The sequence below is a fragment of the Mercurialis annua genome, linkage group LG8 (assembly GCF_937616625.2).
Source record: "Mercurialis annua linkage group LG8, ddMerAnnu1.2, whole genome shotgun sequence".
Lineage (NCBI taxonomy): Eukaryota > Viridiplantae > Streptophyta > Magnoliopsida > Malpighiales > Euphorbiaceae > Mercurialis > Mercurialis annua.
This window is the reverse complement of record NC_065577.1, coordinates 34,176,653-34,320,831: the sequence shown is the minus strand read 5'-3', so window position 1 is coordinate 34,320,831 and position 144,179 is coordinate 34,176,653. Positions and strand designations below refer to the sequence as shown.

Sequence of the window (144,179 nt, the reverse complement as noted above, 5' to 3'; positions counted from 1 at the left end):
ATGGTGCATAATGAATGCACATGATAACTTTTACGGACTTTTTTGAGCGATGTCTTAGTCATTATTTTCCATAACTCTATTACAAAATAAAAAAATTAGTACTAGGTAATCACAATAGTGTTGAAACCAATATGAAAAATATGTCGAAAGCCTAATCATATATATGGATGATATACAAGAAAAAAACTCGAAAGAGCAAGAAATTTCTGATATTTTTATGATGAAAAAAGAGTGGTCCTAAAAAAAACTATTCTCTTTTATAAAGTTCCAAATGACTGTGCCTTTTTAGGAAGGGAAGCTCATGAGTCAAGCGATAAACGATCACCCAAAAGAAAATGATGCCTTCACCAAGTGGTACTACAAGAAGCAAAAGGAAGCCCAACTATGAGCAAGAGTTGATACGATAAGCTGAAGGGAACAAATACAATATTCTTACATCAGATTTATTGGAGCATTGTTTACATTGCTCCAAAACAATTTAAGACACACTAATTTAGTTCTTATAGTTTCAAAAGGCATTTTTATTAATTTTATTTATTAATTGAAATTTCTAGGAGATAATAATAATCCAAATAAGAAATAGAACCTCATTAGAATATAATTTTTTAAAAAAAAATTGTTAGTCGTTGTTAGGTATCTATTGAGGAATTCGGTTGACAGAGCTGTGAATCTCTTAATCGATCTTGGTTTGAGCTTATTGTACCATCTTTGGGCGGTTTCTGTCAGGGCGGTCGGAAAGACCCGACATAAGATTGCGTCCGAGACGCTTTGTAGGCCCATTGTTGCTGTGAATCAGGACGTGTGGTCCCTTAGGTCTCCTTTTCCGTTAAATGTTGGCAGAATGGCAGCTTCATGTTGTGGGGGATAGTTTCCTCCATGATTTCGGCTAATAGAGATGAGCTTTTCAGTACCCGGTCGTCTATGTCCAGCTCTTCAGCCTTCAGCTTCTTCAGGACTTTAGCTATTTTTTCCTCTAAGTCTTCATCTGCTACGTATGTGGTCTTGCTTTTCTGCGGTGATTCAGATGATTCGCCTTTGTCCTCTTGGTTCTTCTTTTTGGATTGCGCCTTTCTGGTTTCTTTTTCTTGCCTCCTGCTTTTTGCGGGGGCATCCTCCTTCACTTTCTCTCTTCGCTCCTCTATTTTTGAGTTGAGTCCGCTTTGGACATCGTCTTGGTTTTCTCCGTTATCGGCAGCATTCCCTCGATTCTCTTCCCCCAAATCCTTATTTCTATGGTCTCGCTTCTCTGGAGCGTCCTGCTTATCATTATTTATCCCATTGTCTTCTCCTCTGGTGGGTCCTTGGTGGTTTGGGTTCCTCGTGTTTTCTGCTCTTTGCCTCCGTTGAGCAGGGGGTGCGGTGAACTGTTCTCTCAATATCTTTATGGTTTTGTCATGGCTTTCGTTTGATCTTCAGGCCTCGTTGGCCATACTGTCTAAATTTGCTTGGAAAGCTTCCAGCATCTTTTTCAAGATTTTATGGTACACTTCTGGAGTTACCATGTTGGGTGTTTGCTCTTTGTTTTCTCCAAGGTAAAGGAACGCGATGGGATTGCTTCCTCTGATATGATTTGTTTGACACTGAGGAGTGGAAAATAAGGTTCCTCCAGTGTTGCTCCCGCCGGTGGCATTATGTCCGTCGTTCCCAGAGATAGTAGATGCTTTAGCCATACTCGAGCCATGGTGCCCGGTGATATTTATCACCTCGAGCGTTTATTGATGGTTCTTTGGGTTCATTGGTTGCTTGTACTTTAGGTTTGATCCATGAGAAGTCATTCCTTCAATAGAAGATTTATTTTTGAGTTCAGAAAAAGCTTCTTCTTATTCGAAGTTTAGAGATTTTTCCCACAGACGGCGCCAATTGATAGAGTTTGCCTTCTGATCCGGTAGGTAACCTCTAAAACAGGGTAGAAGCTAACCGGACGTTAGTGATCCGATTAACTCTCTGATGCTTACGTTAGTTTAAGCTTGAGCCACATTTTGAGTAAATGAATGTAATTATGTTTTTAGGCAATAACTCAAGCTCTTTATTTAGTAGTTGAGTGAATACCTAGTAGATTCTGAATAGGAAAGTGATCCTATTTAGTATGGTTTGATATTGAATAGGAAAGAGATCTTTTATTCAAGTAAAGAAGTCTTATTCGGGATAATCTTCCTGAATAAGCTTACCTTTTTAAGTTAGAGTTTGTGTCCAAATAGGAAAGATATTTTATAGATCCGGTTCTCGACGAATCCCTCAGGCGACGCGTTTTGTCCGAGTCCTCGGGGATTTTGGCTCATCTTCGGGATTCGGATAATTCTTCCTTTGATCTTCGGTCAAGACGAATCTCATGGATTCAGTTGCTGATATTATTTGGTTCTCGCCCTTTAGGCGAGAACTGATATTATCTTGAAGGGTTTGTCTCGTGCGACTCGGCTCCACTGTAGTTATGATAGGATCGATATCCATCAATACACATTAGATTAATCAAAAACAAATACAATCACATGTTTTTCAGTTTTCCAGTCTATCAGCGATTTGATTTTAAAATAAGAGTTTCTTTCATAGTAATCTTATTTGTGTTCCTCAACTTTCATAGTAATCTTAGTTTTAGCTAGTTTAGTTGATATCAATAAATATATTTCAGTTATTTTTTCTGTCAGATCCTATTAAAGTATTAAAGAGTCGCTCATTACATTACATTTGAGCAATCATATACAATGTGATTCTATAATATTCCAATCATACAAAAATAGACAAATTTACTATCATAAACGTCTTAATACATAAATAAAATTATAATTTTGATTGAATAGCCAAGTTGATATATTAAATTTACTTTTTATTAACTTTAACAACTTTATTTTATTCTTAATTATCATGAGTGACCACTTTATTTAGTATAAAATTTAATAGTATTTTTAATTTTGAAAATTAAATAATATTTTTAGAAGTTTCTAAAAATAAATAAATTTCATTGTTTATGGAGAAATTGAAATATTAATTTTGATAAAACAAATGTGAAATCGTAGAAAAACAGGAACTGGAGAGTGCTAGTATAGACCGACAAGCAGAATCCATAGGAAAACGTGATATCGTACGCACCCATTTCCTTACGACTATACGTTTTAGATTGCCCCCTCGTGCGCTTCTTTTTCTTTATTTTCCTAACTTTTCCAACCCTCTAACATTGTCATCATCGCCTTGCCTTTTTTTCATTGACCAAATTTTAGTTTTTTAAGCTTATCATTATGTTTTTACCACCACTATAATTTTATTTACTTATAATTTTAACTAAGTTTAATGTCTTAAAATAGGTATAACCTATTTTTATATTCCTGTATTTTTACTTTTTATTGATTTGGTTTATGGTCTATTTTGTTTTTTCTAGTTAGTCTCTATACTTTTTACTTTTTATTTATTTAGTGTATGCACTTCTGTTTTCGTCTAAATTCTTTATAAATTTGTTATTTATTTAATTTTTTTTAAAATTTTATTTTTTATTTACTTCGTACTTAATATACTTTTACGGACTAAATTATTGTGAAGTTTGATTATAGAAGGACCAAATAAACAAAAAATAAAAAATAAAAGTACTAACTAAAAAACAAAGTAAATCAGGGATCAATTAAATAAAAATTGAAAAATATAGAGACCTAAAGATGAGTTAAACCTCTTAAACATACCAAGTTTCTTTTTATGATGTCAATATTAGCCGATCACTCATTTATTTTGAAAAAACAAATCTTTTAAATTTGTTTCAGTTATAATCATCTCGTTAACTAGATTATAATTTTGATAAGTTTTTTTAAAATAAAAAAAATAAGGTTTAGTTAGAATTGAATATATTAAAAACGGTTTGATATGTTTTCTAAAAAACCGGATAATTAGCTAAAATTTAAAGGTTAATTCTAAAACAAAATCACGACCTTTACACGACGTTTCATAATTCACTTGTAGACTCCTAATACGATGTAGACTCTAACTAGCCCTACGTCCAACCAAACCTCTATAAATAGACACCTTAACTCACCTGACCGGAGGTAGCTCGCATAACTCTAGGATTCCCTTAGTGTTGGCCGAAAGTCAATTTTCACTATTCAAATAAGCTAATACGCTTCAATTAGTTAAGAACACATGCGATGCACATCGATCCTAAGATGGATTCTACATCCGGACTGCCAGAAAACAAGCCAAGGACTCAAAACGGTATTTCTAAGGACCCAATATCATTTCTTGTCACGTTTATTGCATATATGTCATATATGTTGAATCATGTGAACTAGGATGCATGTTAGTTTTTTTGTTTTCCTGTTTTTGCTATAATCGCTATGATCTTAGTCATTTTCCATGACTGCCACGAAATCGATTTAAAAATATGTTTATAGGATGTTTCCCCCAGTTGTAATATTCATATATTAAATATGTTCAAATCTGATGCTTAGAACGCATATAAAGGTTCAAATTGCCATGATTGTCATGATATTAATCTAAAAACATGCTTAAGATGTTAATTTACTGCTTTTAAGCATATGCTTCGAGTATGTTTATGACCAGACCTTACCCTACATTTTGTCTGCTCGTTATTGTGTTATTTTTGCATGAATCAAACCAAAATGACGGACTTTCGCAAACCAGTCGCGACGGCAGCGCCGTCACCATACCATGGCGTCATCGCCGCTCCAGATAGCGCCACATTTTTTCAGTTCCAGAGCCTCCAGATCCTCTAGACTCGATCTAGATCACGTTTTTGTGTTTCCAAGTTCGTTTAAACTCGGAATCGAACCCCTTTTTGGCCCATAGCTTTGTGGTTAGTTGTATGATCTTATTATATGTTGTCATAGGCCAGACCCAATGTATTTCGGGCATCAAATAATTTATAATATGCCATGCCAACCGGGCCTTGAAGTCCAAGCCCGCTAGAGACCAAAAACTTCTAGAAGCCATTCTGGGTTCGTTTGAACACGGAATCGACCCCAGTTTCAAAACAGTGGATACGAATCGACGAGACAAAGAACCTCCATTTTCTGACTGATTCTAGATTTTGATCACACAGAATGCCAGAAGAAAGACAAGTGTTAGACATTTCATTCTACGAGGTTAAAAAATATTTAGCCTTATATGTATATCAACTGCCCTTCTGTATGTTTGCATTGTTTATATGCTTTTCAAAGAATGTCCAGATCGCAATATGAACAGACTAGTGAACTTAACCACGTTAACGTATCATTAAATCCAGCAAGTTCAACAAATCACCTAAAAATCATAGGATTGCCATGAAAATGAGTTCAAGATGACTTAATAAAATCAATCTCACATATACATCCGGTTTAGGTTTTGTGCACGCAAAATGACTAAGACTCACCTCTGTCTATATGATAGAAACCACAAGGATCGGATGTATGTTTAAGAGTATTTGCTACATGCCCCACATACCAGTCTGCATCGAGCCATATGCGCATCTCACATGCTTTATCGCTTTCTAGACTTATTTACATTTCCAGCACATTATCTTATGGACTGCATGCATGTATGATTAAGATGAGGTAACCGGATATGTCTTGTAAATACAATACAATCGATAAGTCCAGTATAACAGTTTCGGTAATGTCCATCGAACCCAGTCTTTTGGTCCGATGTAAGGTGGTCTCACCCATAAGCATGAGAGATCTACTCAGTCGGTATAAAAGGCATTTTCTAGCTTAGCTAGGTGGCGACTCCATTTTTCAAAATCTTTCCATCTTTGAAATCAGCCATAAAGTTGGGCGAGCGACACTGAACCCCACTCTGCTCACATTATATTTTCTTCTTTTAATTATTTAGTTTGCATAAAATAAATGAACAAGGGTACAATTTACCCTCTCAAGAAATATCAAAAATGCCTAAATTCGTGAAATGGAGTAAAAAGAAAACCCAATAATTGCAAAAATTGGTCAAATATACTCTTTCTCTACCCTTGTTGTAATACCCCAAAATATTTAAGCATTTAATTGGACTACGTGCCCAGTCCTGTTTCGCCAGGGTGGTGATATTGGAAATAATTTTCGAGAAACTTAATATTATATTTCAATTCTAAAGTTAGAATTGGAATTAGAAGGAAAAATGTCAAGAAAAGCTCGAAATAAGGTACATGGACTAAAGTGGTAATTTAGCCACTACGACTTAAAATGGAAATTATTTCGCCAAGGTCCGCGAAATGTTATATAGAATAAGTGGTAAAAGTTTCAGGTCAATCGGAGACCTTTTAAAATTTGGACGCGGATGCGTTTTGGGCTAAATTGCAACTTTTGAAAAGTTCAAGGACCAAAGTGCAAATTAGCCAACTAAATCTCTAGAATAGTAATTAAAAGATTATTGATGGAAAATAATAATTTTGGGTTAGTATTATTTATATGGATATAAATAATACGTATGTAATTGAGTTAAAAGGATAATTTAACCATTTGGTTAAATTAGAAAGTTTAAAAGAAAAATGGTTTAAGTTAAAGAAGTGAGGGATCAAAATGATCTTTTGGCCAAAGTATATATATGAATCAGGAAGTGAAAAGAAGAATCGAGAGAAGAAGAAAGGGAGCAGATGAAGGAAAATGGCGATCATCGTCGATCCGCCGCCGCTTCGTCGTTTCTCGACCGAATCGAGCGATTCTCGCGCCGTTGGATCAAGAATTCGATCCTCTATCTTTTCTAAGGTTCAAATGAAGGTAATTTTGTTGTTTTGGGTGCTGTAATTGAAGAATTCATGGCTGTTATGTTTCGTTCGATTCGTATCAAACGTTATCACGTCGTTTTTGACGTTTTTGATGGTTATTGAGTTGAGATTTGTGTATTATTGATGTAGAATCATGTCGGAATGAGTTAGGGGTGTCGGAAGCATGTCGAGGAAAGTTTTGGGACTGTTTAAGGGTGTCTCACGACGTGAGACAATGTCTCACGACGTGAGACATGATCTCGCGTAGCAAGCAAACTTCCAATCGGCATAACTTCTTCGTTCGGACTCGGAATTGATCGATTCTTGTTGCGTTGGAAAGAGGAAAGGATTATCTATCTTATCAGCCCTAAAAATCAAGGTAATTTTGATGTTTGATTCTCTGGAAATCAATAGTTTAGGGCTGTTATGTCATGAACGTGTCGAACTAAACGTAACCATATTGTTTTGACGTTGTTGATGGATTTCGATATGGGTTTTGTGTTAAAGTAATATGAGAGTATGAAGGAATAGATTTAAGGGTATTTAAGAGGTTGGAACCACCTCGAGGCAGACTATTGGTCTGTTTAGGGTTTCTCACGACGTGAGGAATGATCCTCACGACGTGAGGGATGCCTCACGACGTGAAGCATGATCCTCACGACGTGAGGAAGGGTCCTCGCGACGTGAGAAACCATTCTCACGACGTGAGGGAGGCTTGGCACGATGTGCCAAGCGTGTTTCTTCATGGAAATTCCATTCCGAGGCCCGACATGAAGTACCCTAACCCGATAATAACTTTTGGACTCCGAAAATGTGATTTTTGGACGTCAAACACATCGCTTACGATTAGGGTTTTAGTATTCAGATGACGTTTATGAATTAAACGTACGGTAACTTGAATAGGTGATTGACGAACCGTCAAGCTACTAGACCGACGAGCGGGAATAGCTACGTAATCGAATGACGCATGGAACCTACATGATCGGACGATAATGCAATTTGGGATAGCGGTCACAGTGAGTGGCAAATTTACTTTCGCGTATTATTAATATAAAAGTTATTTTCATATATATACGTATATTGTTTATACGCATCGCATTACATATGATTGATTGAGATGTTATATGTTTTATCAAGTTTATATATGAAAGACTAGTATGTGATCCGAAGAAACTAGCTACCTATTGGGTGTCAATAGGCTATGTGATCACCAGTATTGAGTCAGTCTAGTGTGTTTGCATTTGAGAAATGATGTGACACAGCTGGGAGCTGATGATGATTATGAAATTTACGATTGGGTATATGATTTTGATACGAGTGAGCACTCGGCTACGGTGTAGTCTGGAGTCCCCGTATCTAGTGGCTGGGCCACCAGCGAGTTGGACTCGCAATTGATATTTACGATTGGGTTGAATGATATATGATTATTCGAGAGAGGTGTCGCATGCTAGGATATTAGTTTCGTACGGATCAAATACATGTTTATATGTTTTATATTATTGTTTTCTTGAGATGCGATGCTATATTCTTATGATAATACCATTAGTAAAATGCAGACTCACTCAGTATTTCCCCAAATACTGACCCCTCACCATTGTTGTTTTCAGGTGATCGGAGTCGGATCAGATAGACCATCTCCTTTGTGTTGGAAGTCGTTTGACTTGCACAAAGCACGTTGTCCTTTAGAGCTGCAGTAGTCCGTAGGTGTCTATATGAGATTTACGTTTATTTTCAAACGGTATTTGAAATATGAATTCTGATATAAGAAGCTGTGCGTAACAGTAATGTTTAACCGTTTTATTTCGTCAACCAATTACCATATGTGGGATTGGTAGTGACTGTGACTAGAAGCAGGGCAGGGCTGGATATGGGATATCGCACTATAAGACCCTAGCTATGACGAATCGTGTTTTAATGGTTTTCAGAAAGTAATATGAGATTTTGATATTTATTAATAAAATGTTTAAACGAGCTTTCTGAAAACGTTTTATATATAATAATATGTTTTTAATTGCGAAAAATTAATAACGATTTTAGGCTTGCTACGGGTTTCGGAGCTACCACTCCCATTCCCTAGCGCCAGTCGCGGCTCAATAATTTGGGTCGTGACACTTGTCTACTCTCATCCGCGTTTGAAACGCACTTCCCATCAAAAATAGTAAAAAATTTAAAATAGTCCTTAATATTTTTTTAATCTTATAAACTAGTACTTGAAAATTTTCAAAAAAATTTGTACAATTTTAATAATTCATATATTAAATACTATTTTAAAAATAAAAAAAAATATTTTATTGTATTTTTTTCATCCCCTCCACCTCACACCCACGAGAAACCACTGATGCACACTCACCAGTAACCACCGCGACTTCCGTATCTGCAAGAGGAGTGGTTTTTCTCCTCGCCCGAGAAGGAGCCACTGCGCCTTCTCTGGCGAGAAGGAGCACCGCTCCTCCTCGGATGGCGGCGGATACGGAGGCGGCGGCGGATTTTTGGTGGGTGTATGGCGGCGGTTTTTTGCGGGTAATGCGGTGACGGGTTAATTAAGATTAATTTGTATTAAATTTGGTTTAATTAATATTGAATTAGTTTTAATTAGTTTTAGTATTAAATTAGGCTTAATTAGGGGTAGAGGGGTCTTTTCACTCTATTTTTATTTTTTTTTACCCATTTTACCAAGTTGTGGGTTTTTTTTATCCCAGTTCACGAATTTACACCTTTTTTGATATTTCGTACCAAGTTGGGAGGGTGAATTAATCATTTGTTTTAAAATAAATAAATTATTAATTTGATCCCAATATTTTATTTAGAAAATGCTATTATATTTGTATATTATAATTTTACATTGGTATAATTATTCATGCTATTCTAATTTATTTAATTTCTATATAAAAGCGTCCTTTTTTTTTATTTACTGATATTTTTAATAACATTAGAGTAACAGTTTTAAATCTCTAATAAAATATCTTTATTTAAACAATAGTAATTTTATATATCTATTCAAAGAATATTGTATTTTAACTTTAAAATTTATTATATCCATAGCTATAAGCTCATTTACACTAGAAAAAAGGGGCATCCATGTTTCTATAATTTGGGGTCATCAAATAAGCTCTCAATTTCAAAAAAGGTTCAATTATGCTCCAAGTGTTTGAAATTTTGAACAAACAGGCTCTCCATATTGAAACCGTCTATGACCCTACGTTGCTATTTTGTTGTTGTTTCCATTAGTGACATAGATTTCCCTTAAATAAAAAGGATCATCCATTACCCTTATGATTTGGGATTAGGATCAAATGAGCACTTAACGTTCGAAAAAAATTCAATTTTGCCTCTTATATTTGAAATTTTGAACAAGTCGGCCCCTCAATTTGATACTTTATCTGACTTTATTCCTTCAATCCTACATTACTATTTTTTTTATTGTTGACATTAATGACATAACTATTAACTAATGACATGACTTCTATAAGAGTAATCTTTTACTAAGCTAACTCTAATCCTCAAATCCCCACTTAAATCATAAATCCCTAAACACCACAAATGTAATACCCCGTATTATTTGATAGTATTTATTTTCGCGCGTGTCCAATTTTTATTAAGTATGACCTCGAAAATAGTTATTAAATTCACGAGATGAATTTATAAGTGTGAAAATGTGATTTGGAGTGTGTTTTGCCTTAAGTTTAACTTTTGGCAATTTTATGTGTTAAATGTGAATTTTGCGATTTTACGCTAAAAATCGTCAAAATAATTATTTTAATTATTTTTAAAGGCCCAAAAATATCTTAATTCAGCCCATATGTTATGATTTAATGTTTTTGAATATTTGAGAAACTTGAGTTTATTTTGCCCCTAGAGTTCGATTTATTTACAAGAATGCCATAATGGCAAACTTGTAAATAAATGAAACATCAAACTAATATCTAGATATTTCTCTAGACAAACTTGATGCCCAAGTTTCTTAATCTTCTTCTTCATTTTTGCTAGACATATTCATTCACCATTTGAGATATCCATTGCCAAGCTCTCAACTAAAACACAACCTCCATTTCTTTTCATTTTTTCATCAAATTTCCTTAACAAAAATCATTGCAATTTTTCCGTAGATTAATAATCTACCAATGCATGTAGGATCAAGGTATACCTTCAACCTCAAATAATTATTTTTATTTTCTGATGTTGTTTGAGTTTTAAATACATGCTTAGGTTGTTAAAAATTGTGGTTTGATGTTTAAATAATATGTTCTAGTTGTTGTTTTGTTGGGTTTCGGTTTTAAAATAACTTTTCCGTGAAATTAAATTAATTATTTTAATTTTCTGGGCTGATCTAAATAGTGAGGTTAAATATGCTTTAAAGTGTGATTTTTGTGGATTAAAAATGTTAAACATTTCGGGTATTAATTTAATGGTTTGGAGTTCGATTTTTAATAGTTTTAAAGGCTTAAAAATCGCTTAAAAAGGATAAATAAATGGATTTTAAATTTCTGGAAATAAGTTTGTTCATGGTTGATCTAAATGTTGGGTTGATGATGAATAAATGTTTAATGGTGAATTTTTAATGGTTTGTTAATCGGGTTTAATTTTTATAATAGTTTAATCGGTAAAAAATGTTTAAAAAGGGTATTTTTGTTATTTTAATTTCTGGACAGAAATTATTCATGAAAAATGTATGAAATATATATGTTGATTATTTATGGAATTTAATTGATTTAGTTGAGGTGTTTTGACGGATTAATAATCGGTTTTGATTATTAATTTTTTATACGGTTTTAAATTGTTAAAATTATGAAAAATAATTTATTTTAATTTTGAGGTTGCTGTTTTTAAAATATTAAATAAAAATATGTATTGGTTGATTTTTGGGTGATTAAAATTGTGTAAAAATGATTTTTGAACGTTTTAACGGTTTTTAAATCTCATCGGAGCTTGACCAGAATCCGGCGACCGGAATTTGGTGACCGGAGTGATCAAAACATAAATGGGATTCTGAGTTTGAGAGTTGATGATTTATTGAATTTGGTTGGGTTTGGACTTGATTGTCAAAATTTGAAGTTTAGGGGTTAAAATGTAATTTTTGTAAAAATAAAGGACCAACCTGTAATTTAACCATATTTCCAGATTATTGATGTATATAATCTGATGTGAAATGATTTTGAGAATTTTAAAGAACTTTGATGATTTTTGAAAGAATTCGATATGTTTGCCGAAAACTAGAGTTTTTGAGTTAAATTGTACTTTTTCCAAAATTGAGGGATTACATGGTATGTTAGCCAAAATTTTCAGATTATGTAAGTTAATTATCTGAGATAAAATGATTTTGTCGATTTTGAAATTAATTTATTTACGAAAGGACCTAAACGGTAAATTTTGAAAAGTTTAAGGGTATTTTGGTATTTTGACCAAAAATGGAATTTAAGCTAATATGGGGCTGTTTTAATATATTTAAATAAATAATTTTGAAGTGGAAAGTATTACTTAATGGAAGAAATATATTTTATGTATTAAAGTATATTTATGAAAAGTGAATTATTTAAATGAATAAAAATATGGACTTATTAAATAAGAAATAATTTGAAGACTAGAATTAATTAATTAAATCTAATTAAGATGGTATAGAGTTAATTCCATAGTAGGATTTTATTAATTAAGAGAATTAATATTTTGATCCTAACTAGATTCGACAAGTTGTCGAGCTATCGAGTCGGAGGACCAAGGGAATTAACGGAGTAGTTTAACGGAACATTGACGGAGTAATAGCGTAGTTAAACGGTTTCTGTGAGTACATGTTTTTACATTTCGGTATTCGTAAAGTCTCTTATTTTAATATACTGTGTGATATATGTGTTGCGGTGTTATATGTTTACATGCCTTGTATGGATGTATGTTTTATGTATATACTATATGTATATATTATTTTGATATGCAAAGGTACACACATAGATTATGCATTTGCTTATGCTTGAATGTGTGTTACATCGGTTGGCTTCGCTATCGATGTCAGGATTGTGTGTGTGTGTTACATCGGTTGGTTTCGCTATCGATGTCAGGATTGTGTGTGTGTGTTACATCGGTTGGCTTCGCTATCGATGTCAGAATTGTGTGTGTGCGTTACATCGGTTGACTTCGCTATCGATGTCAGGTTGTGTGTGTGTGTGTTACATCGGTTGGCTTCGCTATCGATGTCAGGATTGTGTGTGTGTGTGTTACATCGGTTGGCTTCGCTATCGATGTCAGGATTGTGTGTGTGTTACATCGGTTGGCTTCGCTATCGATGTCAGGATTGTGTGTGTGTTACATCGGTTGGCTTCGCTATCGATGTCAGGATTGTATGTGTGTTACATCGGTTGGCTTCGCTATCGATGTCAGGTTGTGTGTGTGTGTTACATCGGTTGGCTCTCGATGTCAGGTGAATATGGTTGATCGGTTGGCTGTGCTATCGGTCCCATATAATTTATGTTTGTTGTGGATATGGTTGATCGGTTGGCTGTGCTATCGGTCCCATAAGATTATGCATGTGTGATATGTTGATTAGTTTCGCCATCAATGTAGATGAACGAATTTAAGAAATGTGGTTTAATTTAAAGGTCAACGTGTATGGTTGACTTCCAATGATATGGAATGTCTTGTCAAAATATGTTATGTACGAGTTCGAGCTTCAACTGTTTTTAAAACGTTTTCAAAGGATTTCGAAAATACATAAAGTTATTTTAAATATAAAACGGTTTTTAACTTTATGTAATATTTATTTGTAACGGCATGAACTCACCAGTATATCTGACCCACGTTGTGGAATTATTTTTCAGGATCGTTACCTGTCTTTTTGGACGAGACTTCACTTTGTTTGCTTCTCGAAGTCTCCTTGTTTGAATTGTGGTATTTTGTTCAGTAGCGCTACAATAGTAGTTATCCGCAGTAGACTAGTATAGTCTTGTTGTATACAAATGTTAGCGCATTTAAACTCTGATGTTTTGTCCCATCATTTATTTACTAAATGTTTCATACATTTCTATTTTTAAAGCGAAAAATTTATAGTGTTTTTCAGGCTTGCTACGGGTTTCGGAGCAATCACTCCCATTCCCTAGCGCCGGTCTCGACTCGAGATTTCGGGTCGTCACAACAAACCTTGAAAAATAAATTGAGTTGTATTCAGAATGTCCTCATGTTATCTTCTACAGCAAGGAGCACGCAAAATAAATAATGTCAAATACCTATAAAGGTTGTGTCAGGTTGTGAAAATTCTTTGAAAATTGTTTGCACCAAGGTGTAAATTAATATAAATGTTTATATTAATTTATAGCTGCCAAAATTATAAAATAAATTCTTTCTCTTAGTTACTTTTCGGTTAACCGGAAAATCATTTTCTCTCTGCCCATATTACTATTAATTCTAGATCTATTTTTTCTGCTTCAATAAGTCTTTTTTAAGGTGTTTGTTTGGATTTTATTTTGATTGAATTAATTATTAATGTTTTTTCGCACCTCTTTGATCTGATATTTTAGATCACTCAGGAATATTTAGTGTCTGTTCGAACTTTAGATTCATGTTCTTGTAAATCTAAAAATTGAAAAATAACTTATGGATCTATATTGAGGATAAGACTTGAAAAGTTTGCAACTTCAATAATCAAACGGTTTCAAGATCGTAGTTTCAGTTTAAACCATTTATGTATTTGCGTAATCTTTTGATGGTTGAAAAAGTCCTATTCGATGACTGTAATTACAACTTTCGTCATTATTTTAGAATAGTTCTTTCAATTTGTTAAAAAAAATTCATCTATGTAATTTTTATTCTCATCAATGGAAGTTTTAGCCTTTGACAAAAAAACCTAAAATTACTACAATAGTATATTGTATAAAATGAAAATGTAAACATCAAATTGAAAAGTTCTATTAAATCACGCTACGTATGCGCCGCATAATAATACACCATTTAAAAATTGAAAAATATTTTTTAAAAATTGAAAAGATCTAAATGTGTATTTAAAAATTAAATACATACAATAATACAGTACTGGTGTGTAGCATTACCATATCAGCGCCACATAGGCGTCTCATAAGCAAAATCACGTAGTTGGATATAATTGTAACGAAATTCTGTGTTTCTGGACAAATTTGAAAGGTTTGGATTTTCATGAAATTTTCATAAAAATTTTGATTTTTTTTAGTCATTTGACCAATAATATAAGATTTTTCAAAATGCACCAAAATTATCAAATTCACAACCAAAATCTGTCATATCCACACTAAATTTAAAATGTAACATTTATTTTTTCAAAGATAGAATTAATTCATGAAAATATTAGTACAACTAATGAAGGTTATATCACAATGAACACAATATGATCTTTCAAGTTTGAACTATCAAATACTAAACCAATATCCAAGTTAAGCAAAAAAAATCGAAAAGGAGAAAAATATAGACATGGATCCCGTATCTTAACACAACGAAGATCTATGCTCCTGCTGAGCGGGATACTTGGATAATTTTTTCCGATTTGACAAGTAATCTGCTCTATCCGACGAAGGCTAGTATTTTTGTTTTTTATTTTCAAAAAAAAAATTTATAAACCTCTCCATTTTTAGATCTATAAAAACATGTATCTAAAGTTCGAACGGACGCTAAAGATTATTGAGCGATTTAAAATATTGGATCAAAGAGATACTAAAAGACCTTAGAAAATTATTCAATTAAAATAAAATTCAAATAAATACTTTAAATAAAATTTATCGAAATAAAAAAAAAGATTTATAAATAATAGTATTATGGACGGAAAAAAGATGATTTTTCGTCCGATCTTTAAGAAGATGAAAAAAAAGAATTTTTAGATAAAAAGGAGAACATAATAGTTAGAAAGAGAGGAAACCGTAATATGACCTGAATATAATATTACTAAATCTATCAAAATTGATAAATAATAGTATTATGGGTCCGGCAGTGATTTGTGGTGGATTTTTTTATAAATACAATGTTTTTTTTATTAGTTTTAAATTAAGTTTTATTTTTACTATTTTTATATTTATTTTTGAAAAGTAGGTCAAATATGTAAAAAAAAATTAAGTTTTATTTAATAATCTATAATTTAATTTATGTGTATAATTTTTTTCATAAATCATATTAAAATATTATAAAAAATTCTTCTCTGTTTGAATCTAACAATGGAAAAAATAAATTTAATAATTTGAGTAAAGATGTAATTATCTCATATTTGTAGGTTGTAAAATTTATGTGAAACGTAAAATAGTTTTTTAAAATTATAATAATCAAAAAAATATATTTTTTAGGATTAAATTCATAATAGGAAAAATGAATTTATCTACCACAAATTTTAGATTTTTTTTAAATATATCAAGATCTTTAAATCTTATCAGTTTGATCCACCATCATTTAAACTTTTGCCAAATATACCCACGGCTGATTTGGGTCAACTGACGAAACGCAGGGTTGTATACGCCACATAAGATAAATTTTGCATACTTAGACGAACAACATTGCGCCAAATTATCTCAAAACGAGTTATGGGTATATTTGATAAATATCGAAAAAATAATGTTTCAAACTGACAAAATTTAAAAATCGTGGTATATTTAACAAAACCACTAAAATTATGGATAGATAAGTTCATTTTTGACTTTATAATATATATATATATATATATATATATATATATATATATATATATATATATATATATACACTAAATAAAATTTATGGATCCGCTGCTGTAGGTAACTTTACTTATCAATCATGCCTATTTCTAGTAGCGTTGTGATACGGAAATTTCAATTACGAGAATCATTATGCTAAATAAAATTAAGTCCATATCTCAAAAAAATAGAATATATACAGGAGTGTGTATGGTTTGTTTCGGTATATAGTTTAATAAAATTATAAATGATATTACATTTAAGAGATTAAATAAAAATTAAATCACGTCAAATATTCATATAGGCTCATTGGAGGCTTTTAAAATTAATAGATTTTAAATCAATTGAATGTAAAATCCATAGATTTATAAATTTTATCGTTTGGAATGTATATAAAATCCATGGATTTATAAAGACATATATAGAATAATTAAATGTTGGCATAATCTATTATTAATAAAAAATGATAGATTTTAACTTTCCCACCTCCTAGGTGGAAATTTAAATGAGAGATTTTGGAGTATGAGGGAATTTAAAAATTCATGAATAGTCATGCCATTTTTTCATACCAAATAATGAATTTTGTTGAAATCCATGGATTGTACAAAATCCATAGATTTTATTTCTTTAAAATCTTTCAATCCAAACGGTGCCATAAATTTTTTGCTCAATTAGCCAAAAATTTACCATTGACTTGATTTAGTTTGGTTCAATTAATATAAAATTTAAATAAAAATTATACATGATAATTAGTTGCACATACATACAATTTAATCATGTATTGTTTTTTCAATCGATTTTATTAATCAATAACAAATCAAATTAATAAAATATGTTATTGTAATTTTTTTTCATTTCAAATCAATCTATTTTTATCAAATTAATTTATATTTTAATTTGATCTAATTCGAATTAATTGATTGGTTTGGTTTTTTTGATCATGTTGTATATTCCTTAAATTATTCGTACAAAGTGGAAACAACATTGCATTTCGGCCTTACTTGGTTGGGGGTAAATAGATTAGGGAAGTTGTACTTTCTGGGAAGTAGCAAATTTTTTTTGCTTGGTTTAATTTTTATATTTTACTTTCCGGAAAGTTGGATGTTTGACTTTCCTTTAACTAGGAAAGTAACTTCCCTAACAAAACCCAAGAAAGTAAAACTTCCCTAACACTTTTATTGGTTTTTCCTAATTTAACCTTAATTCTTTTCTTTTTTTTAAAAAAATTCATATAAAAATATTTTTATTTATTTCAAAAAATATACTTATATTATTTTATAATTGTTATTTATAATAAGTAAATATTTTTATTAAATATTTTATATTATGTAAAATTCAAATAAAAGAATATAATTTTTAAATTTTAATATTTAAAAACTCTCCTAAGTAGTACTTGAATCGTAAATAATAAGCAAAAATTAATTATTATTTATTGCTCGATTTTTAAATTAAAATTATTTATTTAACAATATAAAAATTATCAAAGGACATTTATGTCTTTTAGTTAAAAATATAGTATATTATATAAAAATTAATTTTGTACTTCCTGGGAAGTAAAAATTGAAACAAGTGACATTTATCAAACTTCCTGAGAAGTTAACTTTCCGGTAACTACACTTCCCGGCAAGTTACTTCCCAGGAATTGCTATAAAATGAATTAAGCGAGGCCTTTTCCATGCACTTGAAGATTTGGCCTGAATATTTCGATATGCGTAAGGTCATGGATTGCCTTTTTAAAAATAGATAATAATATTAATTAATTTTTGTTAATTCTGCTAACAATTAATATTGAATATATTTATTTCTGTTAAAAAAACATAGCATTTCCATGTCTTCTTTTTTCTTTTGCTTCTCTTCCTATGTCATTTATAAAAGTATCACTCCTTTATTCATTGACTCAAAAATTTCCATAATGTTTTCCTCACTTCAATATTCCCTCCCACCATGTTCTGTTCAAGAATCTTACACTATATACATAATTTTAATGAATAATTTACAAAACAAGAAAAAGTTTTTGGATTTTCCAAATTAACACTTTCTCTAAATCATTCAAAAAAATTCAAACACCTTTTTATCCATAAAATTAGTTGTCATGCATTTAGCAAAAAGCATAAATAGTTGTTAGAATGCAATGTCCCTTTTCTAAATTCAGTTCACTAATACTATTAACAATATATTCAGCATTTAATAATGGTCCACAAAAAAATTCATATGGTACATATAATATATAAAAATAAAAATAAAAATAAATTATTTGGTCAAAACCTATATAAAATGGGCAATGGAAATTTCTATAGACATGATGGGTTTATAAATAATAAGATAAGATACGCTTCATGTCATCATGATAGTTTTGTATTATGTTAGAAATCAAAGACAAGTACCAAATAAAAAATTATTTGGGAAAGATTTTATTTTGTTTTTGCCCCCACAAAAATTAGGTTAAATGGGAATTCCAAAACAAAGTTAGATATTCACGCATTTGTGTTTTGAAATTATTTAATTTAATGTTCAAAGTTGTCATGATCTAGTCATACTCTTGTGTTAGGAATTAGAGAGGAAATTAAAAGATATTTTGTACGAACAAAAAATAACAAACTTTTTAAAGAACAAATTAAAGAAATTATCAACAAGAAAAACACAGTAGTTTCTATACTGTTTACTATTACGCGTAGAGATTAATGAATTAAACACATATTAATGATAATTTTGTCTATTTTATGACAAATCAATCATATATATCGCTATCTAATCCACTTCAGAATTCTTTGTATCGTCCCTAGAGTTGCCATGAGCTGGATTACTATACTCGATTTTTCTTTCGAATCCAGCTTGAGCTCGCGTCCGCGGAGTTCCGCTTTTTCACATACGGATTTGAACTTATATTTTAAATTCGTATTTTGACAAAATTACACCATTTATTAATAAAATTGATAATATTTGCAAATCTAGATGTTGAACTGTCTATTTGCAAAAATTCAATTTTATATTTTTCAAACATACTGTTTCAATTATTTTATTTTACAAAAATAGTGGTCAATATATCTATACTCATACATGTTACCAATATTGCATGACCACAAATTTATGAGGTACGCCTTACAATATTGGATATTTCATGTTCAATGCCCTTCAACTCGCCTACTAAAAAATTGTATGTTTTTTAACCAGTTGAGGCCGTAAAAGCCGATCCAAACCCGCACAAGACCCCTTAATGATTAAGTATGTGTTGTATTATTTGAAGAAATGAACAGAATGTTTTTACTTTGAGGCGTGAAATGTTTCACTGACCTAAAGTATATTTTGCAGTATTTGCATATATCCCAGGATACAATTAAGTCTTCTACTTATTCAAAAGTAGGATCAGAAGTAGCAGTGAAGAATATTTTTGATACCATTTCGTATCCCACTAATTCAGCCATGATCCCATTTTAATTTTAAATTCGTAATCAGCAAGTAAATGAATGAGGACGTAAAAGAGGTTAAGTTAAACAAAACCGAAATCAGTTAGTGGAGGATCCTTAATTAAAAACGTGGTTAAGTAAACAAAAACGTTTTAATTAAACTCAGTCAAGATTTGTTCCAGATTTTTAGGCTTCAACCAAAAATAATTTTACACATGCTAAAATAGAGCCTTCTCATATAAGGCTTTAATTATTAAATAATAAATAAAATTATAACGGGCTGCAAAAAGTTTAGTCAAGCCTACTTGACTTTCATCCCGAACTCCAACCCACAAGCCTACTCCGGAAAAGGGGGGGGGGGGGGCGAGTCCATTGCTTCCCCTCAACACATTTATGAGCCTATTTTGTATAAACCTTTATAAACTCATTATTGAAACTCTACACTTTTCATGTGGGATTTATGTTGTTTTGAAATAACACAAAAGGACAAATTAAAAATAAGACAAATTAAAATAAATTTTCACAACAGTATGCGCTATCCATAATCGGTACATTTGTTGTTTAGCTACGCAACCATGAATAATGCCCCATAAAATACTCTAGCCCTTTTTCACTTTAAATATGTTTTATCTTTTAGACCTATAATATTTTAAAAGTTTAATGACAAAAAAAACCTAAACTTTTACAACTTGTTACAATAATTTAAATTTTTAAATTTTTATAATAATATCCAAATTATATTATTTTATTGCAATAATATCCAAATTATATTTTTTATGTGAATTTTTTTAAGTTTTTTACCATTTTTTGGGACTTTTACTATATTATTATATATCAAAACATAATAATAGCCTAATATTTTAATTGAAAACAACAAGTTTAAGCCATCAATTTGACTATTATTCCTACAAAAAATACAATTTAGATATTATTGCAACAAAAAAATGCAATTTGAATATTATTGTAAAAATTAAAAGGTTTGGATATAATTGCAACAAGTCGTAAAGGTTTGAGTTTTTTTTTACAATTAGGCCTATTTTAAAAAATCCCGACTTTCTATCTCTTTTTCAATTTGAAAATCAGTCAATTTTACCTTATTTTGCATTTTTTTTATCATTTCAATTATACCCTGAAGTATAAAATTGACTTCTTTTTTTATTTGGCAAAAGTTCAAAAAAAATCTTTAAATTTACCTTTTTTGTATTAAATTAACTTTTTATATTAAATTGACCATTTTTAAAAAAAAATTTTGAACTTTTATCAAATAAATAAAAGTAGATTTTATATTGAAATGAAAAAATACAAAATAGGATAACATTGACAAATTTTCAACGTCGGATTAGTAATGAAAAGAGGATGAAAGATCTGAATTTTTTTAAGGCATTAAGCCTATCTTTTATGTATTAGATATTGACAATATAAGCATTGTTCCATAAGATTTGTATAATTGTTGGCCCCCTCCCTAACATAAGACTTCGATCTATCCTTATTAGTTACGTCCGAAAGTGACTTGTAAAATTTATCTTCTTAGCTAAAACAGTAGTGTAATGTTCATTAACTAGTGGATTAAGTCTCACACGTTTTCATTTGCTTACATACTAAAAATCATTGCAAGATTATTCGAGGCTTCATATCAAATGAAAATACCTCTTTGGAACCAATTTATTATTTGTTTTGTTGCCCTTAGCAAATCAAGAGTCATTTAAATTGGTGTAATATCTTGACATTCCTTTTGGTCATTTCTTTTTTGAATATACCAATTTGAAACAAGTTGCAATTAGAAAGGGAGGTTGAATAGTTTCTAATTAAAAAATTTAACGATAAAAACGATTAGCAACTATAAATGGAGTGTTTTTTCGTATATTTTTGAATGTGAGACATTTGATGGTATATATCATCAAATACCATATAAGATATCGACTAATCTAGATTCGAGTCTAACAAAACCATAAGACGATCCGTCAAACTAATGCAAATTCAATAAAAAGAAATTGTTGGCGTTCACACACCAACTACAGTAAGAAGATTGAGTTTGAAAAGACAAGTATGTGATCAAAGTAGGGGAGAATAAAGCTACCAAGTACAATTGGTTGAGAATTTAATCACTATTAAAAGAAAGATTAGAACTCACTTTCATATTATTTCTAAATCTTCATGTGAGCTTGTCCCCTAAGAGGTTAGTTAGTCCCGTCAACAGAATATAGTCCCAACATTTCAACATTTCAATACTATGCACTTCCGTAACTAACAACTAACAATGCTTCATGGATTATGACTTAACGGGTTAATGCTCACTCTTCTTTTTATATAAGCGAAAAAAGAAGTACATCACTAGAATTTTTAGAATATCGATTATCTTAATATCATTCCCGTCTAAACTCGTTTAATTTTATGCATTAGTTCCGATACAGTTGTAATTGATGGATTTTTTTTTTTTACTCTATTCCTCAATGTTTACACATTACTAGAACTTTTGAAGTGATTTTTTTATTTCAAAAAGTTAAATATAAGCTTTACTTTTGAATAATTTAAACATGAAAAGATTGAATTGTGATATTTGAAATATGTGCAACTAAATCAATCTATAAAATAATAATGCAGCTTTAATTGGGACTTAAATACTAATTTACTCCTATACATAAAATATTTTTATCATCAAATTAATTAGAAATCATCTATCATCATCGATATAATCAGAACTATCGATCTAATTCCAGGTCATTTTTGTTATTTACATCAATAGTACTCGATTAAATTATAATGAAATTGGAAGACAATCAAGCTTGCAAGAATTTTGTAAAAGAGAAAGGAGATTAGGTAAAAGAATATAAAAAGGAATATCAATTCCTACAAAATACAAGTAGTAACCGATAAGTAACTTTAACCATCTTCATACTCACTTTGACTTTTCTAAAAGTTTTACCAACAAAAACAGAAGAAAATTTCTTACTCTAGTAATTGACCAGCATGAATTATGGTCTAACAAGTATTTCTGATTATACTAATGAAATCATTCCTACTTGTGAGCTACATAGTACAAATATGGACACCGGGACATAGGACACTTGGACACGGATATATGAAAAACGGTGTTATTTTCAGATTTTTTATGTACAATTGAAGTTTTGTGTACGAAACGTTAATTGTCCGGAACGTTTCCGACACAGAACACGATTGATTGAATAGAATATCCATGCTATATACCTAGCTTGCGAGTTTTTTTACTTCTTTTTTTTTTCTCCGTTTGTGTGTTGTCCACGGAGTTTGTTTGTTGTTGTTGCATTATTTTGCTTTTCCTCCACTTTGCCTAATCTTGAAAAATTTGGGCAAAATAAACACTATATATGTCAACAAGAAAATAATAAACTGTTAATTACACATTATTTAGATCAACGGAATAAGCACAGAATAATAATAATTTTGTCCATTTTATGACAATCGATCAAATTTCGCTACCTAACCCACTCCGAAACTCTTCACACTGTCCCTAGAGCTGTTTGAGCTGGATAGTGTACACCGGATTTTTCTTTCAAGTCCGGCCTGAACCCGAGTCTATGTAGTTTTGCTTTTTCTACATAGGGACTTGAACTTATATTTTACATTAATATCTTGAAAAAATTATACCATTTATCAAAAAAAGTGATAAATTTATAAATCTAGATATTGATTATTGTGTTTGCAAAATTAGATTTGCTTTTTTCAAATATATTTTTTCAATTATTTCATCTCACAGAACTACAGTTAAATGTGTGCCCTTATATGCACCATCTTACTAGTATCGCATGACCATAAAATTTTATCATCTTAGCTAAAACAGTTGCGTAATGCTCATTAACTAGTGCATTATGTCTCACTGTCACACGTCTTGAATTGTCTACATACTAAAAAAACAATGTTCGAACCAGGACGGACTAGGCTGTAAATGATTTGAGCCTACCTGAATTTTGAAATGTTCATTTTCGATTCTTAATCCGAATAAGGTGTTCATGTTCGGTTCAGTGAACAAATCCTATCTACGGAGTAACGCCTATATGATACTTAATAATCAAGGAAATAGAGGATGTCGTAAAGGATCAAGAATTGTCAGCTTCTGAAAACATTTTCAACTAGGGCTTCACTGCTCTGACCGTAAAAATCCTGTTAAGTACTATAATAAATGCCGGCCTAATGAGCTCTCACAGTCAAGAAGCCGAACTGGGATCTTTAAGTATGACAATTTAATGAAACTAGATCGTACGAAAATGATTAGATAAAGTGTCACATACAAATTGGAGGCAATGATATATATAGTTCAGATATTTGGTTATATGATTTAGTTCAGAAAACAGCATCAACTAAATTAAAGTATAATTATAATCATCAAATCCATTCAGATGGTGCCTTAGTATATTATGTGAGATATCAATCAACAGAATGAATGTGATTCATGGTCATCTAGCTGGAACATGATATTCAGACCAAATCAGATAGTAGAGCAAAGATTACAGATATATCAGCATATACACATTTCATACAGGCAAATACTTTTCAGGAACATTAGAGACCGTCCGGGCGACTCATCATAAAGATTCACAATCATGACGGAGATGGGCGGGGAAGTCTCTTTGCGATTTCCTGCCGAATTGGAGACATCGTCAGCAACTCAAAACATAAATTTCAATGAACAACATGTATTGACTAGACACTTTTGTACACTACACATGATAATAAGGGAAATGTTCGAAAAAAAAAAAAGTTTTAGAATTTAGACCGGTCATGTACCCGGAAAAATTAGAGGGACAAGGGTATGTTGAACTAGAATTCAACCATAAATTTACGACATTAGTATTATAAATAATAAAATGTGAAAAATATCAATATGAATAATAATACAAATAATTTTTGAAAATAAAAACCATTTCTATAGTAATAAAATGACATCTATAAGAAGCTCAAAGGTTCTCCTTTTCAATTCATAATATCACCATATGTAGCTAACTGTTCAATGGTCCATTGCATTTATATATATTTGTATTTCAATTATGAGGTCCACTAAAAACGTGCAACTGGAATAGCAATTCCGTCCTTCAGAGTTTCTGAAATCAATGAGAAGTGCAAGAACAATTCATACTATCACCGCCATTTCTAGTTTGTTTATTACTTCACTTCTTATAAGCATTCATTCACCACAAAGATATATGCGGATGTAGTACATTTGATGTACTGCCTAAAATCATTGGCTTGACAATTATCTGAGTCAAGTCAACATCCAACACACACAACAAGCTTGGATTCCCATATCTAAGAGAGATGGTAAAAATTTCAGAGAAGGCAGTCCATTCATATATCATTCAATCAGGATTTAGTTTTACATGCCTTTTGACTCTAATTTTAATCAGTGCGCTTATCACCATGAGGCCAAAAACGCAATGATGAACATTCTTAATCATTTGGTTTATATTAGCTTGTTCACACACCGTGTCTTAATCCTATAGCTATCAGATATACCAACTACTGCATAGTTCGTGCATGACAAACCCCAAGTCAGACCAAAGCTTTTGGTCATGAAGTGCAAGTTTCTTCAGAGAAATTATCCAGTTTAATAACAGCCCAATAACCCTTGTACTCGCTGAAAGCAAGTGAAGAGAAATCTAATACAGCTAACTACACATTACCAATAAATAATTTACTACCAATCCTTATAAATATATAAAGAAACTTAGAAACCCATCATAAAATGATAATGAGCATAGGTGTTAAAGGGAAAAGGTACTCTGAGGCCCAAAGGGGTCCTAGTGTCTAAGGCGCAGGAGCCATAAGAATAAAATTCACAAACTAAAATTTATAAAAATTAGGCATAAGGTAAAAAAAAACCCTTCAAGTTTTTTAGAAAGAGCACTTGCCATATGGGCCCTCAGTGTTTTTAAAAAGTGCAAATAAATCCTCACGCTTGAGAAAAACCCCAGAGGTAACTAAAAATGTTGAGGGGCTAAGTGGCAAAGAACTAAACTAAAAGGGCTTATACGCTCTTTTTAAAAAACATAGCTTGCACCTAATTTGCACCGTTTAAAAAAATTGAGGATCCAAGTGGCAAAGAAATAACCGAAAGAGCTTATCTGCTCTTTCTGAAAAACTTAAAAGGATTTTTTGTATCATTAGCCTAAAAATTATAAATGTAATTTTTAAATGTATTAGAGAAAATGAAGGATGAAGGAAAATGTAGCAAAAATCTATTTTCCTCTCCTTTATTTCCTTCCCTTGCCAAACATAGCATAACTGATCTATCAAATGCAACTGAACTGAAGTCAGAGTTGGGGGATACAGAATTGCACAAACACCTATTATGGGGTAGTCACTGATCTTGTCCTAGGGTATGAGTCCAAAAATCTTTTACTTTTATTCAACTACTTTAAATTTTCATGATTTTTTTCATTTCAGTGATAATAATAGCAAATAAAAATCATGTTAGAAAAGGAAAATGTGTCAGAAGCAACAAAGTTACCTCAAACAACTGATTTATATTATCGGCCGTCTTTGCAGATGTCTCAATAAAGAACATCCCATTCTTCTCAGCATACTCCCTTCCATCCTGCAAGAATGAAACAAGAATGTTTGCTTAAAATAATATGGCATTAAATTTTGATTGTTTGTCCTGGAGTAAAATTTTGGTTGTTTGTCATGGAGCACAGTACTCACTTCAACAGATACTTCTCGATTATCATGAAGATCAGCTTTGTTCCCAACTAAAGCCATGACTATATCAGGGCTCCCATGTTTTTGCAGTTCCTGTGAAACAACAAATGAACCATATACACTTTCATATACAAAGTTTATCAAAGTAAACCACTGTCCAAGCATCATAAAGTAAACAAAACTAAATACATTTGTATTCCTGCAAAGCTTCCAGAAAACAAGTAAAGTTTAATCAAAATGAGATGAGTAAATAAGCATACATAATGACCTAAGCTATTCCGAGAGCATACTATATGTTCTTTGAAGTCGTAATTTCAAAGTAAGCTTGTTTGTGACATGATTCATGATGCAAATAAAAGCCATAAAGGACGATGAAAACTTATTTTAAGGTGCATTTGAAAATATATATGTTACCTAGATATTTTTATCCAAATTCATGAAGCAAAAAATTAAAAAATACAATCAGTCAAAAGATATCTCTGTTCAAATAATATCAGGCAGCTGAAATTCCTCCATTTAAACACAAAATTAGACAGCCGTTATTCGAGTATGACCATTTTGTCTTCTCAAGCACACCTGTGAAAAACATTGCTAGCAGTGTCACGTCATTACCGCCTCAAAATTTTCAGGGCAACTTTACTCACTAAAGCCTTTCACACTCTCCAACTCCAAGTAGAAAAAGGAATATGGGAAACTAAGATAAAACATGTTATATTTACTAAACAGTAAACACTTAATTAATCACCTGACATATTGGTCTCAAATGTTATTATCTCACAAATTCAGATACAAGTTATTTTCTATCTTTCAATCTTCTAAATAATTGTTAAATGTAAATTTGTAAAAGTTGAAGCATAGATCAAAAAAATACAGATTCTGAAAGACAAATTCCAACTCTAGAATTAGACTGTAACTGGATTTTACAAAAAACTAAACAAGAAAGACCTCTGACTCTGTTAATCCTAGGCACACAGCTTTGCCAATGTGATGCTATGGTTATTTCGACAAAATTATACTAGTCAAGAACACAGGAGTTGCACACACATCCACACACATACACATACGGAGAGGAAAGGCAGTACTATCGCATCCATAGAAACTACCTTAACCCAATACTGCGCTTTGTTAAATGAATCAGGACTTGTTATGTCATAAACAATAACAGACACTGCAGCACCTCTATAGTATAGTGGAGCCAATGCAGCATACCTGAATAAAAACAAGCAATTAGACTATTGCGGAAAATGGATATTTTGAAGGAAAAAAACTTGAAGCAGGAGGATGAATGGGGAAAAAAATCACAAGATTATTTCTAAGTAACTTAAAAGATGAACTGTTTTCTCGTATGAGAGTGTATGTGCATGTTGAAATCACTTTGCCAACAATACCTTTCTTGTCCTGCAGTATCCCATATTTCGAACTTAACTGTTGTAGAATCTTGCAGAGCTATTGTCTGTGACAAAAATGAAGCTCCAATTGTAACCTGAATTAATAAAAACCAACACATGTTAAAATTTTCAAGAATAACAATAAGACATCTAAAAGAGTAAGCACGCAATTTCAAATTTCCAAACCATAATTTCACTTGTAGATACCAAAAGAGGGGATTGGTCGGAATAAAACAGAGTAAAGACAATTTCCAAACCTTGGATGTTGGATCAAATTGACCACGAACAAAGCGAAGAACGATACAGCTTTTACCGACACCAGAATCACCTAATAATACGAGCTGTTCAAAGCAATACAACGAAAGGTTAACTGCATTGCTAAAGAAAACTTTTACATTTTCATTCCATAATTTCACAACTATGTGCCATCGTGTAAGATTACCTGCATTAACAAATAGCTTTCCACCAAATTCAAACACTTCACCATACAAACTATTGCCAAATATGCACAAGTTATACATAGATCATAAAGCATCGGGACTGAACCTACCATGCTACAGCATCAAACAAGAGAAGAACTGAAGAAAGGATACTAGTGAACTAAGACTAAAGGATTCCAAATCTAAGACATCTACACATTTTTTCACCTAATCTCTGATAAAATACATGTCGGGACCATCCACTGCTGAAAAGATTTCACATTAAACTTTGTAAACTATCTCCAAGACAGCAAAATCCATACTCCAACAATTTCTTGGAACTAGAATTCAACCTAGAGCACCAGATTTGCATGCAATGATAGCAATCTCATCATATTTGGCAAAGGTGGCACATAAGCTAAATGCTAAATTTCTTAAGGGTGTCTAAAAATCGAGCCTTTACAAAAACAATAATCAAAAAAAAAGAGAAAAGGTGCATTGAAGTAAATACTCCAAAGAGATATTGAATAGTGAAGGCGCAAAGAAACTAAAGCACGTGAAAAAAATGAGACTTGCTAATCCTTAGAACTTTTGCATAACTTCCCAAAACCATCATTTTCTAAATAAATTATTGTGATATGGCTCACACTTCCAACAGAAAGAATTAAGCATTCTACTCAAGATGACAATAAGCACACTGCCATAGCTTCCTCCCTCCTGGCACTGTCAATATCTTACAATTTTTCTTTCTAAAAAAAAATATTACTATATCAATCATGATCTATAGTATCGTTACGCAAACTAGTGAAAAAACCTTATAGATTCAATATTAGCACTCGTCGACGAGGTTTTGCAGCATTAATAAACAAGCCAGTCCCCATTCAAAATGGCAACATTTTCTCTGCTAACCCGCAAAAAAATTTAGATTTTCCGATCTAAAAACAAGAAGAAAGTTCATAAACTCATAAGCTAGGTAGCACGAACTCTTTATTCAATCAACATGTCTCGTTTCAGAAACATTTCAGACACTTAAAAGAAATTTAATTTTTTATATAGAAAACCTTAAAATAACACCATTTTTCCATGACCATGTCCAAGTATCCCGTTTTCCCGTATCCATATCCATGCTACCTAGCTCATAAGTAAACATCAAAGTCTTGAAATTTACCTTAACACGAAGGTTTTTGGCATCAGCAACTCCATTATTCTCAGGATTGTTAAGTCCACTCAACCGCCCAGAATTCCTGTCTATAAAAAATATATAGAAAAACCAAATCAAAAGGGGAAAGAACATAGTTAGCAACAAATTCCAAATGTACCCTTAACGATCAAGCACAAAATTGTCAATCTTTTAATCAACAACATATCAAAAGTTAACCAAATTAGAACAATTAGATCCAAATTTCAGTTGGATCAACATAACTTCAAGAAATAAAATTAGAGAAATTGGAAAATACCTGGAATGGAAGAAGTACAATTACCCATGAAATTGTAGTAAAATATGTAGATTAAACTAAGGAAATACGATTACAGAGTTGAATTGAGTGTAGTAAAATTAGGGTTTAACGTGGAAAGCGAGAGCAAATTTACAAGTTATGGTTTATTTTTTTCTCGTTCAATTGATGGAGAGTGATGAACAGACAGAGATATGTTTTGATTTTGGTATTTAGTTGCTTTTTTGGATCGTTTAGTGGTTTTTACCTCATTTCCATTATCGTTATCATTTTTATATTTATTGAACACGCCACTTACGGGTTAACTTCATTAAATAGTTTTAGAAAGGCAAAAGGCTCAAATTGGCCCCTACAGTCAGAGCAAAAGAATATTTAAGACCCTAAGAAGGAAGGAGGCTCACTCAACACCATGTACTTGTTCAAAATGACTAACTTAACATCATGTACTTGTTCGAAACGGCTTACATAACACCAAATCCTACCTCTGTTAAATTTTTTTGCTGTCTGAGACGATATCCTGACGTGTCATCAACTCACCAGCGCAAAGTGGTTGGTTAGTAATGGTTAATAATAAAAGATGAAGAAACGCAAAAGACACATGATTAAAAGCAAAAGTACAAAAAGTATTCAAATTTCACTGTCGCTCACACCAAAAGGCAAAAGGAACGAATATTTTTCAAGGTAGACGAGTCATTGCTGAGGTGGGATGAAGGCGATTTATGGCAGTGGTCCTCTCAAAGTAACTCTGGTGATTAAAACTTAAACGGGTATGTGTATTTTTGATTTAAAATATTAGGTATTTTAGGGTTTCTGGCTTCAACTGCTCAAAATTGGGGATTCTAGATTTTTTTTTATTTCCAATTTTGGGATTGAAGTTAGTGATTTATTAAATTACAAATTATACAGTTCTAGTGATTGTTATTAAACGTTTTCTTTTATGTTTTCACGGCAGTATGATTTGCCACATTAATATACATTTTCACTATGTTGGAACATGGGTTAACAATCCAGAATTAGAGTATAATAATGGCTTGGCAGAGAGAAAGGCAGGATTTGACTCATATTATCTCTCAGTTAATGTTATTAAGCTTAAATACAAAAATGATTTAGGTTTTCCTCATGTGGATAGGATTTATTACTGTAAACCTGGCAGAACTTTACGTGATGGGCTAAAATCGATTCAAACTGATTATGAGAATAGGAAGATACTTAACTCGCTAAATTTAAAGAGGGTAATAATATGTATGCTGATCATGATGTCAATGAGCCGCAGTTTGCACAAGAAGTGTTATTGTCTCCTTATCATAAGAATGTGGATGAATTTGTCGGTGAAGAAACCTCTGAATATGTTATTTTAGATGGATCCCCTGAACCTGAACATGTTTCCCCTGCCCCTATAGAGCATAAGCATGATTCCCCTATCCCTATTGAACATGTTTCCTCTGCCCATATTAAGAATGTACCCCCTGTTCAGCATGACCTTAATGTTGAGAATGAACCCCCTACTTTCCATGAGCATGATTCCCTTGTCCCAATTGAGCATGACTTTAGTTTTGAGAATGAACCCCCTGCTTTCCATTGTAAGTTTATATATAAATGTACTTTAACAATAATATGTTTCTAATTATTATAAGAAACACATATATTATTTGCCCATTTAATCACAATTACAATATTAAATCAACATAATTATATTAGGGTTAAGATTTAATAACACAATAATATTAAATAAATCATACCTTGATCCATGGCTTACTTGATGTCACCTGAAGTGTATAGTTTTTCCCTCTAACCTTTTGATTTTAGTAAACCTTTTTCAATGGTACAAAGTTTTTTTTTTTTTGAATTGGATTGTGATTATTCTCTTTTCTTCTTCTTTTTATAGAGAGAAAATATTTAAATTAACATAATTTCTCCTTTTAATTACTAGTAGTTTTAAATTTCTTTCGTTTCTTTTCTTTTTCATTTAAACAAACTAAAACATACAAATTGATATTCAATTACATGAGAAGTTATTATAATTTAAACATTACTTTTTCTTTAACGTAAAGTTGTAAGATAAGTTATATTTAAAATATTACTCATCTTTAACTTTCTTTTCTTTGATTAAATAACCACCTCACAAAATTTGATATATAATTTAATAAAGGTAGAGGTAAGGGAATTATCCCAATAGTCCAATTCATTAAAAACTAATAACCATTATATTAGTTTATGTAATATTAGACCATATATTTAATTATGGGTCATTAACATAAGATTATAATAATAATAATAAACTTACATTCTCCCACTTGACCCATAAGATGATTTCAGCATTTTAACCATAACTATAAGCGCGCTCCTTTCGTTAAAATTATCACAATCACCAACATTAAATGAATCTAAACAATTGAATCATGGCGGTCACAAATCATTTGATCGACAAGATTCCTTCCATGTATCACAAGTTGTTTCATTCATATAATTTTATATTAACATTATTTGAAGTATTTCATAATCTTCAACCTTTATATGTCATATTTAAAACTTTTCATGTACATAACAATACTAATGACATAGTAAATTATTTGCAAAAACAACATTAATTGAATTCATAAGTGTCAAATAAAATATTCAAGCAAAGATTCACGGGTACATGTATATTGAAATCATGCTATCAAGGACTTATCTATAATGCCCATCCTTTCTACATGACCTGTAAGAACTATGGGCGCCAAGCCCTTAGTTAACGGATCCGCTATCATTAGGTCAGTACTTATGTGCTCAAATGACACTCTATGTTTTTGCACCTCTTCTTTAACCGATAGATATTTCAAATCCATGTGTTTAGCACCTTTAGAATATCTATCATTCTTTGCAAAGAAGACAGCTGCGGAATTATCACAAAACATTCTCAGCGGTTTATCTATACTGTCGACAATACCTAACCCTGAGATAAAGTTCCACAACCACAATGCTTGAATTGTAGCCTCAAAACATGCCACGAATTCTGCCTCCATAGTGGAAGTAGCAATGACAGACTGTTTTCCACATTTCCATGAAATTGTTCCTCCTGCTAGTTGGAATAAATATCCAAATGTAGACTTTCTAGTGTCTACACAACCAGCATAATCTGAATCCGAATATCCAATCACTTCTAGGTGATTTGATCGCCTAAATGTGAGCATGTGATCCTTAGTGCCTTGTAAATATCTAAGTACTTTCTTTGCCGCTTTCCAATGATCCAAACCAGGATTACTTTGATAGCGACCTAACATTCCAACAGCAAAACTAATGTCTGGTCTAGTGCATGTCTGAGCATACATAAGACTACCGACTACTGAAGCATAAGGAATCTTATCCATTTCTTTTCTTTCCAAATCATTCTTTAGACATTGCATTTCGCTAAATTTGTCCCCTTTCTGAATTGGAACTTTAGTTGATGAGCAACTTTCCATTCTAAATCTCTCTAATATTTTCTTTATGTATCCTTTCTGAGACAATCCCAACAATCCTTGTGATCTATCACGAAATATTTCTATTCCAATCACATAGGATGCCTCACCCATATCTTTCATTTCAAAATTACTAGAGAGGTATTTCTTTACATCATGTAACATACCCAAGTCATTGGCTGCTAAGAGTATATCATCAACATATAGTACTAACATTATGAACTTGCTCCCACTAACTTTGATATAGATACACCGATCAACAGTGTTCTCTATAAAACCGTATGACAAGATGGTATCATTAAATTTAATATACCATTGTCTAGAAGCTTGTTTCAAACCATATATTGACTTCTTTAACTTACACACCATACCTTCAAGACCCGAAGAGAGAAAACCCTCAGGTTGATCCATATACACTTCTTCTTCTAAGTCACCATTAAGAAAAGCGGTTTTCACATCCATTTATTGAAGCTCTAGATCATAATGAGCCACCAAAGCCATAACAATTCTTAAAGAGTCTTTCTTTGATACTGGAGAGAAAGTCTCTTTGTAGTCAATGCCATTTTTCTGAGTATAACCTTTGGCGACAAGTCTGGCTTTATATTTATCAATATTGCCTTTACAATCCCTTTTGGTCTTAAAGACCCATTTGCATCCAACTTGCTTGGATCCTTTAGGCAACTGAATCAAATCCCAGACTTTATTGTCATCCATTGATTTTAATTCTTCTTTCATAGCACTTAACCACTTTTCAGAATTTTCACATTCTATGGCTTCCTTAAATGAAACTGGATCTTTATCAATGCTTAAGTCGCATTCATGTTCGAGTGAATATACCACATAATCATTTGAAATTGCTGGTCTTTTATCTCTCACAGACCTACGCAATACCCGTTCTTGTGGTATATTCTCCTCATTTGCAACTTCAACATTGTCAATTGGTTCATTAAGAACATTCTCTACTGGTGAGTTTGGAATATTCTCTTGTTGTTCTTGTATGTTGTGTGACTGTGATACAACATAAGGAACGACAATTCTAGAAGAGATATCAAGTGTTGGATTCTGTTCTATTTGAATCTCTTGAATATTCACTTTTCGTGGTTTGTCACTCCCACTATTCTCCCCATTCTCAATGAATATTGCATTACCAGATTCAATTATTCTCGTTGTATGGTTAGGACAGTAAAATATGTAGCCTTTAGACTTTTCTGGATATCCTATGAAACAACCACTAATGGTTCTTTCGTCAAGTTTCTTTTCATGAGGATTGTAAATCCTCACTTCTGCTTGACAACCCCATACATGCAAATGCCTTAAGCTAGGTTTCCTTCCTGTCCACATTTCATAAGGTGTTATTGGAACTGCCTTACTTGGAACCCTATTAAGCAAATATACTGCTGTCTTTAATGCATGCATCCATAAAGATAAAGGCACATTACTATAACTCATCATGCTACTAACCATATCCATAAGAGTACGATTCCGCCTTTCACTTACACCATTTTGTTGTGGTGTACCGGGCATTGTGTACTGTGCACAAATACCCCGACTTTCAAGAAATTTTGCAAATGGACCAAGACATTGTCCACTTTCATCATATTTTCCATAATATTCACCACCTCTATCAGACCTCACAACTTTAACTTTTCTATCTAATTGCCTTTCAACCTCATCAATAAACAATTTTAACATGTCTAATGATTGGGACTTTTCATGCAATAAATATAGATAACAATAACGTGAACAATCGTCAATAAAGGTAATAAAATACTTTTCACCGCCCCAACACGGAATATGAAATGGACCACAAATGTCAGTGTGAATTAACTCGAGCAGTTTAGTACTTCTTGTGGTTGGATTCTTTGATATGTGTTTGGTTTGTTTACCTTTAATACAATCCACACACACTTCCCAATCACTAAAATCTAGTTGGGGTAAAATTTCACTTTTTATTAACCTCATTAATCTTTCTCTAGATATGTGACCTAATCTTTGATGCCACAAGAAAGCAGAATATTCATTATATGCACTACGTTTACTACCAATATTATGATCAATATAAAATAAAGATTCAGTAAAATTAACATCAAGATTGACACGATATAAACCATCCATTAATGTACCACAACCATAATAGCACTGATGTTTATACATAGAAAAACAACCATTACCAATCTTAAAATGAAAATTACATTCATCCAACTTTGAAACAGAAATTAAATTCCTGGCACATCTAGGAACATAGAGACACTTTTCAAGATCTAGACAACAATCGTTGTCCAGAATCAATCTATATGTCCCTATTCCTTCTATTCGTGCCTTCATTCTGTTGCCCATATAAAGGAACTTCTCAGTTCCTTTTAAAGTCTGGATTGAAAGGAATCCCTGCATTATATGTGACACATGAGTAGTGGCACCAGAATCTAACCACCAAGTATTATTGGGCACTTCAATTAAATTTGATTCAAAGCATACAAAAATAAAATATTTACCTTTCTTTTCAAACCATACCTTTCGTTTATGGCAATCCTTTTTGAAGTGTCCAGGTTTCTTGCATAAGAAGCAAATCTTCTCTTTTTGGATTTGACCCTCACTCACTTTTAGAGAAGTCTTGCCCTTGCCTTTCTGTTTCTTTCCTGGCTTTCCTTTGCTGTTGCTAGCCTCATTATAAACAGAAAGATGGATGGTGTGATCCTTCAATTTTCTTAATCTCCCTTCTTCCTGAATTAGCATGGCCTTAATTTCTTGTAAGTTCCACTTCTCCTTAAGTGTGTTATAGTTTACTTGGAACTGTCCAAATTCGGGAGGAAGAGAGTTGATAATGAATTGTACGAGAAAAGATTCACTCACATCCATTTCCATTCCCTTAAGTTTGGCGGCTAAGTTGGTCATTGAGGTTACATGATCATGAATTGGTTTTGACCAATCAAATTTCTTTGTTGTCAGCTCACTCATCAGTGTTCCCACAATAGACTTATCAGTAATGTCTGATTGTGAATACTCTTTGATTTTCTTTATAAAATCCTTAGTACAATCTGTCTTAGGAATCGACGGCTTGACATTTTCTGCCATTGTCATTCTCAATAGGTTCATGCCAACCGGTTTGATCTTTCCCAAGCCTCATAAAGAGACTTTTCAGTTTCAGAACTAGCCTCAGTGGCTACAGCAGGCTTTTCATCAGTAACCAAAACTAGGTCTAAATCCATTACGCCTAGTTGGAACTCAATCTGCTCGTTCCAGTCGGAAAAGTTCAATCCGTTGAATTCAATCAATCCATTTCCCAAAGCAAAAATGTTGGTCATAGCTGCAAACATTAATACATTTTCACTTATTTAATATTTTGAGTTCTTTTCATCGGATTCAAACATATAGCAATAATCTATATATTTAAGTTCACCTTTGGGTGATCCTTAATATATAACATCAAATTATAATAATTAAATATGGATAACTTTAACAAATAATTAAATATATTCAAATAAACATGTATGTTATCTTTGGATATACATCCATATTTATTAAATATGTTAATAAATTTCTTTCATTTTATTAATTATAATCAATGGTTCATCTTTGGATAACCTCCTAGATTTATAATTAATAATTTCAATTATTTTATAATTTTTTTTATGTCATTCTTTGATCATAAATAATTGAAATATATTTAAATTATTTAAGTAGCCTTTAAAAGTTAAGTCACTTTGGTAACTATAACTATTACTTAAATATAATGTCATGTTTTAATACGTTTTATAAGTTAATCACTTTAGTGACTATAATTTATATTAAATTAATCAAATCATCCATTTATATTTGATTAAACAATTTTTTTTATGACAGTTAAAACCAAAATATATAAATTGTCAAAACATCTATAATTCAATAATCTATAAATTATTAAAAGGATCAAGTCAAAATCCAAAAATATATGCCAATTAAACAGCTCAATTCAGTCATCACCATTTCTTGATATATATAATAGAAATCAGAATAAAATTTAAATAATTATGCGGAAATTTGAATATTTTAATTTTATTCAAAATTGTTTAAAACAATTTTTAATTTTCTTTGATGAACCCTAATCTTAATGTAATTTAATTGTAATTGATAGGCTCTGATACCAATTGTAAGTTTATATATAAATGTACTTTAATAATAATATGTTTCTAACTATTATAAGAAACACATATATTATTTGCCCATTTAATAACAATTACAATATTAAATCAACATAATTATATTAGGGTTAAGATTTAATAACACAATAATATTAAATAAATCATACCTTGATCCATGGCTTACTTGATGTCACCTGAAGTGTATAGTTTTTCCCTCTAACCTTTTGCTTTTAGTAAACCTTTTTCAATAGTACAAGGTTTTCTTTTCTTTTGAATTGGATTGTGATTATTCTCTTTTCTTCCTCTTTTTATAGAGAGAAAATATTTAAATTAACATAACTTCTCCTTTTATTAATAGTAGTTTTAAGTTTCTTTCGTTTCTTTTCTTTTTCATTTAAACAAACTAAAACATACAAATTGATATTCAATTACATGAGAAGTTATTATAATTTAAACATTACTTTTTTTTAACGTAAAGTTGTAAGATAAGTTATATTTAAAATATTACTCATCTTTAACTTTCTTTTCTTTGATTAAATAACCACCTCACAAACTTTGATATATAATTTAATAAAGGTAGAGGCAAGGGAATTATCCCAATAGTCCAATTCATTAAAAACTAATAACCATTATATTAGTTTATGTAATATTAGACCATATATTTAATTATGGGTCATTAACATAAGATTATAATAATAATAATCTTACATCCATGAGCATGAACCCCTTCCTGAAAATGAAGCCTTCGCTGAAAATGAGTTAGATGATGATATGGATAGTAAGTTAGATAATGAGTTAGATGATGAGTTACATAATAAAGGGGCAGAAGTTGGTGAATAATTTAGTAGTGAAAACAATGAAGGGGAAGAAGTTGGTGAACAATCTAGTAGTGGAAATAATTTGGGGCAGAAGTTGGTGAGGAAAATATTAAGGGGAAGAAGCTGATGATCAATCTGATGATAATGAAAATGAGTACTTTGCTTCTGAGGACCTAGGTTCTTACGATGAGCATAGTTCTAGTGATAGTGAGAGAGATGAGGCAGTGAGGAGGAAGAGTAGGCATCCTAGTTATAAAGAAAGAGGCCCATATCCAGCTTTTTATTGGGCTTAACTATTTCAAGTCCAAAAGAGATGAGGGAGGCAGTGGCTAAGTATGTTGTAGCCCTAGGAAAACCTTTGACATTTAAGAAGAATTAGGCCACTAGACTTAGGATTATTAGTGAGAAAAATTGTCCATTCTTGCTTTATCTTAGTATGGATAAGCCTGAATACAAGCTTATGGTTAGAACCTACATTGATGAGCATCAATGTGGGAGGGTCTATCCAAATTCTAAGTGTAGTTATAATTTCTTAGCCAAATATTTTGAGAGAAGGCTTACACAATATCCAGAAACTAAGATTCAAGATCTGATAAAGTTTGCAAAAGAGGAACTTAAGGTTAATGTCAATTATTTCATGTGTAAAAGAGCAAAAGGAAGATGATGACACAGCTTGTAGGCAACTATCTGACAGAGTATGAAAAACTTGAAGCATATACAACTGAGGTGAAAAGGACAAACTCTGGTAGTGCTTGTGAGCTACAGTTCTGTCCATACAAGTTGATGTAGGGAATAAGGGCATTTTGGAGAATATTTGTATGCTTTCAACATTGGTTAGTTGAATGGGTGTAGGCCTATTATTGGCATGGATAGGTGTTTCTTGAAGGGTAGATGTAAAGGGCAGCTTCTTTATGCTATTGGAAAAGATGGAAATTATCACATGTTTCTAATAGCATGGGCAGTAGTTGATGTAGAAGACAAGATAAATTGGAGATGGTTTTGGATTGGTTGATCATTATGCTAAATCTCAAAGATGGCATTGGAATCACTCTTGTTTCTGATATGCAAAAGGATTGATTCATTTAACCATTCTATGTTTTCATTAGTTTAACCATGAGCTGTATTGTTTGTGTTTGATAATATGTTTGTTTGTGTTCATAAGGGACTTGTACCAGCTATAAAGAAGGCTCTCCATACACCAGAGCACAGATGGTGTGCTAGACATGTCTATGCAAACTGGAGCAAAGATTGGAGAGGGACTTGGCTGAAGGAAAAAATTAGATATGTGCCTGGAGAACATATGAAAAAGATTTCAAAGAGAACTTGTATAATATGACTAAAGAGCATGGGGAATTAACAGTCAAGGATTTGATCAGATATCATCTTGTTTTCTGGTGTAAGGCACCAGTGCAAGGTGCAAGAGTGATATGATAGACAATAATGTCTCAGAGACTTTCAACTCATGGATCCTATCTTGCTGAGAGAAACCAATCTTATCACTGTTGGAGGCAATCAGAAAGAAGGTGATGACAAGATTTTTCTAGTATAAGGGAAGTGAGTAGAAATGGCATACATCATTCTTACCTGTTTGTATTGAAGTGTATGAGGCCAATCTAATGATCAGTGCAGAATATGACATTCTGTTTAATGGACATACAGAGTATGAAGTTAGCTGTGGAGAGGACCAACACACAGCTACAATGGATAGAAAATAATGTACATGTAGGGCGTGGGATATTAGTGGGATTCCATGCCCTCCTGCCATTTATGCAATATACCATGTCAAAGTCAATCATATGGAGTATATTTGCAATTGTTATAACATGATAATGTTCAATAGGGCATATGAGAATCCTATGCATCTAGTTAGAGGACAGAAGTCTTGGAGATTAAGTGATTATGCAAAGAATGAGCCACCTCCTTTTATGACACTATATTGTAGACCAAAGAAAAAGAGGGTTGGAGCAAGGCATGAGACTACTAAGCTACCTGTTACTGGAAGAATTGGCAGAAAAGGTGGCAACATCACCTGCATCAAGTGTAAGCAAATTGGCCATAACAAGAATTATTGTAAGGCTCCAACTACACCAACAACTAGTGCTAATCCAATTGCACCAACAACTACTGCTCCTCCAACAGCATCCACAATTAGGGCTCCTCCAACAACATCAACAATTAGGGCTCCCCCAAATGCTTTTCTTGCTTTTACAAGTCAGCCAACACCCAGTGGTGAACCACATAATTAAAGTCAACATGTGTACCATCTTTTGCAACTCAGCCTTTTGGAGTACCTTTTGGATGTCATATCTATTTCTTGTCAAATTATTGTTTTTCTTAAGAAAAATAACGATTTTTTTTATAAACAACATTAAATAATAGATTTTGTATGACTTTATGAGTTGTTTTTTAGAATATGGTTTGAAGTTATTATTCAAACTTGTAAGAAAGACAGATAAAACGGATTGACTGTTACATCTAAAATACTCTACAAATTTTTAAATTGGTTAAATCAAAATAATAATGCTAGTGAGACCTAGCCCAAATGGCTAAGGTCTTCAATGTGCATTCCTGAGATCGTAGTTTCGAGTCTCAGCACAACCAAGTTAAGGTTGATTTAACATAACATATCTAACAACTAACATAGATTAGATCTAACTCTGGCAAAAAAAATCAAAATAACAGTAATAAATCGAAATTTAGATAGTTGAATGATTTTCTTTTATATCATAATTTGAAGCAGTCTCACTTATTATTTGTGAATTTGGTTAAATCGTCAGTTTAACTGTTTAGTAAATTACATCTAGAAAATTATATTCTAGACATGGAAATTGTGGATTCAATTAGGTCAATCTTCGGCTCAGACGACGATTCAGTTCAGATCAACCAATTCAATTTGGTTCCGCCAAATTTTTGGTTATTAGGATAAACAAATTGGACAACCGCTCGGTTTCTTATTCAATCAGCCGATCGGTTCAACTTTTTATCCGCGGTATACATGTGAATTGCGTTAATTTTTCTTTTAATTTCATGAGTTGAACCAAATCTATAAATTAATGGTTCCTCATAAAATATCATAATAAAACTGCACCAAATATACCTCGGAACATCACTATCACATCTTATCACTATCATTGTTGATTATCAAATAGTATAATTGTTTATTTTAATGAATATGAAGTATTAGTTTCGAACATTTAGAACTTTGGTACAAAATTTAGGATGCAAAATCAACCTTTGTCCAATTAATTTCCATTAAAGTCATTAAAATCCAGGTAAGTTTGAAAGCAATACTTAGACGGATTGCTGGATTCAAACGTAGTTGGCCAATTCAAAATTGACACATCAACCATTTTACGGCTTCGTCAAAAGCTAGCCAGCCGGTTTACCAGAATGATATGACATTAACCACAGTTTTTATTTTTTAATTTTTTCCCAAACAATTACGAAAATGCATAAATTTGTTTTTAAGAAATAAGAAACTATACTCTCTATTCCAAAAGAATAAAAAATAATCATTTTTGTTAGAATTAAATAAATAAATTAGTTTTATTTATCTAGTCTACTCCAATCTCTTCTTTTAAAAAAATTAAAATATAATTAAAATTTAGTTTGATGTAATGAAGTTTATACTTATAAGGGTGTCTTTTACTATTAGTTATTTTGTTAACAATTAAAATATATTTTGAAATATCTTTAATATATTTCAATCTTCAAAAAACAAATAAAACTATATAGTTATATTCAAAAACTAACCTTCTAAATGTATTTTATCAACTCAAGTATTAAATAGCTTCAAAAATAAGCTTGCTACACTTATAAACCATTTTGTTTCAAGTTAAAACTTAAAAACGTAACTTATTCTCATATTTTTTTGAAAATAATGTTAAAACAATTGTTCAATATTAGTGATTTTCTAAACTTTGGGCTACAAATTACAATTTTTATAACATGCAAAAATTGACTTTGAGAAATGGATGAGAGATTATACTTAGTTCACGTTGTTTATTACAATTCCAAAATTGACACTTTTGACTATTTTAGTAGGTATTTTAGACATCAAATTTAAATGCAAAATATTTTAAAAATATTAATAATTTTTAGGAATGCGTATTTGATCATTTCAGTTAGTTTTTAAACTGAAATTTTTAATAACAATATGAATATAATTTCTAAAATGAGCCAAGCAAAAATTTATTATGTTCGATTTGATTATTGAGTTTTTAGTACATCTTCTGCTAGTGTTCAGTTTGAAACAGACTTCTTAAAATTGGGTATTAAATTTTATCTATGAACCCAATCAAATTAAAATGTATTATTTCTAGAGAAAAAATTATAAATACCGAAAAATTAGTAAATATTTACAAAATTACAACTATTCTAAAACTTATTTGTAAGAAGATATAAATAATACAAATAAGTTATACTTTTTTAAGTAAATTAATATAGTAACTTACTAATGTTTGAGGGTATGAGCTCTGCATGGAGATTATTACAAACCAAATAAGAGCAAAAACTTTTATCTTTATTGAATCAAAAAGAATTTACAAGATTAAGAAATAGCTTAAGTAAAACACTCTCTACTTATACTACATTAGTAGTAACCGCTCATTAACAAACTCAACCAATCACGAGTTAAGAAGCTTAAGTCACAATGAAAGTGTGAGTTGATGAGTTGGCTTGAATGCTGAGCTGGAAAGAGAGAAGAATCCAATGCTGAGGTATAGAATCTAATGCAGCGTGTGCATACTTGCAAATGGACAACTGCAATCTTAGCAGAAAACATCCCAGAGAAGTAATATATTGTGTTACCCCCCCCCCCCCCCCCTTCTCAAGCTAGAGAGTATATGTCAAGAACTCCCAGCTTGGCAATATTAGCAGAAAACATCCCAGGAGATAAAGCATCTGTGAAACAGTCAGCAAGTTGAGCAGCAGAAGTGACTGGAAGAAGATGAATGACACCAGTATTGATTTTTTCTTTGACTATATGACAATCTATCTCTATATGCTTGGATCTCTCACGAAATACTGAATTGTGAGCAAGTTGGATTGTTGAGTTGCTGTCACATTAAAGTTGAACATGCAAAGCACAATTTTGATGAAGATTAGACAAAAGATAGATTAACCATTGAATCTCACATGTTAAAACAGCAAGAGATCTATATTCTGCCTCAGAACTAGACCTGACGACAGTGGTTTGCTTTTTAGATCTCCAAGAGATCAATGAGTTGCCCAGAAATATGCAGGAACCAAAAATAGACCTTCTAGTATCAGGACAAATGGCCCAGTCTGCATTAGAAAAACCTTTAAGCTGCAAAGAAGAAGATCTGGGGAAGAAAAGACCTTTGCCATGAGAGCCTTTAATGTATCTGAGAACTTTGTGAACACCTACTAGATGAGCATTAGTAGGACAGTCCAGGAATTGTGAGAGTTGTTGCACATCAAAAGAAAATGTCTAGTCTAGTTGAACAGAGATAAATAAGCTTGCCAACTAACTTTCTGTACTCTGAATTGTCAGCTAACAAATCCTGGTCATCCTTTAAAAAATCTCTTGGATGTAATCATAGGTGTTGGAATTGGTTTTGAATCCAAAAAACCAGTGTATGTCAGCAAATCAATTGCATACTTTCTTTGAGAAAGATTAAGACCAGAAGAAGAATGAGCCACTTTTAAGCCAAGAAAGTATTTCAAAACACCTAAATCTTTGATACTGAATTGTGCATGGAGAAAATCCTTGATAGAGTTGATGTCTGCAATAGAATTGCTAGCCAGAATCACATCATCAACATATATGAGCAAAATGATGAAGGAGGAATCAGTATGCTTGATGAGAAGAGAAGGATCTGAAGAAGCAGGCTTGAACCCTTGAGAAATGAGAGCCCCAATGAATTTAGCATGCCATTTTCTACTGGCCTGTTTTAAGCCTGAGAGAGTCTTATGTAGCTTGGACACCAAAGAAGAATTAGGAGATTCAAAATCAGGTGGTAACTGCATGTAGACATCTTTATCTAAGTCACCATACAAGAAGGCATTGTTAATATCCAATTGATGGAGATGCCAATTATGAACTGATGAAATAGACAAAAGTGTTCTTATAGTTGGCATTTTTGCAACAGGACTGAAAGTTGCTAAATAGTCCAAACCTTCCTGTCGTGTGTAACCCTCGGCCACCAACCTAGCTTTACATCTTTCTATACCAACATCAGAGTTGTATTTGACTTTGTGAACCCATTTACAACCAGTTGCTTTCTTGTCAGCAGGTAAAGGAGTCAATTGCTAGGTTTGGTTCTGTGAGAGAGCAGTGAGCTCTGCAGACATGGCATTCTTCCAGCAATTATGTTTAATGGCCTTATTGTATGTTCTAGGTTCTTTGATAGTGTCAATATTAAACAGATAGGCTTTATGATGATCTGAAATATTGATATAAGAAATTACAGAAAAGATGTGATGTGGAGAAGTAGTGTCTTATAGAAGAGAAGAAGGTAAAATTATACTGGTAATCTTTTAAAAAAGAAGGAAGAGAGGTAATCCTGGTTGATTTTCTAAGAGGAGAAAAATCTTGCTCAAAAAATAAGGGATTAGATGATGATGGTAATAGAGATGGTGATGGTGATCTCCAAGGAATTGGAGAGGTAGAATGTGAAGAAGTGGCTGTACTATTAGAAGGAGGTAGATCAGGAATGGATGACAAATATCATAAGAAAAAGAGGAATATGTTTCATGAGGAATAGATTTTGCAGAATAAGGAAAGAAAGTTTCATAGAATATAACATATCTAGAGACAAAGATCATTTTAGTGGTCAAGCAACAATGGATAAAACCCTTTGTATTTGGTGGAAAGCCAAGAAAATGCACTTGATGGCTCTGCTGTCAAATTTTGTCCTATAAGGACTATATGTACTGGCAAAACTTAAGCATCCAAATACCTTTAGGTGACTTAAGGTAGGAGATTTACTATATAAAATGTGATATGGTGTCTTATTATTAATAATAGGAGAGGGAATCCTATTTATCAAATAAGCAGCATGCAGCACACAATAACTTCAAAATGTAAAGACAAGGAGGATTGAAACCCGATTGCTCTTGCAACATTGAGGATATGTTAATGCTTTCTCTCAACAGTACTATTCTTCTCTAGAGTTTATGTACAACTTGTTTGATGTAGCATTCCATGATTCTTATCGAATTGAGGATCATTAAATTTTGCTCCATTGTCTAATCTCATAACTTTAACAGTGTTTAAAAACTGAGTCTGAACCAAATTAATGAAACTTTGTAAATGCCCTCTGGTTTCTGATTTTCTCTTTCATAAGAAACAGCCAAGTATATCTTGAATGGTCATCAACTATGGTCAAGAAATACTTGTGATCATCTATAGAAGCAACTGACATAGGAACCATATGTCCACAAGTATCAAGTCAAAAACAGCAGCAGTGACTGTGGAGCTTAGAGGATAAGATAACCTCTTTTGTTTAACAAAATGTGACACATCACATACAAGATTTAAAGAAGATTTTATTGAAGAATCAATTTGTTGAACAAGTTTGATCCTGTTATGTGATAAATGGCGTAATCTATAATGCCAAATATCCATATCTTTATTTGATTCTGTCTTAGAAACAGCAGAATTATAACTAGATAAAACTGAATTCACATGTGTGAATAGATACAATCCATCCTTCTTTTTAGCTGAGCCAATTTTCTTCCAAGTGACCATGTCCTGAATGAAACAGGAATCACGATAGAGAAGTTGGCATCATCATCAGTCAACTTACTAAAAAAATGAGATTGAAATTAAACACAGGCACAAATAACACATTCTGCAGTATGAGATCAGTACTTAGTTGCACAAAACCAATATGAGAGACTGGAATCAGAGATCCATTTGGCAACTTCACACTTACATTGTTGACTGGTTTTGAGTGAGTAAAATACTCACTTCTGCAAATAATATGATATGTGGCACCAGTGTCCAAGATCCATATATTTTCATATGAATTTGCAGATAATAAACAAGTATGCACAATACCTTGATTACTCACCTGTGGTTTAAAAGTTGCAGTTAAAGAATCCACTTGAGAAGTCCCTGCTTCAGTCAAATTAGGCTGTATCAATGCCTTTAGCTTTTAGTACTGCTCTGATGTGAAGGGAAAAATTTGCCCAGCCTGCAAATTAGGAGCTAAAGTCTGTTCTGCATGTATATTCTTCTTAAAGACTTCTTTTGTGACTGAGAATCTGTGACATTGACCTTTCATCATCAAAGTCTTGATAATCTTGTTCTGAGTACTCAACTTGATTAGCATAGGAAGTTTCTGGTTTATTTCTGGACTGAAAAGCAGACTGAAAACCAGGAGGAAATCCATGTTTCCTGTAACAAAAATTAACAGTATGTTCAGAATTCCCACAATGAGAGCAAAGCTTCTGCTTCATGTTTGAGTATGAAGTATAACCTCCTCTCTTATAAGCTCCTCTGAAATTATTCATGCCTCTTCCTCTAGCATAACACACATTAGACTCATATTCTGGTTCAAACTCAGAATCATGCATTCCCTTTGCCATGAAAATGCTTGAATCTACAACAGGTTTGTTTAATCCAGCCAATTGTCTCCCAAATTGTATGACCATGGAAAAAACTTTGTTTATGGCAGGTAAAGGCTCTCTCATGATAATCTGAGTTCTAATATTTGAGAAATTATCATTGAGATCTTTGAGAAATTTTATTAATTCATCATTGGAATGGGTTACTTTGATGGAATTAACAATTCCAAAGGGACATTTAGGCTCACAGAAACAAACTGGAATTGATTTTAAACTATGCAACTCATTCCAAAGAGTTTTAAGATGTGTGAAGTACTCAGTCACAGACATGTTATTTTGTTTAAAACTATAAATTTCTTCTTGTAAATCACCAATTCTACAAGAATCCCCTTGTGAAAAAATCTCTTTCAAATCAATCCAAATATCTAAAGCACTATCAAGACAAGCAACACTATCAGCTATGGTTTGATTCAAAGCTCTGTAAATCCAAGACATAACGAGTGTATTACATCGTTCCCAAACAGAAAAATTTATGTCATCAACAACTGGTACATGAATAGATCCATCAATAAATTTGTACTTATTTTTAGAAATCAATGCCATTCGCATTGATTTGTACCAGGAATGGTAATTACTACCATTTAGCAGAGTAGAAACCAAAACAAGTGAGGGATTCTCACCAGGATGAACAAAGTATGGACTGGACATTGAATCTTCAGGTCTCACATGAAAAGTTGCCATTGTTGAGGCTTAAAAGCTTGAAAACCATAGGAAAAATCAATGGAGAAGACGAAGAACAATAAGAGCAATTACTGCTTTGATACCATATTACAAACCAAATGAGAGCAAAAACTTTATCTTTATTAAATCAAAAAGAATTTACAAGCTGAAGAAATAGCTTAAGCAAAATACTCTCTCTATTTATACTACACTAGTAATAATTGCTCATTAACAAACTCAACCAATCACGAGCTAAGAAGCTGAAGTCACACTGAAAGTGTGAGTTGATGAGCTGGCTTGAATGCTAAGCTGGAAGAGAGAAGAATCCAATGCTAAGGTATAGAATCCAATGCAGCATGTGCATATAATACAGCTTGTGCTGCAAGACTTGCAAATGAAGCAACTGCAATCTTACAGAAAACATCCTAGAGAAGTAATATATTGTGTTAGAGATACAAATTATGCATTGTGTGTAAATTGGTTCTCATGTGATTAGTAAAACTGCTCCTTCTTCAATTCCTCAAACTCCCTAAAGATTAATTCAGATACCTCCATCGGCAACGAAATAGTTTCATGGGATTGGGTGTTATTTTCCGATATGAGGGGCTAAAAAGTTACGTTTTCTGAAGCAAATATTTTTTTTGTTCAGAATATCACAAAAGAGTGAAGTGAATGTCATCCTTTATATGGCAGTGACAGGGCATGGAACGACCATGGCTCTCCAACTTTTCTAAAAATGTTAAAATTAACACTAATTTTTTATATTTATGATGTGGTTTTCGTCGTTTTTAAAGGCATTCATTTCACATATATTACAATTTGCTTTCCCAGTGTCGCAATTTTGATTTCGTTGTGCTTAAATCTTGCTCAAGCTTCTTATTCCACAACAAGAAAAGCACTCAAATAAATTGAAATAAATTTTTTTGTCGGAAAATAAATTAAAAGGGTTAAATGCAAATTCATACACCAACTTGACCTAATTTGCAATTACAACATAAACTTTTAAATTTGGCAATGTCGGTAACCAACTTTAATTTCTTGGCAAATTGGTACACCGACCAATCATAAATCGACAAATGGCGTTTTATTACAATGTCCACGTTAGTGTTTTTTGAGTTTGGTGTATCGATTTGCCAAAAGTGTAAAGTTGGTTACTGACATTGCCAAGTTTTAAAGTTTATGTTGTAATTGCAAATTAGGTCAAAGTTGGTGTATGAATTTGCATTTAACCCAAATTAAAATGATTGAAGTTCTTTTATTCAAAGTTGTCTTAGGTCTAATTTCTATTGCTTTGACCGTGCTCCTTTAAAAGTAGTGTAGTGGAATACTTTGATTATCTAATTTTCTTTTTGCAAGTAGAGTCAATAATCAATCTGCTCATGCTCCAGCCAATGGACATTAAATTTAGTAGAGGAAGGGTGATTGTGAGTAAAGGCGAAACCATAATTTTTTTAAAAGATGGGCAGAAGTTTTTACATCAAATAGTAAATGTGGGACAATATTTCATATAAAAAAAGTTATATAGATAGAAAATAAATAAGAATAAACGAAGGAAATTGACAACTCATGCTACATTGATCTGGTCTTTTTTAATTAAATTACAATATTAAATTAAATTCTGACCAAGTTCATATAAAATATAGTAGTAATTCTTAACACAAATACTACTATGTTATTATTAACATAGAAAAAAGACAATGCATGTAAAAGTCCAAAACATTCATTGGGTAACAAATAATCTCAAAATTGTCATAATACGACCAAACTAATTGGATATGAAATAATCTCATTTTGTCCTCTATATTTCATTTACATCTTTTTTCAACAGAAAAAAAAAATTCTAATAATTAATATTATTTTATACTTCTTTCGGTTTATAATATTTGTCGCATTTAACTATGTCACATAGATTAAAGATTATTAATAAATATATCTTGATTTGTAGTATAATTTTACTAAATTATCATATCAATTACCACTATTTTTATGTTTGACTGAATTATGTTATTAATTTATTAAAAATAAATTTAAAAAAATCGCAATTAATACTTTTTAAAATTCTGATGTGATAAGTATTATGAATCAAAATAAATTCTCAAATGTCATAAATATTATAAACTAGAAGAAGTGTGTTTTACTAGTAGTGTGATTCGTCAGATAATAATAACAACATTTATTATTAATGAAATAGATTATGATGTTAATAAATAATTACTAAATATATTAAAATATGTAATATTAAATAATAATTAAAATAATAATTAATTAAAAAAAACTTATTTTATTTATAATATGAAAAAAATGGATAATATTAGAACTAATTTATATTAATTAAAATTTTAAAAAATTAAATAAAAAAACTTAAAAATATTTAAAATAGTTTATTTTATTTAATAAATAATTATTTTAACATAATATTATAAGCATTTTATTTTAAATAGTATTCTAACACTAAACAATTATCTTAATATAATATTATTAGTTTATTTTAATTAGTACTCCAACTTTAAATAATCATCTTGATATAATATTAGTATATTATTTAATTAGTACTGTAACTTTAAAATTATTTTAATAATTTTTAATTAATAATTATATTTTATTTTATAAAAAAAAAGTGACCAGTTAATCTCATTATCTTTAATCCCGATATTTTTTTTAACATTCTCTATCTGTTTTTAATTTTCTGTTAATAAACCGTTCCTTCTCTCTCTCACGAGCACACCAAGCAACCAACGAAAAAGTCTTCCCTGTCAATCTGTAAGCTTTTTCCAAAATCAATCTCAGTTTGTTTCTAATTGAAAAGTTTGTTTTATAGATTGGGTTCAAAACTGAATCCACCCTGCTGCTATTTATATCCAATTCTCCATTTGTTTATTTGCTAACAAAATCAGATAAATCCTAAAAAAATTCGATTTTTTAGTGTTTTTCTTCTTGTAATTTGATTTTATCTGGTAATTTATAAGTACCCAGATGGAAATTATGGTTGGATCAGGTGAATTTATATGAAAAGATAGTGAATTTAAAGTTTTTTTTTTGATAATCGGGTAGCGGGAGCGCTTCTGAAAAGAATTGAATAGAACCCACGACCTTGACAGAATACTAGTGAGCGTTTATACTGTTTGAGTCATAACTCGTTTGGATTGTTTTTATCGTTTAGCTAGTCAATATTGTTATAATGGAGGAGGATAAAAATAAAAAATCTGAGTTGATGAGTGGACTCATTGAGTCAGTGAAGGAGATCTGTTTTTTACCTGAATGTAAAAATATATGCAAGAAAATGCATGGAAATTTGGTACGGAGGATTAAGCTTTTGAGTCCTTTGTTTGAGGAATTGAGAGATAGTAATGAAGAGATTGGCAAAGATGGGATTAAAGGGTTTTTGTTGTTTAGAACTGCTTTGGATTCTGCAATTCAGCTTCTTAAACCACTCAGTCAAGGAAGCAAGGTGTATCAGGTAATTATATTTTTATTATATCATTATCATGAATATTTTTTTGTTGTTGTAAATATGTCTGGATTTTGTGTGTTTGTGATTCTTTGGTTGATAATGCATTGGAAATTGCAAGTATGGCTTAAGATTGGATTGTGAAAAATTTATGAGTCTGGTGGATGCTAAATTTATATGAGGTTTTTGTTTGATGGCTTTTTTATTCTTCTGTTTGTTTGCTGAGAAAATTGGAGGAGTTTTTTCAGTTTGGATTCGTGTTGTCCTTCAAAGAGTGTGAATGTTTCAGGTCCCTTAATCCTAAACTGTTCTTTAGGAGTATTCGAGTTGCCATTAGCATAGACACTTCATTCAATCAATGTGTTCTGCTTTGGTAATCTTTTGGACACTTGAGTTCCAGACACGAAACTTTATGTTTTATATAGGAAACTTTAAAATAAGTAATAACACCGTTCCTGTTTCTTGTGTCCGTGTCCGTGTTACCTAGGGTTTCTCTATGGTTTAATCAAGATATTGTATCAACATTGGTTCCAAGTGTATTGTTAGGTAGCGATTGAAGTTATATACTATTATTGCTCTTGTTAGTGCTATCTTGGTTCTTTTTCATCACCCCTTAATATATCCTTTGTTTTTTGTCTATTACCTTATTTCCGTCTTTTCTGTTTCTACAAAACTCTCCAATGATTGTTTGCCATAAAAACTATCTTTTCACATGATCGTCATAATAAAGCGCAATTTGTTTTAACTGTTAAATGGCTGCAGGCCTTGCAAAGGGAAAAGATAGCAAAAGAGTTTTGCCTGGTTACAGAAAAAATTGAAGCAGCATTATGTGAGATTTCATATGACAAACTTGATTTATCGGAGGAAGTTCGAGAACAGGTATTCCATGCAACCCCATTTTTTTATTTCTGAATATTCTTGTTAAGTTTATCAGAGAGGTTTTGGTATCTTCCTTTTTAATGATGGTAGCTTGTGATGAATTATATTGCTGATTAATCACTTGAATAATTATGGATTTGTAAACTTGTATTGGTGACAATTGACGTGATATCGCTATCGTTTTTCCAGATTGAGCTTGTACATTCTCAACTTAGAAGGGCTAAGGCCAGACCAGAGTTCCTTGATTTACAACTAGACCTTGATTTAGCCGTAGCGCAGAGAGAAAAAGACCCTGATCTTGCAATATTGAAGAGACTTTCAGAAAAGCTGGAACTAAAGACTATTAATGATCTAAAGAAAGAGTCTCTTGCTTTCCATGAGCTGGTTATCTCTAGTGGCGGTGATCCAGGGGACTTGTTCGAGAAGATGTCATCCATTCTGAAGAAGTTGAAGGACTATGTTCAAACGGTAAACCCTGATGCAGATAATTCTGAGTCTGACAAAGGTTTGTTTAAGCACAGATCACCTGTCATCCCAGATGATTTCCGGTGCCCCATTTCTCTTGAACTAATGAAAGATCCCGTGATTGTTTCTACTGGACAGGTATAATCACAAGTCGCTGTCATGGTTAATCTTTTCAAGTTTTTTGGTTGCACTATTGTTTAGATATTGTCTTCATTTTGCAGACTTATGAAAGATCGTGCATCCAAAAGTGGCTTGATGCAGGCCACAAGACATGTCCCAAAACTCAGCAGACATTGTTGCACACTGCGCTGACACCTAACTATGTTTTGAAGAGTTTAATTTCTTTGTGGTGCGAAAGCAATGGTGTTGAGCTGCCTAAACAACAAGGGGCTTGCAGAAGCAAAAAAGTTGGAAGTAGTGTGTCGGACTGTGATAAGGCTGCTATTGTTGCATTATTGGAAAAATTGGCAAACGGGGATCGGGAACAACAAAGAGCAGCTGCTGGAGAGCTTCGTTTACTGGCAAAGAGGAATGCAGATAACAGGGTATGTATTGCTGAAGCAGGAGCAATTCCACTCCTTGTTGAGCTTTTATCCTCCACAGATCCACGCACCCAAGAGCATGCTGTTACTGCGCTTCTAAACCTTTCTATAAACGACAGTAACAAGGGAACAATAGTTAATGCAGGAGCGATACCGGATATAGTAGATGTATTAAGAAACGGAAGTACGGAGGCAAGAGAAAATGCAGCTGCAACCCTTTTCAGTTTATCTGTTATAGATGAGAATAAGGTTGCCATAGGAGCAGCTGGGGCTATCCCAGCGCTTATAGATTTGCTCCGTCAGGGAACTCCAAGAGGTAAAAAAGATGCCGCCACTGCGATCTTTAACCTTTCGATTTATCAGGGAAATAAAGCGAGAGCAGTAAGGGCTGGCATAGTGCCATCTCTTATGCAGTTACTTAAGGATGCCGGAGGTGGAATGGTGGATGAAGCATTGGCAATTCTCGCGATTCTCGCAAGCCATCAAGAAGGGAAGATAGCAATCGGCCAGGCAGAGCCGATTCCTATTTTGATAGAAGTCATCAGGACAGGTTCTCCACGCAACAGGGAGAATGCTGCAGCTGTCCTGTACTCTCTATCGGCTGGTGATTTGCAGCAGCTGAAGTTAGCAAAGGAATCTGGTGCAGAAGAAGCACTGAAGGAACTATCGGAAAATGGCACCGATAGGGCCAAGAGAAAAGCTGGAAGCTTATTGGAGCTCATTCAAAGAGTTGATGTTGTTGTTAGTCCAAGCTTCCTATGACTCCTGGCATCATATGTCGATCAACAAGCAATATCTTTTCCGTATCTGGTTACCAGAGATTTTCATGCCGTCTACTAGTTTCATATTCGAAAAGGTAAGGCTTAACCCATATAAAGGTCCCTGTACTTTACACATTTTTTTCCGTAAGTCCTTATACTTCATTTTTGTATTATTTGATCCCTCTACTTACCTATTTTTGATTTTCAGGTCCTTTATGAGTTTTTTTCGGTCCTTTTGTATGGCTGGAGAAAACAAAAATTGTAAGTAGAGGGATTTGAGGAAATAAAAATTGTAAGTAGAGGGTCTGGAAAAAACTCAGAAAGGACCTGAAAATTAAAAATAGGTAAGTAGAGGGATCAGATAATACAAAAATGAAGTATAAGGACCTATAGAAAAATAAGTGTAAAGTACAGGGACCTCTACATAGGTTTGGCCAAAAGGTAAATGTACAAAGCATTGAACGATGAAAATGGATAAATAGGTATCCGAGGTGCATTATAGTAGTCTTGTGTATACTTCATTGTGATTGGTCGAGTTCATGTGTGACCCGATGGATGCGGTGCGATTGGTTTTCTAGATTCCCTCTGCGACCTGCGCTCAAAGAAAATGAAAAAAATGTTAGTTTGATGTCGGACGTAACGTCCACCGATCTTCGGATGTCTATATCAGATTTCGTGTGATAAATGTACAAGTATATGTTGCTATTTCTTTATTTAGTATTCAAACTTTTCATTCTTATTTAGGAATATAATTTCCTGAATGTGTGCAGATTCATCGTAGATTGAATTTTTATGAAGTGTTCAGTCTTTAGGAACTGTATCTATCATGATTTAGCAGACGGACGGCGGTGGTGTAAAATTATCCAAAACAAGTTGAAGGATGAGATAATCAGAAAGTTTTTTTGGAAAATTGATGCATTACTCTTAAAAAATATTAAGGCAAGCTTTTTATAACTTTATTATAGGCAACCTTAGTTCTAAAGTCAAAAAAAATAAAATAAGAATAATAATAAAAAAAATATTATTATTAATAAAAATGTAATGATTAATTTGAAAGATGTCGTATTAAGTGGAATTAAAAAATAAAATAAAAGGGACGAAAAAGAAGAAAAACAATAAGTGACTGAAGAAAATACACAACAGCCAGTTGAACCGGTTGATCTAGATTGAAACGCTAATTGAATCACTGATTGATATGGTTGAATCCGTAATTGAACTAGTTAAATCTTAATCCATATTTAAATTTTATTTTTTCAGTATAATTTACGTTAAACCAGTTGATCAACAGTTGAACCAGTCGAATTAATTAAATTAGGATAAGTAGCCGAACTGTAAATTTGACCCTAGAGTTAAAATAAATTTGAAAAAATTTAATCTATATTTTAATTATTTAATTTAATTAATTATTTTTTCTTTCGATAAACTTTGGTAAAAACAATAAGAACTTATTAAATATTTTAATTATATTTTATTAATAATAACAATAGAATTTTAAATTACATATTAATTAGTATTAAATTTAAAATAGAAATTACTTATACAGTCGACCCTCTAATAGTTAATATTCTATAAATTAATAATTCTAATAATTAATAGAAAATTGAGAGAACAAACTTCGTTCCACGTCGGATAATTAATAATTCTATTATTTAATAATTAATAAAATTTAAAATATATTCTACATGAATATTAATTATTAGAGAGATTTTTTAAAAGAAATATATAACAATTGATGATTTATTTGAGGCAATACTAATCTTAATTCATAAAGTGGAAGTTAAAATTCCATCAAATTATGACTTTTTTATTCTTTTAAATTTTTTTAAAAGAAGCTATTAGATAAACAAATTAAAGTAAGTAAAGTATCTATAGTATAAAAAATATTAAAAATTATTTTACTTTATGAATACAACTTCTTAATAATTATTTTTTAGTTTGATATCAATTGATATTTCTTAAATTGAATATACAATTATTATTTTTAAATTGAGTAATTGCAAAGTGTATTTTGTTAGTTTTTTATAATATAATATTAATAATAGGTCTATTAATGTAGATGCTTTAAAATATCTTTTATAATTTTTTTTATACAAATTCAATAAATTAATAATTCTAATAATTAATAAATTTTTGATCCACCATATGTATTAATTATCAGAGGGTCGACTGTATGTAAAACTGCTTATCCTTCCTTCGTGTGTATTTTCATTTATTATAAAACCCCGCACGGTAAATCAAAAACCTCTCAGTTTCATAAAAATAAAATAAAATCAAAAACCTCTCGAACCAGAATCACCCGCCATCCCCGCTCGCCGCCTAAACCACCACCACCGCCGTGAATCCTCCGGCGACCGCTTATTAAAGCAGTAAGCAGTACAATGACAACTAGAATAGCACCGGGAGTAGGAGCAAATCTGCTAGGGCAGCACTCGGCGGAGAGGAACCAAGACGCCACCGCATACGTCGGAAATCTTGACCCTCAGATTTCCGAAGAACTTCTTTGGGAGTTATTTGTTCAAGCTGGACCCGTTGGTAATTTCTTTTAACCTAATTTTAATTATCAAGATTTAATTTGAACTAATTTATGTTTTTATTTATTGAATTTTGTTGAATTTTTTGTTTGTGGTAGTGAATGTATATGTTCCTAAGGATAGAGTAACGAATCTTCACCAAGGTTACGGGTTTATCGAATTTCGTAGCGAAGAAGATGCTGATTATGTAAGTACTGTTCTTTTTTACTTTTCTTGATCTTTTTTATTAAAGAAGTTGTAATGAGTGATTCAATTTTAATGTTGATCAACAGGCAATCAAGGTTTTGAATATGATTAAGCTTTACGGCAAGCCAATTCGTGTAAATAAGGTACTTTTTTAAGCCTAGCTTGTTTTTGCTTATGGTTTCTAATTATTTTAGGGTTTTACGTCTGGTATTTTTATTAGGGAAAATTATAAAACACAACCGTTGCCCCATGTTGTTCGTGCAACAAACCAATAATGCATTAGCTATATGGAATATTTAATGATAAAAAGATACATAATAATTAAAAGATCCCCGGTTGCAAATGCTCATTGGTTTGTTGTAAATATGACATGGTGCAACGGTTGTGACATTAACTCTCTCTTATTAGTCTATTAGGGCTTTGTGGTAATTTGATTTCTATCTTCTTATTCGTTTGGGTTTGGTTTAGGCGTCCCAAGATAAAAAGAGCCTGGATGTTGGAGCTAACCTTTTCATTGGGAACCTTGACCCGGTAAGTTCTCATTTTTGAATAGGAGTGACTGAAATTATTTGTTAACTGTTAATTTTTGAATATCATTCATTGCTTGCTTATTATTAACTTTTAGCGAATGAATTTACATGGATCAAGTAATGATTCAGATTACAATAAAATTATATATTTTAATATGAGTAAGTGTTAGCTGTAAATCTTAATTGTTTGCTGTTAAGTTTGCATCTAGAATGATCGCATTTTAATCATTAATGCTCGAGTATGAATTTTATTTTTCAGGACGTTGACGAGAAACTTCTTCATGATACTTTCAGTGCCTTCGGGGTTATTGTTACAAATCCTAAGGTCTTGTATTCTTCTGAACTTTCTGCTGTTTGCTAAATTGATGATGTGTATTTAGACTTGTAGCATCTCTATCTGTTGACTTAAATTTTTCTTTTATTTTTATTCATGTAGCAGAGAATCTTTTCTCTTTATTCAAGCTGGTTTTGTTTGTAGCATTTGTTACCCGGTTAAACATTAAGTTACTTCTTTCTATTTGGTCGAATGACGTTCAATCCCTTTCGCTTTTCTACCCTGTAATTTTCTGGCATTGTTCCTCTAGCATTTTGGTTGATAAAAAAAAATCATAATTCTGATTTTGTTTTTTCCTGAAAGTTTGATTTTTTGTTACTGTATGCTGAGGCTCATTGCTTTATCTTTTAGATTATGAGAGATCCTGAGACTGGAAATTCCCGCGGTTTTGGCTTCATTAGTTATGATTCTTTTCCTGCATCTGATGCAGCAATCGAGGTAACTTGTTTGCATATGTATTTTATCTCCTTTAAATATGCTTGAGATTTATTATGAGTATCAGATTTAGACATTCAAAATTCGAGGATTCTAGAAAAAATAATTACTCATTTTCAGGTCATTTAGATTAGTAGTTCAACTTCTTAGAGAAGGGAGAAAAGTGTGACTGTTACATAAATTTAACTATGCTCTTGGAATGCTCACTGACAAGGAAGTTCAAAGCTTTTACAGGTGGTAGTAATAGTCACTTATAATGTAATATCTAAGGAGAATTAAATTATACTATTTAATTTGGGCCTAGTATTTCGACAAGTTTTGTATATTTTTATTTAAGGGAGAAATATTGTTATTTGCTGTTTTGGAAATAAAATTTCATTTGGAGAAAATTAATTGGCTTTTTTCTTTGTAACTCAACTTCCTAGTTTTTATTTTCCTCTTTTTCTTATCTAGGCTATGTTCTTGCACCAAAAGGTGAATAAACTTGAAATAGGTATAACAAAGATGTGCTTTTGTATCTGATTTATTAATTATTAGATATCACTGTAATATTCAATTTAGGAATGCTAGAATGTTAACTAATTTATATTTTCATCAGTTGATCGCTGCAATTAGGCAGCACCTGCTTTTATGTCCTTTCTTTTCAGATGTTCCCAAGTTTTTTCCTCTTTGTTGTTCATAATTTCCTTCATCCAAACTCTTCTCATTCTTATGTTATCAAGAGTTTGCATATCTCCATGCATACAGAACAAAAAAAAAAATATTCCGACTGAAATGGCTGGTTCATCAATGCATGTACCACATTTACTGCATTGTTTAAGGAAATGGTTTTGGGATGACGGAACTGATGTATTTTCTGGGATATTGCAGGCAATGAATGGTCAGTATCTCTGCAACAGACAGATCACGGTTTCATATGCATATAAGAAAGACACTAAAGGGGAGCGACACGGTACACCAGCAGGTGAGACTTTACAAAGCTGGCTTGTTGCTCTAATAATTCTTTCACTAGCTTTTTCATCTCGTAAATAAATGTTTCATTTTTCTCGGATTTGGCTGTTATGGTGGATTAGATGATTTAACTGCCATTCAATTGGTGCTCTTATGATGCAGAGAGAGTTTTGGCTGCAAGTAATCCAAGTTCCCAAAAAAGCAGGCCCCACACACTGTTTGCTAGTGGTCCGCCGACACTTCCAAACGTTCCTCAGGCTGGTGGTCCTGTTGGTGTGCCAGTACCTCCACGCCCGTTTGCAAATGGCTCTGTTCCTCCAGGCCCAATGCCTCCACTTCGTCCACCGATGCCGCCAAATGCACCCTTCCAACCGATGCAGGTCGGACAACAAACCTGGCAAGGTCAGCCTCAGCAGCAAGGTCAATTAATGCCACCCCCGGGTATGCCTCCGCCTCCAATGCAGTTCAGGCCGCCACCTCCAAACATGCCCCCACCCCCTCCCCAGGTTGCTCAACTCCTTCAAAGACCTCCTCCACAGCAAATGGGAATGGGTATGCAACAACAAATGTGGCGGCAACCACCACCTCCTCCACAGTTTGCTGGTGGGCCTCCTATGCAACAAATGATGATGCAACAACATCACCAGCACAATATGCTCCCACCGCCACCCCCATCCGGTTGAAGGCTAAAATAGGTATATCCTTGAAGCTGTCTATAAGAACTGTTACATTGGTTACTTCTTGAATCATCTGTTGCATGTCAATTAGGACTTTTCTTTTCTTTCTGATCATATCTTCAATTAGGACTTCTTTTTTTACTATTTTGGATTTTTTTTGCCTTTCTGAAATCGAGTTTAGCTTGAAGATAATGCATGAATAGATTTGAGTAAACCTGCTTGTTTCTTTAATTACTACATTTCTCCCAAAGCAAGTTGTTTCAGAGATATCCAATTTTTAGATTCCTGCTTGAACTGATGTGCTACATTTTACCACGCATCATGGCCCAACAATAGCTAACATATTTAAATATCTTCCACATTCTGTGTTAAATAATTAAATAAATAGAATAATAATATATTAATTTTTTGGGGAACCTGTAAATGCTCTTTGGTGTAATGTTTACTGTAAATCAATAATTTATAAAAAATGAAAGTATATTTTAAGTCTGTTTTATTATATTTGAGATCATTTTTTAATTAGATTTTAATTGATATTTATGGAAAATTTATCCGTGCAAATCTTTTTGAGTGCATGTGGGGTGCTTTTTTATATTTACGTAAACTTTTATGTAGCTTATCACTTTTTTTTGGAAGCTATTGCTTATTGCTATTTGTTTTTGTGCAAGTGTAAAGTAAGAAATATGTTAAAGGTTGATATTTGAATGTAGTTCAATAAACTAGGAGAATGTATTATTTCAAAAGATAAAAAAAAAAAAAAAAACAAGTATAATTAGGGCTGTAAATAAACCGAGCTGAGCCGAGCTTTGAAGTATTCATGTGCGGCCAACTGTTGCTTCTTAATCGTAAAATACTTGCACAAATAGCTATATTAAATAATAATTGTCAATATGAATAAGTTCATGAATAAGTTTGCGAAAGAGTCTGTGAAGGTATTAAACGAGCTCGTTTAGAAACTTGTTTGTTTAATAGGTAAACGAACATGAACATGACAATTTTTTTTTTTTTCAAAACTACATAATTTTTTTTTAAAATAATATAGTTTTAATACATTAAAATAATAAAGTATAATTTAAATATAATTAGTTAGTTCAAAAATATTTTATTGAGTTTCTAGACAAATCATTTTATGAACTTCTTATGGAGCTTATAATTCAACGAGCTATTCGTAAACGAATCAAATATCACTATATTTATGTTCAACTTGTTTAAATAAACATAAAATCAAGATTGTGTTCGGTTCGTTTATAATGTGAACAAACACGAACTGAGCTATTATCGAGCCGAGTAACTATGTTAATTTACAACTTTAAGTAAAATAATAACTGTGTAAATTTGATATTATGCTTCACATCTTATGAAAATTTAAAGAGAAGGTTATTAAAGTTTGTGAAGGAAAGAGAGAAAGTTGCGAGATAAATGTTTATTACTAAAATATACAATATAGATATTGAAAATGGGGCATATAAAAATGTGATATGTTCGTTTATAAATGAGACGGAAAGAGTATAATTTTTTATGTTTTTGGCATAGAAGATTCTGTTTGACTTTGATTCCATTTGATAAGAATAATACTAAAGTCACAAGCATTTCTGATTGTTGTTAGTTGCCATGAAGCGTGAGAAGGAACTTTTGATCATTCAATGGCCACCAAAACGGCGATTCACGAGCCTTTTACCATTTTCACTCAGTCATCTTACACGTGGACACTGCCCCCACCACTTTTACTTTTTTTCCCCCAAAATTAGAATCCGCTCTTCTCGTTATTACCTCTATACCCCTTCCTTTTCTGTTCCCACGAAGCTGGATTAATCTGTCCTCCACTATTTGTTCATTTCGTTATGGGTGTGAATGCTTGAAGTTGACCTTTTTGCCCCTTTCCCAAATTATACCTCAATAAAAAAAGTTATTTTTGTTGGGAAAAAAAGTTAACGAGTCGAGTCAACCCGCGGCCAAAATTGATATCGATTAGACTCTATAATTTGAAACTCGACTCAAATTCGATCAAGTTCTATTTTTGAATTTCGATTTTGAACTTAATAGAATGATTGATATTTGATTTGACTTGAATAAACAGTCAAAAATTAGATTTCAATATAAAAATAGGCATATTATTACATGAATATAAAAGATAAAAAGTAATCTAATTAAAGTTTTATTAGTCTTGCGAGCTCATCGAGTTATATATTTTGAAAATAGAACTCGATTCGATAATCTACTTGAGTAGTTCGAAATCGAGCTCGAGTCGATTTCACGTATTTTTTGAGTCAATTTCAAATAGTTTGTCAGTTGAATCGACTATGTTACATTCCTAATAGTTACAACTTACAATAACATAATAAAATAATTTATTTTTAATTTTTTATTCTACAAACAAGAATTGAAAATGAATGAGAATTTGAAAGGAAATGAGAATTAAGTACAAAACATTTCATCTAATCTATATTTAATTATTTTGATTCATTGAATTTGATAATCGATCAAAATGTTAACAAAATACTAATTTTTACTAAAATATTAAACAATTAAAAAAATCTGTCAACAAATTAGCACAATCAAAATATGGAAAGTTGAATAAACTTCCCATACAAACCAAAAATAGTATATTTTAATTTTTAGTAATATTTTGAATGTGAGAAATCAATATAGTAATGTTTTTAAAAATGGACAGAAAATACAAAATTACAGAAAGGGCAAATTAGTAAAATCATAGACACCTCAAGAACGATTCCCAATGCACACCTTCGCGGCTTTCCCATAAAACATTTCCCATACCGTTTCTTCTTCATGCTTACTTCATTTGCCACCTCACCGTAACCGTCACCATGTCCTCCTCCGCCATTCGATTCCGTCGCCTCGGCGCCGCTACCGCCATCATCACCGCGGTATCCGGCGGCGCAATTCTCATCTCTCCTAATCTCTCCGCCAATGACAGAGGCGGAGGACCTGCTTTTGATGCAGTGAGGCAGAGAATAACTGATCCGAATGCCGTTGTTCCGACGCGAGCGGCTCAGGAGTCCGTTTTGATTTCCTCTACTGCGAAGAATCCGCTTGATGTTTTGGTGATCGGCGGTGGCGCCACCGGTTCTGGAGCGGCGCTTGATGCGGCGACACGTGGACTTCGTGTTGGACTTGTGGAACGAGAGGATTTTTCTTCTGGTACTTCTTCTAGGTCTACTAAGCTTATTCATGGAGGTTAGTATTTATTTCTTTTTATTTATATTCAAAATTCATTTGTTTTGGTTAATTTAAAATTTTAATTGCATTTTTTATTATCTATAGAATTTGGAAAGGAAATTTGTTTTTCGAATAATTTATCGGGACCTGCTGTAAAATTTGGATAATTCATGGAGAAATGCTGTAATAATGTATGCAGATTTTAACGGTGATATTACAGTTTTACCATTATTTAATCACATTATAATACATCTTAAAATGATGACAATATTTTAACAAATGTGCACAGATTTTAACGGTGATATTGCAACATTGCTATTATTTTATAAACGTGTTATAGTGTTATAATGTGATTGGCTCATACTAAGTCTACTTAAGAATTTTTCTAATTTTTGTTGATGAATTTGAAGCTACCACAGGGTTCTAACTTGTATTAAAATAGTACAGTTCACAAAGTGAAGATTAGTGAAACCAAAGGATACTTTTTGTACTTTTACCAAGTAAAGTGTGTATCTATTGCCTAATTGTTTTATATTTCACAGGAGTCCGTTACTTGGAGAAAGCTGTGTTTAATCTCGACTATGGGCAACTGAAGCTAGTTTTTCATGCGCTTGAGGAGCGTAAACAGATGATTGATAATGCGCCACACATGTGTCATGCTTTGCCTTGCATGACGCCCTGTTTTAGTTGGTTTGAGGCAATATACTATTGGATGGGTTTGAAAATGTATGATTTGGTCGCGGGACCACGCCTGTTACATTTGTCTAGATATTATTCTGCAAGGGAATCCGTTGAGCTGTTCCCTACTCTTGCTAAGAAGGGTCAGGATAGGAGCTTAAGGGGTACAGTGGTGTATTATGATGGGCAGATGAATGACTCGCGTGTTAATGTTAGTTTGGCTTGTACTGCTGCATTAGCTGGTGCAGCTGTTCTCAACCATGCTGAAGTTGTGTCTTTGCTAAAAGATGAGGCTAATGAACGTATAATTGGTGCAAGGATCCGGGACAATCTTTCAGGTATAGCATTTATCGTTTAACAAATCAGCATTTCTATCATTCATTAAATGCTGCTGATCCTTTAAGTTGTAGGCATGTACCACTTCATGTCCAAAAGATGAAAAATAAGTGTTGACAAAGACAGAGGTTCAAGCTAAAGATGATAGCTTATTTTATTTTTATTTTACTATTATTTATAGGAAGTTTTTTTTTTTTTTATATATATATAATTATATCATTGTTATAATGTCTTTGTCTGTGTAAACTACTTATATGTGGTTCCTGGTCTTGAATGTTATGTTGTACCAGGCAATGAGTTTGATACCTATGCCAAAGTTGTTCTGAATGCGGCTGGTCCATTTTGTGACTCTGTACGGAAAATGGCCAACAAAGATGTACAGCCTATGATTTGTCCTAGCAGTGGTGTGCATATCATTCTCCCTGATTATTATTCCCCAGATGGAATGGGTCTGATTGTTCCTAAAACGAAGGATGGACGTGTAGTTTTCATGTTGCCATGGATGGGAAGAACAGTCGCTGGCACTACAGATTCTAACACTGTCATCACTGCTCTTCCAGAACCACACGAGGATGAGATTCAGTTTATACTTGATGCCATCTCAGATTACCTTAGTGTCAAGGTATGAAATAGCATCCATGTAACTTGCCGGAGATGAATCGGGTTTTATTTTCTTTTGGAATCATGAAATTGATGCACTAGATATTTAGAGGCGATCCCTTTTTGTGAAAAAAGATTGGTAATATTTCTTTAGGAATAAAACATAACTTTTTCTTGCGCATCTTCGATTTGAAAAGTTTTATCAATGTTTTAATTGATAAAAGATGGGTTATCACACAACTTGTTTGTATTGAAAATTCTAAGTTGGGTTCTAGTAAAATGATTTGAAAATATTAGGATTTAGTTTTTCTTGTGCTATGAGGATACGAATCTACTAAAAACAATCTTTTTTTTGTATTAGTCATTTTTCTTTTTTCTAAGTGGATGAAGTATTAAACCACCTGTTAATGAATAAGTCTTGTTGTCATTGTAAGACTTGGCGGTCCATTTCATTACTAATAGGAGTTCTGTATAACTATGTGCAGACTCAGAGATAGTTGGAGATTTATTGTTTGTTTATTCCTCTACCTTGTACAAATTTTTCAATTGTTGGAGTTTTTTGGTTTGTTTCATTTGGATGAGTTTCTGGATGATGCCAATCATAGAGCCATGATTACTAGATGGCCTAACTGTGAATTCCAATACAGTTACATGTGCATACCCTGTGAATTTATGACCATCATACAAATGGTTTTAGTGAATTACTTTGGTTTTCAATTTTTATCTTGTTTGGCTTCGTTATGGATAATGACGTGACAGATTATAATTTTAGGTTCGCCGCACAGATGTTCTTTCAGCCTGGAGTGGTATTCGTCCATTAGCTACAGACCCTTCAGCAAAAAACACCGAGAGCATCTCCAGAGATCATGTGGTATGTGAAGAGTGTCCTGGCTTGGTCACAATCACTGGTGGAAAATGGACTACTTACCGCAGGTAATGGGTTTCTCTAGCTTTCAAAATACTGTAGGGTTTTATGGCTGATGAGTTAAAATAAGCAATGCAGAATTAGGTCGGGGTCTGTCAAACGGCCACTTCACCCTCTTTAGTGCTATGTCTTTAGGACAATCTAGGGTTGCAAAATGTTTTCGTGCTATCTCTTCCCAGGTGGTTTTGAACCTGCTCTCCTTTCTTTCCCTGCTTTAATATGCTTGGCCTTCTTTGCCGATGCATTTGTTGAACTAAACTGCACATCTTTTAACCGTTCCATTATCTCTTCTTGTATTTTTCTCTATCAATCTTTCTCTGTGGTGCCTCTTCCACTTTGCTGGCAATGCATTTAATTAAACGGCCCATGCTTATTATTTTTCCAAATCCAGTATTGTTGCTTTACATTTTTGTACATTGTTAGCTCATTAAACATCGTCTTTGTGCTGCTCTATATTTCATTGTCGTTTCCATCAGTACCTACGCACCCTTGTCTCATATCTTCCCCTTCTGTCCTTTGATTATTTGGCTCTTTGACTTGTAAGGGTTGTGCTTACTAGAAATGATTTGCAGCATGGCAGAAGATGCTGTTACTGCTGCAATAAAGTCTGGGAAGCTAAGTCCTGCCAATGGATGCTTAACTCATAACTTGAGGCTCATTGGTGGAGATGGATGGGAACCATCATCATTTACAGTTCTTGCTCAACAATATAAACGCATGAAGAAGTCATATGGCAGTAAAATTGTTCCTGGCATAATGGATACTGCTGCTGCCAAGCACTTATCACATGCATATGGTACATTTGCAGAGCGAGTAGCTGCCATTGCTCAGGTTGGTGTGGCCTTTCTTCGTTCTCTACATGTTCCATCACTTGTCCTTTTCTTCCCTCCATCTACTGAGTAGTAAAAGAGTAAAGTTTGCTGATTGTTAATGCTGTCTTCGATGCTGTAGTGGGACTGCTTCATAGTATTTATTTAATGTTATGCTGTGGCTGGAGATTCTTTAATTGTTTTTATTGCTGAAAATTGGAAAGAAGCCCCGTGAATCTCAGAACTAGCTAGAATTTGAAAGTTAGCTTTGTAAAATTGTGGGACTAGCTTATTTGTTGAGCCTCTGATATAATGTTATTTATAAGTTGAGTCCATGATATTTCATTTCTGTACAAAAGGAAATTGTTACCATCTTTTTCTCTATTAGTTGCATGCACCTTTGAGCACGGTCATCTTATTTAATTGAGTTTACTGTTGACTATTTTGCAAATCCTGTTTGATTTACTTTTGTATATAAGGAGAGGGTTACTTGTTTGTTTATTCATCAATTAGGAATTTTTTTATGGGAAGGAAGAATGCATTTTGGTTCCAGCTTGGACAATATTGTTTGCTGTAATCCATTGAGGGCTTCTGACATTTTAGACCATTTCAGAAGTTTCATTTTTAATGTTCCGCTTTGTTATCAAGTCCTGTCTTTATATTAGTTTCTGTTGCTTGGTGTTTTGTTAATAACAGCATTTCTTGTATTCAGAATGAAGGCCTAGGGAAGCGACTTGCCCATGGCTACCCTTATCTAGAGGCAGAGGTTGCCTACTGTGCCCGACAAGAGTATTGTGAATCTGCTATCGATTTCATTGCTAGAAGATCAAGGCTTGCTTTTCTTGATACTGACGCAGCAGGCCGGGCATTGCCGCGCGTTGTTGAGATACTGGCTACTGAGCACCATTGGGATAAGGCAAGACAGAAGCATGAGTTAGAGCAAGCCAAAAAATTCCTGGAAACTTTCAAATCTTCCAAAAATGCCCAATTCCATGATGGGAAACATTGACGGTAAGTGTGAATTTCCCTGCTGATTAATATTGATGATGTTTCGTAATTTGCATGGTTATTTATCGCGTTTCGTTGCCCTTTAGGGTCTTGAAACTTGTGAGCTGGGTTTTAAGGAGCTCCCATTTTTTTTTTCTACATATAGTTTTCGCCAATCTTCCTAGCTAATGCTGATACGAGGAGTTATCGTCTGCTCTGATCACTGTTCTGATCAGCAGAGTGCTAGAACACAGCAGCTATATTCTACATGTTGTAGTTATCTGCCGAAAATAATTACTGTTATATACATTATCCACATTGATACTATAGGTTCTGTGTTTTGCAGAAGGTATTTAGCAATGAGTCGATGCTGACAATTTACCGGCATGACGATCATCACAAATTGTTTTTCGATATGAAAATGCAATCTTCATTTATTTTGCAATTTAAATGTTGATTCTTTTCCAGTATTTATTTATTTCTGCCTTTGCTCGTATAGCAAATTGCTTCATTTTGCATCATAAGCTTTTGTCTGGTTATTATCTGAATGTACCTATTTTTTAGTGGATAACATGGATCTTGCATCACCCAGTGAGGAAAAAATATATAGATAAATGAATTAAATCGTTTTACTTAAAAATTTGTTAATAAATAAAAAATTTGATAGTTTTTTATTATATAAATTTAAAACAAAAGGTTGGTTTCTCACTCTATATTTAGAGTTATAATTCATTTTATATTTTATTTTAAAGACTTCTCTTACTTGTGTGTCATTACTTTTATTTGTACAAAATAAAACTTGTTGAATATCACAGGTGGATGGATAATGTGGAATACTAGGAAAATATTACCAAAATTAAGGCAATTTGTTGTCGGCGCTCATTTGTTGCATATCGTTTTTACGCTTCACATTTTCAATTACCAAGACCCAAATTTCCACCATTTAGGGTAAATTTATTTCCCTTGATGCTGCCTGCCGTATAACAATTCAACAAATCCAAAAATAAAGATTCAAATTTAACAAAGTTTCATTTTGTTTATATAATTGGAAAGAGGGGGGCGCCTGTGGGAGGTGTCGAACTCACGACCTAACAGTTTGTTTATACCATTTAAATTACAGCTTATTGCAAATAAAAAACTCATTCTGCGCCTCGAGTTTGTAACAAAAAGACTGAATATAATGAAATTCATGGTTTTGGATAAAATACCGTTAAACTTGCCATTTTGACTCGCTTTACTACTTTAAATTATCGGGAGACAAAAGTATATTTGAGCATTATGTGCAAATTGGATTGGCAATGGCAGAAAATTACTGGAAATTTAAAGCTGAAGGAATATAACAAGTTATAATGTCAAGTTTAAATGTCCTTATTTTTGAAGCTACAAATTTGATCTCATTTCATCCTTTTTGTCAAATTCAAGGACCTAAATGAAGTTTTGTTGGAATCAAATTCATACCCCAACTAATATACATCACTGTGCTACTATAATTTATGATCATATTACATGCATTATTGCACCAACAATTTCCAGTTTTTCATTTATATGATGAAAGAAACACACACAAGGGGACGCCCTTGGTAATGTGGAGTTATTCTTTGAGCGACATGGTTTGATAGGAATTGCATGTGATCATGAGCTGTGTAGGGACTAAATTGCACATGTTGTTAATCAAGAAACTATTTTTGTTTGTTTGATTGATTGATTGGATGAATCAATGTCTTGTTCACCTTTTGAATGACATACCACCCTTGCCGAAATTGTGCGACGATTGCACATAGTTCGCTTAAGTGTTTTAAGAATAAGACCAGACTCATCGATTCAATAGGTTCGGCTGTGAACCGTAGGCCAATTTGAATTGGTTGGACCATAAAATTTGTTCGTTTTTCATATAAAATCGGTTGTAATTTATTTATTTATTTTTTATTATGTAAAAGCTCATAAAATCTAATTATATTATTTAATTATTTTGGTAGTTTTGGTTTGGGCATTTAGCTATTCGTTTGCATCGAGAAAATTGAGTTTTCAGCGTTTCGTGTTGTAAGATTGTTTAAAGTGCAAAACTCAGACCATAAGTTTAAAAATACCTAGTTAAATAAGTTAAGTGGTTTTAAATATCATTTATAATGTTAAAGATCGTTCAGCTGCATGATCTATATATAGACCCACTTTGAATTTTCAAGCTTCTCTTACTAAAATTTGATTTTCTCTCCCTTAGAAACATCCTAAAACAAAACTAAAATTCTAGGGTTGATTCTAAATCAAAACTAAATAAGATTAGAGTATGATCTAGCACATGCAAAGTGACATATTCAATCTATATTTTGCTGTAGCTTTAGTGTGATATTGTGTATTAGTTTCAAATGGAATTTTGCATTGTAACTTGTTTACATTTGCTGCGGCTTAACGTGTGTGGCTTGTATATGATAGTATCTATGAATATGCTTGTTTATGTAATCGGAAATGATGTATAATGGGGCTATGGTTTAAAGAAATCGAATAATGTGAATGTACTCATAAGCTGTGATTGAAATGTAATACGTTTTGTTTGTATAGCTAATCGTTTCAAGTATGCAAATTATGAATTAAAGAAGGTATGAACGCAATATAAACGTAGGCTGAAATTGTCTATGCATAATCAATATCTTATAAATCAAAGTAATGTTTATGTATATCGGTTTGACTCTGAGTTGCCTTCCGAACGGTGAAGGGTTAGGTAGAAATTTAAGTTAGATAAGGTTATATATGTTTGTGTGTAACTGGTGACATGTGTTGATATCTGACATGTTTGCTATGGGTTTCGAGACTACCATTCTCATTCCTTAGCACTAGTCGCAGCGTGAAATCGGATCGTGAAATCATGTTATCAAGCTCATTGAATTAACTAAAAGTCTAAATCATATATCTATTGTCATCACGAGGAATCTCGATCTCATCCATTTTGCAAGGAAGAAGACCTCCATATGAGGACATCAGACCAGACTCCTCTGTTTGAAGCGTTGTCACGATCCAAATTAAAGGATCACGACCGACGCTAGGGTATGGGTGTAGTTGTATCGAAATCCGTAGCTAATCTCGCGGATAATCATACAAACCTGCATGAAAACCACTGCTCGGGGGCAACCGAGACTCCAACCTAAATCTAACAGTTTATATAACAATTAGTATAACCAAAATGCTCGGCTCAAATCCGAGACTCCAACAACATGCCCTATATATAATTAATCCAAAGTATAACATGCCAAAAATATAATAATCATAAAGACTGACTAGTGAATTTGCTTCTCCACATAAGTGTGGCGAATGTTTATGTCATTGCTGTTTTTCCTTAGAACATGAAAATCTAAAAAACTGACAAACGGAGAATTGTCAAAATTGGCTTCAGAGATATCTCAAATCACATTAAAAAAAATAAAAAAAATAGGTGAGAAGGGTTTACCTAAATGATGCTCTATATTTGTTCAGAAAAAAATAAAACAAGATTAAAATCAAAACAAGATTTGATGTGACTACTTTAGATTTAAATCTTAATTTCAGATTAAAAAAATGCAAAGAAATAAAGACAGCTCAGACTGTCAGGATAAGATGATTCAATTTAGATTTTGAAAAAAGTTGACATCATTTTAACTCATAGGCTTTTCAATGTGCTTTCTCATCGCCAATGACCCCTAGCTCAGTTGGCTAAGAGTGAGGCATCAAGTCCAATGGGGCGTGGGTTCGAATCCCCTCATGGACCAAAGAAGATGAAGATATTTGGAGGAAGGTACGAAGAGTCAGAAGCGTCAGAAGCAAGCGGCTACGGCATCGTCCGCCATATTTGGCGAGCTCGGAATAGCGATGTATTCAACGTAAACGATGTGGATGGCGTGAATGGCGTTTAAATTTGTAAATAGTAGTATATCTATAATTTGTTTGTAATAGTGTAATTCTATCTCTGTTAAAAAAAATGTGCTTTCTCATCGGCCCTTTATTTGTTGATTAATTCCCATCGTCTGATCTATCCATCCTTGCTGGCAGGTTTGATACCATCTGCACAATAAAAATATTTAACAAATTAAAATTTTCAAGTAGATGGGTAACAAATCCTCATCAATCCCAAAGTAGGCCACATATTGGTCAGCCAATCGAAAAGTACTTATTGGTGCACACAATCTCGATACAAGCCTATCGAGTAGCTCTTTCCAATCAAGATCCATAATCATTTAAAACAGTTCGAAAACATAATACTAAAATAATATACGTTACTTAATAAAGCGGTATAGCACTACAAACTCACTGTTTGCGAAACCACGTGATAATCTTGGCAAGCAAGCTAACCCTGTGCAGACTCCGAAGCACGAGCATACGACAGATCTAAAAACAAGGCACAAGTTAAAATCCATACAACCCTTAACTCTAAGAATATTAGCCACCACATAGGACTATCATCTTAATCACAACCAATGTACAAGAAAAAGTAAGGAAATAATCCATACAAACCAAACAACAAATTAAGCTTAGATAAGTTCTTGTCTTTTAAAACAATTTCAAAGTTCTTACATAACTTAAATAATTCCTTTAAAACCAAAAGAGTTATCTAAAGTAGTGTGTTAGTTTTAACCACAATATAGCTCAATACAACATGTCCAACAAGTCTAACCCGACCCAAATAATTCAAATTAAAAAAAATTCTTTTATCTTAAACCAATTCCATTTGAAAACAAAGAACTCAACTTAAAGTTTTAACAAAATGAAAAATCCAAAAATAACAACAAGCCAAATAATTTGCCAACACTTGGAAAATTCCACCCAAAGTAAATACCACTAAAGTTCATCACCTTAAATTAAATCAAAAAAGTTTCAATCACTTTTAAAAGTCAGATATGAAATAACAGTTTAATTAGCCATAAGACCTTTGCAAAATTCGTCATAACTCACATACAATTCCAACCACTGATTTCCAATCAAAGTAAAACAATGAAGACATAATTAAATCTACTAAAATAGCTCTAGAACCTTCCTAGGCAGCCACTTAACAATCTAAGTAAACAATCCACTTAAACCATCCAAACCATTACATAGCAAAATCGTAAGCCAACAATTAGACCACCAAATCATTGAATACCTAAAGTATCATTTTCGAATTACTAAATTAGCCTTAGTGATATTATTTTCAGCCACTTTAAATAAATCAAAAAACAAAAAACAGCGAATTAATCTTAGCAAAATCATATTTTAACACAACACTTAAATTTAGGCAAGGATTCCAACCCACCCAATATACTAGCAACATCTATAAGGCAAATCTAACCCATATTAATCATTTCCATATTTTAATTATATTCAAAAACATAATTAAAATCAAAGAACATTATAATTTGATAAATCTATCAATTAAACAACTCATTCAAATCCACCCAGCGTATAGACAACAATAAATACCAACATCAACACCCTAAGTATGAAATCTCAGATTTCAATCATTGCCAAAACAAAAAACATATCAAGTCATATTATCTAAAGTATTATACTAACACAACCTATCAATCTTTACTCAAAACAAGGGATTAGAACCAAATACCTTTAGATTAGACAAGGGATAGTAAAACCCAAAAAATAAATGATCCAAATCAGCCTACAACACACACACATAGAGCTATTGAATCTACAATCAATAAAAATGATGATATGATGATTAAACCACAAGAGAAATGATTACAATGCTTACAAATGATCAAACTAGGACAAGGAATGACAGGAAGTGATTATTAGAGAGTTACATCCGTTTTAGGGTTTTAAGAAAAGTGTAAAAATAAATTAGGTCGAATAAGGTGAGCTTAAATAGAAATCAGCAAACTGAAAAGTACGTAAGTCGCGCCCGCGACACTCAAGTCGCGCCCGCGACACACAAGCCGCGCCCACGACTCAAGTTTGTCGCCCGCGAAAAGCTATTTCCTCCGAAAAATTTAAAATTTTGAAAATGAGATCGGAACCGCTTCGAAACCTATGATTACACCTAAGATATCTTAAAATATCATACTAAAGGTATAGAACCCTCGAATCACGATTTCAAGTAGTCTAACCAACTCAAACAAGCCCAAAGTAATCGATAAGCCTAACGGAACTAGCCGAAAAAAATGCGGGATATTACAAGCATCTTTTTCTCAAATTTTCCTCATTAAAATGATATTTTATACTTTATTTTATTGAGTCTTCAATCCTTTGTTACTTGTGCCACTTAATAGATCGTTTGGATTCTCGACTGAAGACTATGGAGGTATTAGATTAGTATGAGTTCTCTCAATTTTCGATTAACCTTGATTTCCTTGATCACAATATGTGTATGCTTCATCTTCATCATGTGATTTTCTCTTCGTATGGCGTTAACATGGACACTGACCCTCCAAGAGAACATTATTATTGATGTTCTTTACTTAAACTTTTTACTTTATTGGCTCGCATTATTAGGGGTATTTGCAAAACAAATCCTAACGTTTCACTTTTGTAGTGATTTAATTCAATCGTTTAAAACGTTATGAAATAAATCCGATCTTTCTTATTTTTGCAATTTGTAGCCCCAACCGTTTTCTGGAAATTTTGTGCATATGTGGCAAACATATTAGATATATGTATTGACATATTAAATCCCAACGTTTAAAAAAAAATTCAAATAAAATCCTAACCTATTATATGTTTGCACATTGTAGCCTAAAAGGATAAAATTGCAGGAAAACTGATTAGGGTTACAAATTACAAAAATAAAATATGTTGGAATCTGTTTCGTAACATTTTACACGTTGAGATTAAATCGCTACAAAAATGAAACGTTGGAATTTGTTTTACCAATACTCCTTTTCATTATCATGTAATCCATTGATCTCTTTTGAAAATATGTGTTTTTATTTTTTTTCATTTGTGTGGATATTTGCATTGTGTTTTTCATTTTTGTTTCACAATTGCATTTTTTTAGTTTTTTGTATTATTTTTCCTCTGTCTCGTACGTTTGGTTATTTTGAATTTTAGTAATGATGTATGTTACTGCTCGTTGTTTGTATTTTTTAACTTGGTTGAATTAATATTACTTCATATTGCATTTCTTTTGATTGCTCATGAATAATTGGTTATATAACCAATTTATTCAATATCTTATGATATGAATATTTATGCCCTTTTTCGTATGTTTTTAAATTGTTATTATTTATATCATTTTTCCCTATTAGCCAATTGGAAGAAAAGCTTTAACACTAGCATGATATAAATTGTCTAAAATCAATTAAAATAAACATGAAAACCTTATAAAGTTGTTGCTATATTGAGAGAGAGAAAGAGAGTTAAACACTTCATATTTAATTTAATTTTAGGTAAATTTTTAGTCTGTATCAAAAAAGGAAGGGTATTAGACCATGTGTCTTTATATTCTTAAATTTTATATATAAAACTATGGGTAGACTAACGTGTTTAATGTTCCTAAGTTAATTGTGTAAAAAATCAATTTTTTGATGAAAAATAAAAAGTGACAATCCCCGAAAATATTTAACGACCATCGATTTTTCTTAACGTCCCAAAAGTCAAAGAAAAGTCAACCTTCATCACCTCAAACCTTTAAACGATCTTTTTGGACGATCATGCAATATGACGATTGTTAGGATCTTATAGATGATCGTCAAGATTACATAAATGATCGGCAAATTCACGATAGTTAATGGTCCTTGATGATTTCCAATCAAACAAAAAAAAGTCACAAGCCATCAAATGATCGTCAAGTAGAAAGTGACAATCCTCACTATGACGATAGTTAGAAGCTTAATATTTAAATGAATTTTTCAAATGTTAAAAATCAACAATTTCCAAACAAAAGTTAATGATCTTCACTTGTGTTTTCAAAAGTCTTTGATAAAAAAAGCGAAGAGGTCCAACATGATTATTTTTAATTTGGACCAATAAGGTGATTCCATATCGCTTGGGACTATATATATATGTTTCAACACCTTGAGATAGGATAAACACTCTCTACAAACACTCTACATTTATCGTGCATCAATTCTTGGTATTGAGTGTTTGTTCTTTGTTAGGTGAAACAATTATGTCACTTTAGTTGGTTGTTGACTAGCCTTATAAAATTATTGATTGTAAGGGGTTTAACTTTTGTAAAAAAAATACAAGTTAGGTATTGAACTTGTAAAAATACTATTTTTATAACTTGTTAAAATTTAGTAGATTTGTAAACCTCAATCTTTAACTAGATAGTGGGTGTAGATTTGATTTTGAACAGAACCACTCTATGTTCAATTTTTTAAATCCTAACCTACTTTCTATCTTATATCTAATCAATTTTTAATTTGCTTAGACAACTATTAACCCGTCTTTAAGATTGCATTTGATATTTGACATTATCAAATGCAACCTTGATTAATAGGACCGTTTTCACATCAACCTTTATGTATAATGATCAAAAAAATTATGATCATCCTATTTAAAGATTTTTTGAGAGAGAATATTCCTGACTGGTCAACAACTTCATTCTATTGGATGATCACATCACCATGTAATATGGCTTTCTAACTCAACTTGTTGTGAAATGAGTCAGGTAAGGTCACTGCTCTTATATCATGACAAACACATGATTTTGGTATCTAGGATTTTTCAGTTAAGAAATTTGACCAACACATCCATGTACAGTCTCATACATTGACTTATACTTTCAACCCTTAATTTATTGAAACTTGATGTTTTTGTGAGTATGACTCTCTCTTTTATGGGGGGGGGGGGGGGGGGGAGGGGTCGATTAGAAACTTTCTTTTCCCCAGACTAATCAATATTTTTATTTCTTTCTGGTCCTAATTTTTCAACCCAAAGCTTCTTGATCTTATGATATGGGGATCAAGATATACATAATTGTTCTAGGGCTATCTATTTTTTAACTAGGCGACGACAACTTTTATTCTATTTTATTTTCCTATGATCGGGCTAAGAATATGATCTCTTTTGATGGTTAGCCAACCTGGAACTCTATCAATCGTAAAGTTAGGAGGATTTCTTCCTAGCTTCTTGCCCTAGCCTCTTCATCATTTTTTAGTCTTAGGCATCAAGGGTTAATCATCAGCGTGTTAGAATTTATCTTAAAGAGTAATGTACTCTTTTACCAATATAGCAAGTGAGTCTGCCGGTTCTTGGAAGGTTCCTTTAGTTTGAAGGTCTTCGGGTTTGCATGAGGCCTAAGCTTTGGACGATTATTTCATGAAGCGTAAGTAAATTATGAATTTTGAGCGAGACCTTGAATTTTCGGAGTTCCTTTAATTTTATCCACTCTTGACCTCCTCTTAGTAGCTTCCATCTCTACCTTCGGGCTTGCCTTCCTTGGATCCCATTTTTCTATAAATTTTCCTTCTTTTAGGACTTGGTAAAGAATTTAGTCGTACGCCACTAATAGTTGCATATTTGGCTTCAGCCTCATTAAGGAACAAGAGTTTCTACTCATTGATTTGTTTTTGAATTGTGTCCCTGAATAACACATAATTTATTGTTTATATGCCCTCAAGACTTATGGTTTTTGCAATAGTGTTTGCCAATATAAGAGGTATCACATGCCCTTTATCTAGGATAATTTGTCCATCTTTAAAAAGTGCATCAAATTTCTTGTTCGCCTTGGTGAGATCATATGGATATTCCCTTTGGACGACTCTTACTTTGATTTTCTTTCCCAAGTAAAGTTTCTTTAAGCCATACATTATTATTATGTTTACTGAAAAAATTGGCCATCTTCACTTCTTCATTTGAATAGTCATGCTTGCTCTCATCATCTACCGCTGTCATGTCGAGTTGATCTCAATAATATGTACCCTTAGAGGCTTCATACATTTATTCCTTTTATTTGAGCAACCTTTCATAACTCATCATATGATTGATTAGCTCGAAACAAATTCATGACTCGGTGTCCGAGCCTCATCATATTAAAGCTTATTTATTTCATAATCATGAAAACACAATCAAACTCTGAGATTTGAGTGATGCAATGAATCCTCAAATTTCTAAACCGAACAATATACTTATTTGCTAATTTACTATAAAGTTAAAATTTCCTAACAAGATTGACCAAGGTCATATCTAGTAGTGCACAATAGATATACTTATGGAAATTCACCTTCAAATCGTCCCATGAGCCAATAAAATTGGTAGTGCGAGTACCGAGTGAATGCCATCGCTTTCAAACTTGCAGTAGTCTTAATTTCTCCATATTATGTTGAGAACCTTGCCACATGCTCTACGATTATTGAATTATTTTATTCTTCTAACAATAAGATAAAGCCAAGAACTTTGTACCCTCTTTGAATATGATATAATTTGTTCATCCAGTTTGATACAACTTCATATAAGTTGGTCATGACATCAGCCTAATATCTACTCGAAGCTTCTCCAGCTCATCCAACAATTTGAACATGTCATACCATCTATAATTAAATTTGCTCGATGTGGTATCTACACGTGTAGGTTGCTCGGGAAAAACATTTTGTAAATTTATGAAAGGATCAAATATAAGTTATTTGCATGGATGTTGTGTCGTGGTCTCGACTTCAACACTTGAATCAACGTCGTGTCAAATTTAAGATCTTAGTTGATCCATTTTGTATTCCAAATCTATCTAGAGGAACATCTAGATCAGTTCTTTTGTTAGCATTCTCTATGATACCTTATACACCTATTTTCCGGACTGGTAAAAAGCGACAAGGGACTGAAACGTCCAATGATGATTTCTAGAAAAACTCGTCTGGGTGACGAGCTAGCGATTCGCATGTTTGAATTCAAGCGGGCTAGATCAGCGCACAATTATGAACTTGACGGATTGAAGCGTAATTAACCCAAATAGCCTATAAAAACCCAAAGGGTCATAATAAATATATGAGAAATTGGATTAATTGGAATGTCTTAGAAGTTTATGAGCTGATTTGAAAGTTTGACGGACTAAATTGACCATACCTAAAACCTTATGGCCTTATAAGACCTTTTTGATACTTCCACGCACCTAATAAGCCTTTTAGCCACCTTTTTCATGGCATACCTAATTTAATATGAATTTAATTCTTTAATTATCCTAATTAGACCTTTAAACCTATCTAACCACTCATTCTCACACTCCTAACACAACACGAACTCTGTAAACTCTAACCTGATCACTATTTAAACAATATTAGCACACCCTAATCAAAGGGGGAACTGGGTGGCACACATAATTAACACAGAAATAATAAAAAAACATAAACTCTAATTTTTTAAGCATAGCCGAACCAACCACCACCACCATAGACAATACTATTCAAAAAACACAAGCTTATACACTTCAGTTTACTCAAGAACGCGTTGCTGCATATCGAAACTAAGCTAGATTCTTCATCTGGATTATCAGAAAATGAGCCAAGGACTCAAAATGATACTTTTAAGGATCCAATTTCATCTTTATCACTTTTCCATTCATATATATCAATTTTATATGATTATTTTAAATTTTGTCATTACAATCTCATGTTCATCCATAAACTGTCATAATTGCCATATTCTTTGTTTCTTCCATGATTGCTATAAAATCAACTTAAAAACATGTTTTAGGGTGTTTTAACCAGTTTAAATCATCATATTTTTATTCCAAGATATTCCAGTATGTTTTTATGCATTTTGATCATTCTTGTGGTCGTTTTTGCACGTGTTTTGACCCAAACCGGCTAACTACAACAATCCCGTTTTGGTGGCGCCACCACACAACTAATTGGTGCAGCCGCCACTCAAATTGGCGCTGGTGCCATTCCAAGTGTATCCAAGGTTCTTCATGCGCAGCTCCTCCTAGATCTTTCACATTTGATTTTAATTGTTGTTTTTATATTTTCAGGCTTGTTTGAGCTTGGAACTGGGCCTCGTTTGAGCCCACGATTTTGTAATTAGCTGTAAGATGTTGTTATGTAATGTAATCGACATGTACAATTCAGCATCGATCTGCCACATCATATTTGTGGGTTGCCATATCATATGGGCCCTAAATTTGAAATTGACCCCGGTTTGAATTAGTGGACTCTTATCGACCAGACAAAGAATTTCTATGTTATGATCGATTACAGATTCCAATCACACAGACAGCTAGACGAAAGATGAGTTCCATACAATCCGGTTCTTCAAGGTTAAAAAGTATCTCTAACCTTGTATGTATATCAACTGTACATATGCATGTTTAAATTGTTTATTACTTTGAATGTATGTCTAAATTCAGCATTTAACAAGTTTAATAACTTACCTACGTTAATTTAGTTTCAAATCCAGCAAATCACCTAAAATTTTTGGAACTTCCATAAAAAGTAATTAGTGGTTGTATAGACATTCAAGATGACCTAATTAAAATCAATCTCACATATACATCCGGTTTAGGCTTTGTGCATGCAAAATGTCTAAGACCCACTTATGTCTGCTACATGATTACCAATATTAAATGCTTGTTTAAGAGTATTTGTTACATGCCTCACATGCCAATGCATATTGAGTCATATGTGTGTCTTATATGTTTTCCAGATTTCCAGATTTGTTTACTTTCCAGCATATTATCATGTGGACTGTATGTATGATTAGATGAGATATACCGAATATGCCCAGTAAATGAATGCAATCGATAATTCAAATACAAGAGTTTTTTAGTGCCTATCGAAGTCGGTCTTTTATTCCGAATGCACAATGATCTCACCCATAAGCGTGTGGAGTTATCTAATCAGTAGAAAAAGCATTGTCTAACTTAATTAGGTAACTATTTCATTTTTCAATTAACCAGATTCGAAATCCGCCATAAGTCTGGAAAAGCAGCCTACGAACCTGCTCTGTGCACATATATTATATCTTGAAATCACATTTTTTAACATTTCCATACCAATTGACAAGTTTGAATTCATTGATTGAACTTGAGAATGAACGTTCCCTAGATTAAATATGGCTGTAATTTTTTAGAGATTTGAAACTTGACTTATTATTAGTATTTAATTCTTTTATTTTAATTAATTCCAACTCTCCCTTTTATTATGAAGATAATATGTTTTATATATAAATTGTGTTAGAGTTTCCGCTACAACAAACCACGACGTTTAATTTTTTTTAATTGTATCTTTATTTTTACTTTAATAATCACTTTAATATCCATAATTAAAATAATAGCTTAAGTCTCTATTTGGTCCATAAAAGCATAAAAGCGGCCTAATTGAGTTATACAATTCTATTTTTCACGCACTAGGTAATACAATCTCTACCATTGAGCAAATTCCCGTAAACAGCTACGACTTCGAGATTAGTTCAATTTTTCAAATTTATATCCATAATATTTTTAGATTTTTATGAGATATTTACAATAATTATTGTTCAATCTTTCAATTCGTGTTTTTATGTGCCTATTTAGTTCTTGAATTTTTTCAAACGGACCAACGGCTAGCCACCCAGCGGTGTTTCACAAAAAATCACCATTAGATGCTTCAAATCCTAATCGCTTTTCTAGTGTCCAAAAAATAGGTGCCTATAAAATCACTTAATAATCTATTTAATTGATTAATTAAGTGATGCGCTAAAATAACAAAGTATCATTTTGGCCTTTGAAAATACAAAAGAGGCCTAATTGAGCTTTGAAGTTTTACTTTTAGCACATTAGTCGTTCAATTTTTGCAATTGAACTAATTGGTGCATAAACCTCCAAGGCTCTAGAATTAGTTCAATTTCTCATATTTATATCCCTAATCGTTTTGATTTTCTGTGAGTTATTTTCAATAATTACGTTTTAGTTATTTAGTTTTGTCGCTAAATGTTGATTTCGTCCCTAAATTTCACAAGTGAACCAATAACTTGTCATCTGACTGTTATTTTTAAAATGTAATCTGACCGCTTCAGATTCTAATTGCAATTTTTTGTTCGAAAAATAGATACCTACAGCTAGTTTAAAATTTAATATGAGGATTTAAGAAATTATAGTTAATGTTATGTGATTAAATATGAACCATTAATTAAAGAAAGGTTTAGATTAACTTATTATGATAATAGGTCATGTTTATTAAACTTGAAAAAGATCCTAATCAGATATTTGTTATACAGACCATAATCACATAGTTTATATCCCTCCAAAAGTAAATAGCAAGACTTTGGGGGAAGTTCATCATATTATTATCATTGCTCAGAATTTCATAAAAGAAAAAGTGTAAAAATATTTTGGTTGCTGGTTTGCTGCCATTTGTAGTCACAGTATAAACTAAAAAAATTATATAATTCTAAAAAAAATGATTAGTTGAATGTCATAAAGTAGCTAATGAATGTGTAAAAGGTCCACTCTAATTTTATATATTGATAAAATATTTGAGGGATGCTTAGATTTTGACACATATCTTAAATTAATATTTAACTGTAAATTTTTATTTTATATAAAATATTTTTCTATTTTTTGATCAAATTAAATAATATAATAGATCCATCGAATATAATTTTAAAATATGTTCCACATCAACTTGTAGGGAAAAGATGTAATGATATGAAAAGTTATTTGACAATGTTTTTTGAAAATACATTTCATTTGATTGGCATATTATGTGTAATTAAATAGTTTCGCATAAAATAAAACTGAATTTTATTATCAAAATGATATAAAATATAGGTCAAAATTATAAAAATTTAAATTTTTACGTTTTTTATCAATCAGGTCAAATCTTTTAACTTTGTATGTCCAATTTAAGAAAAATTTATAGTGAAATTTTTTAATTTTATTTTTTAAATTCAAACATTTGCGTTTTTATCAATTGCGATTAAATTTTTATAAAAAAACTTTTTAAAACTAGACAATATTTTTGAATTTGATCGTAATTGATAAAAGATATAATGTTTTGAATTTAAAAAATAAAATTTTAAATTTTAAACACAACAATATAAAACTTTTTAAATTAAATATAATTATAAAAGTTAATTTTTTTAATAGTAACTAATAAACAACCGTAATTATTAAATTTCAAACTTTTTTTTATTTTTTTGTGCAGGGGGCATTGTTAATTTTCTGAATATTGTTTTAATATTATCGGATATCCCCGAAAGGGACAATTTTAAATTGATTGTGCCTACAATTTAAAACATATTTCACATATTTAACAATGATATTATATTCACTTCTTAATTTGATTGAGGAACATTGACATTTTTATTTCTTAAAGGCCGGCCAAAGTGAATAAAACAAAAGACAAGGAAGCATATAGTGACCAATATTTTCTACTTTCAGCTCTCAAACATTAATTTCCAAATCATTTTCACTTTTTCACCATTGAATTTTATTAGATTATCTACTCAATAATGTTTCATTGCTATTAAATTATTATTAAGATAAAGTTATGTGTTATGTTTTACTTAGATTACCATTTAGCGATCTCATGAGTTCTTTTGGTAATAAAAGCGTTGAAGTGTGAGGTATGAAGTAAAATTATTTTTAAAAATATAGGGACTAAATAAAAAAAATACTTTATAAAATTATTTTCAAAAATACAAAGACAAAATAAAAAAACAAAAACGCCTCAGGACGAAATAAAAAAGTAGTACAGAGACTTTATGATAGGTTAAGCTTAAAAAACATGTAATATGATGAAAAAAATATGGATGTGATGTTTTGAACGATTCAAGTCCATAAAAGTGTCATTATGAGTCCTTAAGTCATATTCCGTTCATATGGTTGAAGAATCCAATATAGTTCTTCGAATAGCTGACAATTGATTGATTGAATCGATTATTCTTTGAGTTTGAAGGCTTGATTGTGGTTGTAAATATCAAATTTTAGGAGCTTTTTAGTATACATAATCATTCTTTTAGGATTAAGCCATTTTACGGTTCCTTAATTTTAAGTTGTTTTTATCTAGTTCTTAAACTTTTATTTGAAAAAAAAAATCATTTCCATCTGTAAAAAATTATGTTTTCTATGTTGCGGAGGTCAACGAAGAGTCTGCTGAGAATGCCCGACATTAACTATCATGGTCTTATCTGACCCTTCACTTTATGTTTTTTGTTTATTTGGTCTCTAAATTTCCATTTGTCTTATCTGGTCCCTGAACTTTGAATATTTTGCTTCCCCATGTCCTTAAACAGATGCCCATTTATTCTGTTGTACCACGCTCTGTGAAGTTAATAAAAAGTAATAAAATTATTTCCACGTATGAAAAAGCAATAAAATTATTCCGTGAGACTACATAATGAAATGCATCCGTTTAATGACTTGAGGAATCGAAATATCAAAATTTTAAAACTAGATAAGACCAAATATCAAAGTTCAGAAGTCAAATAATACTAAATGACAGTTCAGCAACCAAATAAATAAAAAATGTAAAATTAAAGAATCTTAAAATAGGTTAATCCTTGAAATGTTCCTAAATGAATCAATACTTTATCACACAAATTTATTTTTCCTAAAATTATTATTTAAAGCTTTAGTTGGTTATGGCTTTTCTAGAGGTATATCAGCTAACAATTACTTATGGACCCTTATTTTTACACTAACCTTCACTAAATCTCATGATCTTCGAAAACGGTTAGTAAACCTCCTGACCTTTATGACGGCTCCATTCACGGTCTTTATGGACAAAAATACTTCTTAGCACCTTCATTTTTTGGCGGCTGTCAATTAAACAACAAAAATTGACGGCGCCACGTGTTAGTTGACACGCCACCAAAATACACTAAAAATTAAAAATATCCAAAATACCCCTAAATTTAATATTTAATAATAATAAAAATTAACCCAACCCAAACCACCACTCGACCCATATTCATCTGCCCCCTTTGGTTGTCTTCTCAGACGAGAAGACAACCAAGCTAGTCGTCTTCTCACCTGAGAAGACGACGTTCGTGTTCTCAGATGGACATGTTCTCATATGATGCATTTAAGAAGACAAATTCGTCTTCTCAGGTGAGAATCTCATCTGAGAAGACGATCAGAGATGGCGGAAGGACCAGCGACGAGGTTGGATAGATAGTTTGGTTAAATTTTAGATGGTTGGATTTTGGTTTGGTTGGATTGAATGTGGTTGAATTTTGATTTATTTGAATTTCTTTAAGGGTGTTTTGGTGTTTCAATTTTTTAAATTATTAACAAAGGTATATCCATATGTTAACTATATCGCTCTTCCTTTGGATTTGAGAAGCTTTTAGGGGCACATAAGGACTTGGCCTAATGGTTAGGTCCTTATAAGTGCACTGCGAGGTCGGGGGTTCGAACCCCGACTTTCGCTTAGGCCGTAGTTTGCCTGTTTTAACTTTAAAAAATGCATACTAACTCCTGCTAATTCCCGCTAACAACTAACCCTAGAATAGGTCTATTTTTGATAAAAAAAAAAGCTTTTAGGGAGAAAGAAACAAAAATGTCATTAATTAGTGATTGGATAGAAAGAAAAAAACAAAACATAGTTTCATAATACTAAGAATAAGCAATCATGGGAGACACACACGTGCATGTATGGACAGAAAATGGATGATTGGCATTTTGATAATTGCAGAATTTGCAGATCATTTGGCTTTTTATACTTGGCCACCTCTTTCACTGGTTTTTTTTATCATTATGGTTATGATTGGATTTTTCTTTAATTAAATTATAGAATTATTACTACATAAGAGCTCAGTCTAATAGTTCCCCATAGCACAAATACAGCCACATTATAATAGTTCAAGGCAGAAATAACTTTGTAACTTCATAAATTGATTGACATAAACAAATCATTTAGTTAAATATTTTCTGACCCATTTTTATAAAACAGTGGATGGATATATTTTCTTTAGATATTTAATTGATATTAGTAGGTTTAACTATTTAAATATAAATATTATTATATAATATATTATTATATCTACAGTATATATTATATATAATTAAATAAATATTAATATATTTATAATTTATAAAAAATAATTTCTATCAAATTCATGATAAAAAAAATATAAATAGATTTGAAATTATTATATTAGTAAATAATATATTAGATTTATTTATATTAATTATTTGTATGTAAATATTTTACAATATATTATAAATTTTAATTTATATAAGTCAATTTAAATCAACACACATTCAATTGCTTTTTGATTTTTTTTTTATTAAAATTTGAGAAAAAAACAAAAATATTCTAAAATAAATCAAATATTACTCAAATAGCCAAAATCCAAATTCTTTACATTCATGAAAAAAGAAGGAGAAAGTTTACATTTTCTAGCTAACCACTAAATAATAGACACATGGCACACTTAAAGTGAAAAAAAAATCAAAAAAACGAGTTAACATGTGTCAAACAGCTGTAAAAAGTGCATCAAAACGTGACAGTAACGCGTGTCAAAAAAGCGTGCCAGCCACACATCAGCGCATGTCAGCGTGTCAGAATTATTTAAACAGGTATCATTTATGTATCTTTTATATATCATTAATGTATCAAAATATTTTTTCAACTCAATTTCAGTTTTTATAATTTTATTTGGTTAATCAATCAACCAATTTTACTAATTAGACTATTGTACTAAGTGATCCATAGGTCTCTAAAAAGCTAATTCAATGACCTACAACTTTTGAGAAGACAACGAGTTCAAATTCGTTTTATAAAAATGACTGAATCGCACTTGAAATTTTTACATATGTAAGGGCGTAATGACTCTTCAATAAAAAACACATTTTGGGATTAGACGTTTATACCTCTTCATTTGTTGGATTTCAAACTCTATGAAACATAATTTTTTTTAAAAAAGAGAGGAATATCATTATAATTTTAAATCGATATTGAATTTTAATAAAATAAAAATTCTATTATTAATTTAATAATATTATACCAATAAAATGTAGTTTAAATGGTATGTACTGGACATCAAACTGCTAAGGTCGTGGGTTCAAATCCTCCCACAAGCGCTTCACCCTTTCCAATTATCAAAAAACAATTAATAATTTTATATTTTAAATAATATATAATTATTTTTATTGATTTATAATTATACGATCCATATTATAAATTATTCTATCTTTAATTTTTTTTGATAATTTATTCTATCTTTAATTATTTATTTATATTTTAACGAAGGAAGAAAAAGTATAGCATATGTAACATTATATATTAAAAACAAATGAACATGATATCTACTAGTTTTTCTCGCTATTATTTAATCGACAACCAGTCTGACTATTTATAAGATAATTTTTATTTCTGATATCGTTGTTAATTAATTCGAACGATTATAGAAAGGCAATTTAAAAACCTACAACTGATATAAAGATAAACAAATTTGGATTTGTCCATTAAAAAAGACAAAATTGCCTTTGAAGTTACTTTTTATTTAAAGGCATAATATCTTCTAGTTTTTTTTTTTTTGACAATCGAAATTTTTCATTAATAATAAAAAGCAGTTACATGTGTAAGAATTCAGAAAAGGTATAACCGTTTCTAATGACCTGACATGAAACAAGATATAAACCTTGATTCGCAGATCGTCTTACAAAATAAAATCAAAATTACATAATTGCTCTAACACAATAAGATCAAATCCTTTTCTGTCTAACAGAACACTCACAAACTCTTCATAAAAAAACAACAACAAATCTTTCATATAGAAAGAACAGCAAAACTTTCAAAAAAGAAAGACAATCGCTGTAAAATAGTTATAAAAAAAAACTGATATAACCTATAACGATTTCATCTTCAATTTTGAAAGGTCTTGATCATCTCTGATTTTTATTTGTATATATATTGAAATTGATGCGCCTCGTCGATAGATTTACCAACCAAAATGAAAAAGATGAACAGGAGTCGGTCATTTATTTTATTCTAAAGCAATAAAAAAGAAATGGCTACCGCCAACGGTAAAAATAAACCATTGACGGCAGCCGAAGCGAAAAATAAAAAGAGAAACGCTTGACGACTAGGGTTTCTATTTAACTAATTCTAGTTATACCTGCAAATATCAACTCGACAGTAAGTCTGACTATTTATAGTAAATTGTTTTCTTTTTACATAAGATTTCAAATGGCTCTAGAAAGCTAACTCAACGTTTTTATAAATTTTACATAGACAAAGAGTTTATATTCGTCCTTTAAAATGAAAAAGTGTCTGATTATGAAAAGGCATATCGACTCTTTACCAAATAACACATTTTAATTAAGCATAAATATTTTTAATTATTTTTCAATCATCGGATTATAAATAATGGAGTATTCAAAATAAATTTTGTATTTGCTGACATGATTGGTCATTTTGATTTCATATGGATAAATATGTCACTTGCACTCACAACCTTCATTTCTAGCCAATATGATAATAAATTTACGTAAACATGAAATTTTTGGTGATCAAAAGAATACTAAAAGCACTGATTCAATATTTTAATTCAGACAATGAAGTAATAGATTATAAGATGTTCAAAATACTACTAATATAATTTTCTAAATACTATTACCGCTTATTTTTGTTTTATTAAAGATATTGCCATCGATAGCAGATATCATTTTCAACCGGGATTGTGAATGAACGGTGTAGATTAAATAAGTACAATTTAATTAAATTAATCTACACTGTTTATTTTACAATGAACAATGAACAGTGTAAATTGTAAACATAACCTTTTCAAATTCAAATAAATTTAAGGGAATCTCATTCTCATCAACAAAGACGTATGTCACTCACGCACCATCAAAATAGAGGCATGTGACGTTGATACGTTAGATGTGGTAATATATCTCATATGTCAATGGCGTGTGGCTCCTACGCACCACCATTATTGGAGGCGCTTGACATCCACATGCCACCACTAGGCGTACGAAAGCCATACGCTAGGTCGATTATAATTAAAATTATTTATCAAAATTAATCTTTTATTCTTTTAAGATTGTAAAATATTTGTTGTATTAAAATATTTAAATAAAATAATGTATCTGTTTTAATTTTTCATATTATTATTTTAAGAATAAATATAACTATTTTATAAATTCCATTTATTTTATATTTTCTTAATTGTTAGCCTTCTTAAAAAACACTAAGGGGGTGTTTGGTTCAGCTTTTTGGTGGAGTTTTTGGCTTTTGCTTTTCAAAAAGCTTCACCAAAGTGTTTGGTGAGAAATTTTTCAGAGCTTTTTGGAGCTTTTTGAACCTCCAACAGCTGCTGTTTGAAAAGCTCCATTTTGGAGTTTTTTGCCAACAGCTGATAGCTGTTTCATTATTTAGACAAAATTACCCTTACTAGAATATATCCTTTTTTTATATATAAAATTATTTAACTTATTTTTAAATACTCTAATCATTTATAAAGTATGTAAAATTATTTTATTTATATTAAAATAAATATAATTTAATAACTTTTTGAAATATTTATTACAGATTTATAAAAAAAAATATCTAAATAAGTTTAAACTAAATATTGCTTCTTATAAAAAAAATAATTATTAATACTTTTATTAAATAATATATGATATAATATATTCATAATTTAATATATAACAATAAAAATTATGCCCTTTACGGTCATTTTATATATAAACAGCTACAGCTAATTAAATCTCACCAAACACTAATGGTCTATCAGCTATCAGCTATCAGCCAACAGCTAACAGCTATCAGCAACATCTAACAACCACCAGCTATAAGAAACAGCTGAACCAAACAGGCCCTAAGAGTTGTTTGGAAATTTCAAAGATTTTATGAACTTTTGGAAGTAAAATAAGTTCATAATTATAACAAATTTAGTTTTTTTTTGTTTAAAGTATAATAAACTAAAGTTGATAAATAATTGACTATTAGAAGTTAAAAAAAGGCAGAGTGTGTTTGAACAAATCCAACAATAATAAATAAAAAAGCCGTCCTGTCCACTTCCTTTAAAAACGTTACAGACCGACAACTACACCATTCACAGCAACGCGGGAATTATTTTCTCTCTAATCGTGCCCTCCTCTATTCTTCTTCTTCTTCTTCTTCTTCTTCTTCTTCTTCTTCTTCAAAATTTTCATTTCTGTGTCTGCCATTTTCAAATGAAAGAAATGGCGGCTGCTCCAGCTCCAAATTCTTCCACCAGAACGACGCCGAATTGGAACAGCTCTTCAAGAAACTCCATTAATCATCACAATGATAATGCTAATAATAACAATAATAATACACAAAATCACCGCTCTGCTGTTCGTTCTAATAATAATAATAAGGCTACAGCTGCTGCTCCGTCTTCTTCATTACGCCGTTCCGTTACTCCTACTTCCCGTTCTCATCTTCACAATGATCCCGGTTTGTGTTCTTTTGTCAACTGCAACTTATTCAAAAAATTGTTTCAAAAGTTAATGTGTAGCGTTATATTATGACGTTTCAATAAGTTTTGTAAATGCATTTGTAGAATGATTTTCTTCTTCTTCTAAATCTGTACCTGCAACTGCAATTGTTGGATTGAATTTGCTGCTACTTAAAAATTTATGACTATTTTATTTTTACTTTAATTGTGGAGTGTTGAATTTATTTTGACTTGAGTTTCATAGTTTGTTTAGCTAAATTACAAAATTGAAGGATTTTTTTTTCTTCATAGTTCTGCTAACAAGATTAAAGAATTAACTGCATTTTTTGTGTGATACTGCTGAGTGGAAGAAATACAATTTTTACTGCTACTTATAAGTTATGATGTGCAAAGTGTTAAAATATTTTTTGTTTAGGTAGTAAATTATGGCTGACTTTCATTTTAATTTTTTTGTATTTTTTTACCTACAGATTCAGGAAGGGTGCGAGTTGCGGTGAGAGTGCGGCCAAGAAATAGTGAGGATCTCATTTCAGATGCTGATTTTGCTGACTGCATTGAATTGCAGCCAGAGGTGAGTTTTTAGCCTTTTATCCTTGTAATATATACAAGTGCTCTTAAGAAGAAAAAATTAGCATTTTTTAGTATGGATTATTTATCGATGTTAATTTTTCTTTCGAGTAATTATGTGGTTGTGCATTTTGTTTGTAAGTTGACATCTTTATTGCATATGTATAATTGTCGTATTAAAATAACATCATGGTAATTGTAAGTTTCTCGCTTTCTTGCAGATGAGAAGGTTGAAATTGAGGAAAAACAACTGGAGTTCTGAATCTTACAGATTTGATGAAGTTTTTACTGAATCTGCCTCCCAAAAGCGTGTTTATGAAGCGGTAGCAAAGCCCCTTGTGGAGGTAAGTCAAAACATTATACTAGCAATGTTAATTCTTTTCAAAACAAGATATTTTTGCATTTGAAGTTTTGTTAGTTGAAGATTTTAAGTCGGATGTTTCTGTTTTTTATTGTCTTGATTAAGTTGTTATGTCAACGATTTCCGTGGAAGAAATCAAGTTTGTACAACCTGCAATGGGCTGCTAATCGTGTACTGTCAATTTTGATATATTCTTTGCAGAGTGTGTTGAATGGATATAATGCGACAGTTATGGCCTACGGTCAAACAGGTACTGGAAAAACTTATACTGTTGGCAGGTTGGGTAAAAATGACGTGTCTGAGCGTGGGATTGTGGTTAGAGCTCTAGAGGACATAATTACTAATACCAGCCCTGATACGGATGTTGTTGAAGTGTCCTACTTGCAGGTATTGATGTCTTCCTCGTACAATAAGGCATGCTTGACTCATTGATTATGCCCTAATGAAGAATTTTTTGGCTACATGAGACTCTTTTTACCCTTTCTTTGTGGTGTTGCATCATGATCTGGTGCTAATTGCTCTCAGAAAAATCCTCTGTACATTCACTATGTCAGAGCTTAGAAATATAATTGGCTGTCTATGGCGATTTGAGTCATTTCATTGATGCTTATAATCAAATTGAAAAAAAAAAGGAACCTCTAGAACTTAATTTGCAAGCATGTAGCACTGTGTAACATGACTAATCATACTATTTCTTAGTGGATTACTATCTTTAATCTTACTACTCTTGCTGTTACTCAATTATGCAAGTTCTTTTTCACGCCCCTCAATGGGTATTCAGTTCACTTAACATTATTGCTTCAGTTGTATATGGAATCTATAGAAGATTTGCTTGCACCGGAAAAGGTTAACATCCCCATTAATGAGGATCCAAGGACTGGAGAAGTGTCATTACCTGGTGCTACTATAGTCAGAGTTAGAGATCTTGATACTGTTTTTGAACTACTTCAAACAGCTGAGGCAAATCGTCACGCGGCTAACACAAAGCAGAACACTGAATCTTCACGTAGTCATGCAATTTTAATGGTGGGATTCAAACTTTCCATGGAAATTATGCCTTTAATCTTGTGGAGAACATTTCCATAGTGTCTTTCATTAGTAATAATATTCCAGTCTTATTCATCAAAAGAATAAAAAATCAAGTCTTGAGCGTTTGAATACATTTGATTTTCTAGGTTTATGTTCGAAGATCCATTCATCAAAAAGTTGAGGATGAAATAATATATCGAGACTCAAAAACTGATTTACCTGATGGTAATAGCATACCTAGAGTTAGAAAAAGCAAGTTGCTTATTGTGGATCTTGCTGGATCTGAGAGATTGGATAAATCTGGTATGTTGTTTTCTTGAACTGATTCATTGATTACTATTCAAAAAATAAAAAGAGATGTTTATTTCCTATAGCAATTCTGCTCTTTTGGTGATTTACCAAAAAAAAAAAGAATATCATCCACTTTTTGTACCTTTTTAAAGTTTTCTGTAGGCAATGTCACATAAAAATGAGAACTAATAATAACAATGACCCGCTTATAGTTATTTTCTTGTAGTGCAGGCAGTGGAGGTCACTTGCTTGAAGAGGCTAAGTTTATTAATCTTTCTCTCACTTCTCTTGGCAAATGTATAAATGCATTGGCTGAAAACAGTCCACATATACCCACAAGAGATTCTAAGCTTACTAGATTGCTGCGTGATTCATTTGGAGGTCAGTATCTCCCTTCCTTTTTCTCTATTCCTCTCTATTTCTTTCAAGTTTGCAGAATTTCAGAAATTCCACAAACTCCCTCCAGCTCTTAGTGTCTCAGAGAACCCCCTATTTTAGCAACTAATTATCTCTAGTTTTCCATGATATATATACATTAAGATTCAGTGTTTTAATAGTACTGTGATTACATTATTATGTAGAGGCATACATCTAATGTGAAACAATTTAGTAAATGCCTTGAGTTTGTTGCTTTAGTCATTTATTGTGTCTTTTATAGTTAGAATTCATCCTTCCTGCAAGATATACTTATGTTTTTCTGAGTTATATAGATACTTGAGCACTCATTCCTTTTAGTTACTATGCTTTTAATGATATTTATCAAGTATTCTAGATGGTTATCTATAGTCTTTATTATCCTCCCTAAATTGTCTCATAGAAATGACAGTTATTTCCCAATAAATAGGCTCAGCAAGGACTTCACTTATAATAACAATTGGACCATTGTCACGACACTATGCAGAGACAAGCAGTACAATCATGTTCGGACAACGGGTGAGTCGTTAAAAGCTTACGATGAATTTTTAGGTGTTCTGATGCAATAATAATATAAATTTCATGCAATGTACAACGTAACTCCCTCACTTTCTTGCTTAATTTAATTTGATGCATACAGAACTGTGACCTCATTATTCTGGATGTTTTCATGCTTCAAGGATTGCACTTATTCTTTTTGCACACTATTCTTTAAGTATGACTGATAGTTGGTGATTAAGGCATAACTGAGTCCACACTGTTCTTGTGATGTAGGAAATTTAACATAACACAGAGTGCCAAAGATGGCCCATTATACCACCTAATCAACGTGAATATAATTTAAAAAGAAAGACTTAAAGAAACTTGAAGAGGGCTATAGCATTTAACTAAATTTGGTGATTTGAAGAGATCTGCATTTTTATAGCGGATAGCCAATCTAAGCTGGAAATCAAGGATGGGACTTGAGTACAATACGGATAGAACTTAAATTTGACTGGTCTCTTCAGTAAAATATCTTATGGACCATGAGTTTATCAGACAGATTCTACCCATAGTTAGCTAGGGTGTTCTAGGGTCGAATGGAATTAGAACTGCTTTATGTATGTTTCTTATGATTGCATTTTCTTTTTTATCGCTTATCTGTAGTTTACCCACTAAAATTGGATGCACATTGTAGCTTAAATTGAAGATGATTTTTTATGTTAATTCTCCTATTTGGCATTTTTGGAATTGGCAATTCGACAATATCATTAGATACTATTCATGTTTTGTCGGTCCCAATAAGCCTAATATCATATATATCTGCAGGCAATGAAAATTGTAAACATGGTAAAACTTAAAGAAGAATTTGATTACGAAAGTCTAAGTCGGAAGCTTGAGACTCAGGTGGATCATCTAATTGCAGAATTAGATAGGGAACAGAAATTGAGAGAAACTGAAAAGTGCCACTTGGAAAAGAAGCTGAAAAAATGTCACGACTCTTTTTCTGAAACAATAAGGAATCAAGTCACGAGGTCTGAGGTAGTTATATATCTTGTTTGCAAATCTATCTTTAATAATTTGTGCATTTCCCTCATGGCCTGTATTTTTTCCATTTCCATTTCTGAGTTAATAATGGTTCATGTCTAGAGCGTGTTAGTTCCTTTCATATTGAAATCATCAACCTTATTAAATTTGCTTGCATACTAGTTGATACTTTATCTAAATTTTGATTCTATTAGCTATCTGCTATGTTCTAATATCTAGTTCTACTTGCTGGCAGTTCTTAGAGAAGGAAAATACTCGGCTAGAGTTGGAGCTGAAAGACATTTTAGATGAATTGGAAAATCAAAAAGGTCACAATGATATGATGCATGATAAAATCGAGCGACTAGAATTGAGGCTGAAAGAAAGCCAGGTATTTTTAGATTCATGGTAGAGTTGGACAGTAGTAAATATCTGGTTTCCTAAATACATTTTAATGTGACAAAAATTGAGGCCTGACGAATTTTAAAATTAAGATTCATGATAGAGTTGGAGTACGTATCGATTTTCCTGAATACCATACATGTGCATTTATCTAGTTAAACTTGCATTTGATATCTAGACTGTAGGTAATGCTTCTTCGGTATAACATGACCTTGTGGACTAAATTAGTAGTTATACAATGAAATTTCCTTGAAGCATTTTTTTCAGATATTTTAGATTGTGTTTTTATCGTAGAAAACAACATACAGCTGATTGTAAAAGGGTCACCTTTGAAAGCGTATTGACAGTCATGAAAATATAAAATGGGATAGTTGCAACTCTAAACAAACCCCCAAATGTTTTTAGGTATGATTCCTCTTTTCTTAAAAAATTGCTTCTGAATACTCTTTAAAACAAATGAAGAAGATTTGGCTACTGGAAGTACAGAAGAGCAAGTTGATTGACTCTTGCTTACATTATTTCTTGACTTGTCTATTGATATCATTGTGCTTTAGTGGTAGACAGCCTGCTGTGCTGAAGCCACCACGAGACTATGGCAGGACCATTAGCTACCCATTTTTTCTTAGATATCTTTTGTATCATGTTTTTTTCTCAGGCAGGGTTAATATAATAATAGTAAATAACTTAACATGAGCCTGAAATTTTTCTGATGTCATTAGATATTAATTTGATTGTATTAAATCTAGTTTGGCATCAAGCTGTTGACCACTTTACTTACTTGCACAAAACCGCTTGAACATGGGTACTCATGCTGTTCTTTTGGTTGTTATAGCAAAACAAGCTAGACACTAGAGTACTTGCTGACACGACTCAGATGTACGAAAGGAAAATCTCAGAGTTAAACAAGGAGCTTGAAGATGAACATGCTCATTGTCAAAGCACTGAGAAAGAATTAAAAGCGATCATGAAACAGTTGAGTGACAATCAAAAATCAATAAAGGTTAGTGATTTTTATACTGTATTTTCTCGCCCTCCTAGTTTGAGCTTCAATCCTAGCAACTTGTATGGAATGTAGTTATGCTAGGTCTATTGGAATTTGCAACTTCATACAAGGAGACAGACTTTACATGTTCTTTAGATTTTCATCTTGACATACAACATACATCATTTAAGGCATTTTCATCTAAAATGAAGAACTATTTATTTGTGCTAGTAGCAATTGGAGATGGAGAACTCTACAAATGAGAAAGCACTTAAGGATGCCACTCAGATGTATGAGAAGAAAATAACGGAGTTAAATAAGCAGCTAGGAGATGAGCATGCTCGCACTGAAAGACTTGACGAACGATTAGATATGACAAAAAAGCTACTAACTGATAGCCAAAAGTCAATCAAGGTTAGAAATTTATGTTCACTTTTGTAGTTTCAGTTTAAGGTTTAATTATCCGTGGTTAGTCATAATGGATATTAGTAGACATGTAATTTTCAATATTGGTGTCTGGTATTTCATCTACAATCAATGCATATCCAATTAAATCTAACTAATATAAATTGAAATGAAAATTTATAAATATGACCAAGCCCTAATACCAATTTTTTTTTCCTGGTAGCATCTTGAGGTGGAAAACTCTAAGTACCAGAAAGTCCTTACAGAAACTACACAGCTGTATGAGAAGAAAATAGCAGAACTGATTAAGCAATTAGAGGATGAGCATGTCCGTTTTGAAGGAGTAGAAGAACAACTGAATCTGACTAATAAGCTTTTAGGTGATAGACAAGACTCCATGCAGGTATGCTTTAACTAAGATTTACATGATAAATGATTAACTTTTCAGGTCCTCATAGAATTCAGTGTTTCTTCCTTGATATAGGATCTGGAAGAGATGGAAGAAATAAAGGAGAAGTTACAAGAAATGTATCATCTACATGATAGTACTTTAAATGAACTTCAGTCCCTGAAGTCGGATAACAATGCTCTGTTACAAGAGAAGGTGTGCTGGGATTTTTAACGGTTTTCAAAAACTTTCCGTGCAATTTTTATAGAATTCTATCTTTAGTTGACAATATTGATAGAAATTATTTTCCATTAATTGATAAAATCAAGAATGCAAGATGATTGTATACTTGTCTGATTACTAAATCAGAAGTTAGGTATTATGTTCCTATTTTGAATAGAAAACAATAGATCCCTACATATCAAGAATATGTGCTTACAAATCTTCTAATTATTACTAATTGTACATGGTTAATTTATATACAAATAGGAAGTTTTCCCACAATAATATGCCTTATGTTTTGTTTATATTGAATATGTATATATATATATACACTAACATTTGAAATATGCAAACTTGGTGTCAAGGCAACAGCAAATGAAGAACTTCACGACCTTAAGCGGCGTCTTATAGTTGAAGAGAAGCAGAGGAAGAGCTTAGAACATGAGCTCACCAAACTAAAGAAGAGTGTACCTGAAAATGACAATGACTTTGAGGTTAATTATACTTAAGTATTTGTGGTTAAGCTTCATACTTATTTTTATATTTCCTGACATCATAATTAATTCAGGACAAGATATCATATTCGAAGGAAAACATCAGTAAATCACACAAGTCAAATCCATCAAGGGAGACTCTATCTGGTCAGAGGCAAACGATTGCCAAGATTTGTGAAGAAGGTAAATTTTTAGTGGTAAATAGCATTAAGCTACAGTGATCTTGTTTACTCAAAAATGGATTGTTGAAACATCATGTCTTACAAGTTGCTGACCTTCATCAATTCAGTTGGATTGCAAAAGATACTACAATTATTATCATCTGAAGACACTGATGTCCAAATCCATGCAGTAAAAGTAATTGCCAATCTTGCTGCTGAAGGTATGCTGAGTTTGATTAATAAATACCATAATATATGAATGTGCGGGGATCAACTCTTGCATATTCTCCATGAAATTTATATCTGTGGTTTGCTTTTTATTTTTAAATTGAAGTACTGCAAGCTCTTGTTGTTAGTTCTTTTCTACCCCTTTTCACCTCTTCCTTATTTCAGCTGGTACTTAAATACTTTCCTTTCTTTACCATGGATGTTTTCTTTTTATGGTTGTGTTGTACAGTATAAGGAATCTCTTATACATCGTGTTTTATTGAATTCTTTGCATACATTACCAAACTCGATCGTCAGATCCCTTTGTACAAAATCAAAAAATACTTTTGGATTTCACCTAAAAACAATGATCAAACAAAAGGGTCCATGGAATTTTTTGGTCTAGACATTCAACCAAGAAAACAAATAGTTGGCTCCGAATTCCAACTCAGTTCTACATTCTAGATATCCTCCATTTAGTAATACACACTACTTTGTTATTTGCTATGTGATAAACATAATGTTCTAATCATGTGGGACTATTGTTTCATAATTGTCAAGTGACTAACTATAGATCCTTCTAAGATTTTAATGTTAAACTACGAATCAATACTACAAACAAGAAAGTAGAGATTGCAAATAGGAAAAGAAATTGTGAAGGATGGAAGGAACAAGTGGAAAGATTCCTTCCTCAAAAAAAAAAAAAGTGGAAAGATTCCTGAATTAATGATTTAGTGATCACCCGGTTCTAATAATATACTTTATCTGTTCAAATTAAAAGACTATTACTGTATCTTCTGCTGCGACTGGAAGTTGCTTTTATCCTCTTTGAAACATCAATAATCACATAGCTGTTAAATGCATATGTAAGTTAATGTTTTTGATAAATATTTCAGATATTAACCAAGAGAAGATTGTTGAGGAAGGAGGCTTAGATGCGTTGCACATGCTCTTGAAATCATCACAAAACGCAACCATACTTAGGGTGGCTTCTGGGGCCATTGCTAATTTGGCTATGAATGGTAAACTTTGAATTCTTTCTTCTTTATATTTTTTATGCCTTTTGCTTTGCTATTTAGTGTGTAGCATAATATCTTCCTTTTTTCTTCTATTTGGAGTCTCTGGCTATATTTGACTTTCATTTAGATTTATAGCTTTATTATGCAAATGCCGAATATGGTGGTCTATGTTTTCTCTCCCTAGAGTTAAGGTTTAGATATTCCATAGAGATTTTGGCAAAGTTCTATTATAATAATTGTCTGCACTTTTCCTTGCCTGTTTAGCCTGGTATTACTGCACATTCATTTAATAAAAGTGGAGTTTTTTTATTTTTTGTTTGGGTTGCGTGATGGGTTGGCATGAATCTTGGGCCATGCTACACATGGTTGCATATTACACCTTGGTAGAGATTGGCATAATCCATGGTTGTCCATCCACCTATAAGTCTATAACAGTATTGGGTTTTAATTTTTAACAAATTCTCAGCGGTAATTGTATTTGTTTTAATGTGCTGTTCTTATATACTACAACAGTGAAGTTTTACTGCAACCAAATTTGATTTAGGTGCATTACATTTTCTATCTTTCTTTTATCTATGAAGTGACTAATATGGATTACAAACCCAACGTTTTAGTCCAACTGAATATATTAATCATCTACATATTTTAATTTCATGGATGATGTACAACCCACACAAAGTTCTCTTTATATTTGATTTTTATTTTTACAGTTGATTAATTATCGAGATTTTTTTTAAGAATAATAAAGATTATAGAAGTAAAAAAGGGCTCGCTTGTGGGATAGCGATGGCATTGCCCGCAACAGTATTTGGCAAACAAAAATTGACACATTATGGCTTATGCTGTGAGTTGTTTCAGTCGTCCGAGAGCAAGAAGCATGCTGTTCATTATTTGTTGGTCTAAGGCATGATTTGCCATTTCACCGGATTTATAGTAACAAGTTCTCGGAAAGATGAGCTTTTTGTCCATATCCTGCTATTTTAGGGTGCCTCCATATTAGAAAAAAATTACATGGAGAAGTATTTGTTATAGTTTTATTAATGTAAAAAAATTGCAAAACTTCTACAGAAATGAATCAAGGGTTAATTATGAGCAAAGGTGGGGCAGAACTGCTAGCAAAGACAGCATCAAAAACAGATGATCCACAAACTCTTAGAATGGTGGCCGGTGCATTAGCTAATTTATGTGGAAATGGTAAGCTGAAGGTGGTATTGTAATTACAATGTTGTGACCTCTGGACATCTCAATTTTTGCTATGTGCTAAACCTTATAATCGTCAAGTCTTTGTCAGATATGGGTTCAAGCAGTGCTGTGTATGAAACGAGATTCTTGTAAACTCACATTTTTCTACATTATTAATTCATCAATTAATACCAATACTGAAGTAAAAGAACATCACAAAATCTAGTATTGTCACATCATTGCCTGAAGAAATTGTTTGCTTAATCTGAATTTACAGAGATTTATGATTTTCTCTTTGCGAAAACAATAGTGAAATGCTTAATTATACACTATGTTTCATTTGTGGGGTTAAAAAGAGCTTTATTATAACTCAAATGCACTTAAGGTGTTTTTTGAGGTTGCTTTTCTAATATATGATGTAATACCTATTATTTGCCATTTCATTATTAGCTTGAAATTTTCTTTTTGGCATTGACCGCGTAGTTGTGGCTTAAACCTTTACGATTTATATTGCACGAAGATGAACACATACAAGTTTGCTAGAATGTTTACATAGAAGTAGTTTTTGAAATAGATTCTCAAATGCTGACATGGACATTTTCATCATGCAATAGAAAGGTTACATGCGATGCTGAAAGACGATGGAGGTATAAAAGCCCTCTTAGAAATGGCCAGCTCCAAGAACAATGATGTCATTGCACAAGTTGCAAGAGGAATGGCTAATTTTGCGAAATGTGAATCCCGAGGCGTTCTTCAAGGTTAGTAATTCACCAATGAGTGTCATCATTTGATGGTTTATCTTTGCTTATGAGCTGCTATGAAGTAACCATTTTTCTCTGCAGGACATAGAAAAGGCCGCTCGCTTCTAATAGAAGACGGTGCTCTTGAATGGTTGATTGCCAACTCTAGCTCTGCTTTATCTTCAACCAGACGCCACATTGAACTTGCACTTTGTCATTTGGCTCAAAACGGTAAACTGCTCATTATGCTTAAGCTTTAACATTGTAGTAGAATAGGGAACTTTTGACTTAGTAAATGGAACCTGACACAGGAATATGAGGTTAGTTAGATAAAACGTAATTTTAACTAGGCCTAACTATACCAAAAAATTCAAACTCTTATTGCATTTCTATAAATCTAACTAAAACGTATGATTTCCGGGGCAATTATAGCCCATTTTTAGAGATAAACCGTAATTTTAGCCAATTTCACTAATTTTTCAGTTAAAAATGTGTTTTTAGTATTTTTAATGATGAGCTAAGAATTTTTTTTTGTTTGAAGTTTCACTTTATTTTTATAGTGTTACACTTATTGCTTCTAAACACCAATTTTTTAATGCATTATGTTACATCACAATTCAGCAATTTTTTAAATTGCACTGAAATTACTGTCATATTCAAAAAGCTGGAAATAAAATTATTGAAATTGAAATTTTTTGTTCGATGTACAAAAATTAAAATAAGGTCTGATACTTTATAATTATTAAGCCTTTTCATTTAGACGTTTGAATCTTGCTAAGAGCAAACAAAGAGAAGGAACTGTTTCTAGTGTATTAATAATTTAATAAGACCTTATTTCACGACCTTAGTAGAATGCTGTCAAGCTCACGTACCATTTGAGCTATAGCTCATTAGTAACTTTTGAAACTCTTTTGATACAATTGAATACCTGTTGCAGAAAACAATGTCAATGATTTCATTTCCGGAGGAGGCTCTAAAGAACTAGTACGAATATCAGTTGAATCCAATCGAGAAGACATTCGAAATCTTGCAAAGAAGACGCTGAAAATGAGCCCGTCTTTTCAAGCTCAGGTATAATAATCTTTACGATGAACCTGTATGTAATAGCACAGCTGATCAACATAGCACCTCTCATGATTTTATCAAGCAAAAGAGAGCTTAGTGAAACCGGAAAAATTTGCTTGATAACCTTACCCTGATAGTACATTGTGCAGGTGCAAATCAGCAGCTGAGGAAAGTAAATTTTTTGCAGAGGTTATTTTTCTAATATATGTAGTAGTGATAATTTTATTTATTATTTTAAGGTATTTACAAACATTTGTTTTCAATTGGTATTATTTTATCTTATTTTATTTTGAGCATGGAAGCATATGGGGATGCAATTGATGTATACGAATATTATAAAGGCTAAATCCATGTAGAGACCCTTGTACTATATCATTTTTATTCAAAAAGCCCTTGTACTATTTTTTTGTTCTTCAGGTCCCTATACTTGACAAAATTCCGATTTTCAGGTCCTTTTGAGGGACTGGAGGAACAAAAAAATTGTAAATAGAGGGACTGGAAAAAACTAAAAAAGGACTTGAAAATCAAAAATTATGTAAGTAGAGGGACTTGAAGAACAAAAAAATAGTACAGGGGCTTTTTGAACAAAAATGATATAGTATAAGGACCTCTAAATGGGTTTAGCCTATTATAAATTGACTAACTAAAAAAACTAACTTTGTTAATATTGGTTCGAACATTGGATTGATTTTTAATATCAAATCAATGTAATGTTATATAACTTACCCTTATAATTCTAATCATGTACGTACTTCTGTGAATTAAAATTTAATTTCATGAAACTGGTATCTGCATTATTATTATTGTTATTACTATTGGTATCATAGTTCTAGCTTTCAATATCAAAAATCTTGAACAACTTTGGTAGTGCAAATTATCATAATTGAAGTTATCAAATTTAAAGCACCTCAAGTTGGGCATAACGTAATTAACTAGACCGAGTTTATGGTGAACGTGTTGAGTTGAAATATTTGCAAAAATATTAGAAAATAAAGATTTTCTTTGCAAAAATACGGTCTAAGTTTATTATTGGCTTAATTTGATATATTTTGATATAATTGTTAATAAAAAATAAGTATATTTTGATATTTATGTTGTTAGTATACTGTTTGTTTAATTTTAGTATACTGTTAATAAATTATTGCATGATATTGGTATGAGTATTTTTTTCAATTTATTCATAAATATATGTGTATTTTGATGTGTATACTTTTAGAGTAGTGTAAGTTTAATTTTAGTATATTTAACTAAACTAGTTTCGCATTACGTGCTATGCACGTGGCTCGTAATGTAACTCGTCAATGAACATATTAATAAATTTATTATAATTATATCAATTTCTTATTTATAATTAATATTAAATTAGTTAAGAATTTTTAAAAAAGTAAATATAATATATTCGGTTATTAAATTTTTTTCCATACTGAATTTATTCTTCTTTTGGTTTTATAATTACCATAATTAAATAATTACCATAATTTTATTAATAATATCTTTAAAAATAATAAGATAGAAATTTAAATAATAATATATTGACCAAATACATTATTTTAATTTTGTAGTTCAATCAAACTAAAAGATAGATATTCCTACTAATTTGAAGACAATTTAGTTATTTTTTACATACTAAAAACTAAACTGGAGATAATTTAGCTACCTATTTTAATTAGGACTTTAATTATAATACTGATTAATTAAATAACTAATTAGTTAATGACTATAAAACTTTTATTTAGTAATAAACTGAAAAGGATTATTCAGTAAATTTTCATGTCCCCCCCCATCCGTGCTTTTATATATAGTATAGATATAGATATAGATTATTAGTATATTATTGGTATAGTTTTAGTATAGTTTTATGTTATATATTTTATAAATTTGTTATAAGTTTAGTCTGTATTAATATTTATGGCACATTATATGTAATACCCCGTGTTTTCATGACCTGATCCGAAGGTTGTTTGACCGGTTAATGTTCGGTTTAGGTTAAACACTTGTCATGTTTTCACTTCGGTTTGTGCATGTGTTTTGGTGTCGATTTGGTTCACACTTGTGTGTGCGATTGGCGGATCGTATCGTAGTTTTCGGGACATGTTCAGACATGTTTTAAGTCGGTTTTAAGGCCTTGAAAGGACCTAGGACCGGACCTACTGAGTAGAACCGGTTTGGAGGTCCGGTTTGTTCAGTTTTGCTGAGCAGAGGGCAAACCGGTTCTCTGACCGGTTCTGTCTAGTAGAACCGGCCAGAGGGCCGGCTCACTTATGCTTGGCCGGTTCATTGACCGGTTCTGCCCAGTAGAACCGGCCAGTGAACCGGTTCACTTACGGATTTGCTATAAAAATCCCGTTTCTGAAACCTAATCAGCCCCCACTCGTTTCTAAAACCCTAAACTCCATTCTAACTCATTCCCAACTGATTCTCTACCTTTTCTTGGTGCTTTAGACATTCGGTAACTGTTCTAAGCATATCCCTTGTTGTTTAATTCATTGATTTCCTTGTCACTTCGTATTGGATTCATTAGTTATGATGTTTGGTTGATTGTAGGCTTGTTCTAATCAAATATTTTTTGGGTTCCCTATATTGAACCGTTCTTAATCCGTTTTAAGAGGTTAGTGGCTCTAATCCCTTGTTTAAATGTGTAGAGATTGCTAGATGATTGTATGAATCCATACCTAGGGTGTTTGGCTTGTTAATTTCTGTTTGGTTGTAATATAAAAATCTGTAAATATTGATTAGTGTTGTGATTGGATTGTTCTTGTCAATTGTACTTTGGGTGGATTGATTTGGTTGAGTTAATTGGAGGATTAATACATTGGGTAATGTTTTGAATTGAAAATCTGGTTTTAAGCTTTATTGAAAATCTGGAAATCAGAATGGACGTTTTCACTGTATTTCTCTCTCTGATGACGTGTTTTTTCTCTCTGAAATTTCTCTTGGTGCAAGTTAACTTTTCCTGCTAACGTACACCATTTCTCAATGGGGAGGAGGTTGAAGAAGGGATCGAGTTCACAGAGTAAGAAAACTTTCGATCTGAAGTTACAACTAATTGATGAGGTGCTTGATAAAGAGGCTCAGGAAGAAGAAAACGTAGATCGGATCAATGGAATAGAGCAGACTAATGAAGCTATTCTGGAACTGAACAATGTTGGTACAGTGGGAATGATAGAGAATGTGGAAGACAGGAATGGGTATGATTCAGGAAGAGATGGAGTGGAGAGTGTAAAATCGGTTATGAGTGAGAAGAGTCTGGGTAATATGCCGAAGGTGCTTGAATCGAGTGTGTATCCTGATGAAAACCTAGCTGCGTTGAAGGAAGAAGAAGAAGGGCCGAAAGCAGGTAGTGAGAACAAAAATTGGAGATCTCTGTTTGCTTCGAATAGATCTAAAGAAAATGGAACCAGATTGCAGTACCATCCTCCTTCAGTGACAAATGGAGTTAGAGTTGCGAAGTTTCATTCATCTGAAATAAGTGATGAAGAAATCAAATGGAAACATGCGCTGATTTGCTCTGTGATTGGATTGGAACCCAGATTTTTTCGGATGCAAAACTTTGCTATGAGTAGATGGAGGAAGCATGGCTTATTGGAGGTAATTCAGATTAATCCAAAGATGTTTCTCCTTCAGTTCCAGGAGGATGAGGGAAAGATGAAGGCTCTATCTGAGTGTCCTTTGTTTTTTGACAAAAGACCTGTAATATTGAAGGAATGGCAAAGAAGAATGACATTTGAGATGGATGAATTCATGAGTATACCTGTTTGGGTGCATTTTCCAAAATTGCCTTGGGAGTTCTGGTCAGCTAACATGTTGGGAAGAATTGCAAGTCTGTGTGGAAGACCAATGTACACTGATCAGTGCACTAATGATCAATCAAGACTAGCTTATGCTAGAGTATTGGTGGAGATGGAGATATTTGGTGAATTCCCTAATGATGTAATTCTAGAGGATGAAAATGGTGTGACATTTATTCAGGATGTGGTGTATGAATGGAGGCCTCCTGCTTGTTCAAAGTGAAAAGTGATGGGGCATACTGATTTAATGTGTAAAGTTGGACAAGAGAAGAAAGAATGGGTTGTGAAAGCTAAAACAGACTTGAATAGTAAGAATCCTGAGGTGATTGTAGATAAGGAAAACACAATGAGTAAAGAAGCAATGAAAGAAGGGGAACACACAGAGAATGTTAAGATGATTGAAGAAGGTGGAACTAGTAAGGTGACAGAAGCTCAGAAGCAGAAAGTTGTAGGAGTTATGCCAAAAGGGAAGGGTAAGATTGTTAACCCTCCTTTTACAACAACTGCAAACAGATTTGAAATCCCTGGAGGTGTGAAATTTGGAATCATTGGTGATAAAAAGGTCAAGAAGGTTAACATAACCCCTGAAAGGGGAAATGATTGGCTCGTGGAATGTTAGGGGTATCAATGACCCCATTAAGCACTCAGAGATTAGAAAATGGGTGGATAATAACCATTTATCTCTGTTTGCTATCATTGAAACTAGGGTACGAATGGAGAATGTGGAAAGAGTTTGGAATAGGTTAAACTTCATGAATTGGAGTTTGGTGAATAACAATGGGTGTGGTCAGAATGGCAGAATTTGGGTTATACACAAAAAAGAGATTCAGTTCAGGATGATACAGCAAACTGATCAAATTATTCATGGAGAAGTTAATGGTAATGGTAAGAATTCCTTATGTACTTTTGTCTATGGCTTGAATGATAGTGCTAGTAGGAAATCCTTATGGGATAAGATAATTTACCTGGCTGGGGAGATTGATAAGCCATGGATTGTTTTAGGAGACTTTAATGCAGTGCTTAGAGACAGTGAGAGGTGTGGTGGTAATACTGTGAGCCATCATGATTGTGAGGATTTTCAGAATTGTGTTGATAGTTCTAAGTTGATAGAAATGAGGTGGAAGGGTAGCAAATACACTTGGAATAATAATCAACTTGGTGAAAATAGAATCTGGAGGAGAATTGATAGAGTGCTTATTTCAGAAAGTTGGTTGCAATCCTTTGAGGCTGAGGCATGGATCCAGAATCAGGGGATCTCAGATCATGCTGCTCTAGTGGTTAAGTTCATGGAGCCAGTGGTGATGAAATTTAAACCTTTCAGGTTTTTTAACATGTGGACTGAATCCAGTATGTTTCTGGAGATAGTCAGGAGGGTTTGGAGTGAACCAGTTGTGGGGCATAAAATGTACAAGGTTGTTTAGAAACTCAAGAAGTTAAAGAAGGATTTGAGAATGCTCAATAGAAGTAGTTTTAATGATATTTCTAGGAAAATTATAGATATGAGAGAGAGACTTAAAAGAATTCAGGATAATCTACAGGGTGATCCTATGAATGCCTGTTTTCTTGAGGAAGAGAAAGTTGTAGTGGGCCAGTTCAGAGATCTTTTGAGACTAGAGGAGAATTTTTATAGACAGAAATCCAGGGTTTAGTGGATTGATTTGGGGGATCTGAATACAAAGTTTTTCCATAAGTCTCTGTTACAGAGACAGTCTAGTAATAGAATTACTCATTTAAGGGTGGATGGAGTAATGATTGATGATCAGGAAAAGTTATCAGAGTGTATTGTGGAGTATTATAAAAATCTAATTGGGAGATATAAGGAAAGGAGCAGTAGTGTTAACTATGCTATTATGGAGAATGGTACATCAGTTTCTGATAGTGATAAAAACATGTTATGTGCTGAGGTTAGTGATTATGAGATTAAAGATGCAATTTTTGGCATTGGATCTGATAAAGCTCTGTCAAGGACTCAGCCAAGCCAGATGGCTCAGCAATTGTGACGAAGCCCAATCAGGAGTAATTGGCCCATTACAGAATTCCATGAAGATAGGAAGGAATTCTAGAAGATTTGAGTATAACGGTCTTCCAATGCTTTTAGCATTTTATCCATTTTGCTATTTTGTTATTTAGCTAAGTTGTTATTTGATTCCCTTTCTGTGATGTCAGTATTTTGGAAGTTAGTGCCAATCATCAGCTGTTAAATAGTGAAGAAGTTGTAATTCTGTTTTTATGCAAATATTAATGAAATAGTACAAACTTCCTTCTTTCTACATTCTTTTCTTTTCTCTATTCTATGCTTTCCTTTTCTTCTCTCTTGTTTCTTTTCTCAGATTTGAGTCAGCCCTGGATTCATGAATCAGGTCCCTGACAAGCTCCAGGAGTTGATGGTTATAGTAGCCTGTTTTTTAAGAAGAGCTGGAGTGTGGTGGGAGAAGAAGTTTGTGATGCTGTCAAAGATTTCTTTGAATCTGGAAAGCTCCTGAAGCAGGTAAATGCCACTATCATAACTATTATCCCTAAAGTAGTAAATGCTGAGCTTCTAAATGATTATAGACCTATTTCATGTTGTAATGTCATTTATAAATGTATTACCAAGATTCTGGCTAAGAGACTTAGTAGATGCCTGGGGTATTTAGTTAGTAATTCACAATCTGCTTTTGTGCCTGGGAGGAAAATTAGTGATAACATCTTGCTAGCTCATGAACTTGTGCATAATTATCATAAATCTAAAGGTAGGGGAGATTGTGCCATGAAAATTGATTTGAGGAAAGCTTATGATTCAATTAATTGGGATAGTATAGAGGAAGTGTTATTAGGGATGCATTTTCCTGATAAATTCATAAAGTGGGTGATGGTATGTGTGAGAACCCCTAGCTTTTCTGTTATGGTTAATGGCAGTCCAGAGGGATACTTTGCTAGTGCTTGTGGAGTAAGACAGGGTGATCCCATGTCTCCATTATTGTTTGTTTTAGTAATGGAGTACTTATCTAGGGCACTCAAGGTTATGTGTGAGGAGGGTTTTGGTTATCACTATGGTTGTAAAGAGTTGAAGATTAAGCATTTATGCTTTGCAGATGACTTATTTATTTTCTGTAAATGCAATATGAAGAGTGTGAAATAAATCTCCAATGTTCTGAATCATTTTCATGATGTTACTGGTTTGGAAATGAATGTTAGCAAGAGTTGCATATACTTCAATGGGGTGGTTGATAGTACTAAAGCTACTGTTTTACAAGAGATTGGATTCAAGGAAGGGTCACTACCTATCAAGTACTTAGGAGTGCCTTTGATCAGTACAAGGTTAACTAAGGGGAATTGCAGTGGTTTAATTGAAAAGATCACTAGAAGAGTATCAAGTTGGACTGTTAAGCATCTGAGTTATGCTGGTAGAATGCAATTAGTGAACTCTGTGTTATTCAGTATGCAGGTTTATTGGAGTTCAATGTTTTTACTTCCCATTTCAGTTACTAAAGAAGTTGAAAAGATCTGCAGGAACTTTCTGTGGAAAGGCTCTTGTGAAGGTAAAAATGGCAATCTAGTGGCTTGGGAGGAGGATTGTAAGAAGAAATGTGAGGGTGGTTTGGGGATCAAGAATATGGTTGTTTGGAACAGAGTTGCTATCATGAGACATGTTTGGGATTTAATTGTTGAAAGGAATTCCCTTTGGGCAATGTGGGTGATTAGAAACAAATTGAAGATGCTCAGTTTCTGGGGCATAACTAAACCATTAGTAGCTAGCTGGAGCTGGAGATGCCTTTTTAAAGTTAGAGATGAATTGAAAGAGTGTTTTGAGTACATTCTGGGGAAAGGTGATATGTCCTTCTGGTTTGATCCTTGGGTTGGAGGGAAAGCCTTAAGTGATATGTTTCATGGCATTTCAATTGCTGATTCTGATATACCAAAGCAAGCTAAAGTTAAAGATTTATGGAGAAGAGGTGGCTGGAGGTTACCTGATCCTTTTGATGATCAAAGTGAAGAAGCTTGGGATATGATTAAAAGAGACTTTAGTGTGCAGGAAGGGTGTGAAGATAACATCAAGTGGAAGCTTAATAAAACTGGGAAATTCACAGTGAGGTCTGCCTGGGAGCATTTCAGGGGACAGAATGATGAGGTTAGTTGGTGGAGAGTCCTTTGGAATCCAGACAATGTTCCAAGACACAGTTTCATTTCCTGGCTAGCAATCAAGCAGAAATTGAGAACTAGAAGTAAGCTAAAAAGGTGGGGCTGCATTGATTCTGATATTTGTGCACTATGCAATAGAGAGGTAGAGAATATTGAGCACTTGTTTTTTGATTGTTGTGTGTCTAAAAAAGTTTTTGAGAAAACTATCAGGAATTGCTTGATGAATAGAGAAGTGTATGGATGGAGGAGAGAATGCTCCTGGTTCAGCAGAAAAGCAAAGGGCAAGAGCTTGCTGGCTAAAGTTAGAAGAATCATGTTCTGCTGTGCCATTTACAACATCTGGAAAGCAAGGAACAATGTGATTTTCAAGAAGGAGAAGATTGATGCTGAGAGGATTTATCTGTGGATAAGGCAGGATGTGTTGTTGAAGTTGTTCTCCCTTAGATGTAATTCTGCAAGTTTTTTGAATTTGTATCAGAAGTGGCAAAGTTGTAGCCTCTCTGATTGATTGAGTCTGAGTCAGACTCTTGTTGTTTTGTGCTGTTTGAGCTTAATATAATCTCGGTTTTTACCAAAAAAAAAAAAATCTGGAAATCCACTATAGGATGATTATAGGTTGTTAGTTAACAACTAATTCATTGGGGGGTTTGTGATAAATTGGCTAAGGTTAAATCATAGGTTCATTAACGTTCTACAAAGATTAAATCGTTTTTTTGAAATGACTTATATTGCTGGAAATTACTTTAACGTTGATTTTAAGTAATTATAATGTTACTTTGGGGGAGATTGGATTTAAATGGTTAACCAACGTTTTGGCCAAATGTTTAAGGCATGTTTAAGATGGTTTTTATTAAATATAAGAGGCTGAAAACTATGTTTTAAAAGTGGTTTAAATATATTAAAAGGATGTTAGTCTTATTCTAGGTTGTGGTTAACATGGGTTAAGTAATCGATTAAAGGCATATAAGGTGTAAGTTGTTGTATTATGTTTAGCTAAGTTATTTTAGTTTCAAGTTGATACTCGAAAGATGTTGAAACTTATCGATTCTATTTAAGGTGATATATTCAAGTGTACCTTGGGTGTTACTTGCCAAGTGTTGGCAAGCGTTTTTTTGGCTTTGTTGCTTTCAGTGTTTTTGGCATTGTTAAGTTAGGGAATGAGTTCTTATTTCGACTTGGGTTTTATTTAAAGATTGATTTAAGATTTTGGTTTTCACTTTGGATTATGGTTGAGTAGGGTTAGACGTGTGTCGCCCGACATGTGATGTTGAGTTATACTGCAGTTAAGGCTAACACACTACCTTAGAAAATCTTTCGATTTTAAATAAAGTATTTAAGTTATGAAAGGATTTTGGTTTTGTTTCAAAGATAAGAACTCACCTAACTTAATTTGCCTAACTTTGTTATTGGGTTTGAATGGATACTTTGGATATACATTGGTTGTACTTTGATTACCTTGTTGTTCTTTGATTGTGTTTGAGATGCTAGTCATATGTGGTGTCTAGTATTCTTAGAGTTAGAGGTTGTTCGGATTTTAACTTGTATAATGTTTTAGACCCGTCGACTGCTCGTGTTTCGGAGTGTACGCAGGGTTAGCTGTTTGCCAAGATTCACGTGGATAAGCAAGCAGTGAGTTTATAGTGTTATTTACCGCTTTATTAAGTACCGCACATTATTTTAGTATATCAAATGTTTGTGAACTGTTTTAAGGATTATGGATCTGGATTGAAACGAGCTACTCGATAGGCTTGTATCGAGACTGTGTGCACCGGTAAGTACTTTGGGATTGGCTGACCAATGTCTGGCCTACTTTGGGAATCGATGAGGATTTGTTCCCATCTACTTTGGGTTAAATACTTTGGGATTTTATTTCAATACTGTTTTCCATAATCAAGTATAGATATTAGTATAAAAGAATTTGTTTTAAGGGTTTTAAAGTTAATAAATGTAGATAGCATTATGAACTCATCTCAGTAAATCTGACCCCGTTGTTTTCCAAACTTTTCAGGTTTATGATTTTGAGAGTGTTGGTCATCTCCGATCTTTTGATTCCTCGGAGGTCTTTTTATGTTATCAGACTAGTTTACTGTTTTACTTCTTAGACCGCAGTAGAACTAGTTGTCTCCATTATTGTACTTTGGTTTGTCGTAGTGGTACGACTGTTATATTATTATACTTTGGCATGTTACATTGGATTATTTATATATGAGACATGTTTCATAGTTTGAATCACTATTAATTTATTATTTTAGAATTGCTATATAAGTTGTTAGACTTAGGCTGAAGTCTCGGTTGTTCCCGAGCATTGGTTTTCTTGCAGGTTTATATTAAATATAAAATTTTCCGCGAGGCTTGCTACGGGTTTTGGTACGACCATACCCATACCCCAGCGCCGGTCGCGATCCATGAAATTGGTTCGTGACATTATATAAATTTTTTTCATTAAATAATTTTTTATCAAAAGAAATTTCATCATATAAGTTTAATAAATTTTAAAGTTTAGGAACCAAATAGATATCAAGTAAGTTTAATGATCAAATTGGACTTTTACCGGTGAAGCGCTGCCATGTCACTTTTCAAAATGGACTATTTCACTTAAAGCCCCTATATTATATCATTTTCTTTCCTTTAATCCCCACGTAAACAATGACAAAAGCTTCTTTTCACCATTAAAATTCAACAAAACACCTCCATTGAAAACTAAAATTTCCATAGATTTTCCTCTCTATTTCACAAACGGATTAGGATTGCCTCATGCTCAAATGAACATGATGGGTCATGTTCACTAATTTACATCACCATTCATTATAAAATGAATGGTGTAGATTAACTTAATAAAATTTGGTCCTTTTTGATCTACATCATTTATTTTATAATGAATGGTGTAAATTTGATGAACATGACCTCTCATGTTCAAATGAACATGAGAGAATCTCAATCCCTCACAAACATATTACTAAACTTAGATTTGTATATCATAACCGTTAATTGGTGGATTCACAAATAAAAGTTGAGTTTTAAAATGGATTATTTCCGTGCATTTTTTTTGTCAAAATGACTTTATAAATGAAACCATAAGCCCCAAAAACCTTGAAAACAACTATCTTTCGCCATTAGAAATTGTCGGAAAGTGGTGAACCGAATTGAAGGGCGGTTTTGAATTTTCCGGCGAATTTCGCGGTGAGTGGCGGCAAGTGATTAGTATCAAACTTTTCAATAAAATGAGACACACCTCTCTATAAATTTGGTGGCAATCCGATATTGATAAGTTGTACGTATTATAGCAAAAATAAAAACATTATTTTTACAAATATTAACTTTCAAACAGTATTTCTTCAAAAAGCTAAATAGTACTTTTTACAAATAATTGCTTTATTTATTTTTAAATATTATGTGTTTCTATAGTAAACCATGTCATTTTCTCTTAAAAGAATTCTGCTTCTTTCATTCTTGTTCCGTTTTGAGGATGGAACTTTACAAACTAATGTTTGTATTTTATCAATTAAAAAGATAACTCTTTAAATTCTTAGAACTAAACTCAAAAGTAATTGTAGAAGATTAAAAGTTTATAGATTGTATTCGAATTTTCTCTTTCTCCTAGTACAGTACTTAGAAGACTCTGTAATAATTGGTTAAAACCGGTTAATCGAACCAAGATAATGAAACTGAACTATTCTTTGATAATTCCATTTACTTTTTAATTTAATTTTTTGTATAACGCATGGTTAAGTTTTTGTGTTCTGTTTTAAATAAAAATTGAATAAATGAAGACACTATGTTTCATAAATAAATAAACAAGTAAATCCTAAACTAACTTACCTTTCTAGTCGCCCAAGTTGTTTCTCGCCCGTTTATGACTCTCTTGTTTAATTAATGTTGTTAAATTCCATCAAAAAAAAATTAATGTTGTTAAATCTGATCCAGTACTTGAACTGATGATAGGAGAAGGTGAAAAATTTCAGTTTCAACCTGTCAACTAGTGTTTAACCCGTATTAAAATTTATAAAGATACATAATCTGTTCAAATAATATATTGTCAAAATGTGTACTTATAGCATTAATGTTTATTAGTCAAAGGTCAAAGAATTTCATTTAACTTTCAAATGCCCATTTTCAAATCTTGACATTTCCAATTTATAGCTTTTGTTAAGTAAAGATAATTCTTAATCGAACCGGACCGAAATCGACGAAATTTAGCAGGAAATATGTACTGTCCAATGGGTCAACCGGCCGGATTTGAAGAATTTCAACGGTTCTTTTACATTGACGGTTATTATAGTAACCCGAACCGAAAAAAGTTTAGATAGTATTGGTGAAGAAGAAAAAAACATTCTTCCACAGAAACTAAAAGCTCTGCTAGAACTGAAACGGGTCAAGATTCAAGACTCAAGAAGGACAAAATTTACCTCAAAAGTTCAGGGGTCTTATTTACCTTTTTTCCAAACCGCTTCGTATCGCACCCGAACCCTATAAATTCATTTACCTTCTAATTACTCACGACGGAGGAATAACGATTCATCTTCTTCCCTGTTAAAATTCAAAACCCTAGTGCTAAAATCCAATCTTCAAACACTAATTGAACAAAAAATTCAAGGAATATCAATGGATGATCTTCAATTAAAATCCTCGTGCGGTGAATGTGGATCGACGACAGATCTGTACGGAAGCAACTGCAAGCACATGACACTGTGTTTGAGCTGTGGCAAAACACTAGCTGAGAGTCGTCGCAAATGCTATGATTGTGGCGTTCCTATCACTCGCTTGATTCGAGTTTCGTCGCCTTTTTCTTTTTAGTTTTAATTCTATTCTGCTATTCGTTAGAAATGAATTTGATAGTTAGGGTTTTCATATAGTTTTCTTTTCTTGAAATGATTTGCAATAACTGAGCTCTTTTAGAATTGTTTATTTTTCACATAATGTCATTTGCAAAAAAAGGCTTTGGATTAACCGAGAACTCAATTGAATTGAAATTCTTGCTGTTTTCTTTGTATCAGAATCTCATTTTTAAGGGTTTTTTTTTTGTTTTTTGCAGGAATACAATGTTCGAGCAAGTCCTAGCAGTGAAAAGAACTACTTTATTGGTAGATTTGTGACAGGACTTCCAAGTTTTTCGAAGAAGAGAAATGCTGAGAATAAATGGTCTATCCATAAAGAGGGACTTCAAGGACGTCAACTTACTGACGCGTTGAGGGTATAGAATGGATCTCTCTGTTTTGCTATTGCTTTCATTTTGCTAGTCGTCTTTTTGGTTCTGTAAGGGTGATTGTGTGTATATGGGTTTTTAGCAGTTAATTTTGAGTCTGGTATTATTAGTAAGTTAAGCATTGTTATGAATTGTGAATATAAGTATATCGATCATCATTTTTAAATACACAAGTCTTTCTACTCTTAGGCAGATGCAAATGTTGGAGTGTTAAGATGGACATGCCCTTTCACCATGAACAATGATTCATACGTATCTCATAAATTCATCATAGAAAAAGAAAGGAAACGAGTAAATTACTGAATTTAGCGGAGATAGAGAGAGATGAAGGAAGTTTATTAATTTAAATCGGGATTTTAAGTTTATTGCGTATTAATTTTTGTTGGAACTGTAAGTTTTCTGCATTTGAATGTGTTGGTAGCTCCTCCTTGAGCTCATTAAGATTAGGTGGGCTACTTTCTGTAGCTTCATTGAAAGTGTTTTTTCATCTATCCTTTACTCACGTTAGACGTATGATACTCTAAATAGTTTGTTCATCACATTGTTTTTGTTGGTGTATAATATTGAGTTGTGCAGGACAAGTACAAGAATAAGCCTTGGCTATTGGAGGATGAAACAGGCCAGTATCAGTTCCATGGTCATCTCGAAGGTTCACAGTCAGCAACTTACTACCTATTGATATTACAAGGGAAAGAGTTTGTTGCTATCCCTGCTGCTTCATGGTATGCATGATATTGTGCATATATTGGCAGTTCATCTCTTTACTTGGTGAGGTCTAGTCTTAAAATTTGGTCCTTTTATTGAATCTAACTATGCAGCATAGACATTTCCCAGGGGTGCGTAGCTACACTTCTGGGACGCAACACGTGACACGTAGAGACACATGTATGATATGGAAAAATAAGTGTCTCGCCAATTTTTATTGTTGGAAGATAGGGGCCTCAATGGGGACACAATAGGGACATGGCAATTTGTTTTTTTTTTTTATATATCTTTTTGGGGTTTTTTTGACAAGACATAGGGACTTTTTAAGAGGACCACAAAATTAATTGACCAAAGTACAGTAAACAGAAGTACTGAACAAAAGCCCTGAACTTTTTCTTTTTCAAATCCAGCAGCCTGCCCCTTTCAGTCATCGTCTTCCTCTATTTGTTTCTTTTTAATTCCTTTGTTATTTCTTCAATCTAACTGCTAAAGTATATTATAGAATAAATAAATTAGGATCAATTAGTCGATCAATAAATAGATAAATTATAGGCTAATTGATTAATGATTGATTGTAATTGATTATTGTCTAGATTAGGATTTCCTTCCTTGAATATACTTTTAATACTCTGTACTTATATAACTACTGACATAGCTGTTGAACATAAAACATAATAAATAAATCTCATTTGTTGATAATATGGTATCGGAGCTTCTATGTTCGAAAGATCTAGAGTTTGATCCTGACAACTCCCATTTAGTTAATTAATTTATCTGAGCACAAGTGAGGTGGGCTGTGTGTTTTTTTGTTCACGGTTTAAGCCAAATGGGCATTCGCTTGCAGGCGTGTGTTAAGATTTTAAAACTATTCTTGAAGCCTCACCAACATTTTGAGCTTTTAGGACCATGGATATGATATATGTATACAACAAATATATCGATAATATGATCACTGCCCTGTTAAGGAAGAGGCTGCGGTGATCATATAAATGTAATTAATTCTATATATATAGCTTTTATGTGTGTATTTATATATAATATATAATATGCCGTGTCCTCGCCGTGTGATTATTTTTGTGTATCTGTGTTGGTGCTTCGTAGGAATCTAAAAACAATTTTAATTTCTCTTATTGTATCATACTTGGGAATTTTTGTTGTAATTGATTTTTGTATAATGATGCTCCTATTTTTTGAATTTTGTTTTTTTAATGGATTTGTAAACTAATTGATTTTACAAAATTAATCATAGCCCTGTTACTAAGGAGGTTCATAACATATGCTTGACATGTCCAACAGGTATAACTTCAACAAGGTTGCACAATATAAGATGCTTACTTTAGAGGAAGCAGAAGAGAAGATGAAGAACAGAAGAAAGACGGCAGATGGATATGAAAGATGGATGATGAAAGCTGCAAGCAATGGGCCTGCTGCATTTGGTGAGAAAGAAAAGCTTGATGACAAGGAAAGCGGTGCAGCAAGCGGAAGGGGGCGTAAAAAAACTGCTAGTGATGATGAAGGCGGCAAGGTGTCTGACAGGGAAGAAGAAGATGAAGATGCAGAGACATCAAGGAAGAATAGACTGGGACTAAATAGACACGGTGGTGATGATGATGGAGAAGGTCCAAGGGGAGGCGACCATGACATGGACGATGATGATGTTGAGAAGGGTGAGCATTTTTCTTTAATGTGGGTTTTCAGATGTCAATCTCTCTTGTAGTACTAGTTAAATTTTTTAATGCTACTGTTGATAAAAATAGGTATGATTTTTTTATTGTAATTCATTATAGTAGCATAATGTTGGAACCATTTTTTCTTTATTAACATGAGATGTTTGGCGGCATTTCATTCTGGCTCTGTGAACTCAATAATTGCCGAACCCTGTGAGAAGGTTTTATTTACTGTCAGTCATGAATGAAGTACGTTCTTTAATTTTTCTTTTCGCGTAGTACCTGTTTTAGTCATGTGGTATTGTGTTGCTTATTTTTAGGTGATGATTGGGAGCATGAAGAAATTTTTACCGATGATGATGAAGCTGTTGGTAATGATCGTGAGGAACAAGATTTGGAACCTGAAATTCCAGCTCCTCCAGAAATCAAGCAGGTTTGTGTTAGTTAAATAAGTTCCAAACTTGGAAGTCATATGGTATATCAGTCGGCCGCAATTTATGCATCACTTCTTTACGGAGCTTATTGTCTGGAACATATATTCCCACTCATGTTTTATTTTAAGTGGTCCTAAAATGACTTTGGCTGAAATGATTATCTGTCATATTGCACAATCACCAATATCCGTATTAAACTTTGCAGGTCACCAGGCTTTTATCAAATTACAAAAGTGTCACTAAACAAACTTTTGTTACAAAATGGTCATATCTTTTGTTACAAAGGGGTTCACCCATATAAAACTTACCGTTTTCACGCTAAAACGCAACATTTTTGCTTATGTGGAAAGCCGAAATTATATAAAGGGACATAGTTCAGAGAACTTTTTGTAATAAAATGTTATAACCCAATGATTTTTTTGTAATTCATAAAAAGTTTAGTATTTTTTTTGTAACAAGAGACATTTTTGTAACAAAAGGTATAGTTCAGTCATCATTTTGTAAAAAAAGTTTGTTAGCGATCTTTCTGTAATTTGAGAAAAGCCTAGTGATTTACGGAGTTTAATATCCCACCATTCTTTCTTTTATTTGATTTTGGTAATGTCTACTTGAATAATCCAAGTAGTGGAAAAATTGACTGGGATTTGACTTAAAGTTCTTATGGGAATATTCTTGTTACATTTGCGATCACCAGGATGAAAATGATGAAGACGAGGAAAATGAGGAGGGTGGATTGAGTAAATCTGGGAAAGAGTTGAAGAAGCTTCTTGGAAGATCAGGTGGACTCGATGACTCAGATGCAGAAGATGACGATAGTGATGACTCAGATGTAAGTTTGTGATGACTAATTGTGTTACTCTTATTTTAAATTATTTTACAATCTAACAGCATGTTTAACATAACTTTGTCAATGGTATTTCATCTCTTGGGTCATTGTTTTTTTTTATCTTGTATTCATATGACGTCTTTGGGATTTGATCAGATGGAGAAAGATGCTAACCTATCTCCTACGCTGGGTCAGAAGCAGAAGGATGCAGTTAAGGAGGAACCTGTTGACTATAAGCCTTCAAAGACAACGCCTTCTAACTCTGCTAAAGGAACCGAATCAGCTTCCAAGTTAGCGAAAGGAAAAAGAAAAACTAATGGTGATGATGGAAAAACATCAAATGGTGTGCCTCAAAAGAAGGTCAAGACAGAAAACGTATGGTGTTGCTATTGATGAGCCCTGCATTATCTATGTCTTCTAATTAGTATTAAGCATCTGGTCGTGTAACATACAGTTCTCTGATTTTAAAAAAATTGCTGTTCTTGCAAATCAGGATTCAAAAAGTACTGTGAAAGAAGAGAACGTTCCTGCTAAAAGTAGTGCAAATCCTGAAGGCACTTCATCATCATCAAGAACGGGGTCAACTGGATTTGTCACTGATGAGGAGATCAGGGCTGTTTTGCTGCAGAATGGGCCATTAACTACCCAGGATCTTGTTGCAAAGTTTAAGTCACGATTGAAAACCCGTGAGGTAAGCTGCTTGTTTTTTTACTGGTTTCTGTACAGATGCTTCATTTGTATTCTTTTTTGCCAAAGTAACTTGATGACGGTACTACTGCAAATTTGGACTTCAAATTGCTGTTTTGGTTACTAGTCTTTGCTATATAATGCTAGAAATGATAATATCTTACTCAAGTCATTTTTGCCATTTGCTTATTGACCTGAAATTAAACAATGTCTCTCTGCATAACACTTGAACAAAAGATAAATATACAAGGGTATATGTGTAGGTCTCCAGATAAGAATTATGCCGAATTAGATGGATTGCATAATGAGATTGAAATAAATTTTAGTTTACTTTTGGTACAAACCAGACCGGCTTGTTTGGTTTGAAATATTTAAAGCTCTTAATCGGTTTGGTTTTGTGAAAAAAATAATCCAAGTTTTGGTTCAGAGGAGTACACCCCTATATTGAATAACCCCAGGTAAGTGTCTTTTGCTGTTGTCTGCAGTGTTCTAAGTATGGTTTTTTTTTCCTTCCGCATTTTTAGAATAATTAACTAAAAATGCTGAAGGTTTCTGCTATATTATATTGCGCGTTTCTTCTAATCCTCGAAAATTGATTGGTACAGGACAAGGAAGCGTTCACACAATCTCTTAAGAGAATTTCTAGGATTCAGAAGACTAATGGAGCTAGCTATGTGGTGCTGAGAGACAAATAATTACATTTTGCGGTGAGATGTCAAATAATTACCAAACTGAAGAAGAGAGTTGCTTCGATCATCAAACGGTTGGGTTAACTATTCAGTCAAATGATACTAAGAATACGCAGGTTATGTAATTGCCTACATGATATGGCATTAAAGGTAGCAAGTGTTTCTGGTATGCTTGCTTTTCCTGTGAACAAGGATTTATATATGTAACTGTAGTGCTGGTCTGTTTTATGAAATCCAGTTTAAGAGAAACATGGTTTACTTTTGATTATTACATTTATTTAGGAACCAAAAAGGGAGATAACAAAACGTGAAATAAAAATGAGATAAAACATCAAGTCTATAAACAAGTGATAAGACATGTATACCATTTGATCTATACACTTGGAATTTTGGGGTGTGTTATTTGTTTGAAATTAACTGAACTTAATCGAACTGAATTTCTCTTTTCAAAATCAAACCGAGAAAAATTAGTCAATTCATTTTTTTTTGATTTTGTTCGTTTGTGTGAAAACCACACCAAAAATTTGTAACTTCAAAATTGAAGCCAATCGAAAAATCAAATTTTTTTATATTGCCAAACTGAACCGAATGTATTGTTTCGGTTATGTAATTTGGTTTGTTGTGCTTTTTGCACAACCTACTTAGAATAGACAAATAATTAAATAAAGTTAAATCTCTACCCATGTCTATTGACTCCCTAATTTGGAGAGTAGAACATAATCTTATCACCTTCATCAGGCAATTTAAAGGTGACCCGTTTCTTCGGTTTATCGCTTTTGCTTCTTTCGATTGAAGAAGAGTCATCCATTGAAGAAAAGCTCATATGATCTTGTTGATCAGCCTCTCTATCAATCATAACCAATCTCTCCAAGGAAAAACTAACATTTTCTGCTTTAGAAAACATTACAGAAGATGAGGGATGTACCCTTTTGGAGTGTTGTTTGAAGATACAAAGCTCACCACCACTTATGCAATCTGCCTTGGGAGAGGCTATGAGCCAATCCTCCAATGTCTTCAATTTCTTGTTCTTCTTCATCTTCTGTGCTTTGAAGCATTTTGGCTTTAGTAATTCAATCATGGATGATGATCCTTTACTTGAATTATTGTGATTCATGTTTGCTTGGAATTCAAGTATGTTTAGTGTCATATTAGGGTATAGGGAATAACACATATTTATATATAACAAGACTACCAAAAACATTAGCTTTGTAATTATCATTTTGTAGTCATTAGTTTGTTCACTTTCCCTTTATTATTCTTGTATTCATCTTAGTTGTCTATATGTAGTTTGGGAACTCTACAATCCAAGCCAACCACTTCCTTTTACTGTAATTTAGCTAATGGACACATGAATTAATTGGTAATTTCATTTTGTGAGAATTATAGAAGATTGGAGTTTTCAATATTCTAATACTTCTATCTATTTAAATGAAAGGTTATCATTTTTTATATTGTAATGGTAAATGAATGAACTAATTCGATAATTTATAGGATTGACAAAATGCGTGTTGTCATATCATAAACGTGTAGTTTCCACCTTTAAATTAATTTATATTTGATAATTTAAACACGCTCCATTTGATTAATTATGAATATGACACATTTATATACCGGATTAAGATGACATGATTTAATAATTAACTTAGGGGCGAAGTTGTTTAGCTTTTTTTTTTCTTCACGCATTTCATTATATCCATTTGCTAAAATAATAGATCTTTAGATCATAGTTTACATGAAAACCTATTAAATAATAAATTAAAACAGTGTCACATATTTATATTAATCAATTTTAGTATTTAAAATATTAAATTAAATTTTCAAATATTTAATATACGTGTATATTCGGGTTATACAAAATAAGTCTCCTCATTAACACAATTTTTTTATGAACTTATTAGCACAATTAGTTTTATAAGTTTAAGCATATCCATTACAGCGAATAAAATCCAATTAATCTATTTTTTCATATTTTAAGTAGATTTATATGTTTATAATCTAAATATAATTTCGGATCATGTCGTTTAACTCATCATGTTAGAAATTGTTAGCCCTACTCATGGTCTATTGAATGTTCAACATATATAAAAAAACCTAACTAATTTAATTAGAGTATCTTTATAACTTTTAAATGTATATATGTATTGCCGAACCGCCACTCATGAATTTCCATAATCTTATACCCTATACTATTAAAATTGATCAATTATATATCATTTTTATTAATCTAAACGAACAAATGCATATTTTATGTTAAATGTAATGTGCTTTGTGGGATGAAGCTTCATTTGGCAGAAAATGGAGATAAAACCAAAGATGCTGACCTTAAACAAATCGTATGGAATCAAGTGTTTCATTTGTCTTATAAAGTTAATTTTTATGAAAAATAACCACTAAACCAAGAATTACCTTACCAGACAATGTTTCACAAGAACGCCATGAGGCACAGCCTCACATTTCCTCGAATTTTCCAGCAATATAAGGCTGGCAGCAAGAAAATTGGTGTAATGAATATTAATATTAGAGTATATTATCTCTCTGAAAAAAAAAAAATTATTCAGTCTGAACAACTAATTTCTCCTTTAATTTTAAAAAAATCACTGTTTATTTCGTGTTTTTATGTTTTGTTATAGCTAAAATTTAAACACATGTGAGGGGCTAAAATAGCGACTTTTAAAATTTATGAAAAAAATAGCAATTCAATTAAATTCATAGAGGTAATAATAATTAAGGATAATTACTATTATCCCTTAGACATTAGGTTGTAAAAGATATTTAATGAAAAATTAAAATTATATAATATTTTAAAAGATATTTAATGAAAAATTAAAATTATATTAATCAGCAAACTTTTAATTCTCAATGTTTTGTAAAGTAGATTCCGATTGATATAGTCATTTTTTTCTGTTAATTGTTGTGCATTTTGTGTGATTTATTAATTAGAGTAAATTATTCGAACAAAGTGTTAATGCGCCTCCATGAACTTGTAACACATGATCATTTAATTCAATTTAAACTTGTTTGAGCAACTAATCACAAAACTCTTCATTTTTAAGTCAAACTACCCCATAATTTATATTTTTATTGCAAAAAAATAAGTTCACAATAATTTTAGCGCAACAATTAGTGAACTTTCTAATTTTTTTTCCGCATCCCTCACCTTAATTTGTATTTTGCGCGTTTTAAAAATATAATTATGGGGCAATTTGACCCAAAAATGAAAAATTTTAGGGTTAGTTGCTCAAGTAAATTCTAAATGACCATGTGTTTCAAGTTCAGGGGGCGCGTTGACCCTTTGTTTCAAATTATTCAAACACTCGTCACATATGGCGTACTTTATAATTTTATCTTTCCTGTTAAAAAATCAAACGATGCGATCCTATATTTTTATTGCCGTTAATATTTTAGTTTTCTGTTTAGTCCACTATTTAAATAATTTACTAATCAATATACAGTCGAATCTCTGATAATTAATATACATGGTGGATCAAAATTTTATTAATTATTATAGTTATTAATTTATTGAATTTGTACAGAAAAATTACAAAAATTATAAATTATGTTTTAAAGCATTTATAGACCTAATATTAATATTATATTATAAAAAAAGGCAACTAATTAAATACTTTACAATCACTCAATATAAAAGAAATAATACTATATTCACTTTAATAAATCCCAATTTGATATTAAGCAATAAAATAATTATGAAAATTATATTCATAAAGTAAAGTAACTTCTACTAATATCTTTTTGTTGCTTCATATTTTTTTACTTGCTCAACTAATAACTTTCTTTGAAATTTTCTCAAATGAACAAAAAGTCATAATTTAATGGTATTTCATCTTCCACCTTACAAATCAACACTACTGTACAGCAGCGATTTTGCGACAGAACTTTCCGTCGATATATACCCATATTCCGTCGCAACATGCGTTTTGCGACGGAATTGCGACGGAAAACGTCCGTCGCAAAAAGCCTGGTCGCAAAAAGCCTGGTCGCTAAACAAATAGCGACCAAGGCGTCGCAAAATTGGCGACGGACTGTCCGTCGCCATGACCAAAAATCCGTCGCCAATCGCGTCTCCCCAAAAATGAAAAAGGAGACGAATTGGCGACGGATTAATGAATTTGGCGACGGAACACTTCCGTCGCCAAAATTATATATTCTGCGACAGAATGGTGCCCGTCGCAAAATCAAAACAATTTGCGACAACTATATCCGTCGCAAATTGCCCTTTTTTGGCGACTTATCAAAAGGCAATTCGCGACGGAATTTCCGTCGCGAATCCGTCACAATTTAGACAGAATTTTTCTATTTTTCGTCCGTTTCTCTGTTGTATTCACGACTATTATAACCTGTAAAATCTACTATTTGCAATTCACACTAAAACTCAATTTTTGAAAAAGAACGCTGTCATATAAAAACATGTTATAGTTTACATGTCGTGACAAAATGTATAACGCAAGAACATACAAAATGTATACAGTGACAAAATACAAAATGTCAGAAATACAAACATGACACTATAAAGTCGGAGTTGTCGTCATCGTCTGAAGGACCTGGGGGTGGGGGTGGGCGATACTGCGGAGGAAAATTCTGCATCATCTTCGCCATCTCAGCCTGAATAATCTCGGCCATCCTCTCATTGGCGCTCGCCTGCTGAGCATCACCCGTTTTTCAGGGAAGTCCTGCAAGCAAATCACAATACATTTTCAAAAATAATTACTAATTGATCAATTACAACCAACAATACCAATACCAATTATAACATTATAATTAATTATAATGTTAAATAAATTAATCATACAATTAACCAATTTATAATTTAATTAAACTACAATTGAACACTTAACTTAAATTAACAATTTAATTAATATACATAATTATATAATATAATTACCTAAATCTAACAATTAATATTAAATTAACACTTTAATTAACCAAAATATATAAATTAAGTAGTTTAATAACTAAACTACATAATAAAATTAACCTAATTAGATATAATCTAATTAACTTAACAATATGATTTCATTAACCTAAATATATATAATATAATTAACTAATTAAACTTAACAATACCAAAACAATATTATATATTAATTCATGAAAATAAGTTAATTCTAAACTAGGATTTTATTACGTAAACTAATTATAATTAACTAGATATTAAAATTGATTAAACTAAATTAATCTAAATTAGAGTTCTTTTCCCTAAACTATTAGTTATAATACATAATTAAACAAAATTAAAGTAAATAATGAAAAACTCACTATGGCAGAGGGATGGAAGCAGTGGCAGCGGAACCGAGTCAGTGGCAGCGGGACGGAGGTGATGGCAGCAAGTGGAGGAGACGGTCTAAAACTAAAATAATAAAAATAATATATATTACAATTAATTAAACAATACTTAAACAATTCCCCAATAAATACTTACCGCCGGAGGAGGAGGAGGCAGTGATGGTGGCGCACGGGGGAGGAGGAGGAGCTAATCGCGGCAGCGCTCGGAGGAGGAGGCAGCAGATGGTTAAGGAAGGAGGCGGTGTGGGGGAGAAGGGAGACGAACGGCAGCGTGGGGGAGAAGGGAGAACGAATGGCAGTTTTGAGAAAGAGAGAAATTTTTTTTTGGGAGAGAATGATGTGTTTTGCTGATTTAGGTCTAATATTAGCGACGGACAATTTCCGTCGCAAGTCCGTCGCTAATATCAGACATAAATGAAACGCTGAGTTTCAATTGGGCTGTTTGCGACAGATTAAATAATCCTTCGCTAAACGTTAGCGACAGAATATATATTCCGTCGCAAACTGCCCAATTGAAACTCAACGTTTCAATTTAGGCCACATTTTGCGACAGAATGTATATTCCGTCGCAAAATGTAAGGCGCCAATTTAAGCGCGCCAATTCCCGTCTTTTAGCGACGGATTTGCGATGGATTATCTGTCGCTAAAAGGGCGGGAAATCACCCGCCAAGAATTTGGCACGGTTGTCGACGGATTTAATGGCCGTCGCGAATTCCGTCGCTAAAATAGCAAATTAGCGACAGAAATAATGTCCGTCGCAAATTTCCGTCGCTAATTTGTTGTTTTCTAGTAGTGCAAGGTTTATGTTGCCCGAAATAAATCATCAATTGTTGTATTTTTTATTAATTCTTCTGTGTGATTATCTTCATCCTCTTCATTTTTATTCTCATCCTCCAAAGCAAATAATTCTTCATCTGATAAGATTTCATGAACAATATTTTCATCTTGCACATCAATAAATTGTAGCACACTCATTATCTTCCTCCTCTTCATTAAATTAAGTGTTAGAACAATAATTTTATATCCTACATATAAATTAAATAATATATATATATATATATATATATATATATATATATATATATATATATATATATATATATATATTTTAACAAAATCTCTCTAATAATTAATATATATATATATAGAATATGTTTTAAATTTTATTAATTATTAAATAATAGAATTATTAATTATCCGGTTTTCTCAATTTTCTATTAATTATTAGAATTATTAATTTATTGAATACTATGTTAATTATCATAGGGTCGACTGTATTAACAAATTTCAATTTAGTCATTAAGCCTATTTTATAGTATATATATATTAGTAGAAATCATGTTTTATTAGATTTAATATTCACAACATTAGGAGCAGATCCGGTTGTTTGTGGAGAAGAAGAGCGTGAGAGTTGCTTAATATTAGGAGGTTGATCGGCAGGTGGGATATCAAACATTTTGCCTAGGTCGCCTAATTTCTTAATGTCACCGTCGGCGCCATTGTGGGTTGCTTCGAAGAGGCCATTTTTAAGCTGATGAGATTGGATTCTGCTACCCATTTGAATATCTGTACAAAGAAAGGCATCAACTTTGAAGTGGGAAGTGAAATGTCTGGAGAGGAAGAAAAGGGTAGGGATAAATTGATAATGAGATTTAATAAGGATTTAGACCATCTCTAAGGGGAGTCGTCAAAATGGGAATCGATGACTCCACATCTCTAAAGGAGTCACAAAAATGTATTTTGATGACTTTCTTACACTCTCTTTCATCAAAAATGGTGAAGAAATTTTCCTTCACTATTTCACTTTTTGAATATAATAATATGGTTAATGTACACTTTGATACATATAATTTGTAGTTGTATTTAATTAATTATTTATTTATTAAATAATTTAACGAGATAATGATATAAAAATATTACATGAATAATTTTATGAAACAATAACATAAATATCTTATATTAATAATTTTATGAGACAATTAAAAAAAATATTACATAATTAATTTTACGAGATAATAATAAAAAAACATTACATAGATAATTTTACGATATAACAATACTATATGTAGAATTCAGACGAATATGAGCATAAATAAGTTTGTGGGTGTAATTGGTAAAACGTGTATAATATGTTAAGAATAAAAAATGATTATAATATTATTTCAAAAAAATGATTGTAATATTAAAAAGTAAAAAAATATGTATTTTGGTGAAGAATTTGGTGATGACCATTGAAGTAAATTTGGGGAAAATTCACGAAATTGAAAAATTGTGAGGGAAAAATGGTGACTCCCTTTGAAGATGCTCTTAGAGTGAAGTTAGCAGTGGAAAATGTGATTAGAAGAGTGAAGAGGTTATATAAATTAATGATTTTAATGTAATATATTTTTAGTAATATCTTTTAGTAAAATTGATGTATAATTATTTAATTTTTTGCCATGTTAGCGCTGAGGTGGACGAGTTTTATTGTTTTTTATTTAATTTCAACAAGGTGGCGATGATTTGGACACCCACTAATGGACAGCGTGGCATTTTAAATTCGGAGAGTCCGATGTGAATTTTTTTTGAAACGGTAAGGACTTATATTGAAAAAAAAATTATTAGGGTCCAAATTCAGAACCGAACAAAACGTAAGGTCCAATTTGTACATTTGACCTAAACTGAATGTCTTCTATTGCATGATGTTGTAGTGATAAAATGATATGTCAGCAAGCAGTTAATATGTAGACAATAGCATAGAGTAGTTAAGGTATAAGACACTTAATTTGCTTGTACACCTTGACAGATGATGTGTTAGCATATATTCACATGTGTTATCACTAGTGTTTGTATATATGTAGCGGAGATTGCAGAGACATTACACTCTATCCTCTGTGTCTATCGTCCCACACTCAACAACTTATTATGCCTCAAACTGAATAAATTTGTACTTACTTACTTGCATGTTTTCTTTTATTTATCTAACTCATAATTGAGGCTGCTTTAGAATCCTTCTCGTGGCGTTTGGACAGGTAAAATATTGGGAATAAAGATGGAGAAGTTAAGAGAGAGAGGATATAAAGTTGTGAGTATGCAGCTGGTCGTGGTATTATTATGGTTATGCATGGTTGGGACTAAAATCAGTGGGATCGTTGAAAGACTACCCAGTGGTGAGATTTAGCATTCAAGATGCTACTGGGGAAAGCTACAGTGCCTTCATTATTGAGCTGCGCAATCGCTTAGCGACAGGAGATGATGTGAGGCATGGAATACTAGTGCTGCCACAGAGAGTGGATATAAGTCGACGGTTCGTTTTAGTGGAACTGACGAATAGTAGAGGGTACACTGCTACATTAGCATTGGATGTCATCAATGTATACGTAGTTGGCTATCGAGCTGGAGACACTTTCATTTTCTTCCAACCAGACAATGACGACGTTGCACATGCGATTCCTAGGCTTTTCGTGGATGCTCGAAGACGACATATGTTGTCTTTTACTGGTGGGTATGGTGATATTGAGAATAGAGAGGTAGGGGATCGAGATCAGATTAATTTGGGCCGTCAGGCACTAGACGATGCTGTCACCTTCTTCGAAGTTTATGCAAATAGGCATGGTTCTGAGAATAACTTGCGTCGTGCCTTTCTGGTTTCCATTCAAATGATTTCTGAGGCAGCACGATTCCAATACATATCTAGTGATATGAGTCGCAGAATCAGAAGGAACCAAGAACGTCCTCCAAGCCCTAGTATCCTTAGGCTTGAAAATAGTTGGGGCCCCCTCTCCGAAGAAATTCAGATGTCTAATCAAGGAGTTTTTAGAAACCGAATTCAGCTACAAAGAGACGACTATTCCCTTTTCTATGTCGATAGGCTGAGTGATTATTTAGTTCAAATTTTTGGTCTCATGCTGTTCCAATGTGCAAAGCCGAGTAAGCTATTTTCTGTGCTAACCGTGTTAAATTCTAATGATGGTGTTTGTGAATATCAGGAGCCTACAGTGCGTATTATTGGTCCAACTGATTTATGTGCTGCTGTGTATAACGGGTGGTGGCACAATGGCAACCCAATAGTCTTATGGCCCTGCAAAACTAATACAGATGCGGATCAACTTTGGACCTTGAAAAGAGACGGCACTATTCGAGCCAATAATAAGTGCTTGACCGCTGATGGGTCGTTCAGTCCCGGATCCTACATCATGATATACGATTGCGATTCTGCTGCTGAAGGTGCGACCCGTTGGAAAGCACGCGATGATGGAACCATCATAAATCCCATATCCCGTCTAGTCTTGGGCATAAAATCTCCAATTAAACTTAAAGGTGAAACACTTTTCCTACAGACTAACGCCAATACTACTCTTCAATCATGGCATCCTACAAACATTATACAACCCTTTATGTCATCCATTGTTGGGCTTAATGGTCTCTGCTTGCAAGCAAATGTAGCGAATGTGTGGGTCGAGGAATGCGTATCGTCCAAGAAGGAACAGCAGTGGGCTTTTTATTCCGATGGTTCTATCCGCACTAGCGGCCAGCAATTATCCTGCCTTACTGCGAGAAGTGGAAGTGTCGTCGAGCTTCATCTCTGCACGGACTTGATCCCGGGCCAGAGATGGGCGTTCAAGAGGGATGGCACTATTTGGAATCTGGAACATGGACTGGTGCTGGATGTCAAGGGAAACGATCCATCACTTAAAGAGAGAATCCTTTGGTCACATACTGGAAATCCCAACCAGAAGTGGATGATCCGGTTCTGATTCAGTCTTGTAAAACAACAACTGTATCATGTGCGACCCTACAAATAAAACCACCCACTTTTAATAATGACTAGTTTCGCATTACGTGCTATGCACGTGGCTCGTAACGTAACTCGTCAATATACATATAAATTTATTATAATTATATCAACTTTTTATTTATAATCAATATTAAATTAGTTAAGAATTTTTGTAAAAGTAAATATAATATATTCGGTTATTAAATTTTTTTCCATATTAAATTTATTCTTCTTTTGGTTTTATAATAACCATAACTAAATAGTTAATTTAATTTTATTAATAATATCTTTAAAAATAATAAAATAGAAATTTAAATAATAATATATTGACCAAATATGTATTTTAATTTTGTAGTTAAGTCAAACTAAAAGATAGATATTCTTACTAATTTGGAGACTATTTAATTATTTTTTACATACTAAAAATTAAATTGGAGATAATTTAGCTACCTATTCTAATTAATACTTTAATTACAATATTAATCAATTAAATAACTAATTAGTTAATGACTATAAAACCTTTATTTAGTAATAAACTGAAAAGGATTATTCGGTAAATTTGTATGTCCTCGTCCCATCCGTTCTTTTATATGTAGTACTAGCGTTTCGCCACGTGCTACGCACGTGAGCGATATTCATATGACCCGTTAGATGTATAATATGTTAATTAAGATATCTATATGACTCGTTATTTATATTAAATATTATTGTGAAAAAATTATTACAAAAGTTATTTAAATTAAAATTGTAGTATATGATTAAATATATTAAATATAATATTTTCATTATTTCATAATTCCTATAAACAAATAGACGGAAGTACTTTGAATAACTATATAGTTGGTTCCTAAGAAGCACAACTTCGACAAAGTTGTGTTTCCCGTTTCGGAAACGTTTCAGAAACCGGAAACTCTTGGACACCCATACGAAACGTTTCGGGCCGTTTCCGTAAATAATAAAAATTAAAAGTTCATAAAAAAATTAAAATTATTACCACAAATAAAAAAATCTAACTAGTTACCCATAAATTTTATATTCACATTGCCCACAATACATCAAATATACTTATTTGTGTTGAATTATATTATATTTTTTTATATATTTATAAAATCTTAAATATTTAGTATATTAAAATAAATTATTTTGTTAATTATCATAAATATTTAGATAATATTTTTATAAATATATCCCTATATTTTTGTTATCTGCACGTTTCCCCCACGTTTCGTGTCCTTCATTTTAAAAAACTTTCGTTTCTCCGTGTCCGTTTCGTACCGTTTCCGTTTTCCGTTTCCGTTTCCGTGCGACCTAAGTTGGTTCTAATAGTGTTCTTATAAACATATATAGAGTTAGTGTTTTTACTGCTATGAAACACATATGATATACTCAAATCCTATAAAATACTAGACCTACAACTTTTTTTCATACAGATTTCTTTATTTTTTTATTGAATCAAGCTTCTATAGTAATTTAATATCTTTTTTAGTGTGAGTTGGAGTCAAATTCATCATTAATTTATAATATCTATTTTATCTTATTTAAACTAAATTCTCACAGTTTTCATGTGATCCGTTATTTAAAATGAATATTTTTTAAATTATTAGATATAATATTTATTTTATAATAAATTAAAATTGTAATTTTGTCTGTCTTATTCAAATTAAAACTATAATACATGTGATATTTATATGACCCGTTATATAAATTAAATTTTTAATATATATATATATATATATATATATATAAAGGTAATTATAACATCCTTTCATCATTTTTATATATAACAATATTATAATTTGTATACAAAGGCACCACTTAATTCTATATACTAATAGCATAAATACACGTATGATATAAACCAGCCAGTGTCAGAAATCTCTCCCAATAAGTGGTAAATTATATACTACACTGGTCGTAAGCCCGTGTATTTGCGCGGTATCTAATTAATAATTATTTTTAAAATCAAATTCATATAAATAATAGCTATAATGCAATATCTTGTAACTTATGAACTAATAAAATAAATTAGAATAAAAAAATACTTAAAAAATTAATTATTTTAAATTATTGGATATTTATATTTTATATTTTTATAAATTTTCTATGTGGGTATTCTATTTTTACCTCTAATCAAACCTGCTTATATGACGGGGTTGTTTTGCATTTATAAGTAAAATTGATGTTTATTTTTATTATAGCTGATAACTACATTAGACACTCCGCATGATTTATATAATTTTTCAGATTATTAATTTTTTGTACTAACTATTCTGCAAAAAATATTAATAATTTTAATAATAATTAAAGCATATTTATTTTTAGCTATTATACATTTTGTATCATATTATATTTTTTTATTATCACATTTAAATATATAAAGAGATTTAAAGTTTAATTTTTCTATATAATTTGCTTTTAAAACGATGCTATTTAGACATGAACCAACTTAGAAATTTGATATTGATTTAATATATGAAGAAAACTATATTCTTTAATCAGCGATATTAATACTGTATTTTTTTTTTCACTTTACATTTCAAATTTTAATTGACAATTGTAAATAAAAGTTGAGCTGCTGTTTTTATTTAATATTATAAAGGTTAATAATTAAAGATGACTATTACTAAAAAAATCTTAATTGGTTTGTTTGAATAAATTGATAAATTGTCTTTTGATATTTTTTTTGATGGAACTCAATATATTATTAAAAATTCATTAATTACCAGATTTTATAAATTAGTTCTTATTTTCCAAGACATGTCACTCAATATGATATAATTCCTTAATACTTTACAAACTCTTTAGTTGAATATACTAATCAATTTGATATCATAAACAATCGTCCATTATGAATCTAATGTAAAAAAAAATCCAAGACAAGGGAGATGCTGGTTAAGTTTTTATAGTTTTTTTTATTTGCTTTTGTTCTTTCTGTGTTCTGTGTTGCTTTTATTTATTTCATCAAAAAAAAAAAATTATATTTGTATTTGTATTTTACACCATCACTTAGACATGTATTTAGAATTATTGATTAATCCATCTCAATTATAAAAATAAAAAATTAATTAAAAAATGAAGATATAAATATAGTGTTTTAGAAAAGTGGGACTAATAAAAAAATTTCATTTGTTGAGAATGAATAATAAAATTTCATTCGGTAAGAATCTATAAGAAAACTCCGTTGATCATTTCAGCGTATTTACGCGGCACATAATTAATAATTAATTTTAAAATAAATTTATACAAATAATAGCAAAAAAAACTAATATTATAAAAACTATAAACTAATAAATCCTTTACTTTGAATAATGTCCTGTGTGTTCCAAGCATGAATAATAAAATCTTATTTCCATTTATCAATTTTGTAACTCCAACAACACATCCATAGAATTCTTACCTGATGCTTTTCTTGTGAAGGAACTCAACACAGGAACAATCCTAATGAAGGGTCATGCTAAAGGTGGCGTTTATGAGTGGCCGGAAACTCCTCCAATTATTGCTTTTTCTAGTGTCAAGACTATGTCTTCAAATTGGCATCATAAACTAGGACATCCTTCCATTCCCATTTTAAAACAAATTGTTTCTTCAAACAGTCTCAGTTTAACATCTTCTGATGTCAATTGTAATGCGTGTTTATCAAATAAAAGTCACAAGTTGTCATTTTCCAAATCCACATTAACATCTACACACCCACTTGAACTAATATACACTGATGTATGGACGTCGCCTGTGTTTTCCACTGATGGATTTAAATACTACGTGATTTTCGTAGATCACTTCACAAAATACGTTTGGCTTTACCCTTTGAAACACAAATCTGATGTCAAACATATCTTTATAAAGTTCAAAGCTATTGTCGAAAAACATTTTGAGAAGTCCATTAAAACTTTGTACTCTGATAATGGTGGTGAGTTTATAGCATTATCTGAATTCCTCTCAGTCAATGGAATATCTCATTTGACAACTCCACCTCACACTCCCGAACACAATGGAATGTCTGAGCGACGACATCTTCATGTTGTTGAAACTGGCCTTGCCTTATTAACTCATGCCTCTATACCCACTTCATATTGGCCATATGCTTTTGCCACTGCCATATATCTCATAAACCGAATGCCCACTCCTACCCTACAACACTTTTCCCCTTATGAAAAGATATTTAATGAAAAACCCAACTATAATAAAATCAAAATCTTTGGTTGCCTATGTTATCCTTGGCTCAGACCTTATACATCTCACAAATTAGAGTCAAACTCAAAACCTTGTGTCTTTCTTGGTTATTCGACAACTCAGAGTGCTTATCTATGTCTTGACCAACAAACATCCAAAGTTTATGTATCTAGACATGTTAGGTTTGTAGAAACTATTTTTCCTTTCATCAACAGACCGATCAAAGAGCCCATCTCCTATCCAAATATTGTAGCCACCTGGTTTCCATCACCTACACATATACCCAACACAATCAGCTTGTCGCCACTCTCGACGTCATCGGCAGCAGAAGCTCTTTCATCACCTACTACTACAAATTCTGACACCACTATTCCGTAATCTGAACCAATAGCCAATACACAACACACCATAGTCACGCGGTCCAGAAACAATATTCGAAAACCTCTTCAGAAACTCAATCTTCTTGCCCAGCTCACCCAAACAGAAGAAATCGAACCCACCACAGTCACACAAGCCTTAAAATCTTCCAAATGGAGAGAAGCAATGTCAGATGAGTTTAATGCTTTGGTTAAAAATGGGACTTGGGATCTAGTTCCATCATCCTCTCACATTAATTTTGTTGGGTGTAAGTGGATTTTTCGCATAAAACGAAATTCTGATGGCTCTCTCTGCAGGTATAAGGCACGGTTAGTGGCCAAAGGTTTTCATCAACGGCCTGGGGTGGATTTCCATGATACTTTCAGTCCTGTAGTAAAGCCAACAACTGTTCGAATTGTTCTAAGCGTTGCTGTAAGTCATGGATGGGAACTACGGCAACTTGACATCAACAACGCCTTTCTTCAAGGCCGCCTGAATGAGGAAGTTTACATGGCTCAACCTTCGGGTTTCATAGATACGGATAAACCAGATTATGTTTGCAAGCTTCGAAAGGCAATTTATGGGTTACGTCAAGCTCCACGAGCATGGTATACTGCACTCAGAACTTATCTTCTTCAGTTTGGGTTCAAGAATTCTATGGCTGATACGTCACTGTTTGTGTTCAATGATGGTGCACATATTTTGTATCTCATAGTGTACGTTGATGATATCATAATTACTGGAAACAAGCCTCAAAAGGTTGCTGAATTTAGAACACTTCTTGCTGAAAAATTTTCTCTCAAAGATTTGGGGACACTTGGATATTTTTTGGGTATCGAAGTTTTGCCTAATGCCCATGGTTTAATCCTGTCGCAGAAAAGGTATATATTGGAGTTGTTGGCTAAAGCTAAGATGATAGAGGCAAAACCAGTGCAAACACCTCTGCTCTGTGATACTCAGCTTACAGCTAACTCAGGCAGCCCACTTAATGATGCAACTGAATATCGAGCTTTATTGGGCATCCTACAGTACCTTCTAATCAGCAGACCAGATATAGCCTTTGTAGTCAATCGATTATCTCAATACATGCATCGTCCCACATCTGATCATTGGACGTGTGTCAAACGTCTTCTTCGTTACTTAGCAAGTACTGTTAACGAAGGTTTACAACTCTATCACAACTCATCTACCACCATACACGCATTTTCTGATGCTGACTGGGCAGGAAACAAAGATGATTATTCATCCACAGGAGCTTACTTGGTTTATATGGGACGCAACTTAATCTCCTGGAGTTCGAAGAAACAAAGAACAGTAGCAAGGTCTTCCACTGAGGCTGAATATCGCTCTGTTGCGAATACTGCAGCTGAGATAACTTGGATATGTTCATTGTTAACAGACCTGCAAATTCAAGTGCCCACATGTCCTGTCATTTATTGTGATAATCTGGGAGCTACGCAACTATGCTCCAATCCCATTTTTCACTCTCGGGTGAAACATGTAGCGATTGACTTTCACTTTATACGGGAACAAGTTCAGAATGGTTCACTGAGAGTTGCACATGTCTCATCTAAGGATCAGTTAGCCGATGCTCTTACAAAGGCACTTCCCAGAACACGGTTTTTGGATCTTCGAAGCAAGATTGGACTTCTTTTAAGATGTCCATCTTGAGGGGGCATAATAGAGGATTCTCCTCCTTGTATATAGGAATAGACCAGTTCAAACTCTTTTGAGATTTATATTTTATTGTTGTAACAACTTTGATATTTAGCTAATCTGTTGTAGTTTACTGCTGTATATAAAGCAGTCTTCATATTAATAATAATCAAGCTTCCTATAATTCTATCTATGCTATTAGGTTCAACGTGAATGGACTCGAATAGTTCAGGCGGAATGAAAGGAAGAAAGATGGTAAGAAGAAGCCCCGGTAAATGGCAATACAGTTGTTACCAACATATGAGATCTAGAAAAGTGACGCGGAGAAAAGTAACTAACAATGGAAGAGTGAGTGTATTTTAAGAGTAAAATAGGACTAAAAAAATAATGAGGTAAACACGTAAATAATTTTTAAAAAATAAAAGATTTTTATATAAAAATATTTTATGAGTTACTAACATAAATTTTTCAGGATTTGAGTTATTTGGTGTAATTTCTTAACACTTTTAAAGTGGCTTTAGCCATAATAAAATGGGTCCCTTTTATGGACTTGCATGTGAAAACTCGGATTGAAGGTCCACTCTACTCAGTCTAATTGAATGAGTACATCCGCGCTTATCACACGGACTTGGTACTTTCGTTGCCTCCAATTTGCCAGACTTTCGACTACAAAAATAGATTATTTAGTGAGTTTATATGAATTATTTTCTGTATCAAAATATAATAAAAGGAAAAGGTACAATAATGATCTTAACATTGTCACCGATTAGAAAAAATGAACCTAATGATTGTTTTGGTGCAATTTTACTACCGAAATGTAAAAATGACTCGAATGTCTTCAAATAAAATTTAAACTTCTCTATTAGCAGGGTTAAATTTCAACGATAAACTGAGATTTTTTACACCTTAAGTTATTAGAGTCATTTTTACGCCTTGAAACATAAGATACAAAAAAAATCATTTTTTGAATCTTTATTATAAAATTTATCTTGTAAATATTCTCCCAATCAAATAATATCATTTAAATTTGTCTCTTTTGTTCTTTTTTCAGTTAGTATCTATGAATATTTTTATTTTATTTTTTATAATGTCAGATAGATTAGCCCAAACATCTATTTTTTCTATTATCTATTTTTAAAATATTTAGCTATAATTTAAAATTTAAAATTTTGATCTCTATCGACTACAATTTTGGTATTAAACAATTCACATAAAAATAATTTTTTTATTTGTAATTTAATTTTTAACTCGATTTATAAAAGTCAAACTCTAACACCAGAATATATGGCTGAATACATAGTTTGACCCCTGAACTTGTACTCTTTTACCCATCTAACCCTTGAACATAACGTCTCTTCTATCGAACCTCTGAACTTGTCAAATAATCCGATTTGACCCCTGAACTTAATAAAAACGTAAACATTGAACCCCTCCGTACACAATTTCTTCTAGAATGTTTCAAGTGACAGGTGGCACGGAGGGGTTCAATATTTACATATTTATCAAGTTTAGGGGTTAAATCGGATTATTTAACAAGTTCAGAGGTTCGATAGGTGAGACGTTAAGTTTAGAGGTTAGATGGGTAAAAGGGTACAAGTTCAGGCGTCAAACTATATATTAAGCCCCAGAATATATTAATGATTTGGTGATACATGAACCACTTCGAAGATACACATCTTTGTACATATATTATATAATATAATATTTCTATGTATTTATAGATTATATCAAAAGATTATATCATTCATTTAAAGTTAACAGATTACATATAAAAAATAATCTAACAGATTTAACTTTATAAAAATATATAAATATTTTGAAATATTCCATGTTGTTTCAATTAAATAATAGATATATTTTTTAAAGATGGATTTAGTATTCTTTTCGAGAAAATTAAATGTAAATCTAATAAAATTTATGAATCAAATCGGTTTTTCTAAAAATGACCGGATTCGAGGCGCAAAACAGTTACATCATTTTTAAGAAAAAAATATATAAAAATGACCTTAATGTTGCTATCGAGGCGCAAAAATGATCCTAATAATTTTAAAAAATGTAAAAAAATATCTTTATTTAACGGTGAAATTTAATCATGTCTAACAGAGCGGTCTAAATTTTGATTTTTAAAATGTTATTGTCATTTTTGCACGTCAGTGAAAATATTATGATCATTTTTATGCTTAAAATTTTATTAGTCATTTTTACTCTTCAGTGCCAATATAAAGGCCATTTTTATACTTTTCCCTATAATAAATAAAACGACGATAACAAAATTATTAACAAATTACAATGGTGAAAAAAAATGAAGCTTAGGATCTTCGCATTGAATTTAAAAATTTATGTCCGGATAGCTAGCAAATCAAAAGTTGTGGCCTGAATTCAGCTAATGTTTTCTTCACTTTTAATGGTTTACTAGTATATAACCCTCACTTTGCTTCGGGGACATATTATATTAACTTAATTATAAATAATAATTAATATTCTTAAGTTCGAATAAGTAGTACATAATTTGAAATAAAAAAGGCACAATATGAAATAATAGTAAATTTAAAAATACAGTACCTTTATACATTACAATACTAAGCACAGTAGCAAGAAAAATGAGACTATCTAAGGAATAAGGTCTAACGATAATATGCATAAAGAACTGCCCCAGCTGTAACTACCCCACATCCATATAATCCATAGGTCAGCTTTGTTTTGGTTTTCTTGGCTTGTGCATGGTGGTTTTGAACTTCTTCAATCCTCTCCTTCAATGTGTCCACTTCCATCATTTCCAGCCCCATTTCTTCCTTGAGAATTTGGTTCTTATGTTTGTACATGTCAACAATCTCCTTTAGGGCATCAACTTCTCCTGTAAGTGAAGTATTCTCTATCACCTTAGCTGCCAAAAGGGCTCTAACTTCACCAGCTTGTAGTAGAGCTGCATTACGTTCATTTTTCAAATGAGTCACCTCCATTTTCAAGCTAGTGACCATCATGTGTGCGTAGCCATCTAAATTTTTGTCAATCCACTCAAAGAACCTACAATCTGGATTCTGCAATTAAGTATCGAAGATGCAAATTATACAATCAAATCAGCAATGTATACAAATCAGCATTGTACATTCCCTAATTTGTAATAAAAATCCTAATTTAATGACTAACCTAAATTAATAATAACCCTAATTAATACAAACCTTAATTTAAGAAATCAGTTCAAGCGAAACAGTAATTGAAACTTACATTTGGCTTTGGGCAGGTGTAGAACCTCCGACCTTGATTTTGTTCAGTAGTTGAGACCTGAACTCGCGCCGGAGTTCCACAATCACACCGAACAACGCCATCACCACCTTCCATTCTTATCTCATGCAATGGTGTCGGAGGCTCACTACGGGATCGGATTGGAAATGGACATTCAATAGGATTGGGTTTGGAGAGAAGAAGAGGAGACTCAAAAAATAAGGCTTCTGCCATGTCACATGCCACATAAGGAAATGAAGTTGCCAAGTAAATAGATGGATGGAAGCATCTAACGCCGTTAACACTCCCTTGGATTGGAGACCACGAAATGTTGAATTAAGTAGTATAGGGATTCACAATAGGAGTAATGAGTGCATGGACCTCAGGTGTAAAAAATAAGAAGTGCAGGCAGAAATATATATATGTGCATAATAGTTAATGAGATAGAGTTATATATGTGAGGAAGCCTATGAAACTCATAAGTTTATATTTTCCATGGAAGATATGTGGGCAATGTAAACTCCTTTTTTTATTTCTCGGGATTTGAAAATTAAAGTTGTGATAAGAAATCGAGCAGTATACAAAACACACGGAACGGCTGCCCGCAATTTAAGGCTTTTGTAAGATATGTGTAGATATTCAAATTTAATTTTATAGAGCTCTATGTATAGGGATGTAGAGGACAGATGTTATTTCAAGTCATGTTTTTTTTGCAGAAAAAAAGTCTATTTCCGACACTGGCCTATGACAATTTATATGCACAATGCCCAAAGTACTACTATATGACATTGTAGGTAACTATTTATTCACATGACCAGTTATATATGTTGAATATTAACAAAGTTCTGTCAATTGTGTTAGGGTCCATGAGATGTCATAACTAAATCTCTGTCTCCCAACTTAGGCTCGTCATAATGCAATTGCATAATTAAATTGCAAATTATTTTTAAAACAATCTTATCCATTGGTTCTTTTTTTCAAACTTATCCATTACTTAAACAAAAAATAGCAGGGTACTGTATTGAAATTTGTGTATTTGTGATAAGAGAATATAAGAGTTGATATTTTCTAGCACAATTAATATAGATTCCACCAACACATTATATTAGCCATAGCACACTTTAGATCTAATTTTAAAGTGTTGTGCTCTTTTGACGAAAATATTTTTGGAGCTATTATTAAAAGTGATTATAGATTATGTCTAATGTTTATGTCCAATTTGACATGTAATCGGTAAAGTATAATAAATACTTTCTGCGATTGTTTGACAAAATCCTAATATATGTTTATTTAATATTTTATTTTTGTTAGCCTTTATATATATGCATGGACGTTTGATAATTTTTGGTCTTCTACGTCAAGAACTCCACTATGTACAGTTTTTGATTTTCGTCAACACATTATGTTAGCCATAAGACAATCCAAAATCTTATTTAACCAATGTTCCTAAAAAATGTATAGGGTTTTAAACTTTAACTTTGGAATTTAGAATTGTAAATAATAGTTAATATAGAGTAAGTTTGTTCAAAACAGTATGTAGTTTGAAATAGAAAAAGTATAAAGCAGCATGCAACTATAATAATATTTTACATAACCGATTCAAGCAGCTTACATAACATAAAACACATACACCAATAATAATAATAATAGTTTACATAACCGATTCAAGCATCTCACATTCTTTGATTAGTATTGCAAGCATTTCACACAGTTCCGTATATTCCGGTTTACGTTGGCCGAGAAATTCGTCATCAAATACACACAAAAAACGATGCACCCGACGCATGTCGTGGTGACAGGAATCGATAATACGCAATCCACAAGCCTCTTCTAAAAATTCAAGAGCCAACCTGGACGCCTTTTCTTTAGCGTCGTGTGCATTGTCAGATCGCGCAATATAGACTTTCTCAACCAAATCATTGGATTGACGATGGTTATATGTAAACTTGACATTGCAATAATGCCAGCCGTTTACCGTAGGATCAGTTTCGTAAGTTGGAGTCGGCATATGTAACAATTTCAGCCCAGCTAATAGTAGATACACACAACTAACTGACACAATAGGCATCTGCAAATTCAAGAAATATGGCTTACAAAGTCTCGCATAAACTTCACACAACCAAACCATTTTAAAGAATAAATTCCAGATTATATTACTTATAGAATCACCGAAAAAATATGGGTTAAATCATGAGCTTTAAAATGCATCAGGCATGAATTAAAGGGTAATGCATTCATTACATTTCAAAATAAAGAATGCAAATTACAAACATGGCAAAGAAAAACTAAGAACATATAACACTCGAATAGTAATTTATCGTCATGCCAAGTATAAATGATTTACTTAAAAGGGCAAAATAATTACCAAACAAAACTATGCTCAATATTACAACATATAATAATTAAAGTTTACTTTAAAAAAAATTAAATGCAAAAGAACTCTAAAATAGACCAAATTTAACTAACATTCAACTATATTACTTAAACGCTCAAAATCTTACAGCAGCTAAATTATTTGCTAAATCTTAAAATTGCCATATAATTTTAAACAATACACGTCATATAATAAAACATATTTAAACAATATTTGGCATCCCAAATAAAGGTGATAGTACAATCTTAATGTTCGCAACCTTTGAGTCTTTTATATTTTTTCTTTAGGTCCTTGTATCTTAGCATCAGCTCAATATATAAAATGTCTTGCCCACCGCAATGTTTTAGAATATCATCCATGCATTTTGTTATAACTTCTAACCGTTGTGTGTTGTAATGATTAATTACGACGTCAAATTCGCTTTTTAAAAAATCAACACCGCATTGGGCAGCCATTTCTTTCGCATCCTCTTCAGAGATGTTGCTATGACCATGGAACTCAGCATTAATTGGACCGTTAGTAGAGTCGGTAAATAGAAAAACAACAGTCGCATCCCACAGAAATGTACCGACATGATTAACAACATTATAAAAATGCCGAGACAACTTTAATTCCGATAACATTAGTGCAAGCAAGTAATCATACGTGACTATAAGGTCTGGCATCCTGTTTAAAATATACCTAAAGGAACATGATCACATAACGTCGTCAATTTAAATAGATGCGAATATATATACTTGGCAAATTAATAGTTCGTACAAACATGGAACACAAAACTTAAACTTACGAAGAGAAAGTCAGACAAACGTACCACTGTATGCAGAGGAAGTCCAAGCCAATGTTGAGTGTCGATGGACACAACAATAATCAATTTATATATTGAGGCGAAGAGTAATGCATTTCTAAAGAATTAAAAAATATAAATGTTAGTCTGAGAAGGATGAGGGCCACATTAAAGGTGATATATGTAAAAAGGACAGACTAAAGAAGAGGCAGTCCTTAATTCACGGAGAATAGATTATATATTAGCCCCATTAAAAAGTGAATTTAACAATTAAAGTCTATGCGTAGACACGTAGGGGAAAGCTATAGCAATAATTATTGTAGTGAATGACATAATCAAAAAAAAAAATTGATTGGAAATGGAATGGAAAAGCTGACAAATGAATTTATTTTTTTTGTCCCGGCATTTTTCAAAAGTAATAATAGCAATCACAAGACAGCAAATTTGAATTTGTGATGCGTTTGAAAAGTTGATAGTAATTAATTCACCGTCCCTACATGAAAACAACAACGCAATATAAAATTAACAATTTTGCTATCTTCGAAAACACCATGAGCAATGTACATGGATTTTCATATTCAAATGTTCAACCGTTCATAATTTATTATGAAATAATAGTTTTATCTGTACATAAGTATTATTAATTGTAATATTTTTGCAAAATGTAAAATGAAAATTAACATCACGTTCTTATCATTAAATCAATGCTCATTGAATAAAGTATTCTCTTCTATGCAAATCACGTAACAGTCGGCCATACTTTTAAACGTATATATGCTTTCTTCATTGTGTCTCACTATACAACCGCTACTGAGAGCGAACTATGGTGCAATGTTCAATACATCATCAATCATTTCAATTTTCTTCATCAATATAGGTGTGTCGTTTATACAAATAGAACAATAAGCCAACTAACAAAATTTAAATTATTGACCTATGTAATTAACGTAAGTAAACTGAAAACACCATTAGGGAAAATAGTAATCAGCAAAATTACAACCTTTCCAACACCAACATCTTCCTGTGCTGGCCTAGTAACGACTTTAGTAGTGCAAATTGCTGGTTTATTAAAAGCATTGTGTTGAACTTCTATATAAAAAAAATGATATATAAAAAAGCCATGTGCATAAACTAACAATACACAATTATACGACTAATGCTTTGCTGCTAGAACACAACTGTACAATGATAATTAGTAAGCAAACTACTTTATAATAAATAATTTTATTTAATTAAGCATTGGTAGTACAACTACATAGTTAAAAATAAAAGGTACATTGATGGTACTACGAACCAACAAAATGGTATTCTTCTACAACTTGTAACGGTTGAACGTTCACTCTTGCGACGAAAAGAACCGAAATTGTGGCCGTCACCTGCAATTACGCAATTACTATACGATACACTCGAAACTGACAACACATAAATGATGACAGTGCAAATCGCTTTAACGAAAAATACATTACGCTACGATAATTAATCTATATCACATAATCTATAATTAGTGCTATAGCTAACAGTGGGCCAATAATAAGAAAAAATAAAATTACAAAAAAGAAAAATTCGTCTTCAGAGAGATGGAACATGATAATTAGAAGTAGGACAATTAAAACTATAATAAAAAAACAAAAATATTTCATTTTAAAGTGGGATGTGAAAAATAGGAAATAGGAAATATATGAGAGGGTTTATGCAAATTAACAAATAAAAAAAAAAGAGTATAAATAGTAAAAAAAATGGCCGTTTATTACCGTTTTAATATGACCGTTATTTCAAAAAGTTAGATAATACAATAATGACATTATGTATAAATTTGGAACATAGCACTATTTGTAAAGTATTCAAATTGTTTTAATGAAATTTTTCAAAAAGGTTGTAGATTTTAAAAATTCAAATTTAAAATAAAAAAATAGGTAATATTTAATTATACACAAATATTAATCTAATATATACAAATTTTTCTTATATTACAGTTTTTTGTGCAGAATGAGATGTAGCATAAATTAAAATCAATGTAATCATAGTTTGTCAAATAATCACTTATCGATAAATGAGCTACCATTTTTTTAAATATCAAAAACATATATATTAATAAGAAACTAATTAACCTCAAATTAAAACATTTATTAATATAATATACATACAAATATTTTCTCATAATAATTTTGTTGTGCAAACTGGGATGCATTAGAGCTTAGCTATTGTAACAACAGTTCATCAAATAATCGCGTATCAAAATATGTGTCACTTTTATCTAAAATAGCAGGAACACATCTATTAATTAGTAATATATATATATATATATATATATATATATATATATATATATATATATATATATATATATATATATATATATATATATATATATATATGTGTGTGTGTGTGAACCTTGTTCAATAATACAAAACAAAACTAATTTGTAAACTGATATATCTGATAAACAATAACATGACAATAATTAACTAACCAATGACGCGTCAACACATATTTTTTCACATCAGTAACAATACACATATGTCTATTACTAATTTATTTTCTAGTAGTCGCACGGTCTTGCTATGTTTTATTCATTACATATTATATATTGACTGAATGTAACATAATTCTAAATCACTTATAATAATAGAATATATATATATATATATATATATATGTAATCATACAGTCTGGTCGGACCTAAAAGCTTCATTCCCAGTTTGCAGTCAACAAATTCAACTTCAAAAAGTGGAAGCCGGCATGTGACTATGTACACAGTATCCATAAATCCTTTTTCCTAACAGATTTGTAGTTGTGCGGAATAATCATTCGAAAACGTAGCATTTGAGCGTGTTTGGCGTAAGACCTTTGATATTTGCCATCCGATAATGTCCTTCCTTGATTAAGTAGTTTCTCCATTATGACGCTCTTAGCTGAAAAATGTAAATGTATTGAAAAATACAAAACTGCTTAGTTTGCAATTACAATTGAACAAATAACGCACCTTGAATGTTAGTTTCGCCTATGTTCTTCGAAGACTGGAAGAAACAAATCATGTAATAGAAAGAAAAAAATAGTGGCTAGTGGAATGTGTAATTCTGAGACCATGGTATTTATATTATTTTGTGGGAGTGTATGGTAAAGCGAAAGAAAGTTGTGTGGACGGCAACCACCTCTGTCGTTGAATAGTCATTGATTGAACAGCCGACACATTTAGTGGAACCCCGTATTTCAAGCTGGCTGTTAATACTGTGT

At 32.2% G+C, this 144,179-nt stretch overlaps 8 protein-coding genes and 1 long non-coding RNA gene across 12 annotated transcripts; 7 read left to right on the top strand and 2 right to left on the bottom strand.

Moving 5' to 3' along the window:
• Positions 1 to 809: 809 nt before the first annotated feature.
• Positions 810 to 1,670, bottom strand: LOC126661962 (vicilin-like seed storage protein At2g18540). Its single transcript, XM_050355847.1, has 2 exons — positions 1,500 to 1,670; positions 810 to 1,379 (listed from the first exon to the last, which is right to left on the bottom strand). The coding sequence occupies exons 1-2, from the start codon at positions 1,668 to 1,670 to the stop codon at positions 810 to 812; spliced, it is 741 nt and encodes a 246-aa protein (XP_050211804.1).
• An 8,827-nt stretch (positions 1,671 to 10,497) lies between these two features.
• On the top strand, positions 10,498 to 13,997 carry LOC126661254 (uncharacterized). Its single transcript, XR_007635588.2, has 2 exons — positions 10,498 to 10,805; positions 13,471 to 13,997. It is a non-coding gene; the product is annotated as an uncharacterized LOC126661254 (long non-coding RNA).
• Positions 13,998 to 24,045: 10,048 nt separating this feature from the next.
• LOC126661253 (ras-related protein RABF1) lies at positions 24,046 to 29,901 on the bottom strand. Its single transcript, XM_050355080.2, has 8 exons — positions 29,652 to 29,901; positions 29,363 to 29,442; positions 28,033 to 28,116; positions 27,776 to 27,870; positions 27,491 to 27,596; positions 26,391 to 26,480; positions 26,197 to 26,283; positions 24,046 to 24,329 (listed from the first exon to the last, which is right to left on the bottom strand). Exons 1-8 carry the CDS (start codon positions 29,677 to 29,679, stop codon positions 24,291 to 24,293), a joined length of 609 nt encoding a protein of 202 aa, XP_050211037.1. The 5' UTR covers positions 29,680 to 29,901; the 3' UTR covers positions 24,046 to 24,290.
• Positions 29,902 to 49,946: 20,045 nt separating this feature from the next.
• On the top strand, positions 49,947 to 54,186 carry LOC126661251 (U-box domain-containing protein 14). Its single transcript, XM_050355078.2, has 5 exons — positions 49,947 to 50,733; positions 51,487 to 51,603; positions 51,793 to 52,206; positions 52,290 to 53,466; positions 53,813 to 54,186. Exons 1-4 carry the CDS (start codon positions 50,455 to 50,457, stop codon positions 53,370 to 53,372), a joined length of 1,893 nt encoding a protein of 630 aa, XP_050211035.1. The 5' UTR covers positions 49,947 to 50,454; the 3' UTR covers positions 53,373 to 53,466; positions 53,813 to 54,186.
• A 1,392-nt stretch (positions 54,187 to 55,578) lies between these two features.
• LOC126661252 (uncharacterized) lies at positions 55,579 to 59,278 on the top strand. The gene is made up of 8 exons (XM_050355079.2): positions 55,579 to 55,903; positions 56,001 to 56,089; positions 56,175 to 56,231; positions 56,557 to 56,619; positions 56,878 to 56,943; positions 57,304 to 57,390; positions 58,258 to 58,351; positions 58,501 to 59,278. The coding sequence occupies exons 1-8, from the start codon at positions 55,750 to 55,752 to the stop codon at positions 59,019 to 59,021; spliced, it is 1,131 nt and encodes a 376-aa protein (XP_050211036.1). The 5' UTR covers positions 55,579 to 55,749; the 3' UTR covers positions 59,022 to 59,278.
• A 2,474-nt stretch (positions 59,279 to 61,752) lies between these two features.
• Positions 61,753 to 66,978, top strand: LOC126661059 (glycerol-3-phosphate dehydrogenase SDP6, mitochondrial). Of its 3 annotated transcripts, none has more exons than XM_050354819.2 (7): positions 61,753 to 62,210; positions 62,735 to 63,208; positions 63,497 to 63,828; positions 64,579 to 64,739; positions 65,304 to 65,562; positions 66,253 to 66,551; positions 66,874 to 66,978. In XM_050354819.2, exons 1-6 carry the CDS (start codon positions 61,841 to 61,843, stop codon positions 66,547 to 66,549), a joined length of 1,893 nt encoding a protein of 630 aa, XP_050210776.1. In that variant the 5' UTR covers positions 61,753 to 61,840; the 3' UTR covers positions 66,550 to 66,551; positions 66,874 to 66,978. The 3 variants fall into 3 exon arrangements, with proteins under 3 accessions (XP_050210776.1, XP_050210774.1, XP_050210773.1); XM_050354817.2 differs by having other exon boundaries at positions 66,694 to 66,978; XM_050354816.2 differs by having other exon boundaries at positions 61,754 to 62,210; positions 66,635 to 66,978.
• Positions 66,979 to 88,395: 21,417 nt separating this feature from the next.
• On the top strand, positions 88,396 to 100,508 carry LOC126660996 (kinesin-like protein KIN-UC). 2 transcript variants are annotated; one of them, XM_050354738.2, is made up of 23 exons: positions 88,404 to 88,768; positions 89,240 to 89,340; positions 89,558 to 89,680; positions 89,899 to 90,084; positions 90,502 to 90,723; positions 90,873 to 91,029; positions 91,249 to 91,398; positions 91,862 to 91,950; positions 92,740 to 92,952; positions 93,194 to 93,328; positions 94,172 to 94,339; positions 94,556 to 94,735; positions 94,950 to 95,129; positions 95,211 to 95,330; positions 95,702 to 95,830; positions 95,905 to 96,013; positions 96,120 to 96,212; positions 97,095 to 97,220; positions 98,286 to 98,411; positions 99,014 to 99,157; positions 99,242 to 99,370; positions 100,077 to 100,210; positions 100,354 to 100,508. In XM_050354738.2, exons 1-23 carry the CDS (start codon positions 88,522 to 88,524, stop codon positions 100,369 to 100,371), a joined length of 3,279 nt encoding a protein of 1,092 aa, XP_050210695.1. In that variant the 5' UTR covers positions 88,404 to 88,521; the 3' UTR covers positions 100,372 to 100,508. The 2 variants fall into 2 exon arrangements, with proteins under 2 accessions (XP_050210696.1, XP_050210695.1); XM_050354739.2 differs by lacking the exons at positions 99,242 to 99,370; positions 100,077 to 100,210; positions 100,354 to 100,508 and having other exon boundaries at positions 88,396 to 88,768; positions 99,018 to 99,118.
• Positions 100,509 to 112,469: 11,961 nt separating this feature from the next.
• LOC126660753 (transcription initiation factor IIF subunit alpha) lies at positions 112,470 to 118,596 on the top strand. Its single transcript, XM_050354414.2, has 9 exons — positions 112,470 to 112,884; positions 113,147 to 113,305; positions 113,894 to 114,039; positions 115,319 to 115,689; positions 116,010 to 116,122; positions 116,818 to 116,952; positions 117,106 to 117,324; positions 117,443 to 117,640; positions 118,242 to 118,596. Exons 1-9 carry the CDS (start codon positions 112,717 to 112,719, stop codon positions 118,329 to 118,331), a joined length of 1,599 nt encoding a protein of 532 aa, XP_050210371.1. The 5' UTR covers positions 112,470 to 112,716; the 3' UTR covers positions 118,332 to 118,596.
• Positions 118,597 to 125,908: 7,312 nt separating this feature from the next.
• Positions 125,909 to 128,410, top strand: LOC126661961 (ricin-like). The gene is made up of 6 exons (XM_050355845.2): positions 125,909 to 125,979; positions 126,072 to 126,179; positions 126,317 to 126,330; positions 126,467 to 126,552; positions 126,613 to 126,694; positions 126,750 to 128,410. The coding sequence occupies exons 1-6, from the start codon at positions 125,909 to 125,911 to the stop codon at positions 128,360 to 128,362; spliced, it is 1,974 nt and encodes a 657-aa protein (XP_050211802.1). The 3' UTR covers positions 128,363 to 128,410.
• Positions 128,411 to 144,179: the final 15,769 nt, after the last annotated feature.

Excerpts from the sequence above, each read along its gene's own strand:
- LOC126661962 (XM_050355847.1), bottom strand. The coding sequence starts at position 1,670 with ATGGCTAAAGCATCTACTATCTCTGGGAACGACGGACATAATGCCACC. Across the intron at positions 1,380-1,499 it reads AAGAGCAAACACCCAACATG|ATATTGAGAGAACAGTTCAC; the intron begins GTAACTCCAGAA and ends AAAACCATAAAG.
- LOC126661253 (XM_050355080.2), bottom strand. The coding sequence starts at position 29,679 with ATGGGTAATTGTACTTCTTCCATTCCAG. Across the intron at positions 28,117-29,362 it reads CCAAAAACCTTCGTGTTAAG|CTCGTATTATTAGGTGATTC; the intron begins GTAAATTTCAAG and ends TGCTTTGAACAG. Across the intron at positions 27,597-27,775 it reads GATACTGCAGGACAAGAAAG|GTATGCTGCATTGGCTCCAC; the intron begins GTATTGTTGGCA and ends GTTTTTATTCAG.
- LOC126661251 (XM_050355078.2), top strand. The coding sequence starts at position 50,455 with ATGGAGGAGGATAAAAATAAAAAATCTGAGTTGATGAGTGGACTCATT. Across the intron at positions 50,734-51,486 it reads AAGGAAGCAAGGTGTATCAG|GCCTTGCAAAGGGAAAAGAT; the intron begins GTAATTATATTT and ends AAATGGCTGCAG. Across the intron at positions 51,604-51,792 it reads CGGAGGAAGTTCGAGAACAG|ATTGAGCTTGTACATTCTCA; the intron begins GTATTCCATGCA and ends TCGTTTTTCCAG.
- LOC126661252 (XM_050355079.2), top strand. The coding sequence starts at position 55,750 with ATGACAACTAGAATAGCACCGGGAGTAGGAGCAAATCTGCTAGGGCAG. Across the intron at positions 56,620-56,877 it reads TCATTGGGAACCTTGACCCG|GACGTTGACGAGAAACTTCT; the intron begins GTAAGTTCTCAT and ends TTTATTTTTCAG. Across the intron at positions 58,352-58,500 it reads GCGACACGGTACACCAGCAG|AGAGAGTTTTGGCTGCAAGT; the intron begins GTGAGACTTTAC and ends CTTATGATGCAG.
- LOC126661059 (XM_050354819.2), top strand. The coding sequence starts at position 61,841 with ATGTCCTCCTCCGCCATTCGATTCCGTCGCCTCGGCGCCGCTACCGCC. Across the intron at positions 63,829-64,578 it reads CAGATTACCTTAGTGTCAAG|GTTCGCCGCACAGATGTTCT; the intron begins GTATGAAATAGC and ends TTATAATTTTAG. Across the intron at positions 64,740-65,303 it reads AAATGGACTACTTACCGCAG|CATGGCAGAAGATGCTGTTA; the intron begins GTAATGGGTTTC and ends AATGATTTGCAG.
- LOC126660996 (XM_050354738.2), top strand. The coding sequence starts at position 88,522 with ATGAAAGAAATGGCGGCTGCTCCAGCTCCAAATTCTTCCACCAGAACG. Across the intron at positions 94,736-94,949 it reads ATAGCCAAAAGTCAATCAAG|CATCTTGAGGTGGAAAACTC; the intron begins GTTAGAAATTTA and ends TTTTCCTGGTAG. Across the intron at positions 99,158-99,241 it reads ATCCCGAGGCGTTCTTCAAG|GACATAGAAAAGGCCGCTCG; the intron begins GTTAGTAATTCA and ends TTTTCTCTGCAG.
- LOC126660753 (XM_050354414.2), top strand. The coding sequence starts at position 112,717 with ATGGATGATCTTCAATTAAAATCCTCGTGCGGTGAATGTGGATCGACG. Across the intron at positions 113,306-113,893 it reads AACTTACTGACGCGTTGAGG|GACAAGTACAAGAATAAGCC; the intron begins GTATAGAATGGA and ends TGAGTTGTGCAG. Across the intron at positions 117,325-117,442 it reads AGAAGGTCAAGACAGAAAAC|GATTCAAAAAGTACTGTGAA; the intron begins GTATGGTGTTGC and ends CTTGCAAATCAG.
- LOC126661961 (XM_050355845.2), top strand. The coding sequence starts at position 125,909 with ATGGTGACTCCCTTTGAAGATGCTCTTAGAGTGAAGTTAGCAGTGGAA. Across the intron at positions 126,553-126,612 it reads GCCTCAAACTGAATAAATTT|AATCCTTCTCGTGGCGTTTG; the intron begins GTACTTACTTAC and ends AGGCTGCTTTAG. Across the intron at positions 126,695-126,749 it reads GAGAGGATATAAAGTTGTGA|TGGGATCGTTGAAAGACTAC; the intron begins GTATGCAGCTGG and ends GACTAAAATCAG.